Source organism: Pinus tabuliformis, chromosome 3_1 (assembly GCF_031772625.1).
Source record: "Pinus tabuliformis cultivar Carrire ecotype Pingquan chromosome 3_1, CPIR1, whole genome shotgun sequence".
Classification (NCBI taxonomy): Eukaryota; Viridiplantae; Streptophyta; class Pinopsida; order Pinales; family Pinaceae; genus Pinus; species Pinus tabuliformis.
The window spans coordinates 457,028,193-457,172,371 of record NC_142301.1 but is presented as its reverse complement, the minus strand read 5'-3'; the positions used below and the strand labels follow the sequence as shown (position 1 = coordinate 457,172,371).

The 144,179-nt window shown below is 37.3% G+C and overlaps 1 pseudogene; it reads left to right on the top strand.

Annotated features, from left to right (window-relative positions):
* The first annotated feature begins 67,271 nt into the window (after positions 1–67,271).
* LOC149187716 (mannosylglycoprotein endo-beta-mannosidase pseudogene) lies at positions 67,272–71,008 on the top strand (annotated as a pseudogene).
* The last annotated feature ends 73,171 nt before the right edge of the window (positions 71,009–144,179 follow it).

Sequence of the window (144,179 nt, the reverse complement as noted above, 5' to 3'; positions counted from 1 at the left end):
AAGGGTTATAAGCTTTGGAACCCAGTAACAAGAAAGGTTGTGTACAACTGAGATGTGGTGTTCAGAGAGGCGAAATATGTTATTAAACATGAAGTCTAACCAAAGGAACCTGAGAAGATAGAGTTTGATCTAAAGGAGGAAGAATCAAACTCTACAACAGAGGAGGAATCAGAAGACGAAGAGCCACAAACTCTGGGCATAAGAAGATCAGTTCGAGAAAGAAGGCAGCCAGAAAGGTATAGTCCATCTACTTTCTATTCAAATTTTTCTTTATCTATTACTAATGATGATCCCAGAACTGTGAAGGAAGCAGTAGATTCAGAGGATGGAAAACTCTTGAAAGAGGCCATGGTTGATGAAATCATATCTTTGCACAAAAATGAGGCTTGGGATCTGGCGGAGTTGCCGGCTGGAAAGAAACCCATTGGCAGCAAATGGGTGTTCAAGAAGAAGATAAATGCAAAATAAAAGGTGGAGAAATACAAAGCTTGGTTGGTAGCAAAAGGTTATTCCTAGGTGCCGGGAATTAATTTTGGTGATATTTTTTCTCATGTTTCTAAGGTAACTTTTAATAGATTACTTCTATCTGTTCTTGCTGCTTTTGATTTTGAGGTAGATCAAATGGATGGAAGATAACATTTCTTCATGGGGATCTAGAAGAGGAAATCTACATGAAGCAACCTAAAGGCTTTGCGGTGAAGGGTAAGAAAGCATTGGTATGCAAGTTAAAGAAGTCTCTATATGGGTTAAAATAGTCACCAAGGATGTGGTATCATAAATTTGATACATTTATATGAGGAATTGGCTTCACCAGAAGAAAAGCAGATCACTATGTGTATTTTAAATTAATTCGTGACCGTGTTACTTATTTGGTCTTGTATGTGGATGATATGTTGCTGGTTGGAAATGACAAAGAAATTATCTATGATTTGAAGACCCAATTGTCCTCCAAATTCGACATGAAATATCTTGGTGTTGCAAACTATATTTTGGGAATGGAAATTAAAATAGATTGGGCAAAGAGGAAGCTCTAGTTAAATCAAAGGAAGTATGTTAAGACAATATTGCAGAGATTTAATATGCAGGATAGTAAACCGGAGAAGGTTCCTATTCCTATAGGTGTAAAATTATCTACTGAACAATGTCCCAAGACACAAGAAGAGGAAGAGGACATATCCCGTGTTCCATATGCAAGTGCAGTCGGTAGCCTGATGTATGCAATGGTTTGTACTATACCAGACATTACACATGCAGTGGGAGTATTGAGCATGTTTATGTCAAAACCAAGAAAGGAGCATTGGACATCAGTGAAGCAGGTTTTCAAATATTTGTGTGGCACTAGTGATTATGGTTTGTGCTACCAAGGAAGACCCAGATTGGACAGAGTGTTGGATATTCGTGGCTTTGTTGATGCAGACTGGGCTGGAGATTTGGATTAGAGAAGATCTGCAACTGGGTATGAGTAAGAAACAATCTGTAGTGGCATTATCAACTACAGAGGCAAAATACATGGCGGCCATTCGTGCAAGGAAGGAAGTAGTTTAGTTGCAGAGATTGTGTTCAAATATGGGGTTAGTACAGGGAGCTATAACGATAAACTATGACAGCCAAAGTGCAATTTTCTTGGCAAAGAACCCTGCATATCATTCAAAGACAAAGCACATTGATGTTCAGTATCACTTTGTGAGGGATATGATAGAAGACAAAAAGGTGTTGTTCGTAAAGGTGGACACTTTGAAGAATACTGCAAATGCATTGACAAAATATGTGAGCTCTGAGAAGTTCTCTTGGTGTAGACAAACAATGGGCTTTGAAGGGCTGGATAAATGACTAAGCTCTCTTGTGGCCCCCTGTAGAAAGAAAAAAACAAGTGGGAGAATGTTGGGTTGTGTTATATTCTTTCCACGACTAGACCACGTAGTTAACCAGGGGATTATAAGGGGGGCAGAGCCCCCCCTTCATTGTGTCGATTGCGTAGCGGGGGGGTCACAGGGGGTTTGAGGGGTGTAGGTAACTCCACTCTATGGGGTCCAAGGCAACACCCCAGAAAATTTTGGTTTTGGAACCTATGTTAGGTTGGGCGAACCCACCTATGGTTTTGTGCATGATTTTCGCACATGTTTTTGGACGCGATGGTTTTCAGTCCATGGTATTGGATGCTTCAGCATGTATAAATATGTATTATAACATTGAAAGGAACATAATGAAAAATCAAGCTGGTAGTCCTGGTTTTGGGATCCAGGGGAAATCTCTGTGTATATGTTTTTTATGTGTTATTCTCTCGCATTGTTTATTTTATGTGTTTTATAATTTGTATGCAGGTAATTTCTGTACAGGGTTAAAACCTACAAGAATGATGGTAGAACCGATTACATGAGGTAATCACGCTCAACTGTAACATGGTGAAAAGGTCACTGCGCTGCGTAGCAACACAGGTCAGAGATCTGCCTACGTATGACAGGTTAAGCGAGGTGGATGACTTCCTGAACAAATTTGAAAGACAAGTATTGGAACAACAGTGTTTCAATGCTCTGAAATGGGTACTGTGAGCTACACCCAAAAGATGGTGGGGTAAGCACCAATGAAGTTTTGAGGACTAGCGAGAATGCAGAAGGATAATGCACATACAATTTGGGAAGCCTCTGATGCAATCAACAAACAAAATTGTCAAACGAACCGGCCCGCGCACCCACCTATCCAGGTGGATACAGGCATATGGTGCGAAACCTGCATGAATGCACACCATCCTCGTGGTAGGAGACACGATCAGTAAGCAGGTAGGGGTAAGGCCATGGTGTGAAAAACCCCTCTGGTTGGGACCACGAAGTATGGAAAGACCAAGTGCACGGAAGAATATCCATGGTTCTACGAGCTTATAGGACCACGTGTAAGAACTTGACCATGCAGGCATCGCCAAGGCTGGCGTATGAAGCAACTGTTGTAAGCCCTATAGTATTTGGAGAGCTTAGATCGTGCATGATAGCATTGGTAGATACGACGATTCGTGGAACCTTGGAAGCAGAAATCCAACAGGGAAATTTTAGACTCCAAAAACTTGAAGAAGTGTACGATTAAGGAAGAAAAGCACTCTTGTGGACGTGGAAGTCAAGAAGTTGGAGGACGAGATAAAGGAAGATTTTCTCAGCAAAGCAACCAGGGTGATAAGGTAGGATGTGTATGATCACGATGATAGATTTAAGACCTATTGCCACAAATTGATCACTCTGATGCCTTGGCATGGACCGCACATTGCTAAGCGTACTGACCAAGGTAGCATGTTGCAGATGTAAAGTGCGTGATGCCAACCATAAAAATAAAAGGTGGGTATTCTCTAAGAAACATGATGGATGACAGGATGAAACTTTTCATGGGTGATGTGACCACTTGACTAGCCAAAGGAAGAACAGTCTTAACACTCCAGGCAGTTGAAAGGAAGCACGGGGCTATAAACTATTCTGCCAAGGAGCTACATGATGTTGGAACTGTGCATAGAAGAAAAGAATCACAAGGTCCGTGACCATGCATGGGGGTTGCACTACTGCATAGGTTGACCAGAAAGTGACCGTTTAAGTCACTATTCATGACTGGATGCTCGAATTGAGACCAAATGGAGCGGGAAATAGGAATTTAAGATGTGATTTATGGGCAAGATTTGGGAAAATATGTCGCCAACGAAGCATTAATGAAACAGATTTGGGGGGAACGGTTGAATTCATATTCAAAAAGTGTTATAAATTAGAAAGGGCTACCCAGCAAACAACACTTGGTCATTTGTCAATTGAGCTATTGAGCAAAGCCCTGATTATTGTGTGTCGAGCATTGATTGATCCCCTGAGTTTGCGAGTGCTATATTTCTGGATAGATATGATGGAAACAACTGAGGATGTTATGGAGATAACCAAAATTACCGTCGAGGAGGCCGCGCAAGCCCTGACTCTGGGGGATGCTCCGAAAGGTGCCGAGATTGAGGCAGAAATCCTGAAATCACTACGCATGCCAAGACCCAAGAAGGACAATCAAGTGATGGTTCCCATACGTGTGTCCCCGTGGAACCCGCGGCACACCAAACTGTCAATGGAGAAGAAGGGAAAAGCCATCACCATAGAGACTGATGAAGAAGAGGAAGACCTAGAGGAGCTACTCATCGCAGAAGATGAGGTGAAGGCATGGAGGAGGAAACTCAGCCTGCGCACCCCCCGAAAAAGTTTCCTGCCTATATCCCCCCATTAAAAGGAAAGGCTAAAGTGCCCAAGGACCTAGACGAGACCGAGATCTCACTGCAGACCACAGACAACATTATTTTTGAGGGCACGCAACTCAGACGAGTACCAAGCCTAAAATTCGAAGATTGGGACCTCACTGACGACGAGAAGTTTCCTCACCTTGAGACCAAGCACCTCATGAGGCCCAAGCAGAACACTGTGGTGAGGGTTACAAAATTAGAGCCGTGAAAGTGGTTGCACCAAGTGCAAAAGGCTGGGTTACTAAACCTACTCTGGGTGCCGCATTTCTACCGCGCCCCAATAACCATTTTTTTCATCAGGCAGCTGCTCTACCTAGTGCATGATGGGTGTTTGTGGCTGGAGCATCCCATCCCCATCATGACAGACTTGATTCACAGCATCTCTCGGTTTCCATGCAAAGGAGAGGAACCTGTGGACATCTCAGAGGGGAAGAGTAGTGACTTAGCAATCATGGAGGCCACGAAGAAAAAATACAAGTTGGCGAAGAAGAAAAGGGGCTACACCATATCCAGCATTAGTGACAAAGTGCTGAAAGTGGCAAACCAAATACTAGCTGGTAAGGTTATGCGCAAGTTCTATGCAGACGAAGTACCCGTGTTGGTGGTCACACTGGCTGAGAAGTGCACAGAGGGGGCCCAGTTTAACTAGTCCGAGTTCCTCTGCAAGCCATTTTTAGAGAATTTCTGTGAAGCTCAGGAACAGGGAAAAATGTTCCATTATGCATGGCTTTTATTGTCCATAGTGCTCGTGGCAGGGGAATAACTAGAGGATAATCAATTCCCCATAATTGATAGGGACCTACCAGAGGCTATGAAGTATGCTTCTCTTTGGGCCACAAAGGATTCCAAGAGGATCCACGACAGTAAAATATTTTGGGTGTTCATGGAGATGAACCTTAGAATGGAGATCAACCGCAAGCCACGGTTGTTGCTCACTATCTACAACAGCCTGCAAAGTTTTGTGGAATTCAAAGCGGACATACACAACGTCTACATCAGAGTGCACAAGGACCCTACCAAATAGTGGATAAAGATACCCTTCGTAGCCACAGACAATGTCATTTCTAATGTACTGGAGGCATGGCTATCGGAATGGCGCATCCCAGACATCGTGGAGATAGAGAAGTCGGAGGCACAAAGAAAGAAAGATGAGGCCAATATGCACATTGCAAAGTTGGCTGAAAAGCGAAGGAAGGAAGCAGCAGCAGCAGAAGTGCAGGCGGCACGGGATGTTGCACATACAACACTTGAGTAGGATCAGGCCATAGCAGCTGTAGCAGTAGTGTAGGAGGCAGTCGTGAAGGCGCACGAGGGCCAACCGTTGCCTTCGCATGTGTAGGAAGTAGAGGAAGAAGAGGAAGGCACAGACCCCCGAATCGCGTAAACACAGTTAAAGCACCAACACCGAGTCGAGCAAGCAGGGTCACGTAAGAAGGTCAAGGCATCGAAGTTGTTGATTGACCCGATCAACCTAACCGAGGGTGATCTGCACGACATCGGCAAGACAGTGCGTGATGTCACCTCTAAGGCCCTCCAAAATTTCATGCAGGAGAACCAGATTATGTTGGGAGCCCTCAGATCGCAGTTGCAGGAGTTGTAGGTGTGACATCCTCAGGTTGGTATCTTTTCCACTAGCCTCCTAGTTGGAACAACGACAGTAGAAAAAATGTTGCACGTGCGGATGACGAATACCATAGTGCTACCAGAAGGGGCACTAGTGACAATAAATGAGGCCAACAGGCCTATAGTTAGTGCACTAAAGGGTCTTGTATCAACATATTTGCACTCCCACGAGAGACCCTATATGTTTTAAAAGATGGGATAATGTTCGAGCTGCGAGCTAGGGAGAGCTGTGCACTGCAAGTCCTTAGCAAGTAGAAAATCAATATGGAACAATTAAGCTTGCAAAGCGATAAAGTGGTGTTGCAGAATCAACAGATGGTACAGGTAATAGATGACGCTTGCCAAAGCATCCCGAAGTTGGCCATCCTAGCAGAGATGCCAGCAGAGGCATGGATCCACATGTTAGTAGTAGGGGTATGTGAGGCAAGGGAAGAAATGACAAAGGTTCAGCTGGAGCTGAACCTTCATATCACTGAGTTGTGGTTAAAGGTGCAACCGTCCACCCCCCCGGAAGTTAGAGAACAACACCCTAGCGCTATTACAGCGGGACTAGAGGAAATTGGCATTGCAGTGCGAGACTGCACCAGCATGTTGGAAGAATAATTTGAGGTCCGCACAAATCTACACGATGACCCCAACATCCAGCGCTTAGAGACAGAGGTGTGAGAAATCCAACAGAAATATGACAATGTCAAAGGAACTACTGAGACGGTGGTGCTCACTCAGAGGCTCACGGTGATGCAACAGGCTAAAGCATTGAAAGAACAGGTGGATGCGGCACGACACAAGGAAGCAATCTTGAAGGCATGTGTTCAGCCTTGGATTGACGAGGCCTTCACCATCACAACAGAAATTGAAGGAAAGCTCACACAAATGTAGGGGGTGCATGCATTAATGTAGAGAAGCACTTCTGACATAGAGGTCTCAGAACAACGTATGCAGTAGATCCAGCAAGCAGCAACTCAGTGTGTTGTTGACCTTTGCTCAGCGCGAGAACAGTTGGAGGGACTTCGCACAAGGATCTCCACGCTGACATAGTGACTCGAGGACGAGTCACGATGTTTGTGTTGGGGGCCTATTGGGCATGAAATCCCTCCAAGGCATGTTTTAGGGCTTAAAGCCTAAGTTTTGACCGAATCTTGTTGTAAAAACTCCGCAAGTTATGGGCGCAGGGCGCGAAAGTATAATAGAGTCACAAGGTTGTCCACCCTAGTTTTTGTAATGTAATGTCGGCTAGATAGACCTACCCATGGTCCATGGACCATGGGATTGTATAAATAGAGCAAGTCCCTAAGTGTAAAAGAAGAAAGGAATAGAATAGAAGCATGAGAAGTCTAAGTGATTGAGTCAAAGTGTAAAGTGTGCCCGTGGCTCATAGAGTAGGAGAAGGATCTGCAGTTGAATGCGCAGAGGCTTAGTAGTCTGCAACTGAGTGCGTGAACCCCTACAACTAAGTGCTTAGGGCGGGTCGAGTCTGTAACTGTTGGAAGAATCAATAAAGAGAAGTTTCGCTATATGTCTATGTATCTTTTCCTAGTTTAATGCATGATTGGATATAATATGCAAGTATACTGTTTATTTATTGCGCGAACCTGTATGAATGTTTTGTATTGTTAAAGTATAACTTATGACATTTAATTAGGTGAAGGTGCTTAATTAATATTGGAAGATAAATAAGGTCTCGAGAATTAGCGCAGACCATGGCACATCCCCTAGTTAGGGCTGCGCGAAGGCAAGGTATCAGGCGGCAAGGAATGAAAGGTGTGCGAAGCCACTTGCACAAACAAAGGACCAGTCAAGACTCTCAGACATATCAGAGGTGCAGAAACCTAGTTCTAACACCCTCCCATACTACATCAGGTGAGACCTCAGTTTGCGCTCCGCAGACTATTGCCGAAAGGGTCAGTAGTACAGGGATTTGTTTGGCTAATTAACTTTGAACCTAGGTCAGGCCTCAACAAGCCAACACATTTATTCTCCTAAGAATCTTAAAGACAATATGATACAAAATTAGAGGAGGTTGTCTTGTAGGAAAAGTATTTTTTCAGAATCTGTCCATCGACGGGCAAGGAATCTATCCTACCTGACAAGTCTTGTAAGAGAAATGTCGACTAACCAATATTCTCAATGATTTGGAATGGTCCAAGCCATAGCATTTGGAACTTGGTATGCTTACCTTTTCCCTCATGTGCTTTGTACCATTTCAAAACTAGATCACCTACTTCACAATTTCTATGACTAGTAGAGGTTGTATCAAAAGAGGCTTTGACTAACTGCTGACGATGGGAATGAGTAGCTTTAGCCTTTTCTATTTCTTCTTCAATTTTAAGGAACTGATATTGTCTTGCTTGAAGAGAAGAGGAAGGATTTTAATTGATAAATTGCACTACTTATTTTCCATAAACTAAAGTAAAAGGAGAAGAACCGATTCAGGCCTTTTGTGTTATTCTATCTGCCCAAAGAGCAAATGTCAATGCTTTGTGCCAATTCCTATGATTTTGTTCTATAGTACTCTTGATGATTCTGATAAGGTTTTTGTTTATTGATTTGACTAATTCACTACCTTGTGGATAATAGTAGGCTGAATACTTCAATTTGAAACCTCTTTTTAAAGAAAATTCTACCATAGTATTTCCATAAAAATAAGATGCATTATTAGACATTAAAGCTATGGGTAAGCCAAACCTGGTGATTATGTAATGATCAATAAAGTTTGTAATACTTTCTGTATTAGCCACATTTAGTGGGATAGCTTCTACAAATTTCATGAAATAAGCAGTAGTTATAAGGATGTAATTTTGCTACTTGGAAGAGTTACGAACAATCTCACCAATTATATCTAATACCCATTGTTCAAATGGTTGTTAGATATTCACTGGCTACAAAGGGAATGCTAGTTTATTTTCTCTTCCAACTATAGTTTGACAAGTTTTACATTTTCTTGCATAGTCATGTGCATCCTTGAATAGTGCTGGCCAATAGTAACTTGCATGCGGTATTTTGTGAGCTGTGGTGTTTCCTCCGAAATGACCTCCAATTGGTCCATCATGTAACTCCTACATAACCTTTTCAGCGTCAAGTTTTTCTAGGCATCTTAATAATACTTAATCATAATTTTTTTTCTAAATAATACATCATTAATTAATTCATACTAATTTGATTTCAACCTTAAACCACACCTTGTTTTATAATTGAGATGCGTAGAAGCATATCCATTCTTTAAATAAAAAATCATCATACTGTGATTGTGCATCGTTGAGACTTACCTTTAATATTTACACTTCATTACCTTGGTCTTCTTATGTTGATATGTGGGAAGCTCCAATTAGCATCCTGAAAAAACCTTGGCGCCTAACAATTTTAGCTGGTCGTATTTCTACATCATACTCTTGAAGTGAAGTGACCCAATTGGATCTTTTCTCCTCCACTTCTCTTTGAATCAATAATTGCCTTACTACAGGTTAAGGTACTACTACTTTTCTATGAGTTTTGAGGAGAGAATGTCTGAAATGTTTCAAGATTTTAAAGACAACAAAAGTTTGTTTCTCGACAACTGAGTAGTTTAGCTTGGCACCTTATAAATTGGAATTGAAAAAAGAGATAGGTGTCTCGATGTTTTGATTGAAGGGGTAGAACAATCTATGAAAATTTTAGAACAAATCTTTTTACAAAATTAATCTGGCCTAGGAATGATTGCATGGTCTTTTTATTATGTGGGAGAGTAATCTTTTCAATTTCTTGGATTCTATCAAGATCAATATCAATTCCTTTCTTGGACACTATGAATCTGAGAAGCTTGCCTTTTGCTAAAGCAAAGTATGACTTTTTGGGATTCAAGGAAATACCATATTTCTTGCATCTTTCGAAAATATTCTTTAGGTCACTCAAATGATTGTTTCTACTCCTAGAGTAGCCTGTGATGTCATCTAAGTAAATAACAATCGATTTATTAACCAGACCTTTAAAAGAAATATCCATGGCACATTAAAATGTAGCACCTGCATTGATGAGTCCAAAATGAATCTTCTGATAGGCATATGTCCCCCACTTGGTCCTGAATGTTGTCTTCAGTTTGTCATCTGGATGTACAAGAATCTAATTGTATCCTAAAAATCCAGCTAAAAAAGACATTAACTCAGAACTTACACCTGATTGCAATATTTGCTCCATGGTATGCAAAGGAAAGTTATCATTTTGACAAGCTCTATTCATGTTTCTAAAATCAATTCAAATCCTAATATCACCATTCTTTTTCCTGACAAGAACCATATTTGATACCCATTTTGAGTGTCTAACGAGAAACATTATCTTTTCTTTCAGAAGTTTGTTTAATTCAGATTTGATTTGGCTTTAAAGGTTTGGATGAATCTTTCTAAGCTTCTGTTGAACTACTTTCTCATTAGAGGTCATTGGTATAGTATGTTGAATTAAATAGGTATCATAGGTCTTGAGATCTAAATAATCCTAGGCAAAGACACCTTTATATGTTTTCAACAACTTGATGAATGATATCCTTTCTTCAAATGATAAACCAGGACCTAGGTTGAGATTTTGAGGTTTTTCAGTTGTGCCTACGTTTACCACTTCAAATCTCAAAGTAGAACTCTAAGTCTTGGAGTTGGTAATCTTCTTAAATATGTATTTCAAATCATAGATATCTTCGATTTTGACTACAAACTTTGGAATTGGATTTTGATCTTGTTAATTATGGTTGATTTGCAAGTCACGTTCATGTTCATCTATGATTTGTTCCTCATACGATCCTTCTATGTAAGGAAATCGATTATATCAGCATCATTATTAAACACTCTCCAATTTGTCACATTATCAGGGATGGATGGTCTAAAAAACTGTATAGAAAATCTATCTGGACTAAATTACTCTAAAGGTATAAGCTTAGATACAACATTGGCAAGCAAGTCAGCACTTGCATTTTGTAATCTGGGGACCGAAGAAATGTTGAAAGTAGTGAAGTGAGAAGTAAGATTCTGGGCTAGGGGGTGATAATGTTTGAGATACCTAGACACACAATGGATTTTGTTTCTTACCTATTTAATGACTATTTCAGAGTCTCCATATACTTGCAAATAATTGACATTAAGGCCAATGGGTTTGTACAACCCTTGAATCAATGCTTCATATTCTGCAGTATTGTTAGTGCATTGAAAGTCAAGCCTACAGGCTAACATGGTTTTCTCTCCTTGTGGGTTAATTAGGATATATCCAACACTTGCACCATCTTCAGATTTGGAACCATCAAAATAAAGAGTCCAGAATAATGAATTATATACAAGTTTATCAACTACATCTATAGACTCGGAAGCATCTGTTTGTGAAAAAATTTCTATCTAAGATACTACACAGCATTATCTGGAATGAGAGATATTTTAGCATTAAAGGGTCCCAAGAATGACTCGGCTGAGTAATTTCGGATGATGTTCTTGGTGAAATTTACGGGTTCAATTATTCCCTCGAGATCAGGACTGTGTACTTCATGAATTTCTCACAGTCTACTATGATTTGGTTAGGTTTACCATTGTGTGGCAACCACATGGGAGACCAATCAGTTGCAAAGTATCCATGTAACCTTTTGGACCAATCCCTACTCATAATTAAACCATAAAATTCAGGGATATCAGCTGCTCGAATATTGATTATTTGTGAAACTTTTAGATTGGAGGAAAGCCTGATTGAAACTGATATCATTTCTCGAAGTACCTCTACTTTCATTCTATCCAGTTGAACTATGTGTACAACAGATTTTTGAGGTGTAATATTAAATTTGGTGCACACGGCCCTTGGCATGATGTTTGAAGAGGCCCCTGAATCAACAAGGAAATTATGGACATTTTTGTTAAAAATATCATAAGTAAGAAGAAATGGAGGTGTATGAGAAATAGACTCGTCACCTATCAGAACTAGATCTGTGGGATTTACTTTGTTTGAAGATGAGGGAGGCTTTCTCATATCATAAGCAACTTGAGTGACTACAACGGATGATAAAGGAGATACAAGAACTACTTTTAACTCTCTAAGCAATATTTTATGTTGTTGTTTGAGTTTAGTCAATTCATGTAATGAAACATTTTCTCTCATCTTTTTCATGTCTTCGACTATATTATATTCCATTGTATTCGAGAAGCTCTATGCATGAGTAAGCGCAATAGAATGTATTTCTATGACAGTCGGTTGGACTGGTTGGGTCCATTATGGTAAATGGACGGTGGCAACACAAACGTGAGAAAGGTAACCATCAAAAGTAAATTAAATGGATACAAGGTGTTGTATGCCTTGGCTATGTTCGGAACCATTGTTCGTAATGTCATGCATGTTGTGCATGAATAAAGGAAGTTCTTGCAACCTAGACCTTGTGTTATCTGGTAATTATGTTATGATCATGATTATGCTAATATTTATATATGTATACATGTATGTATGTATGTCATTGTCTGACAAAATGATGATTGTTTTATGATAATGTTTATGCATATATCTTAATGTATATATGTATCTATTTCACTATCTGACAGGGTCATCAAGAGTTATCCTTGTGGAGGAATGATTGCTTATTCACGTGAATGGCATGAAGATGTTCCTGGTCTTACGAGGGATCAATTGAGAAGAGTAGTCGTGAAAAGTATATGAGGTCAGTATTATGTGAATCTGAATTTATATTGTATGCTTGTATTATGCCTATGCTTATGTTATGGGCAGGTTATACCGAAGGATACAAGAACAAAATGAAAGAAGTGTGGTCTGCAACATGTTGGGACAAGCATGGATAAGACACTAGAAACAAGGTTTCTTGGTAAAGACAGTGTGGTTCTGGATGTGTGGTACTATTGTTGTGCACGTGATGTTATGTGCAAGTAGATGTTGGATATGCGGTGCTATGTTCATATTGTACTGTGTGCATGATGTATATGTGGCATTGCATGCATATGGTGCTCTGTGCATGTTGGATATGCGATGCTATGTATGGATGATGATATGTACATGTTGGATATGCATGGCTATGTACATGTGGTGTTTCGTGCATGTTGTACATGTGGTGCTATGTACATATGGTGTTGTTTGTATGATTGTACAAGTGGTGTTGTGTGCATATGGTGTTGTGTACATGTTGTCCAAGTGGCATTATGTGAAAATGGTGTTGTGTACATGTCGTGCATGTGATGTTCTGTACATATGTTGTAGCGCACATATTGTGTGTGGTATTGTGTACATGTGGTACTTTGTACACATTGTATAGTGGTGCAGTGTACATATGGCATTATGTACACATTATGCAAGTGGTTCCATGTACATGTGATGTTGTGCATACCTTGTGCAAGTGGTTGTAGTGTACAAGTGGTACATATGGTACTGGTGTAGATGCATGTATTGCATGGTGTTGTAAAACGTGTGTAGTTGTATGTGTGTGATGCATACTATGGGTATGTGCATGTAGTTTAGGAGAAGGCACTGGGTGTTTTCATGTGTGGAAATTGATATAGAGTGCGTACAGAACAAAGGCAAAGGTAGAAGCTAAGGATTGATGAAAGGATAAGTATCAACATTTTAATTTAGTTTTATTATGCATGTGAATTATGACTATGGTATATGATGATTACATGTGATCTATGATTCTGATTATGATGGTTGCATGTGATTTATGATATTTATTTATGATGGTTGTGTTTTGAGATAACCAGATTCGATATGTTTATACATGATGTTTTGATCAAATAGTTAACTTTACTTGTGATAGGAAGAAAGCATGATCGTAAGAGTACCTTATTGTCAAACTACCAATGAGCTATGATTTGAGGTTATTTTGATTTATTTGAATCTAATGGAAATTATGTGCTTGGAACAAGAATGCATGAACATGCCCAGTTGGGTGGTTGAAATTGACTACAAGAATTGGTAGCAGTAGCAAAAGAAATTGGAAAATGAAAAAATATGTTGGTAGAGTAATTCAGGAGCAGGGCCATTGTGGGACACTGGGGCTAATAGTTTCCACCAATTTCCATGAGCTCACAATGACCGGTATGATGGTTGATGTAGGTATATGCCTTGGTTGTTTGATCTTACGATGTGAGGAAGCCTTGCCAAGGGATGGATCGCCCAGGATAGGGGATGTCAGGGAACTTGGAAGGTGAGTGACTGCATGGAAGGGGGTGACCGTATTTCCCGAGGGAATGTGTAGCAGAGAAGGGAAGGTCATAGATATATTGATTTTGGTCATGAGAATTTATAAATGGAATCAGATGAACGTTGGGAGTGCACCCAAGAACAATGATCCAATAACTTTTCACTGAGAGGATAAGTGGCACAGGATTATAGTGCCGAACATCGGATGCAGCTTTGACTGTGACAGTGGATTTTGTACTTCCTGGGAAGGAGGTGAATCCTAGTACTACTTTGAGGGTAGACATGTGATCCTTTGGATTCCCTTGTTGATTGATATGGGCATCATATCCTTTTATTTGTTGGTTTAGAAAATGTGCATATGTGTATATGTGGTCATTGTAAATACCATAATGAGTTGTGTTATAAATCTCTAGTATCCAGTATGTTGTCATGTTTTGATGATGTTTTTATTTTGAGTAGGTATTTCACTGTAAATATTGCAATGAGATAAGTTATAAATCTCCATGGGCATTATGTTTGTTTTTAGTGGTTTTTTTGAGGTCACTGGTGTGGTTTAACACCAAGAATAGTGTTCCCTAAGGGAGAGGGTTTTGTAACAACCCTAGTGAAAGGTTCATGTAATAAGAGTTAATAAAGGCAAAATAAGACCACGGGTAATGGACATGTATTCCAAGATGAATTTTGGGCAAAGATATCCTAGTGGGCATCACTAGATGTGTGTTCTTGGCTAAGGAAATTGGAAAAGGCTAAGGTAAAGACATTAAAAGGAAAAAAGGCATTTTTGGCACATTTATTTATGAAAATAAAGGAAATTAGGAGAAAATGACGGTGAAAGGTCACAGGTTGCATGTGAGGAGGAAATTGAAGGAAAATAATGGAAAATGAAGAAATTAGAGGCCTCATTAATAAAAAGGCTTCTAAGGGTCAGTTGGTAGGCTCTTGGCTCAAGCTTAGTCAGTGTTAGGTTCTTGGTCAGTTCAAGTTTGGATCTCTCTCATTACCCTCTCTCTCTCTCTCACTCTTAGTCACTTAGATTTTTCTTGGAGCACTCTAGCTTTGGAGCAAGGAAGGAAAAGAAAGGAAAGGAAAGAAATGACCAAGGAAGGAAAACAAGATTAGGGAGCTTCAATAGGAATAATTGTAGGTAACCTTTTGCATGTGTGATTTCCTAGATGGTTTGGACATGCATGGCTTTGGATGTTGGTGTATGGTTCTCTTGTTGTCGATGGAATGGTTTTTCTAGGGTATGACAGTGGTTTTCAGCCTAACCTTGCCTTTTTCCGGATGCCATGGTGTTGGGATGTTTATTTTAGTTTTGAGCTTTGGTTTGTCGGATGGACTTCGGAATCCGGGGCAGAGGTGGTCTCAAGGTTCACTTCCAAAAGCCTAGGAATCCCTTGACAGGTTTTGGTAGGATACACTATAAATCCTCAGGAAGAAGTCTCGGTTTAGGGCCTAGTGATCCGGGTTTGGATTACGGTAAAGCCTGAGAGACTAGTCTCGGTTTAGGACCTAGTGATCTGAGATTGGATTGCGGTAAATCTTGAGAGATAAGGAGATGAAAAATACCTCAAGTATAGTGATGGATTCTAGATGGCATTCCAAGTTTGGTTCGGTTGTGATTAGACCACTGGTTTTGGTGTGATCACAATTTTGTGAGGGTGGAAGTGGTTTAACCTATGGATTCCCTTAGTTGTTCTTGGATTGGTTTTTATATGAGATCCCACATTCATACTTGGAATATGGCATGGGGGTGACTAGATGAAAGAGATATTTGGTTCAACCATGTCTATGGTCAGGTGGTATGTGGAAGTCCTGAACCTGGTTGGATTTGCCTATGATTAATAAAACCTAAGTTCTCTTACTTTTCACTAGTTTATATGTGGATTTAATGGCTATCATATCTCTAATATTTATATGGTTTTATGTTGGTTATAAGCATGGTTAAATGACTATTTCATGTCATGGTTAATTCATGTATTTACTTGTAATTATTAAATGGATGGATGCCAGACCTGATTGACGATATAATAGTCCAATGGAGAAGGATGTGATCCTTCTAGTTATGTTTCATAAGTTCTTTCAATCATTTATGCTCTGTCTTGTATCCTAGACCTATAGGTTGCATTGATGCCAAGTGTTTGACAGAATTTCAGTCTCGGTTGGGGATGCTCAAGCCTAGTCCTGAGGTTGATTTTTGATTTATCATCATTGTTATCATGACTTTGATGGATTTTGAAGGTTGTAGCAAGTTCTAGGCAAAGGCTAGGATTTTGGGCTAGAAAAGTGGCTCAAATCTCGGGGTCGTTGGCACAGGTCTATTGAGAAAATTCCACAGTAGCTAGAACAGATACCTATAAGAGAGACTTTGAGTTGTTGGTCATTGTCTTGCCTATAGAATGAGAGTGAATCTAGGTTAAAAGGATTAAATCATTAGTGGGACTTAGGGATAGGCTATCTGAGTGGATGGCATGTCTCCTAAGGGTGCTTTGTTAATGTGGATGGGTGTGTTTGATATGTTATGTTGATTAAATTTCCTTAAGGTCACCTAGGATATTGAATCCCTTAGTAACCTATCTCATCACATGTTTTCTCGGGTGGCTGGTTGCTTGGGTGGACCTGGGAGGAGGGGGTGTTACATATAAAGCAATGAGTATAAACTCTTGTGTACTTCCTTTAGACCTATCCTCATCATAGGATTGTTCATATTCATCTTTCAAGGAACTGTTATCATCTTGAGTATATAAACTATTTTTTTTTATATCCTTACCCTTTTGTAATTTTATATATTTATCCTTATGTTCATGTTCATTCTTTCTTTTCTTTTGTGGACATTTATATGCATAGTGAACTATTTTACCATACTTAAAACATTTGAAAGGTAACTTACCTTTGTATTTTCCAGATCCTCTCTTAAAGTTTCTAACAATTTACACCTCCTCTTCATTTGATCCGAAACTTGATTCATCTTGATCTTTTTTGAACTTTTTGTTAGCTTTGAAGGCTTCCTCCTTTGATTTAGTTATACCTTTTGAAGTACGCATTTGATAGGCTTCCAACATTCCATGCAATTGATCCAACATTAGAGTGTTTATCTTTGGCATTTCCTCAATGGATGACACCTTGCCATTAGATCTTGCAGGGAGTGAACTCAACATGTTTTGAACTACAAATGAGTTTGTTATTGTTTCGTAAAGTCCTATTATTGTATTGATTATTTCATCCACTTGAAGGAATAATTTAGTTATTTCTTCATCCTCATGCATATTTAAATATTCAAACTTCATTTTGTAGCCTTGAATTTTATCCTTCTTTAATTTATTGCCTCCTTCATAACAACTACTCATCTTGTGCTATATCACCTTGGTAGTGGTGCATTTCATAACTTTTACCAATTCATATCAAGGCAATTCAACAAGGTGCGCATTCATTGCTTTAACATTATAAGTGAACTCAATCTTATCATCTTTGTTAATATTGACAGTTGGCTTTGCAAATCCTTTTCACATTATTTCCTAGACATTTGCACCAAGAGATTGTAATTAAGTCCTCATCATTATCTTATATAATGCATAGTTTGCTCTGGTAAAGATAGGAGCCTTGTTGGTGTGACTTCCATCTGTTGGAATTATGATACAACTGTTGTCCTTGATGGCAACTCACTTATAGGTCAGTTTAGTTTTGATGAAAGGAAACCCACATTGTAACAGGTCCATTCAGATGTAACAGAGCATTGGTACAGAAGAATAGGAAGATGGAACTAAAGTCTAATAATCAGAATGAAGAAGTTGAAGGTAAAAATAATTTTAAGATGTATACGTAGGTCCACTTAGTCAAAACAACGTATACATGCTGGTTCATAGAACAAAAATGCTCTTTCACAAGAAGAAAAGCGCATATATGTTGGAAGATCAATGAAGTTCTAGAGGAGACAATACCAAGGGTGAATACCATGGTATTAGCCCACAATATTGAGTGGAGTAACGACTATTTGATCCCATCCAAGAATACCACGGGTCCTAAGTGGTTTTGGTTCGAGGTATTGTGAAAGGCCTAGAACTATATAAGGAGGAGAAGATCATAAGGCCAAGGTGTGCAAGTGAAAGGGTTTCTAAGTGATACTTCTATCTAAAGTATATTTTACTTTGCAGGGGCTGTGTTTGTGATTTGATCTGAAATATTTTGTGCACCTTGAATTCAATGTTAGATCAAGATCATGAGACCTAAAATGACTTATCATTGGATGATCTGATATTGGTTGTGCCAGATATAATTATGTACAGCTGTTTTATTCTTTAAATGTCATGGTATGGGTTTGTCTGAAGTCCAGAATTGCAACAAAATTATGAGTTAATATTTGTAGATCTATACTCTAGTTAATCTCAGTAAAAGTGTGTTTACACGCAGTTTCTGCTCTTCCAAGTAGCATATACAAAAGAAAATCCTTTTCTTCAGATCTGATTGATCTATTTGATCAGTTATATTTTTTTAATGTTGTTTATCAATGAAGTCTTCTTAGATCTAAATGTAAAACTGAATGCATAAGGAGTTTGGTATCTGATTGATTGATTGTATAAGTGAGAAGGGTGATCTCTGCTACTGCCTGTGTAAAGCTCTGTAAATTGGCAATAGATGTTCATTATATTGCTAGTTGGTACAATCTTGAATCAGAATTTTTATGTTTCAGTAGTTTTGAAGGTATACGCAGGTTTGATTAAAGGAAGTAGCATATAAACGTAGGTTGGGTTCAGTAAAGTAGTGTATACATTATGATGCATGATTTTTGAGGTTGCAACTAGTTCTAAATGTTAATGCATGTTTCTGGGTTCAGCACAGTGTTCTGGTGACAGTGATCTGACTGTTTGGATTAACTGATTATTGGTTGATGCAGTTTGAAAATTCGGATGGGTCCAATATGAAAATTTGATGAAACAAGGCCTTCATGTGTATTGTTGTGTACCAAGAGCATCGAGTCTGAAAATTTATGAAACGGAGTCCCTAGAGGAAGTGAGAACGTTGTAGCTTCCTAGGTCGATGCCTATGTACTAGTAAACACATTGGCTAGTAAAAGAGCTAGGGAGTTGTAGTTCCCTTCCAGTAGAAGCTGAAAAATGAGAGAAGGATGTATCCTTTTGCAGGTGGGTGTTTGCGTAATGGTATGAATCTGCACCAGTACAAGATTGTAAACATATTTTCTTATTATTAAAAGAAGACAAAGAAGACCACAACAGGTGGTTTTCATCCATATTGGGTTTCCACCTTAAATCTTGGTGTTCATGTGTGTTGCTTGTGTGTGATGGTTTATTCTATTTTTACTGCACTGTTTAATAAGTTACTGATGCACTGGTTAAAGATCAACACATGATAAATTGAATAAATCACAAGTTATCTGGGTATACATTGGTTTCTACAATCACAGTGGTGTGTACATGCTAGTTCACTTCACAGAAGTAGCATATATAAATTTGTTTGAGAAATGAAGATTTATTTATCTCATAATAGTGATTCACCCCCCCTCTTAGTGTTATTTCCAACAATTGGTATCAAAGCAGGTCCTTCAGAAGAAGCTTGATTTCTTGAAGCAAGATATTTCAAGATGAATAATGGGATCCATCATAACACTAATCTTCAATGGGAGTGTTAGGTCCCTATAATACTAGTGATTCCCCCATTAATATTGTAGTTGTATCCCTTATTAATATTGTTGTGCCCCTATTGTCCCCATTGTTGAGGTATAAAAGGTGTCTTTTTAACTCCTATTTATCTTCACATTAATTATCAATCCAGGTACGATTTTTTATTTCAAGATTGTACTCAGTCTGAGGCAGTCACTTGATCAAGAGTAATGTTTTGCAGTATAGTGCTTAAAATGCAAAATTAAATGGATACTGGAAACAAAACCTAATTGGAACAACAAGAAACTGAAATGTTTTGTAACTAAATCATTTACTCAAACAATCATCAGTCGAGGACTCAGTAATGATAACTCTCTCCCCTGTAAACTGATGCAAATGAAAATCAATCATAGGCAAGATCTCCAATCTGAGAACTTAGACAACGGTATTCAGTGTCCTTTATAGTTGTTGATCTTTCAATCCACACTAAAGCAAATAACTGGAAATGGTAATTCAATTGGAAATGCTCACTAAAACACACTTGTTGCAATATCAGTTAAAAGGTGAAATCAAATCCTTGCATGGAAGAAATAACAGCAAATTCTATTTGAACAGCAACACTAAATTAGTGGAAATGAACAAAAAAGCTAAATTATTGGAAATGAACAACAATCTGAAATATAATGGAACAGTAAAGCTAATTAAGTGGAAACACACAACGACTGTAAATTAACCTGAATCAGCAATCTTATCCTAGAAGAATGAACATTAACCACAGGTATAATAGGAATGGCAATCGTAGTTATAATTTAACGGTAATAAAGTGAACAACAATCGCAGTTGTAAGTGAATTGTAGTTAAATGAACAGCAATCACAACTACAAATTAATAGTGGAATCTGAATTAGACAACGCAATATTATTTCAGAATGAATAGCATGAAATTTTAAGTTATGAATAATAATCTTGCTATCAATCCAATCCAATCACAATTTTGATATAACAGGGTGATTCAACGAAATGTTCAGAAACAGAAGATTACTGAATAAAACAAATTAAAGAAATGAAAAAGAAATCAAACCATCACACAAAACTGTAAAATAATGATACAAGAAGCAAGTGGATCCACCAGGGCCGGGCCCTTAGCCGCTAGTGAAGCACCACTGGACTACTTCAGTATCAAAGAATGGAACAACAACCGAATTATATATTAATCATCAAATCGGGCAGCATTACAGTAATTTGTGTCTTGTCAGGAGCGAGAGTCTACAAATAAAATTACAATTTGGAATAATAATGCTCTCCCCCTCTCCTCCTATCCTACCCTATCTACCTCTAATCTAATGATCCATCTAATTCTCTCTCTAATCATATATCATGAATCGTCTTCATCTCTATGAATCCCCTTCTCTAATCTCTATTCTCATTTAAATACACAGAGAGAAGAGAGAAGTTACAACAGATATGATTACAATATGATTTCTATTACAAAATTGGATTGTTCACAACAAATTGATCAACAAGGTCATATTTGAAATATCTCCCCATCAGCATTCAACAAGAACAGGTCGAATTTGGTGTTGTAGCTAAGATAATTTGGAAAATGGCCACAACAACGAATCTAAGAAAAATGTCTTCCGAGAATCTTCCGTTTCTCATAGTACGGACCGAATTTGGGAAAACTGCTCAACAAAAAACTAATTTGGTTCGTTCTGAACAAAACCCATGTTTCATATTTTCCAGATTCTTCTCCATTTGCCCAAACCGTTTAATACAAAATTGTCACTTCTTATTCCAGCGAATTTCTGAGTTGGCACATTTAATGATCAAATCTTCAATCCGGAAAATATCTTGGAGGCTAAAATGGTGAAATTTTTTATTAATTAACCATCATTGATAAAAGCATGCATAATAATCAATTTATTAAAAATAAAGGAGAAGAAATAATATTTATCCATAAGAGCATAAATAATTATAAAATAGAAGTGTATGATAAATTATGATAAATGATGTGATAAAGAATGGTAGAAATGGGTGGAATAAGCGTTCAAAAGTGATAATAATAATAATGACATATTAATGGCCCAACACCCATATTGTTATTATTATGCCCCATAGAATCCCTCTATTGTTATTTTTGTGCCTTTATATTATTATTATTAGGCCGGCTTGGTTATATTGTGACCCCTTAGACTCCTATTTATAGAAAGTAGGTTTTGTCATTTGAATCATCCAAGAATTGTTCAATTGTGTAATGTAAAGGAGGTTGCCCCCTCGAAGAGGCTGAATTCTAAGGTGTTCAACTGTCTTTTCTATCTTTTTGTGAGTTGGTTTCATAACATTTGGTATCAGAGCTTTGGATTCTAGGGTTTCGCTGCTCCAAATAGGTCATTGTGGCATTTTCGCTATAACTTTTTTTCTGCGAATTTTCAAAAGAGAAAAAAAAACACGTTTGAGACAAAATTGCATTGAACCTTGGGTCCAAATTTTAGAGCATTTCACACTATATTTGTGGAGATATGATCTGAGGAAGTTGGTCTTTTTTCAGACTCCTAAATTGCATTCCAAATAGGTGACCTGGGGAAAATCGTCATAACATTCTCTCTGAGCATCAGATTGAAATCTTGTAAGAAGGTACAGAAAGAAGATGAATTGTTGTTTCTTGTATATATTTTTTACACCCAAAGGTCAAAACAGTGACACGTGGCACTTCCTACAAGTTTGCTGTTCTGGAAAGGTCTATAATCAGGCCATCTTGGGAGATTGTGCATAATTCTTCCTTGGAGAATCCAATTTGGATCAGACTGGTGTCATTGGAAAGAGGATGTAGAGGGATACTACAGGTCACAATTTTAGAACTGGATGATCCGAAATTATAGAGATACATCAGATTCAATATCAAGCTCCTACAAAGTGAAAAAAGGCGTGTAGTTTTTTTTTAAATTTTTGCATAAGCTTGGTTTGAAAAATTATTTTGAAGGAATTCAAAGGGCATAGTAAAGCATTATTATTGATAATTGATGCCCCGAAGAAAGAAAATGCAAACACCTAGTAAGCAACCTGAAAGCTCTAGCATGACTCATGAAGAAGAGGAAGAAATGCAACATGATATATCAAAATTACGAGACCAAGTGCAACAAGTGTCACTTGCACAAAAAGTAACAGAATCTAAGATGGATGGTTTAAAGAAAGATGTAGAAGCTAAGATGGATGGTTTAAAGAAAGGTGTAGAAGCTAAGATGGATTGTTTAAAGAAAGGCGTAGAAGCTAAGATGGATCGCATGGAAGCTAAGATGAATGGCATGGATGCTAGGATTAATGGCATGGACACTAAAATGGATGGCATGGATGATAAGATGGAAGAATTGAAGATAAATTTGAATAAGTTGCTACAAGAAATGGTCAATAATGGTGAAAGTGTAGTAAAGGAAACTGATGATGAGAACAAAAGAAATGTTAATCATGATTCCATAGACTCTAATGTTGGATCTAAGACCCACCATATTCCAAAAATCGATATGAGGAAGTTTGATGGCAAGGATCCTGCAACATGGATAGTACAGATGGAGCAATTTTTTGATCTCAATAATGTGCAAAACACACAAAAGGTATGTATTGAAACTTTATTATTTGGAACCAAATCAATTTGTATGGTATCAATGGCTTTGCTCTCGTAAACAAATTATCACTTGGGCAATTTTTATGTAAGAATCAACAGCACATTATGACGATACAAAAAGCAACACTTTTTTTAGCCAGTTGATAAGTCTCAAACAAAAGAGTTCAATAATGGAGCACATTGAGCAGTTCAAAAAATTGAACATAAGCGTAAAATTTTTTCCAGAGGAGCATAGGATTGATATGTTCATAGGGACTTTAAAGGATAAGATCTAACATGATGTTCGCCTTTGGGAACCTGAATAATTAGAGAAGGCATTTAGGTTAGCAAGAAAAATGGAAAGCAAAATTATGGCAACCAGGAAGCATACCACTCACAACTATAAAGATGGAAGTGTTGTTTCCCTAGCCTTCCACAACCTATAAGGTTGACACCACAACAACTGGAAGAAAAAAGAGAAAAAGGGCTTTGTTATAGTTGTGATAGAAAATACACTAAAGGTCATTAGTGTGCTGAGAAGAAATTATTCTACATAGATTGTGAAGAGGAAGAATAAAAGGAGCAAGAAAGGTCAAAAGAAGAGGATATACTCCAAGAATGAAGCCTAGATAAAGAAGAAATGAATCCGACCATATCTTGTAATGCATTGGCTGGAATTATCACTCCTCAAACCATCAAGATAGAAGGACAAATCAAGAAGAAAAAGGTAATAGTGTTGATTGATTCAGGAGGTACCCACAATTTTATTCATTGTAAGATAGCATAATAATTGAATTTCTTCCTATATCCAGCACCAAAGTGTCAAGTGATGGTTGCAAATGGAGGAACGATAAATTGCTCTGGAAAGTGCCATAATATCAAGCTATCCATGGGAGAATATGTATTGAAAAGCCCAATGCTTTCCATTCCAATGGGACGTGTTGATGTTGTACTAGGAGTCCAATGGCTACAATCCTTGGGTACAATAGCATTTAACTTTCAAGAACTTTTCATGAAATTTTATGCGGAAGGAAAGGAAGTTGAATTAAGGGGTATTGCAGGGCAACCGGGAAAGATAATAAGCTCTAACGGTATGACAAAGCTTCTAAAAAAGGAACAACGAGGTGTAATTGAACAATTATGTTCGCTAGATGTTTCCAAATCGAAATCATCTATTTCTCTAGATCTCCAAAATGTCTTGGACAATAATTCCAAGGTATTTGAGACTCCCAAAGGTCTCCCACCTATTCGTGATCATGATCATGCTATTCATTTGATTCCAGGAAGTGTTCCTCCAAACATCAGGCTGTACAAATATCCCCATGCCCAAAAGAGTGAAATTGAACGTATGGTTGCAGAAATGCTTGAGGCTGGTATAATTCAACCTAGTCAAAGTCATTTCTCTGCTCCAGTAGTATTGGTGCACAAGAAGGATGGATCATGGTGCATGTGTCCGGATTATATGGAGCTCAACAAACTCACTATTAACGATAAGTTTTACATTCCTATCATTGATGAATTATTGGATGAATTGCATGGATCAACTTACTTCACCAAGTTAGATCTTCATTCAGGATATCATCAAATCAGAATGAAGACTCAAGACATTCCAAAAACAACATTTAGAACTCATGAGGGTCACTATGAGTTTTTGGTCATGCCTTTTGGCCTTACCAATGCACTTTCTACATTTCAAGGTTTGATGAATTCCATTTTCAAACCCTTCCTTAGAAAATGTGTGTTAGTATTTTTTGATGATATACTAATCTACAACAAGTCTTGGAAGGATCGTGTTGAACACGTTGATAGGATTCTACAACTATTGCAGGAGAAACAATTATATGCAAAAAGATCCAAATGTTTCTTTGGAGTACAAGAGGTGGAATATCTAGGTCATATTATATCTCATGAAGGAGTTAAGGTAGACCCTAGCAAAATTAAAGCCATTAAGGAATGGGAAATCCCCACATCCATAAAGCATTTGTGAGGTTTTCTCAGGTTGACAGAGTATTATCGCAAGTTTGTTAAGAATTATGGGAAAATAGCAGCACCTCTAACAACATTGTTGAAGAAAGATGCATTTTCATGGACTCCAGAAGCAACAAAGGCCTTCAAATATCTTAAAGAGGCAATGTGCCAAGCATCGGTCTTAGCTACACCAGACTTCACAAAAACCTTTATTGTGGAATGTGATGATGTCAGAAATGGGATTGGTGTTGTTTTAATGCAAGATGAAAGATCCATTGCTTTCGAAAGTCGTCTAATCAAGGGAAAGTATTTACACAAAGCTATTTATGAGAAGGAAATGTTGGCAATACTACATGCACTTAAGAAATGGTGATCCTACCTAATGGGAAGACACTTCAAGGTAAAAACGGATCATGATAGCCTTAAATACTTTTTAGAACAAAGATTATCCTCTGAAGAACAACAAAAATGGGTCACAAAGATGTTGGGTTATGACTTTGAAATCATATACAAAAAAAGGAAGCAAAATGTTGTGGCAGATGCACTCTCAAGAAAGGATGAGGATGTGGAAGCATTGTTGTGCGCCATTTCCATTATCCACCCAGATTGGATAAACGAAGCAAGGGAGGAATGGAAGAATGACGAAGAAGTTGGGGAACTTATTCAAATTTTACAACAAGATTCCAGTACATCTGATACATTTAGCTGGAAAAATGATTCGTTATGGTACAAATATCGCTTATACCTTTGTAAGAATTCCCAACTCAAACAAAATATTCTTCTGGAATTGCACACTTCTCCCTTAGGAGGGCACTCGAGATTTTTAAAAACTTACCACAGGGTTAGGAAGGAATTTTTTGGGATGGCCTTAAATCGGATATTCAAAAGTTTGTGGTGGAATGTTTGGTATGCCAACAAAATAAAGCTACAATTAAGACACCAGGTCTATTAAAACCTTTACCCATTCCAAGCCAACATTGGGAGGAGGTTTCAATGGATTTTATCACAAGTTTACCCAAGTTGAGTGAAAGAGTGTCATCATGGTGGTACTTGACAGACTTACCAAGTATGCACAGTTTTGTGCATTATCACATCCATTTAAAGCCAGTACAGTTTCTACGACATTTATGGAAACAATTCAAAAGCTACATGGAAACCCAAAGATTATTGTAAGTGACAGAGATCCCATTTTTACAAGAAATTTTTGGACAGAATTATTTTCTTATCTCGGTACTCAGTTAGCTCATAGCTCATCTTATCATCCTCAATCTGATGGGAAAACGGAGATAGTAAACAAATTTTTTGAAGGATATCTTCGTTGCTTTGTATCTGAATAAACAAACACAATGGGTCAAATGGTTGCCTCTGGTTGAATGGTGGTATAACACTTCCTTCCATACTGCAGCAAAAATGACCCCATTTATGGCACTTTATGGATATCAACCACCATCCATCACATCATATTTAAGAGAAAATTCTAAGGTTCAAGCAGTGGAACATCACATCAAGAATCAACCACAAGTTCTCCAATTCTTAAAGGATAACCTCGTGTTGGCACAGAATAGAATGAAACAATAAGCAGATCAACATCACAGTAAAAGAAGTTTTGATGTAGGTGATTGGGTATTCCTATGGCTACAACCATATAAACAAATGTCCCTCAAGCAAGCTAGGAAGGATAACAAATTGTCACCAAAGTATTATGGTCCATACAAGGTGTTGCAAAGGATTGGTACTATGGCATACAAATTGGAGCTTCCTACAACTTCTCGAGTGCACCCAGTTTTCCATGTTTCATGTTTAAATAAGGTTATAGGTGACAAGCTCCTAGTTCAAACAATATTGTCAGAACTTGATGAGGAAGGAAAAATTATATTAGAACCGGAAGCAATCATAGAAACAAGAACTCGACAACTATGAAAGCGATCCATTTCAGAGTATCTCATCAAGTGGAAGAACTTATCCGCTGAATATTCCACATGGGAGGATGAGAATTTTATACAGAAGCATCCAAAACTACTCAAGCATTGAGGACAACACTTTTTTGAAGGAGAGGGGCATGTTAGGTCCCTATAATACTAGTGATGCCCCCATTAATATTATAATTGTATCCCTTATTAATATTGTTGTGCCCCTATTGTCCCGATATTGTTATTATCGTGCCCCATATAATCCCTCTATTGTTATTTTTGTGGCTTTATATTATTATTTTTAGGTTGGCTTGGTTATATTGTGACCCCTTAGACTCTTATATATAGAAATGAGGTTTTTTCATTTGAATCATCCAAGAATTGTTCAATTGTGTAATGTAAAGGAGGTTGCCCCCTCGAAGAGGCTAAATTCTAAGGCATTCAACTGTCTTTTCTATCTTTTTTTGAGTTGGTTTCATAACATGGAGCAACTTAGTATATTGCAAAATAAGAACCAGAGCCTATCTACAATCGCTTGGTGCCGATGTTTGGGAAGTTGTGGAAGGAGGATATCAATTTCCAGCAGCAATTCCTACAGACTCTATAGGTAAGAAGTTATACGCAACCAATGCCAAAGCTGTCAATACGTTATTGGGAAGTCTATCAGATTTAGAATTTGTTAAAGTCATGCATCTCAACACAACCAAAGAGATACGAGACAAAATAATTTAGAGCTATGAAGGATACTCTCAAGTAAAACATGCTAAGCTTCACACTCTCAGAAATCAATATGAAACTCTTAAGATGCATAGTGATGAGAGTGTTTCTAGTTACTTTTTATGTATAGATGAGATTGTTAATTGTATGAAGAATCTAGGTGAAGAGATAGAGGAAGCTACTTTAGTTGAGAAAATTTTGAGATCTATGTCTTCTAAATTTGAGTCAAAAGTGTCTTCCATAGAAGAAAAACATGATCTTCAAACTATTATTATGACTCAACTCCATGGAATCCTAGCTGCCTTTGAAATGAGAAAAGGAGGTCCATCATATATGAGAGAAGCCACTTTTAAAGCGTCAGCAAAGGGAAAAGAAAAGGAAGAGAACAATGAATCAAGACACATTTAAGAAGAAGAAGATGGGGTAAATTTTGTCAAGAAGCTTCAACGAGGTTTTGGAAGATTCATAGGTAAGCTAGCTTTCAAATGCTTTGCTTGTGGTAGAGTCGGCCATTATGTTATCAAATGTCCTCATAAAGATAAATATGAAAAAGGAAAGGAATATGCAAAAGGAAATAGAAAACAGGTTGTGAATAGAAGGAGTTACTATATGCATGAAGGTAGTGATGGCTTATCCAATAGTGATGAAGATGAAATTGAACAAGATTATAGACTACTCGTGGCTTATGAAAATGATGATTTTTTGGATGCCTTAGAAGAGGAAGACTTTCTTGAAGAAATCACTAAAATCAAAATCTGTTTAGAAGAAAAGAATATGATCATAGATACATTGACACACCAACTCACTGAAAGAGAAAAACACAATGAAAATATAGAATGTGAAATTGTGGGTCTAAGAAAAGAACTTGAGAAGACAAAATCTCTTAATCTTGGATTTTCTAAAGGATCTGAAACTTTAAATGAAATCATCAAAGTTCAGCATTCTCCTCTCATAAAGACATGTCTTGGATATACTGAAGTATCATCTGAAAAAAAAGCTCTCAGCCTCCACATAGAAGCTATCTTGATGCACCAAAGACCAGTGAACAGTATGTCAATCATCAACAATAGGCCTAAACTTACTCATCAGGTAAATCATACCCAATAGAAGCTTCAACCACAGGTAAACATTGCCAAAAGATTCTATCAGCGCAGAAACTTATTTAATGGGAAATGTTTTTCATGTCATAACTTTGGGCATAAGGCTACTTAATGTGTTGCTTACAAAACCATCATGACTAGATAAGCACGAAATCAAAGGTGTAACAGGAATCAAGAAAAGTTCCTATAACAACTTTTCTCGTCTTGAAAATGAAGTAGAATTTTCGATTTGTAACAACTTTGGTCATGAATAATCTGAACGCAAGAGAAAATTTTGGCCATCACTTCAAAAGGAGAAAACATCATTAATCCCAATATATGGAGAAAAAAGGAATCTCAATCAAAAAGATGTGCCATAGCTCTATATGCAGAAAGACAAGAAAATCAATGGTACATCAACAGCGGATGCTCCAAACACATGACAGGTGATAAAGAGAAACTTCATTCATATAATGCCTTAGAAAAGGAAAAAAATGTCTCATTTGGAAATCACACTCCAACTTTCATTAAAGGTAAAGGATTTGTCTTCTTGAAAGAAAAGGTTAAAGTTGAAAATGTCATGTATGTAGATGGTTTAAAGCATAACCTGTTGAATGTCAGTCAAATGTTTGATCAAGGAAATGAAGTTGTGTTTCGATCAAAAAAATGTGTGGTTCATGAGCTTGATACAGGAAAGACTGTGATCAAAGGAACAAGAACTCCAAACAACTTATACATACTCAAAGGATGACAACAACAATGCTATCTAAGCAAAACAGGTGAAAACTAGCTATGGCATAGAAGATTGGGACATCTAAGCTTTTCTCAAATAAGAAAAACATGCAAGATCAAGGCAGTCCGTGATCTTCCAGATATCAGCATCCCGGAAAATACCATATGCAAACCATGTCAATTCGGTAAGAAAAACATAGTTCACTTCAATGAAAAAGAAGGATCAACACGTAAGCCTCTTGAACTCATCCATACTGATTTATGCAGACCAACAAGGAGAAAGTCACCTCATGGAGAATAATACTTTATTTTATTTATTGATGATTTTTCCAGGATTTGTTGGATAGGACTACTAAAGCATAACGATGAAGCATTTGAAAAATTTAAAGCCTTCAAAGCTTTAGTAGAAAATGAATCAGATTGAAAAATCAAATGTCTCAGATCTAATTGAGGGGGAATTCATATCAGATGAATTTTTTGACTTTTGTGAACATCACGAAATAAAAAGGAAATTCTCCATTACAATAACTCCTCAGAAAAATGGCGTGGTGGAAAGAATGAACAGAACAATTCAAAAAATGGCCCGAGGGATGCTTGATGAATCTAGAACTCCTATAACCTTCTGTGGTGAAGCTACATTTTCTGCCGTGACTATTCTCAACAAAGCAAATGTTCGGGTAAATAGAAATCAAACTCCATATGAACTTTGGTATGGTAAGCCTCCTACTGTAAAACACTTTAGAGTTTTTGGAAGAAAATATTTCATCAAAAGGATTGATGAAAAACATGGTAAGTTTGAACTCAGAGAAGATGAAGGAATTCTTCTTGGTTATTCATCTAGAAGTAGAGGATACAAATTTTATAAAAAAAGACTTCGGAAAATTGTTGAAAGTTTTGATGTTGTAATTGATGAAGCATGCATAAATCTGGAACAAATGAAACCAACAGAGGAATATGACAATGAGGAAGATGGGGAATGCTTTCCCGCATCAAATCAAAATGATATAAAAGAATAAACCAATGAAGCACCAGAAGAAGATACAATAGACATGGAAAAGAATCCATCCAGGTATGTTCAGAAGAATCATCCAAAATCTCAAATTCTAGGAGAAAAAGTGTCTGGAGTATAGATAGGAAGAACTCTTAAAGGGACCTAAAGTTATCTAGCATTACTATCTTCCACAAAACCTCAGAATGAAAATGAAGCCTACACATATGAATGTTGGGTCAATGCCATGGATGAATAACTTGACCAAATTGAAAATAATTATACTTGGGAATTAGTTCCTAGACCTCATGATAAAAATATTATAGGAACAAAATGGATATTTAAGAATAAGCTAAATGAAAATGGAGAAGTTATTAGAAATAAGGCAAGACTTGTTTGTAAAGGGTATGCTCAACAAGAAGGTATAGATTTTGAAGAAACTTTTGCACCTGTTGCCAGACTTGAAGCCATAAGGATGTTTCTTGCTCTTTCTAGTTTTCGAAAATTCAAAGTATATCAAATGGATGTAAAATCAAATTTTCTTAATGGAGATCTAGAAGAAGAAGTTTATATTGAACAACCAGAAGGATTCATTCTTGGAAATGATGCAAAACTCATATGCAAGCTCAAAAAGGCTCTTTATGGTCTGAAACAGGCTCCAAGGGCTTGGTATTACTGCCTTGACAAATATCTACAACAACAAGGTTTCAAAAAAGGTTCTGCAGATAGAAATTTATACACAAAGATTGAAAATGATAAACTACTAATTATTTTTGTTTATGTTGATGATATCATCTTTGGTAGCAATGAAGAATCCATGAGTCAAAATTTTTCTTTAGTAATGCAACAAGAATTTGAAATGTCCTTACTTGGTGAACTTACTTATTTTCTTGGTCTACAAGTACAACAAACAAAAGATGGTATTTTCCTTTCACAAACAAAATATCTCAAGCAGATCTTGAAGAAGTACAAAATGGAAGATTCTAAACCAGTATGTACTCCAATGGTAACAGGATGCAGTCTCAGTTCTAACGATGAATCACTAATAGTAAACCAACCAACATACAGATCTATGATCAGAAGTCTGCTCTATCTAATAGGTACCAGACCTGATATCATGCATGCAATAGGAATTTTTGGAAGGTTCCAAGCAAATCCAAAGGAATCACATCTTCAGACAGCTAAAAGAATTTTCAAATATCTTCAAGGAACTCGGGACTTTGGACTATGGATCCTAAAGATACAGATCTGAATTTTCATGCATATACAGATGTAGATTGGGTAGGAAAGGTTGATGATCAAAAGAGCACTAGTGGAGGTGCATTCTATATGGGTTCACAGCTAGTGTCTTGGTTCAACAAGAAACAAAGTTTGATTTCCTTATCTACTGTTGAAGCAGAATATGTGGCTGTTGCATCTTGCTGCACATAATTACTTTGGATGATGCAAACATTGCAAGACGTTCAAATCACATTTACTCCACCCATTTCCATTCTATGTGATAATACAAGTGCCATCGATATTTCGAAAAATCCTATCATGCACTCCAAGACCAAGCACATGTAGAAAACTAATAAACAAATAATACACACTCATAAAATAAATATTAGACATATACAGAGTAGACATGGCAGGAAAGCCCTCAACCTCACAACATTCCTCACATTCTCATTATTAATCAATCCAATGTACAAAGAATGATAATAGTACAAATAAATACATGAGGAAACTGGTCTCAAGATAGTACATCTATCTTGGACACTATGGTTAAGAAAATATCTCAAAAACACACTAATCTAGGAGCCTAACTAGTTGGAAAGAATCTCACAACTAACTAAGCCTAAACTGACTCCCAATCATGAGGAACAAACTCAATCTAGAAAGGTAGGATTAAATCCTAACTCTCATGATTTTAATTAATTTAATTATTTGGACTTAGAATTGTTTTTAATGTGAGAGTGAGGCTAACGGCACATACCCATTAATTACCATTTTCTACGAGAAAAATTGCTTGAATAAAAGGTAAAGTTGGAGTATGTTCCCTCCAAAGAATAGGTTGTTGATTTATTCACCAAATTACTTCCTAGAGAAACTTTTGAATATCTCAGAAAAAGCTGGGAGTAGTGGTTGCATCATCGTGTTGTTAAATCCAGTTTTCAAAGGAAAGTTATTATACGCGGGTTTCATGAAGTATAGTCATGTATACATGCGGGTTTCTATAGCTCAAGGAGTGTGTATGATTTTCTAGTAGAAAAGCAGTGGGTCAGACTCTGATATGGATTCTATGTCTAATATTGATCATTACAATCTGACGATATGCTTTGTTCATTGATTTTTATCTTCCTGACAAAGATGCCTTGATGAATGACTTGTTGACAATGCACAAGTAGCACAGGTTCAGGGGGAGCATTAGCCTACACACACATTCTTCATTGTTGGCATCATGGTTGCTAAGTTTAGCTATGGCTTCAAAGACTTATATCATTTGTTGCATAAGTCATGTAAAGATCTAATGTGTGATATGAATTCTTCTGTCATGGTTTATATTTTAATTAGTCCTATTTGACACATGATGTAACTTGTATCCCCACTTTGCATGGGATGAATTACATAATAATTGTTGTATTCCTGTCATGTATAAACAATTGGTGTATCCCCACTTGGTTGGGTGGATGAGTCAAATATGGTGTATCCCCACTTGGTTGGGTGATTGATGTATGTATGAGTCATAGGTCGGGACATCATACTCACTTAGTTGATTTATAGAATCATGTTATTCTTTTGAAACATATCTCTGCAGACTCGGCATGTACTCAGGGGGAGCATGGACAACATAATGTATATCAAAGGGGGAGCTTGGTCCACCCTTTGCCCTTGATGTCAAAGGGGGAGAGTATTTTGGTGTTGCTTGATATCTCTAATAGTTTCTACAGCTTGCAGTAATCAACACCAGTATGGTTGGCATCACGTCCAAAGGGGGAGATTGTTGGCATTATGATACAAGTGTTTTCCTTAATGGCAACTCACTCACAGTTCAGTTCAGTTTTGATGAAAGACAACCCACAGTGTAGCAAGTCCATTCAGATGTAATAGAGCATTGGTGTACGTAGGTCCACTTAGTCAAAACAATGTATACATGATGGTACATAGAACAAAAAGGGCGTATACGTATACATGCACTTTCACAAGAAGAAAAGCACGTATATGTTGGAAAATAATGGAAATTCAATAGGAGACAATACCAGGAGTCAATACCATGGTATTAGCCCACAATATTCAGTGGAGTAACGACTATTTGATCCCATCCAATAATACGGTGAGTCCTAAGTGGTTTTGGTCCAAGGTATTGAGAAAGGCCTAAAAGTATATAAGGAGGAGAAGATCATAAGGCCAGGGTGTGCAAGCGAAAGGGTTTCTAAAGGATACTTCTATCTGAAGTATGTTTCATGTTGCAGGGGCTATGTTTGTGATTTGATCTGAAATATTTTATGCACCTTGAATTCAATGTTGGATCAAGATCATGAGACCTGAAATGACTTATCATTGAATGATTTGATATTGGTTGGGCCTGATCTGATTATGTACACCTGTTTTATTATTTAAATGTCATGATATGGGTTTGTCTAAAATCCGTAATTGCAGTGAAATTATGAGTTAATATTTCTAGATCTATACATTGGTTCATCTCGGTAAAAGTGCATGTACACGCATGTTCTACTCTTCCAAGTAGTGTATACAAAAGAAAATCCTTTTCTTTAAATCTAACTGATTTATCTAATCATTTATGTTGTTTTACTGCTATCTGTTAATGAAGTCTTCTTAGATCTGAATGTAAAATTGAATGCACAAGGAGTTTGGTATCTGATTAATTGATTGTATAAGTGAGAAGGGTGATCTCTGCTACTACCTATGTAAAGCTCTGCAAATTGATAGTAGATGTTCAGTATATTGCTAGTTGGTACAGACTTGAATAAAAAGTTTTATGTTTCAGTAGTTTTGAAGGTATATGCAGGTTTGATTAAAGGAAGTAGCGTATACATGTAGGTTGGGTTCAGTGAAGTAGCATATACATTTTGATGCATGCTTTTTGAGGTTGCAGCTGGTTTTGAATTTTAATGCAGGTTTATGGTTCAACACAATGTTCTGGTGACAATGATCTAACTGTTTAGTTTAATTGATTATTGGTTGATGCAGTTTGAAAGTTTTGATGGGTCCAGTATGAAAATTTGATGAAAAGAGGCCTTCATGTGTATTGTTGTGTATCGGTAGCATCCAATCTGAAAATTTATGAAAAGGAGTCCCTGGAGGAAGAGAGAAGGTCATGGCCTTTTGTAGGTCGGCGCCTACGTACTAGTAAACACGTTGGATAGTACAAGAGCTAGGGGGTTGTAGCTCCTTTCCAGTAGAAGCTGTAAAACAAGAGAAGGTTGTAGCCTTCTATAGGTGGGTGCTTGCACACTGGTATGTGTTTAGTCAATTTAGTGTGTCCTAAATTGCTACATTAATTATCAATCCGGGAGTTGTAAACTAATGAAGTGTGGTGCATTGTATGTGCAAGACAACCTTTTTCTTACTTTATTGTTTTCAGTTTTTATCTTGTTTTTGGGGTTTTGTTCTTGTGGGTCTCCTAAAGTGTCTAATGCAAATGTAAATCCTATTCTAAGGTCTTAAGAATACTTTTAAAGGTAAAGTATGGATGTATAACTTTAAGACAAGGTTTATGCCTCTTATGGTAATTTCCAATTTTAGCACTTCAAAGATCTCAAAACATGCTTTTGATAAAATCAAATCTTAAATGAAAGTGTAAATATGCAGCTACTTAAATCAAGCAAAAGATGAAGTACTGAACATGAGGTTACTATCTCTGCTGTCCATCTAATTATAGAAATAAAATCTAAACTACTACACTCAAAACCAAAAATAAAGAAGTTGAAAACTAGTCACTGATTTCACCTATAATTCCAATATTTAGTCAATTAACTTCTAAAGGGGGTTAAGCTAAAGACACCGGAAATAACGTCATATGGCATGAAAGAATGACATTTAAACTATCTACTTGCAGACTAATGAAAGCAAAATCAATTACTTCACCTACAATCCGATAGCTCTCTAATTAACTTCTAAAACGGGGTTTAGCTAAAGGCACTGGAGATAACGTCATGTAGCATAAAGAATTGATATCTAAACTGTCTACTTGCAAAATAATGAAAGAAAAATCAAATTACTTCACCTACAATCCGATAGCTCGCCAATTAACTTCTAAAACGAGGTTAAGCTAAAGGTGCTGGATATAACGTCATGTAGCATGAAGAAATTGATATCTAAACTAGCTAAAAGCAGTAAACAAATCTTCACTTAAATCAAAGCATAACCACTGGAATTAAAAGCTAAAGTATAGTAGAGGAAGCAAATCTCAGATCAGCACTTGATGCAAAAAGCTATATTAAAATCTCGAGCATAACCTATCCTGAAATGCACTGATCAGTTTCAGTGAAAAACATAACAATGCTACAAAATCATGTACAGGAATAAAAATGATTAATACCATAAACAAATTATGAGAAATATATAGTGGAAATAAGATAAAACACGCATGAAAACTATACAAAAACGAAAAGCAAAACCTCAGCTAAGAGGGGCCCTCTGCACAGCCTTGGGTTAATACGTTATCACCTCAAAACCACACTTTAAACAGTCATAAGAAAATAGAGTTTCTTGTATTATAAAATAGAGGATATGTCTCTTGGTTACAACGACAAACTAACGCTAAAACAACAGCATCAAGACTAACAACAAGACTAACTACTTGCGTTGCAAACGCTTTATTTATAGAGGAAAATAGTTAACTTCCTTTTGGAGAAAAATCTTCAACAAAGGACACATAAACAAGATAGAATCCAGAAGTTTAGCCTCTTGGTTGCCGTAAACATTAAATCTACGAAAGGTGGGTGTTAGATTACGTCATGGAGATGGCTTGCAGCTAGCAAAAGTGGATCCATGAACTCAGGAATGGTCTCGGACTTTTTCACATGCTGGAACAGAGTCCTAATTGACGTAGGACTCTTTGTGACCGTCCTTTGACCGATTCCTTTCTTCACAAACTTGACTAAATAGATAGGACCTTGTCCATGTGTAGAACATTTCTGAGCTGCCCAAGTGCCTCGTTTCTCCTGCTGACACCTAATGAAAATAGCTGCAGAATTGCGAGACAGCTGCGAAAAGTGGCTACATTCCGTAGCTAATTAACAAAATCTAAATCAAATAGCACACACAAGGATATAGTTTAAAAACCACTTAAATGCACTCCTAGAATCAATATGTAACAATACTTGATAGCTTATGACGCACTGATGTGGGAAAATGGAAGAGAAAAGGTTTAGAAAAGTATGTAGAAGAGAGGTAGTTCTAGGGCTCAACATACCCCCATTGTGAAGATGTTGCATGTCCTCATGAAACCAAAACTGTGACTATCCTTCCTTCAATTCATCTGCTCTGGGATTTCTGATAATACATCTAACATTTTCTTCTTCTTCCTTGGTGTCACTGTGATCCTGGGCTTCGTCATAAGTCACCTGTATTTGAGGTTGATAAGGGCTCTGCTCAACTTCTTATTCTTCTTCTTCAATTTCCTATTTTTCTTGTGCCACAATCATAGATGCAACATGGTGTTGTCATGGATAATTTTGTCCAATTTGTTTTGTTCTTTCAATGTCTCATTTTCTCTTTTGATATGTCTGTTCAGGACTTCTAGTTCATAAACTTCTTGTTTTAGTGATTGGATCAAAATTTCCTGAGTTGTACCAAGCTGATTATATGAAGTGCCCTGTTCTGTTGTAGTCTTTTCAAATGATTCAATAAAATCATACATCTGTTTATGAGTTTGATCAATTTCTGGTGTGGTCTTTCTTGGACTGATTTCAAAATCTCGTTGAGGAAAAGGAGAATGATGTGGACTATGGTTAGGAGGAGTGATTTCTGGTGACTGTTCTGGTGTTTCCCCTCCTAGATCTATGAAGTGGGCTCCTTTGATTTTCACTTTCTTCAATTTGCCTTTAAGTCTTGAGCTCCTTCTTAAATTTTGTGAGCTGGTATCTCCCTTTCTAAACTCTGTTTCTCCTTTCCTTTTTCTTTTGCCTTAGCTGACTGCTCCTTAAGATGAACTAGTCTCTTAGAAAGTACATGTTCTTATTCTGAAGAAGGTTCTGGGGTCTGATAAATATCTTCAGAATTTCTTTTCCCTTTCTGTTTTACTTGTTTTCTAATCTCAGTCAAAGTTTCAGACAACATTTCTTCTTTACTGGTTTCCTTGGTTATACTAGTAGGAGTATTTTGGATTTCTACATTTGTTCTTCTTCTCCTACTTTTTCTTGTTTAGCTTCCCTCGGGTATTTCAGATGGGTCCTGGAAGAAATTTCTAATTAGAAATTGTTCCCATGTATCCCCTCTCCCTTTCAATTGATTTTCAACTAGAATTTTAACAAGGCCGTGATGATAAAGATGAGGCTCTACATCATCTATATTCTTTTGTATAGTGGTACACATCTTTTTCAAGCTTCTCAACAAGAAATAGGGAAGATTGATGGTTTGACTCTCCAGAAAATTCATTAATAACCTTATATGGTACATGTACATAGACCCATACCTTCCTTCACACGTAATGAATTTTTGAATTATCAACAGTAGACTGGTCCATTTTTCTTTTAGGGCTAAAACAAGAATTCCACGTTTAAAAATGGATATATCCATACCTGGGTTATGCAAAATGATCCTCCAGACCTTTTCATCGAAGTCCTTATTTTTGAACCATTGTTCTCCTTCCTGTGGGAGCTCTGTTGCTACTGCAATGGATGCCTCTGTTACCGGGAATTTGATATCCCCAATCTCGACTTCCATACTGTTTAAGGACCTTGGAAACGTCTTTGTGACTTCTTTATTATGACCCCTAAAATTTTGAATAAACTGCAGCCATCTTGCTTTCCTTCACGTGATTTTCAGTTGTGGATAACCCTCCATAAATTTGGCTCCATCCAGCTCTGTTCTTACCAAAAAACCCATTCCTCCTCCTTGCTTCGAAGATACCTCTGTAAGTGATGGTTTCACAAAGGTAGAATAGTGATATGAGCAGAGAATGGGAAAAAGGGCTGCGGAGAAATCAGTGGTTACAAAGCGGGAAGAATACGGAACATGCAATGATAATAGGTTCATGGAGCAAAGTTCTGTGTAAACAAACCCTCAACTGGCATCGTAAACTCGGTGTGAGAGTATGGAGATAGAGTGACACTGGCAGAATTTTGAAATAAAAGGCTGCGGAGTGGATGTTGGCGAATTCATAAAATGATTGCGGAGTGGAGCATTAGAGGAGGAGAGTCGTGGTCAATTGGCTTACGTCTTCATGATTAACCGGTTCAACGAGTGTAATGCGGATGTAAACTGAGTATGAGTTAAATTCAGAAAAGGATTATGAGGCCGTTGGAATTTGATGCGGAGGTCATGGTGGAGTTATGCAAAGGTCATGGAGGAGTTAAGGCGGCTATTAAATCAATCATTACACATTATGGAGTTTGTGATTTTACGAACTATACATATTATGTGTTTAAAGTGCTATTTGAAAATAATTTTTCTCATACCTTAGAATCTTACCACTTCCGTTCACTAACTTTTGATTGGTTGCCTCTTGTAGGTGCTTTTAGGTGTTGACATCTTCAAAATACTTTCCTCTTCCATACCTACATCTGGTTTTCATCATTATTTGGCTAACACTTGACTGTCACTGCAGAGTAATAAAGGATTAACTATGGAATCAACAATCAGTTGCGGAATCAGTATTCAACTACGAAACCAGAATTCGGCTACGGAAACTGACATAGTGAATAACATATGACTTGGCTAAGTGAATGGAGATAGATGGAAATGAAAGATGAATGAATGAATGATATATGGAAATCTGAACATGAAGATAAACTGAGAGAAATTTTATTGGTGGAATGTGGTGGTGAGATGGAATGAAATGAAACAACTATGAGTGAAGTGAGAGAGACTTTTTTGGAAAATATAGGTCATCAAAAGCTTCTAATTGTCACCCTGTATTTCTGTATAAGACTGCCAATCAGTGACTGGTTTTCAAGCTTATACACATTTTTTGTTTTTTAAGATGATGATGAAAAGAACAAAGACTAGGCTGGTGGAGAAGAAGGATTCTTCTTCACCAGCCTCATTGCAGAATTATCTTGAAATATTTTGATAAACTCCTCTTTTGAGAGTGGCTTATGATAGATCTTCAGTCTGTGACCATACACAATGAGAGGAGTTTGATACTCATCAATTGATTTGATTCTTACTGCTCCATTGCTAAAAACTTTTTCAATCTCATATGGCCCAAGCCAATGAGTCTGAAATTTACCTTGAAAATCTTTGAACTTGGAATCAAATAGTAATGCCCAATCTCCTTCTTGAAACTTTTTGTCCTTGATGTATTTGTCATGCCACTTAGCTCTTTGATGTTGAACTAGATCAGTTCTTAGAATTTCTTCTTGGCTGATCTCATCTAGTTCATTCAACTACTCCATTCTATACTTTTGGGCTTCTGATAGATCCATTCCCAATTGAACTGCCATCTTGAAGGTCTTAACTTGGAACTCAATGGGGAGTAGAACTTCCCATAAACAAGTTCATAGGGAGAATGTCCTTTTGTGTTCCTCCATGTGGTTTTGTATGCCCATAAGGCTTCAGGAAGCCTTTCTACCCAATCTCTTCTGTGTAGATGAACAATCTTGATAATGATGCCTTTAATTACTTTGTTTGTGGACTCCACTTGACCATTTGCTTGCGGATGGTAAGGAGTGGATTTTTTGTGCTTGACCTTGTACTCTTCCATCATCTTCTCCAACAATCTGGATGTAAATTGACCTGCCTGATCTGTCACAATTTCTCTTGGAACACCAAAGCGAGTAAAATATCCTCATAAAGAAAACTAACAACTGAATTTTCAGTAACAGAAAATAATGCTTTGGCTTCTACCCATTTAGCGACATAATTAGTACATACCAGTATATACTTTTTCTGTTTAGATGGAGGATTAATAGGTCCAATAAAGTCTAAAGCCCATTTTTCAAAGGGTTCGATGAGTACCTGAGGTTGTAATGGAATCTCATTTGAGGGGGTAGGTTTCCCTAACCTTTGGCAACTGTCACACCTTTTGACATATTGTTTTGCATCTTTGAAGAAGGATGGCCAATAATATCCTAAAGAAAGGATTTTATAGGCTATCCTCTTTTCAGCAAAGTGTCCACTGCACGGTTCATCATGACATGCTTTGAGAATATCAGGCATTTCATCTTCCCTGACACATCTTCTAATCACAAAGTCTGGCCCTATTTTAAACAATTCGTTAGAAATCCATGAATATCTTGAACTCTCCTAAATAATCTTTCTTCTTTCACTAGGAAATAAATGTGGAGGTAGTTTCCCTGTAACCAAATAGTTAGCCATATCTGCAAACCAAGGAGTTTTAGTAGTGACTACAAATAATTATTCATCAGGAAACTTATCCTTTATAGGAGAATCTTCTTTGATATTTTGAATCCTAGACAAGAAATCAGCTACTGTGTTTTGTTTCCCTGGTCTATCTGACACAATAGTATTGAATTCCTGTAAATGTAGGAGCCACCTTGTAACTCTGCCAGTAGTAACAGGTTTGTTCATTAGATATCTAATTTCAAAATGATCAGTATGAATAAAATTTTCATAGCCTATTATATAATTTCTGAACTTATTAATTTCATGAACAACAGCTAAGAACTCTTTTTCAATCATAGTATAATTCAACTCAGTGGGAGTCAAATTTTTACTGGTATAGTAAATGGCATAAGGAACCAAGTCTTTTTGTCCTAACACAGCTCCTATCACTGTATCTAAAGCATCTGTAGAAATATGGAAAGGTAGTTTCCAATTTGGTCCTCTTAAGATAGGCGCTTCAGATATTCTTGTTTTCAAAGCTTCAAATGTTGATTGGCAATCAGGACTCCATTTGAATTCACAGTCTTTTGTAACCAGTTTGAAGAGTGGAGATGTTGTTTTGGTAAATTTTTCTATAAATCTTCTATAATAACCAGTAAATCCTAGAAAACGTATAACATCTTTTTGACAATTTAGAATAGGTAACTTGGAGATGACTTCAAATTTTGATTTATCAACCTTAATCCCATCCCCTGAAATATGATGTACCAAAACAATACCTTCAATAAACATCATAAAGAATTTTTCATGGCTTAATGAAAGGTTTGTTTCTTTACATCTTATAAGGACTTTTTCCAATTTTTCTAAGGCTTCTTCAAACGTATTACCATAAACTATAAAATCATCCATATACACCTCTACACAATTATGGATTAGATCAGAAATAATTCCTAGTACTGCTCTTTGGAATGTTGCGGGTGCATTGCATAATCCAAAAGGAAGCACTCGGTAGGCAAAAGTTCCCCATGGACAAGTAAATGTGGTTTTATCCTGATCTTCAGGTGCTACCTGAATTTGATTATAACCACTAAAACCATCCAGAAATGAAAAGTATTTTTTGCCTGCTAATGTATCTAATACTTGATCAATAAAGGGCAAAGGAAAGTGATCCTTCAAAGTTGCTTTATTCAATTCCCTGTAATCAATGCACACCCTCCATTTACCATTCTTTTTGGGTACTATAACCAAGGGAGAAACCCATCGGCTATCTGAAATTGGGTAAATGAAGTTCACATTGAGCAGTTTTTGGAGCTCTTCTTTTACAATCTCCCTAAGATTTGGATTCATCCTTCTCTGAGGTTGTTTGATTTGTCTATTGTTTTCCTCAATATAGATATGATGGATGCAAGTCTTAGGGTCAATATCTTTCATATCAGTAGACTCCCATGCAAATGCAGCAAAATGCTTTTGCGAGATTTTGGTTAGCTCTTCCTGTTGTAATTTTTCCAAATTTTTGTTAATGTTCAATATTTTTCCTGGAAAAATTTCAACTGCAGAACTTCCAAACTCTTCCATAGAGTAGAGGGACATTTGCCTTGATGACAAATATTCAATATCATAATCTAACTGAAATTGTGTGTGGTCATATTCTGAAGATGTTTCAAAATTTTCTAATGTATTCAAGATTTGACTATCTTCACTAACTTCAGAGAGAGTAAAGACAGGTTGTATAGTATTTTCATCATCGACCCATTCATTGTCTCCTACTTCTGTAACTGCTTTTGCTAGAGGATACAAGGTGAATTTCTTTTTTGAACTACTATCAAAAATGTACATGTCCCCAAATCTACAACTAATAAAAGCATCAGTTGTGGCTAGCCAAGGTCTTCCTAAGATGAGTGGGTGCCCTCCTAGATTACTCTTGGGAGTCAAAATCATGAAATCTACTGGATATTCCCAAGAATATAAGGAGACCGAAATATCTTCTAATACACCATCTGGTTTGATTACTGATATATCTGCAAGTTGCAATAAGGTAGGTGTAAAAAGAAGATTAGGAAGTTTAAGCTGTTCCATAGTCTGTCTACTCATAATGCTTATAGCAGCCCCTAAGTCAATCAATGCATTTTGAATTTCTATCCCATTTATGTGTCTTGACAATTGGACTACTTGGATCACACATTTCTGTATGGTAATCTTTCCCATCATGATATCTACTATTTTTCCTACCAAGTGGATTCATTTTGTGTCTCTTGGTTTCCTACTTGGTCTTTTGATAGTCAACTCCTTTATTATTTTTGCTAGAATAGGAATCTCTCTAATGGCTTGTAGCAAGGGAATCTTGATACAAACATTCTTTAATTCATCTAGGAAATCATAGTCAGGCAACAAGATTTGTTTTTCCACCCCTTTGTCAATTTGTAATCTTTCAGGGAAAGGAGGTGTGGATGTAGATGCAGGTTGCTCAACTATAGAAGTTGTGGGGGTTGACTCTTTTTCTTTTTCTTTTTGAATGGTTGGGTTTTGAAGGGATGATTCTTCAAAACTTTTATTGACTTTAAGAGAATCCTCCTCAGAAACATCTTGCTCTTGAACATCTATAGAAGGTTTTTCCTTTTCTAAAATCCTACCAGATCTAAGTTGAACATCATTAAGATCTAGAGGAACAATCATGTAGGTAGGAAATTGTTGTCCTTCTACTATGTAAGCATTCTGAAGGCTTTCTTTGTTGGGATTTGGTAATGGCTAGGCTATTAATTGATTTGGCTTTTACTGAAATGGAAGCAAGAGTTGAAAATTTTGATTTTGTTGAGAAGGTTGTTGTTGTGGAAATGGTAATGAAAGTTGTGGGCTTTGATTTGGAAGTTGTGGATTTTTTTGTTGATTTTGTGGGATATGATAGCCCTGAAAAGATGGAGGATATTGATAAAATTGAGCAAATCTCCCATAAGGATTTTGTACCCCTTGTGCCCATGATTGAGATTGATACTGATTTTGAGGTTGGAGCCAAGATTGTTGCCAAGAATTCCAATTTGGTAGGAGCTGAAAATTCATAGGATTGTTAAATCCTTGATTTTGTTGCCCTTGCCAAGGTCTTCTTGAAACAAAACAAAGAGATTCTACTAAATTTGGGTCCTCCTGAAAGACAGCTTTGAGTCCTGGGATTGAAGGACAATCCTTGGTCTCATGACTTTCTGAGCAAATCATACATGTTTCTACAACTTTTGCATCCAAGGGACATTCCCTTAGAGCATGTTTCTTTCTACATTTTGGGCAAAAGATGGCTAAGGCATCAGCTTCTGTTTTCTGCTTGTTTTGTATTTTGAGGGTGTCTAGCTGTTCACTAAGGCTCCCTAAAATGTCAGTTTTGAATTCATCAAGCATATTGCCAATCTCTGCTCTACTTACTGATCCAGTTGCAGATTTGTTTTCTCTAATAAGAGAAGGATCTCTAGGCCCTTTTCCAGTTTTAGATTTTCCCCTTGAGAGATGGACACATAGTTCTGCTATGTCATGTAGTGGAAGTTGAGAAATGTCTCCCTTCCCCATCATGTTTAAAATATCTATCCATTCATCTCTAATGGCTTTCAATAGAAGGGATTTGAAGGTTTCCTCATCTAAATTGTTCATTTTCGCTCTCTTAAATTGTATTGAAATATTTCAAGTAAATCCTCCAAGTTGTCATCTTCTTTTTGCATCATTTTGAATACCTCATCCTTATGATTAGTGGGCATACAATAATCTAGATATCTATCCAAAAATGTTTTCTTCATATCATTCCAAGTCCTAATAGATTGAGTGACTAATACCATGAACCATTCCAGAGTAGCCCCTTTCAATGTTGAAGGAAACAGTTTGAGTTTTTGAGAGTCTTCTAGATAGTCATAAGTTCAACATAAGACTTCAAACTCAAATAGAAATGTCTCAGGATCCTCACTTCGCAATCCATAAAAGTTTGGGAGGATGAATGGTGAAATGTTTTTCATGTTGTATGGGTTTCCTCATCGACTATAGGGAATCCAAATGAGTTACCTCCTCCCCTATTTTCCCCATTATTACCTCTACCACCTCCATTGTTTCCTCTACCTCTACCTCTACCCCCTCCTCCAAATAATGAAAATTCTCCATCTATTGCTTCTTATGCCATGATAGTTTCCTCAGGGTCTTCTAGTTATTTTATTAATGGCTGATGAGAGAGAGTCTCTACCTCTTCTTCTTCTCTGGGTGATTCTACTTCTTTTACTGCAATATGTTCCCCTATAGAAGTGAAGAAGGGTTCTTCTACTAGGTCAGATTTAGTAGATAGTGTGAGAGAATCTTCTAATTCAGTTTCTACCCCTTGAATTCCAAAGAATCCTAAGGCTGGGAGTATGAGTCTGGGATGGAGGGGTATCTTGTCCATGCCTTGAAGTAGTTGGAGTTGTAAAAATCAAACTTTTGGCCTTAGCTATAAACCTTCCCCTAGAATCTCTTGCTCTATGCATGTCATTTTTTTTTAATGATTTTTTTTTAATCGAGCTAATAATCCTTTTTCTGATCTTCTAGATCACACTAGGTGCGAGAAGAGAGCATACTCAAGAAATTATTAAACTAATAACTCTCTTTTTTGATCCTTCAGATCACATTAGGTGCAAGAGGAGAGCATACTTCAAGAAGTTATTAATTTTGCCCTATCTTTTTTTTTAATGTAAGAGATAGGCTACCTAGTTACACTTCCCTGGCAACGGCGTCAAAATGTTTAGTCAATTTAGTGTGTCCTAAATTGCTACATTAATTATCAATCTGGGAGTCATAAACTGATGAAGTGTGGCGCACTGTATGTGCAAGACAACCTCTTTCTTACTTTATTGTTTTCAGTTTTTATCTTGTTTTGGGGTTTTGTTCTTATGGGTCTCCTAAAGTGTCTAATGCAAATGGAAATCCTATTCTAAGGTCTTAAGAATACTTTTAAAGGTCAAGTATGGATGTCGAAGTTTAAGACAAGGTTTATTCCTCTTATGGTAATTTCCAAACTTAGCACTTCAAAGATCTCAAAACATGCTTTTGATAAAATCAAAACTTGAACGAAAGTGTAAATATGCAGCTACTTAAATCAAGCAAAAGATGAAGTACTAAACATGAGGTTACTATCTCTGTTGTCCATCTAATTATAGAAATGAAATCTAAACTATTGCACTCAAAACCAAAAATAAAGAAGCTGGAAACTAGTCACTGATTTCACCCATAATTCCAATATTTCGTCAATTAACTTCTAAAACGGGGTTAAGCTAAAGACACTGGAAATAACATCATATGGCATGAAAGAATGACATTTAAACTATCTACATGTAAACTAAGAAAATCAAAATCAGTTACTTCACCTACAATCCGATAGTTCGCCAATTAACTTCTAAAATAGGGTTAAGCTAAAGGCATCAGAGATAACGTCATGTAGCATAAAGAATTGATATCTAAATTGTCTACTTGCAAACTAATGAAAGAAAAATCAAATTACTTCACCTACAATCCGATAGCTCGCTAATTAACTTCTAAAACAGGGTTAAGCTAAAGGCATCGGAGATAACGTCATGTAGCATGAAGAAATTGATATCTAAACTAGCTAAAAGCAGTAAACAAATCTTTACTGAAATCAAAGCATAACAACTGGAATTAAAAGTTAAAGTACAGCAGAGGAAGCAAATCTCAGATCACCACTTGATGCTTAAAAGCTTGAGCATAACCTATCCTGAAATGCACTGATCAGTGTTAGTGAAAAATATAACAATGCTGCAAAATCACATACAGGAATAAAAACAATTAATACCATAAAAAAATTATGAGAAATTTACAATGGAAATAAGAGAAAACACACATGAAAACTATACAAAAACAAAAATCAAAACCTCAGCCAGCAGAGGCCCTCTGCACAACCTTGGGTTAATACGTTGTCACCTCAAAACTATGCTTTAAACAGTCATAAGAAAACATAGTGTCTTGTATTATAAAACAGAGGATATATCTCTTGGTTACAACAACAAACTAACGCTAAAACAACAACATCAAGACTAACTACTTGCGTTGCAAACGCTTTATTTATAGATGAAAATAGATAACTGTCTTTTGGAGAAAAATCTTCAGCAGAGGACACGCAAACAAGACAGAATTCGAAAGTTTAGCCTCTTGGTTGCCATAAACATTAAATCTACAAAAGGTGGGTGTTAGATTTCGTCATGGAGATGGCCTGCAGCTGGCAAAAGTGGATCCATGAACTCAGGAACGGTCTCAGACTTTTTCACGTGCTGGAATAGAGTCCTAATTAACGTAGGACTCTTTGTTGACCATTCTTTAACCGATGCCTTTCTTCACGAATTCGGCTAAACAGATAGGACCTTATCCATGTGTAGAACATTTCTGAGTTGCCCACGTGCCTTGTTTCTCCTACCAACACCTGTAACCTACAAAACAATGAAAACAATTGTGGAATTGCAAGTCAGCTGTAGAAAGTGGCTACATTCGATAGCTAATGAACAAAATCTAAATCAAATAGCACACACAAGGATATAGTTTGAAAACCACTTAAATGCACTCCTAGAATCAATGTGTAACAATCTTTGATAGCTTATGAGGCACTGATATGGGAAAATGGAAGAGAAAAGGTTTAGAAAAGTATGTAGAAGAGAGGTAGTTCTGGGGCTCAACAATACGAGTGTGCACCAGTACAATATTATAAATAGATTTTCTTATTATTAAAAGAAGATAGAGACAATAGCAGCAGGTGGTTTTCACCCACATTGGGTTTCCACCTTAAACCTTGGTGTTCATGTGTGTTTCTTATGTGTGATGGTTTATTCTGTTTTTACTGCACTATTTAATAAGTTACTGATGCACTGGTTAAAGATCAACACATGATAAATTAACTAAATCACAAGTTCTCTGGGTATATGTTGGTTTCTTTAATCACAATAGCGTGTAAATGCTAGTTCACTTCATAGAAGTAACGTATATAAATATGTTTGGGAAATGAAAAATTATTGATCTATTAATATTGATTCACCCCCCCTCTCACTATTATTTCCAACACCATCCTAGCTAGACATTATATCATATCTACCTTCTAGTTATTAGACTATTGTTGAAGGAACTTGACTCTGATACCAATTGTTAGAAATCAGGACAATACTAAGATGGGGGTGATCAATGTTTTCAAAATTTCAATAAATACTTTCTCAAAGTAAAAATACTCAACTACATAGTAATAAATAACAATAGAATAATCTAATAAATTTTTGACACATGGTATTAGCAGGGAAACCCAATCGAGAAAAACCATAATTCCTTTTTTATTAAGATGCAAAATAAAGCTTCAACTTCAAATTACATCAATTTTTGTAGGCTACAACCTATAGAAGGTTCCAAGCTCCTTTTTCTTTTGCAAGCACCAACTTGCTGATTTTTACAGGCATCAACATGAAGGAAGAACCAATTCCATGTTCTGCAACTATCTACTTGCACAACCTTTTACATCCTTCTTTCATAAAATTTCAAACTTAGATCTAAGGCTTCTTTTTCATAAGATATTACCTCATCAATTTCAACTTCTTAGGTATTCTCTTAAGCCCAAGGCACACATCTTTATCTCTATTAATGTGTTTTCTCTTTAATTTTGTTGTTGCATATAAAGCTTTATAGGTTCTTGTATTCTTAGCTAATTTTCTATTTTAAATTTTAGCTTGTAGTTAAGCTTCATATATGTTTTATATTAGTTGTTTTCCTCGTAATTGCTTCAACCACTTTCATATTTGCATTCTTTAATTGTTCAATTAGTTAAATAATTATTCAACAACTTTTATTCTCAACCTACATGTGAATAAAATGTTTTTCAAATTCCCTTTTAAAAGGAAAAATATGATTTCTTTTTCCTGGTTGTCCAAATTTGGTGTTCAGACTGAAATTGTTCTTTTTCTCATTTTATCACTCAAATTTCAAATATTCCCAAAATTCCAATTATTTTTTTTAGCATATGGTAGCACCTTTGCTTTGAAAAACTACTGGTCATAACCATTGTTTATTCCTACAGTTCTTAACCTGTTTGTTTCATAAAATCTAGTATTTGGTTCATTTTATTTTTGGACTAAATGTCTATATGCATGAAGTCCCTGACCACTTAATAGTTGGATGAGTCATCTGTCTTTCAAATAGAAGTATGGCTAGTATTAGAACCTTGAACTTTGACTGTTTCTACCCGAAATCCAATATCCATGCATTCCATTCATAACTCTTTGTCATGCCTTCAACAAGCCTAGGTGTCTGGATACACCCTTCACTACAAAACCAAAAACACTCAAAATTATGACCCAAATTACCTTCATTGGAAATATGGATCTCTATTTTTTTAGAATGGTTACCTTGCACAACCGTTGGATACCTAGATGGTTGGATATCTCTACCTTCACATGAAACTTCTCTCTTCTAGGAGCTTGCCACAACTCTCTTCCTTTCATGAATCTAGATCCAAAATAATAATGAGAACCTTGGATTATCCGAATAAAAATATATTTGGATACTTCACACTTCTTGGATAAGTCTAGATGAATTTGACATCTGGCTCTTTATGTCGTGTGCTAACCTGTTTGCACCCAAGATTTCGTAGATGCCCTAGATTCTTTGAATCCTTCTCTTACTTCCAAACAAGCCTTCACTTCAAAAAAAAAATCTCCCCAATCCTTGGGAATTTGACCAAGTGTCATATACCATTAGAAAGGTCTCTGCAAGAGAATTTGAAAAATTTACTTGTAGACAAAACACCTTCAAATATAAGCTACATCTCATTGGTAATAATCATCAAAAAACTCCCCTTTAACTTGTATTCACTTGGTACCAACGACTATACTTGACATCAATGACAACAATATTCTCAACATCTTCTGTCTGCATCAATAATGATATCCAAAAGGTTTCTGTAGAAACCATGCAGTTAATTTACAACCCATCTTCATTCTCTTTCTCAAAATGTTGCTTAAGCCACACATTGTAATGGTATCTTTGTTTAATAGGCCATTGATCATTACAAATAGATATCAATTGAGTTGTTGGAGTTCCAAGTCAAACCTTCTTCTTGGATTTTTCATCATCATTAAAGTCAACTAGCATCCTTGCTCATGTTTTACTAGTCTTCCTATGCTCTTGATCCTCAAATTACAAACTATCTGTGACTTGAGTATTCCTATATTTTTTTATTTCTCTACCCCATGAAAAAGGTTCATGGATACATTCTTCATTGATCATCCTGAACACATTTGATTTCTCCTTTCAAACATACTAGTGATTGGTGGTTCTAAATTCCTTGTGAAGGAATACTTTTTGAGAATGTACCTTTGATTTGATCTATAATCTCTAACTCACAACCAATTTGTATTAAATTCTTGGAATGCAGGAAGGGGAATTGTTATTGAATGGTCTCTTAGGTCTTCCTCCAAGTGTGTTCCTTCAAAAATATATGGTAGTTTGAGTATGATATTGTTTAGAAACCAATTGTCTATTAGTATGTTGGATTTAGTGTTAATAAAATCCATTGTTTTATCCCCTATTTTTGGAAAAGGGGCCTGATGGGAGAGTAGAATCTCTTTGTGATGTTTTGGTTATGTACAATCCTCATTATAAGGTGCATACATTTTGTCTTTTACAATCACCCCCTAAACAATATTTTTAGTTATTTCAATATTTGTTTCATTAGTGAATATATGCATAAATTCATTCTTCAAAATATTTCCCTACAATTGTTCTTTGAAATCATATTGAAAATTGTGTAAGACTGGAAAATGAACATAATTTATTTCTATAGCAGGGAAGATTTTATTTTCATGCATAGGAGGGAACATCATAATAATTTTAGCTAGCCAGATTCATAATTGTCTTTTCTATCAAAAATAATTAAGATGTGCATTCATCTACCATTTCTTGTTTCACAAGTTATATCTCATGGAACTTATTTGGTTTCATGGAATTTTCATGACCAAGATGCTCAATTTGAAATTTAATCTCAACTATTTCTAATTTTTCTGACTTGTAACCAAGGTCTAGCCATGTTCTAGATTAGATATTGCACATGATCCATTCCATTTTTAGTTACAAACTTTCTCTCTACTTCATCGTCTTGAGTTAAATGATTAGTTTATTATTTATACATAAAAAAATATTTTCTTATAGTTTCATGCCATACAACTAGGTTGAATGTAAGAAGGATCAACTTTGACATGATCAAAATTAGTAATTCTAAGTGAATTATCAATACTACTCTTAAGGACAATGGAGAAAATGCCATTTCTAACCTAAATGCCATTATCATCTTCTATAGTTGCATGCATAGTGTTTTACAATAAGATTCAACTCAGCATGCTACTTAGTGCTTGTGATAGTACTAGTTAGAAACTACCAAATGACACCTTTTGACTAGATGTAAAATGATCATATACAGTGGGAAGTAGATGGGGTTTCAATCATATCTTCTTTTCTTTCATTTCCAGAATCCTTTATCAGGGAAAATTTTAAGAACCCCCCTAAATTTATATGTATAATATAATGGGTGCATCCCCATGATACATAGGAAAAATGGAAGGATATTTTATTAATAATATAATATGTTTATATAATATTTTTGGCGAACCTCTAACCAGATTATATTATCTTGTAAAATCATAGCGATTCACTAGTAAAAAATGGCAAATCACTAGTTCAAAATGGAGAATCACTAAGAAATCCAAGGGTTGTTGGAGTCGCTTCGAACCAAGAGGTTATTCAAGAAGAAACTATAAAACAACTTGACTACATTGGTCACAAATCAGAAGAGCTTGACTAGTTACCATCAAGTGCGCCACTCTCGTGATTAAATAATTTAGATCTAGAACCAGAAATTCCCACCTAATAATTTATTCCAAAAGTGATAGTGAAATGATAGTTGAAATACTCTCTAAATTTATAAAGGGTGGACATTGGAGAAGCATGTTTAATGGATCAATTGAGATAGTTGTATTTTCATGTCTCAAAAGCATAACAAGTAAATTAGCAGAAGAATACATTAAGGGATTGTCACTCTTTCCTGATGTTAGCACCATATTAAAAACTAAGCTAATATTGCTACTGTGAATATTAATAGATGGAAGGAAAAGTCTCAATAGACAAGACAAACATTTCACAAAATGTGATATAACTCCTTCATAATTAGATTTCAAACAATGCCCCAGTAGTTCCATAAAAGGGTCTAACATTGCTATTAAATATTAATCACTCTTCTCTACTTTGGGTTTCTTCATATGGTTCTCAAGAAGTCTCAGTGCAAACATTGAAATTAGATACCTATTAGGTGTATCTAGCTTATCATCTGTAGGTCCCTCCATTGAATTTTTATATGAGCCCAATGATCTTGAAGATGTTAGGTCAGGTTTAATAAAAAAAACAGTCTTCCTATCCATCTTTTCTTAAAAACATGGACTCAATCTTAAATTTTCCTTTTGGTATAAGTGTTTTATGAAGATTGCGTCTAAAAGGTACCAACAATGAACTAGCATGCATAGAGAAAATAATACTTTGAGCAATTAACTGCAAACTTTCAAGAGATTTAGTACTTCTTGTCTCCATTTTTAAGGCAATTTTTCCAACTTCCTTTTCTTCAGAAAATTCTCCAATGATATCATTTTCTACAACTTCTAGAAGTTGTTGTACACAATAATCAAGATCTCCAATGTCTAGGGTAGATGAAACTTTCAATAGGATGAAATTCACAGTATAGCCTAAAACATGCAATTCATAACCCCTTGTTAATATTGTATGTACTATTTTTACAATGAACTGCAAATATTGCGGTCCTAATTCATTTTCACATGTTCACATCCAACTAAGGAACCCTGGACTCATCTCTTAAAAAATGAGGGTGACTCTTTATTGGATTTTCAATATTCTGTATAATACAAGGAAGCTCTAATTCCATTGTTTCCAAAGGCATACGTTTTAATAACTTCAGTGCAGAATGAGTAAGTAAAATATTAACCACATTTGAGAAAGACATCATTTCAGCTTATTTATCTCATGTAGAACATACTTTTTCAGATGTTCTTGTATTTAAGGGGAGATAATATTTTTGTTGTCACTATTCCTCCTTAATTCCATATCTCTCTTATCAAATTTTGTTTCACCAATCTCAATTTGGTAATCAGGATTTTCTAGTTCTACATGTGAGGACATTCCATCAATAAAATGAAACTTATCTAGTATAAAACAAATCAACCGTATGAGTATATTTCTATTATCATCCTCAAGGAATCGATAATTTGAAATGCTCTCATCAATAATTTCAAGTAAAAGTCCCATCTTATGTGACCAAAAATAGAAGCAAGGGTTTCTAAGAAAGAATTCACAACATTTCCCTCCCTATCACCTCTCGCCTCAAACAATAAACTGAAAAAGAGTGGCACAAATATTTGCATGAGATTTCCTTGCATAACATTCCATATACACTAGAAATGTCAATAGATTATAGCAAGTTATGGTAAGGAAGGGATAAATAAAAGACTAAAAATATGCCACTCCAATGTCACTCATAAATATAAAGATATAAACACATACAGACTCAAACATTATATCTTACCCTTAGATAGATTTCCAACATCTAGGATATTTCTAAGCCATGTCATTACCCCTCGTCTCCTATGCTTATACATAACTAAATAAACTATAGAAAACATCTAGATTGATTTTAGCACAAGGGAGAAAATAACATGAATTGGAAAGGAAAGGCATGTTATCAAACTTGAATGTAAAAAATATCATTAAAGAAGTCCACTTCTACATCTATGCTAGAAAGACGCTTGCATTCATTCAAAGATGTAATACCAAAAAGGATAAGTACCATTGAACTTAGTAAAGACACCCACTCCTATAGATACATTTAACAGTGTTAAATGTAATGATTACTTATAAAATATTTAATATGGTGACATACAAAATTAAAATAAGTAATAAAAAAAATATCCTTTGGATGGAGGTATCTGAACTCGTTATACCCTTCTTCATATGTGTGAGAAAATTTTGTAAATGACATGATTAACAAATATTTAAGACCAATTTCCAAAACCATCATTGATGCAAGAATCAAGAAGTCCTTCCTTCACCGTTTTTATGTGATTAGGTTTCTTCTCACTTTTTAGGTTACCTTGAAAATCTTCCTACTGCATTACCTCTTCACTTTATAATACTTATTTGAAAACTTGAATAGTTGTCAATTTATTTAGTGGACTTTGTCTGAGCCAAGCATCTAAGTTTAATTAATTTGTTAGGTATTTTGGTTACTTGAATTCTCTGCAATCTTGAGAATCCAAGAAGGGTCACTTCATCGCCTCTCAAAATCAAGTTTCTTCATAAAGCGACACTTATACTTTGAGGTCCGCCTCCTCTTAATACTTATCATACCATTTTTCAATTTTCATCATGAGTAACCATCATTTACTCATCTTTTGACAGTTCCCACCGGGCCTAGTCTATGTGGCAGCGTCATCGAGTCACCCTTGTTCAGAGCATGCATGATGAGTCTCCATTGCATCCATGGAGTCTATCTCATGTCCCATTATATCATGTCATAGTATTCCATTCATATTTGCATATCATTCATCCTGTGTTGCTCATTGTGGCCACTAGTCATATTTTCCCCATCCCCTCCGAAGTTGAGTCAACCATTGTTAGGTCAACCATGCACTTTATGCTCTGACAAGGGAAGTCGTTTGTTTGTCCCTCAGTACCACATTTTCCATTAACCATGGTGTCAATCCATCATTCACATTAATATTTTCCCTTATGCCTTAGTTGAGGATCCTCATTGCCTCATCTATCGCGGGCCCTATTTTGCCGACATCAGCTCATTTATTCTAGAAGAACAGTCTAGAGGGTGGTGTATCTTGGTTCAACTTATATTCTTGTTTGATGCCTTGGATCAAGCAGAGGGACTCATTATTTCCCTTTGACTTGGTATTTTCATTTTCATGATTGATACACTTGATGGTCCAATGATGCAGTGGATTGTATCAGTGATTCCTCGGTGTGTATGAGATGTTTCAGACCTCATGAGGGGGTGGCCCTTTAGGTAGCCCCCCACATGCCTGAATGCATTATTGTTATGCTACAACCTTAGAAGAAATTCCACATAGTTGACGGGTTTGGTTCCTACTGATCACAGTGTTCATAGCATTCATGTCTCCTTTAGATGATCCATTCAGTTTTGTAGAGCCCTTCCCTGTTCAGCAGGGTTTCCCCGGTTGTTCTACCCTCCCTCCCACCCATTTTTTGAGCGAAGGACCATTATATCTCATGTACTTAGATATTATTGTATTCAGTCTTGGCTCATGTTTTTAGAGGTGCATTATGTATATGGGATACATTGTATTATTTTCTGGCTCTGTTATGTCATCATGTCATGTACCATTTAGGAAGTACTTCATGACTCAGTTTTATGTTTATGGGTGCACCATTATTTTGTACTAAGTTATCTCAGTGTGTATGGGTATGCCTCCCCCGCCTCATTGAGTTCTGGTAATACAACATAAAAGGAGACCTGCATTGGTCTCGCCCCCTCTGTCCCTATCCTCTTTCGCTTCAGCTTTAATGGTCTCTCTCTCCACTGTTTTGTCTAGTGATTGTTTCTTTACAACATACTTCAATTATACGTTTTTCTCCTAACACTTGTACGTTGGGGGAAAATCTGTTATCACCAAAACATTGATCATATAGCCTACTTTATTATATGGATCGAAGTACACCATGTAAAGCCAATTTTGCCATAGTAAAATTGCTTTCATCATGAGGAATTACTTAATAAACCACCTTTGTTAAGTAATTTATAATCAAACCCATGAAGAATTATTAAATAAATCACTATTTATTTGATTTTCATCTAGGAATAATTAATTAATTCATTTTTCAATTATTATTCCTTTTCATATTTGACCCAATTATGAAAAATAAACAGATAAATCATGGTATGAAACCATCCCACAAAAATATAGAAAAGATAGATCAACAACTTCAAAATCAGCCTCTTCGAGGGGGAAACCTCCTTTACATTACACAAACGAACAATTATTGGATGATACAAATGAAAATACCTCATTTATATATATAGGAGTCTAAGTGGTCCCAATCTAATCAGAACCTACATAACAATAATATTTTAGGGGCACAACAATAAAAATAGTGGGCTTCTATGGGGCACAATAATAACAACATGGGGACTACAGGGGAACCACAATACAATAAGGGGGTTGCACTAATAACAATAAGGGGATAGACTAGTATTATAGGGACCTAACATGCCCCTCTCCTTTAAAAGGTGTTTTTCTCGACACTTAAGTAGTTTTGGATGCTTTTGTATAAAATTCTCATCCTCCCATGTGAAATCTTTTGCGGGTAAGTTCTTCCACTTGATAAGATACTCTGAAATTGATCAATTTCATAGCTATCGGGCTCAGGTCCTGTGACTGCTTTGGGTTCAAATATGATTTTTCCTTCCTCGTCAAGTTTCGAAAATATATTTTGAACTAGGAACTTGTCACTTATAACCTTCTTTAAGCATGAAACATGGAGAGTTGGGGGCACTCAGGAAGATGTAGGAAGCTCCAATATATATGCCATAATACTAATCTTTTGAAACACCTTTGTAAGGACCATAGTACTTTGGTGGTAATTTATTATCCTTCTTGGCTTGCTTAAGGGACATTTGTTTGTATGTTTGTAGTCATAGAAATACCTAGTCGCCTACATAAAAACTTCTTTCACTGTGATCTACTTGTTTTTTCGTTCTATTATGTGCCAAAGTAAGGTTATCCTTTAAGAGTTGGATAACTTATTGTTGTTGAGGGTCTACCTTAACACCTTCATGAGATACAATATGACCCAAATATTCCACCTCTTATACTCCAATGAAACATTTGGAGGTTTTTGCATATAATTGTTTCTCCTCCAATACTCTGAGCACTCTATCAACATGTTGAACATGATCCTTCCAAGACTTTTTGTAGATTAGTATATCATCAAAATATACTAACACAAATTTTTTAAGGAAGGGTTTGAAAATGGAATTCATCAAACCTTGAAATGTAGAATATGCATTGGTAAGTCCAAAAGGCATGACTAAAACTTCATAATGACCCTCATGAGTTCCAAATTTTGTTTTCATAATGTCTTTAGCCTTCATTATGATTTGATTCTATCCTGCATGAAGGTCCAACTTACTGAAGTAAATTACTCCATGCAATTCATCCAACAATTCATCAATGAGAGGAATCATAAATTTATCTTTAATAGTGAGATTGTTAAGCCCCCTATAATCCGGACACATGCACCATGATCCATCCTTCTTGTGCACCAATACTATTGGAGCAAAGAAAGAAATTTGACTAGGTTGAATTATACCAGCCTCTAGCATTTTTGCAACCATACATTCAATTTCACTCTTTTATGCATAGGGATATATGTAAGGTCTGATGTTTGGAAACAACTAAATAGCATGATCATGATCACGAATAGGTGGGAGGCCTTTGGGATTCTCAAATACCTTGGAATGACTGTCCAATACTTTTTTGAGATCTGGAGAAATAGATGATTTCGACGTGGGAACCTCTAGTGAACATAATTCTGCAATTATGCCACATTGTTATTTCTTTAGAGGCTTTCTCATGCCATTAAAGTTGATTATCTTTCCCAGTTTCCCTGTAATACCCCTTAATTCAACTTCCTTTCCTTCTAAAAAAAATTCAAGAAATTTTTTTTAAAATTAAAAGTTATCGTACCCAAATATTGTAGCTATTCGGCTCCTACTACAACATCAGCACCACCCACTAGAATGGAAATCATTATACTACTCAACACATATTCTCCCATGGATAACTTGATATTATGGAACTTTCTATAGAAATTTATGGTTCTTCCATTTGCAACCATCACTTAACACTTTGGTGTTGGATGTAGGAAGCAATTCAATTCCTTCGTTATCTTACAATGAATAAAATTATGGGTACTTCTTGAATCAATAAACACTATTACCTTTGTCTTCTTGATATGTCCTATCTTGATAGTTTGAGGAGTAGTTATTGTGGCAAATGCATTACAAGATATGGTTGGATTCATTTCTTCTTTCTCTAGGCTTTGTTCCTGGTGTGTATGCTCTTCTTTTGATGTTTCTTGTTCCTTTTCTTCTTCCTCTTCACAATCTATGTAAAATCATTTCTTCTCAGCACACTTATGACCTTTAGTGTATTTTCTATCACAACTGTAACAAATCCCTTTTGCTCTTTTTTCTTCCAATTGTTGTGGTGTCAATATTGTAGGATGTGGAAGGCGAGGGGCAACAACACTTCCATCTTTATAGTTGTGATTGGTAGGCTTCCTTGTTGCCATAATTCTTCTTTCATTTTTTCTTGTCAACATGAATGCCTTCTCCAATGAATCATGTTCCAAAATGAGAACCTCATGTTGGATGTTATCATTTAATATCCCTATGAACACATCAATCCTATGCTCTTATTAATATTTTTTACCCTTATATTCAGTTTTTGGAAGTCCTCAATGTGCTCCACCATTAAAACTTTTTGTTTGAGATTTATCAATTGGCTAAAAAATGTGTTGTGTTTTGTATCCTCATAATGTGCTATCATTTCCTCTGTAAAAATTGCCCAAGTGACAATTTGTTTACGAGAGCAAAGTCATCGATACCATACAAACTAATTGGGTTCCAAATATAAAGTTGCAATGTGGACCTTTTGTGTGTTTTTCACATTATGTAGATCGAAATATTGCTCCATCTATACTATCCATGTTATGGAATCCTTTCCATCAAACTTCCTCATATCGATATTTGGAACGTAGTGGGTCTTTTCTCATCATGATTTTTATCTACTACCTTTTCACCATTAGGAAGTCTTTCTTGTAGCAACTTTGTCAAACCTTCCTTAAAACCTTCCATGTCTTTCTTCAAATCTTCAATGTTGTCATTATTTGAATCATGATTAACATTTCTTTTGTTCTCGTTATGTGTTTTTCTATACTACCTTTTCGCCATTAAGAAGCCTTTCTTGTAGTAACTTTGTCAAACCTTCCTTCCAACCTTCCATGACTTTCTTCCAATTTCCAATGTTGTCTTTCATACCATCCATCTTATCTTCCACGTCTTTCTTTAAACTGTCCATCTCAGCTTCTGTTACTTTTTGTGAGAGTGAAATTTGTTTCACTTGGTCTCGTAATTTTGATATATCATGTTTCATTTCTTCCTCTTCTTCATGAGTCATGCTAGCACTTTCAGGTTTCTTACTACGTGTTTCAATTCTTTCTTTGGGGCATCAATTAATGATGATGATGATGATGATGATGATGGTTAACGTCCACTCAGACCAAATTGGTCTATCGGACCTACAATTTTCTTAATTTTTACTTGTCTGGCTCCTCGTCTTTCTTGGCGAGATTGGTGTTGTAGCTTTCTTTCTTTTCTCTACGGTCTTCCAACTTCCTTTGTCTTGCATCTCCTTCATCTCTTCTGGTTCTTGGGACATTGGTGTCTTAGCTTCGCGATCTATTGTGTTCGTTCTTTTGAAAATAGTCGGAGAAGAAGTTTGGTTTAGGAGATCTGCTTTGCTGTTGAATGAAGATTTATTTTCTGCGGTATTCAAATCCTCATAACTGTTGATTTGTTGGGGAGGGCTTTCTCCTTGCTTGTTTTGAGAGTTGTTTCCTTCTTCCTTGATTTCTTGTGACTCATTTTCTCTAGAATATTCTTCTTCTTTGATGACAGTGTAGTGTTCTTTTTGTGCTCCTTCCCACCATGTAGATCTGTGGTGGTTTTTTCTAGCAAAATTTTTCTCAGAGGCTTTTGGGCAATTTTTGGCTAGATGCCCCGTCTCAAAGCACGATCGACATCTGAAGAGGACACTTTCATAATCAAGCTTCTGGTTCCACACATAGTCTTTACTTGTTAGGTTTATTTCAGCTGGGAATCCGGCGCTGAAATCCATTTCCACACAGATGCGTGCATAGGTGGTTCTGGCATATTCCTCTGTTTCTGGGCACCTGCAGTAAAATTTCCCAATTGCATTTCCGATGGCTTTTAGCGAGGAGAGATTCCAGAGATGCAAAGGTAGGCTTGGCAATCTCACCCAAACTGGTGCTGAGGTTATCACTGCTGTAGAGGGATCGAATGATGGGTTCCATGGCTTCATGAATAGGCCTGATTTTTCCCAAAACCAAGGGCCGGAATCTAGAATACATTGTCTGCTTTCAGGATTTTCAAATCTACTATAAAGAAACCTCTAGCACAGGGGTAGATATTAATTTCATCAGAAATGATAGGCTTCCATACCTCCGAGATGCAATTGTGGAGTGCTATTAGCCGCGGCCAAAAACCATTGAACCGGCAAATTAGGGCACTTTCGGAGAACTTCAAAGCTTCATCGAGTGAGTCCTGGACCACTTGGATAGTGGGAGTTGGGGCTTCACTCACGATATGGGCAGGAGATTGCCCTTCAGAGGCGGATGAGCCACCAGTTATTTTTGCGAAGCTCGGAGCCATATTTTACTTGCTCGTAGAACGCAGCGAAAGCCTAGCAAGATCTGCGTGCTAGTTGGTTTATATGTTTTCCAATAAATCGCAGATATATATATAAGAGGAGATCTGTGAAAGAGATCTGAGAAAGCCCGATCTACGGAAGAGATCTGAGATCTGCGGAAGAGGAGAAGAGGAGATAGGAAATCTGAGAAAGCCCGATACTTCCCACCGAGACTTCTGGAGTCCCACCGAGACTTCTGAAATTGTATTTGAGACTATGCTTCACTATGTCCTTTGAATTCCTTCAAAATAATTTTTCAAACCACGCTTATGCATAATCTAATAAAAAAAACTACACACATCTTTTGACTTTGTAGGAGCTTGATATTGAATTTGATGTATCTATGAACTTTCAGATGTCTAAGGTCTAAAATTGTGAAATGTGGTATCCCTCAGAATTCTATTTCCAATGCCACCAATTTGATCAAAATTGGATTCTCCAAGAAAGCGTTATGCCCAATCTCCCAAGATGACCTGATTATACACTTTTTCAGTGGAGAAAACTTGTATGAAGTCCCACGTGTCACTGTTTCAACCTTCAAACCTAAACACGATAAACAAAAAACTAAAGTTCATCCTCTTTCTTTAAATTCTTATGACATTTCAATCTGATACACAGATAGAAAGTTATGAATATTTTCCCAAGTTCACCTGTTTTGGATGTAATTTAGGAGCCTACATAAACCCTAACTTCCTTTGATCATATCTCCAAAAATATAGCGACACAAGATATGAAGTTTGGATCCGAGTTGCATCAAGATTTTAGTGCAAATGGGTTTTACTTTCAGAGTCTAAACCCTTGTAAAAAAATACTTATAGCGAAAACTCCACGATGACTTGTTTGTGATGGAATTCTGGAGCTTACAAAAACCCTAACTTCCTCAGATCATATCTCTGAAAATATAGCGATACAAGATCTAAAATTCAGTCCTGTAGTTTAGAACAATTTCGTCTCAAATGGGTTTTCTTTTTAGCATATGAAACTTCATAGAGGAAAAATTATAGCGAAAATTTCACAATGACCTATTTTGGAGCAGCGAAACCCTAGAATCCAAAGCTCTGATACCAAATGTTATGAACCAGCTTACAAAGAGATAGAAAAGATGGATCAGTGACTTCAAAATCAAACTCTTCGAGGGAGCAACCTCCTTTACATTACACAAATGAACAATTCTTGTATGATACAAATGAAAATACCTCATTTCTATATATAGGAGTCTAAGTGGTACCAATATAATCAGAGCCTACATAACAATAATATTGTAGGGGCACAACAATAACAATAGTCGGCTTCTATGGGGCACAATAATAAAAACATGGGGACTACATGGGCACAAAAATACAATAAGGGGGTTGCACTAATAACAATAAGGGGCTACACTAGCAGTATAGGGACCTAACAAATCATTAATTATCTTATTTTTCTCTAATAATAATTAATTAATCACTAATTAATCATTATTCTTTATCAAATTTGACTAAATCCCTTTGAATAAATATATAAATTATTATTTGTTTATTATTCCTTAACCAATTCCTTGAGATGATAAATAAACTATCTATTTATTTGTTATCTCTAAATAAAAATTTAAATATTTTTCCCCTCCTAGCCAAATATAATATAATATTACAAGTGGTATTCCAAGAATGGGGTTAATAATATTTTATTACTACTCATTATTTGAGGATAACTCAATATTTTGTTAAGGATAGGATTTTGAAACTAAATAACTAGTGTTATTCTCAGGGCTAAGATGGAGTCGAAGGAGACGGAATGGAGACCCAACGAGGGTTAGGGTTATGCCTGGTTACTGAATCATGTAGCACCGCCAAACTAATGTGACTATACCTCATCGAACCTTTTTACCCGTACACTAGCCCCATTTTCTCTATTCACTGTCGTTGTGGTTATCTTATCTCTTTTACCGACTTGGTTTACCCTCTTCCTCCTCGACACTTCCCCACCTGCTCCCGGTCACAACACCAACAGGCACTTCAAAGCTCTAGAGGCAGTTGGTGCGGGAAATTCACGACGGTTATGGAAGAGCTCGTCGATTATCCAGAGGACCCATTAGAGGGTGCCTCCATTTGGACTAATCCCTAGGTTAACCTAGAAGGCGTCTTCACCTACGGATGCGAGCTTTCTGACACCATCGCTTTGGTGCCCTCGATCTCGGGGCCTTCAAGTTCGCTGGTTACCCTCCCGTAGGCCACCCCCTCTTTTTAAAACCTCACAACTCTACCTTTTTCACCTTCTACCCTCAAATTTGTGGATCAATCCCTTGACCCTAGATTTTAAAACTCCACAGTGGGTCTCGCCTCACTCCCACCTTCCGTAGGCTCTCGTGTCCCCTCTGCTGCACAATCCAATGAGCTCGTGGCTAATGCATCTGGGTATCAACCAGCACTGCCCATTTCAGCCCTCCCATCAAGAAATTTCACCAAGATTCCTCCCATTTCCAGCGTATTCTCCTATAAGCCTCTACTGGACTCTCCAAACCCTGTGAAAAATCCTCCATTGAGTGACCCTTAGAATTCCTTGTCTGATGGTAGGATTCAAACATGTAAAAAGCAGTGGTGTTTGAAATCAAAGGCTGTTGAGGTCATTCTTTGTTTGGGCGAGTACTTTCAGTGGAGCGACACCTTGGACACTGTCGTTCGAGTTTTGGTGGGAAGAATCAGGGGTGGGAACTTCAGTGCGACAAGACTGAAGCAGTGGGCGTCGGAGGTCTGGGGACATCATCTGGCCGAACCTCTGTTTGTCCAAACATTTGACAGGGGGTGGTTTGTGCTCTGTTTCGCCAAGGTTGAACACACGAATTGGGTACTCTCAACATTTTGGCATACAGAACAGGGACCAGTGCTCCTTCGCAGGTGGAATCCCCTCTTCGATCCAGAACGGGAACAGCTTGGAGCAAGTCCCCTTTGGGTCCATCTACCTGGTTTACCATTACAATTTTGGTTTGAAGATATCTTCAGATGCATAGGGAACACCCTTGGTACATATATGGATCATGATAAATCCTATCTCACAACAGGCATGAAGGCTTATGCAACAGTACTAGTACACTTGGATACCAGCGATGGTTTACAAGAGCACATCACAATTCAATGGCAGAATTTCTCTTGGCGGTAGACATTGGATTATGAAGGGGTTCCTTTCAAATGCAAAAGATGCCATAAGGTTGGGAACCTCTTTACGGATTTCCCTCTCAATAGCAAGGCAAGAACAGGGGATACAGGAAGGGAAATTCCACCAAAGACTACACAAGAGCAAGGGGGAAGCCCCCCAACGGAGACGAAGGGATGCAAGTGGAACCTGTTACAGCAGAAAAAACTTCGACTTAGGATGCCTCGAAGAAGCACAACAGTTGAATTATCTTCATCTAGAAAAGTTAATGGCATTGTTGGTAAATCACTGCCCCCCATCTCTTTGGCATGTCCCCTTCACTCCCTCACTTCCACATTCTCTATCATCCCCCCATCACTCTCGGATCTCCCCACCCCCTAATACCCCTGTACCTGAGGCAAGGCTTTCCTCCTTGAGATATTAGACTCGATCTAAGGCGAAAAAAAGGTCTCTAACCATATTGATTTAGACCTTATACTGTCCCCCATCCCCCATAAAATCCCTCGGGGCCAACTGACCTCTCTCTCTAAAGCACAGATCTAGGCCGGAGATGAGATCACTTTTGGCAAGCAAATAACCATCCGTAGGACACCTAGAGCATTGAAACCCCTAACCAATCCCCCCTCATGAAGATTGTATCTTTCAACTGTAGAGGGCTAGCCAGGCCTCATAAAAAATTAGCCCTTCGAAGATTGATTTCTGCTGCACCAATCGATGTTATTTTTCTACAAGAAACCTTAGGATCAGCTGAAGCCATCTCCCATCTCCTTAAATTGAGGCTCCCTAGTTGGACCTTTCTTGGCCTTGATGCAAATGGACGATCAGGTGGTATTGCTATGGGTTATAACACGCGTTCCATCAATCTTCTTAATTGTTGGGGAGGCTCAGGGCATATTGGGGCGGACTTGTTCTCAACTGATCTGGGTATGGAGATTCAAACTATCAATGTATATGGGTCGTGCCAACACAGGCCTGAATTTTGGGATCATTTTTTAAGTACAGAATTATTGCAAAGGGAATACTTAATCATGGGAGGGGATCTAAATTTCTCCATAGGCCACTCAGAATCATGGGGAAACCGAGCACAAATGGATCCCCTATCTGCCTATTTTGAGAATATATTGGAATCACACAATCTGATGGATATCCCCTCAACAAAATTGCAGCCCACTTGGAGGAATAACAGAGTTGGGGAAGATAATCTATCTCGAAGACTTGACCAATTACTAATCAAGGAAGGCCTTCTTAACCTGGGACTAAATCATAGACAATGGGTGGTATCGGGAGGCATCTCTGATCACCTACCAATATACTTGGAGATATGTGGGGGGCCTAGAAAACCCAAGGGTCCCTTTAAGTTCAGCTCTTCATGTTTAAAGGATACTACCTATGTTCGTATCAGCATAGACTTTTGGAAGGCACATCCCCCAGCTGCTGAAGGAAATATAGCTGAGGGTTTTGCTCATAATCTAATTGAGCTGAAGAGACTCTCTAATATTTGGGCACACAACAAGAGAGAACAGGATGATCAAACCCTAAGGGATGCATAAACATAAATTTCTGATTTTGAAAATAACTTGGGAGGGGTTTATAGCTCAAATGAACATAAGGATAGACTCACATCCTTATATGCCACTAGAGGCAAAACTCTAAAGGACTGTGAAGAATCATGGAGGATGAGAAGTAGGGCGATCTAGATGCTTGAGGGAGATGATAATACAAAATTCTATCATAAATTTTCAAATGGACGGAAAGCTATTAATACCATATGGTATCTCTTGAATGAGCAAGGACTCACTGTAAACACTGTCCCCTCAACTGGCATCAATGGCATCCTTTCATTTCAAGCAAATTTACAGGGCTCCCCCTAATGTCAACCTTGTTGAAATCATACAAGTGGCTCAGCTTTTCCCACGATTTGTGGAACAGGAGGATGGCAGGGAGCTAACCAAGGAAGTCACTCTAGGAGAATTAGAATCCACTCTCAAATGGTTGAAGAGAGGCAAGAGCCCAAGGCCTGACAGATGGTTGGTTGAGTTCTATCTAGCTTTTTTTGAGACTCTTGGTGCAAACCTCCTGAAGGTTATTGAAGAATCTAGAATCAATGGCAATATGTATGAACCTTTCAATTCTAGATTCATCACACTCATTCCAAAGTATGAAAATCTGACCACCTTTGACGACTATAGACCTATTTCATTATGTAACTGCATCTATAATATCATGGCTAAAATCATAGCCAATCAATTGCGACCCATTCTATCCACCCACAGATCTCAGGAGAAATTCACCTTTCTACAAGATTGACAGATCCATGAGGCAGTGGGAATAGTTCAAGAGGTATTGCACTCATTGCATTTCAAGAAAATGAGAGGTATGATTGTAAAGGTTGATCTCTCTAAGGCTTTTGACAGAGCTATCTGGTTTTATATAAGAATGCTTCTAACCCACCTTAGGTTTCCATATGATTTTATTAAATGGATTATGAGCTGCATCACTAACATATCATTTAGTGTCATGGTAAATAGGGTGGATTCACCATTTTTTCATTCTGAAAGAGGTCTCCATTAGGGTTGCCCCCTATCTACACTACTCTTTCTCCTTATCATGGAAGGGCTCAGTAGGCTTGTTAAAGAAGAGTTCAGAAGGGGCGGATTGCATGGTATAAAAATCACAGAAGGATGCATCCTGACTCATTTTTTTATTTGTGGATGATGTCTTGATATTTCTCAATGGAGGTATTGGGGACTTGACCAACATGAAGAATACTTTCTCTTTGTTCCAAACGGCTACCGGCATGACTGTAAACTGCAACAATTCTACCTTGTTAGCAGCTGGATGTTCCCAATATGAGATTCATTTTGCACTACAAAGATTCCAGTTCACCCTTCTGAGATTGGAAGATGGCCTTAGATATTTGGGATACAAGTTGAAGCCTCTGGGATACAAAATTTTAGACTGGACTTGGCTTATTGCCAAGATGGAGAAAAGACTCAACATTTGGTATTACAAATACCTATCCAGGGCAGGGAGACTCATTCTCATTAAGGTTGTCCTAGAGGCTACTCCGGTCTATTGGATGTCATTGGCATGGATTCCTAGGGGCATACTCTCCAGGATACAGGCCTTATGCTGCAGATTCCTTTGGAAGGGCAAACAGACAGGCAGAATATTTGCATGGGTCAAGTGGGAAGCACTCAATCTGCCAAAGAAATGGGGTGGATGGGGCATTAAGAAGTTGGAGGATTTCTCCTCAGCTCTGACAGCTAAACTTGGATGGCAACTCATTACATCAAACAGCCTATGGACAAGGGTGGCTGTCTCAAAATACATTACCCCTCTTAATTTGATGGACTAGCTAAGACAGCCACAAAGATACTCCTTCAGGATATCGATCATATGGAAGGCTGTAATTAAATCTCTCGACATCATCAAAGCCGGCATTACTTGGAAAATTCCATCTGGAATGGCTGTGAGGATTGGACAGGACCCATGGATTGGCTATGGGAATGCCCACAGGTTGCCATTTGAGCTCAATAACTATCTCAGCGCAACGAACATCACCCATATTGGCCACATCGCGGACCCCGAGCACTCCACATTATTTCAAAAAGCATGGAAATCGGCCCATGAACATCCCTCAATAGTGGACACAGCAATGGAATGCTTATATCAAGGTTCTTACTGAAGCACACATTCGATTAGGAAAAGGTGAAGATGAGGTAATTTGGGCGCTCTCGAAAGTAGGGGAATACACACCTAAGCAAGGCTACCTTGTGTTAGCCGAAGCTCATTGACCACAAGCCATCGAGTCCTGGTGGAAGCACTTGTGGAAGCTCAAAGCGCCCCGTGGGAAGAGGCTCCTCATGTGGACCATACTTAAAAATAAAATTCTCACAGGGGATAACTTTCTCAAATGAGCACAGCACGGCCCATTTTGGTGCTTCCTTTGCAAATGCAGCAATGAAATTGTTACCCACCTTTTCATCGATTTCTTGGCTGCACAAGAACTCTGGCAATCGATCTTATCAACGGTTACATCTTAGATCAAGTAGTAGGGTATTACTATCAAGGACGCTTGGTCCACATGGTGGTCAAGCGTTTTTCCAACAAAGCTTCAGAATCTCTCGCTCCTCATTAGTTTGGCCCTTTAGATCGCTCACAACAATCTCATCTTCCAGAACGATGCACCGCATTGGCCTTCCATTGCTGCCTGAATACTGTCTGATTACTCTATCATCCCTGATGATGATGAAATCTCTTGACCACAATCCATTGTCCTTGAAACCATTAATCATTCGATGCCTTGGGCCTTTTTTGACAGTTCCGCACAGGAGGGCGGGTGTGGTAGAGGTGCCATACTGTATCTCATTGATTCCCATTTTTACAAAATTCAAATGGGATTAGGATGGGGCACGAATAACTTCGCCGAACTATCCACTGCTAAATTCCTCATTCAATTTGCATTGGAAAATCGCTATAGAGATCTACAACTCTTTGGGGACTCAAAATTTGTCTGTGACTCGTTAAACAAAACAATAAGATGTTCTATATATACATTGAGACATATCCTGGATGAGGCACTCCAACTTATTTCATTATTTGACTCATTTGCATGCCATCATATTTACAGGGAACGGAATGCAGCTGCTGATCGATTAACCAAAGAAGCTGCAAATAGGCCTCTCAACACTTGGATGATTCAAGAACATAGGGAAGGAGCCCATTATCAATTCTATCATTGGACCGTTATGGACATAGTTGTATAGCAGGCTCATAGGGAGCCTGGCTATATGTTTTTTTTTCTTATTAGCTTCCATCTCTAAATATACATATTGTTTTCAAAATCAAGAGCAATGTTGTACTCTACATGTCTAGAGTATTTTTTGATATAACTTTATGTTGAAATCAACTGAGAATGGTGCCTCCCTGCATGGACATAAGAAACCAAATTTTGATATGTACTGGAGAACTTATATTTTTTTGACAGGCAATGACTCTCTTACAACATATGCATCATGTATATACAACATGTAATTTTCTTACTTAATGGAAATTACGATTTTTCCAAGGGGAAAAAATCTCAATATTTTGTTATAAATAGAAGGGTTTTCCATTTATTATTCACTTTTGATTATTTTCATTGTTGCAGTCACTATTGTAACTCTGGTTATTTTCATTATCGCATACATATTTTTGTTGCGTTTACACATCATAGAGGAGAGAGACTCTACACAAGCTGAAGACATTTGAGGATAGCCAAGAACCCATCCTATAGAGGGGGACTGGTAACATCTATTTGTTCCCTTCACAGGTGTTATAATAAAAACTATTCTTTATATATGTGGTTTCTGTTGGATGATTGGAGTTATTACAATTTCCTTTTGTTGTTTAACCATGATTGCGGCATAGATCATAACTTTGGCAGATTGTGTTTCTATCAATTGTTGTAGATCAAAGTCATTTATATTATTGAGATTGTTTGACATCCACAATCTTAAGTGGGTTATTTTCGTACATCTTTAAGAAAAAAACACTACAACAACATATATATATATATATATATATATATATATATATATATATATATATATATATATATATATATATATATATATATATATATATATATATATATATATATATATATATATATATATTAAACTAGCCTAGATCCATTTTAACTCTGGATCCATCAAGTATCTAGAGGGTTCAAATCTCTTTTCACTCTAAACGAAATTTGCACCTCAAGGAATTTGATTATTTTTAACACATGGTAGATCTTGAGTTAAGAGGGATCTAAGCCACTAAAAATATTCCCAACTTTAACTATTATAATGTCTTTAAGATCCAAATTCCCCACCCACCTTTATGACTCTAATGTACATATAAAATATTGTTATATAATGCAGATTTTAAATTACAATTTTATATAATTTATATATTCCATTGATTTCACAATTTAAATTAATTTTTAGAGAATAAATATATTCATATTTAAGCGCCACTGGTTGAAATATGAAAATTAGAATGAGAAAAAGCGCGGTAACAGTACTACAAACTGACATTTTTGGGGTGAGTGAAAATTTTTGATCCACATCTAGTTTCATCATTTTTTGATGATTTAAAGAGGTTATACTTGCATTCGACAGCATAATTTACCAATGTCAGTCTGTTAGCTGCAGAATGCACCCTAAGGTTGCAAGTGGCTCTTGAACTGGAGTATTGGGTGTGTTTGATTGAGAAAATGGAGACAAAGTAGTTATCAATACCAAGTTTATGGTGGCCAAATGGCATGGGAAAACAAACACTATACAAAGTGGATATCACTGTGGATGTAAGAGATTATGGAGAGTCAGATTCTTGGAGCCATCCATTTGGATTTCGTAAAATTGAGAGTTACATAGATCTTGCAACTGGTGGAATATTATTGAATGGGGAACCTGTTTTCATTCGTAGAAGAGATTGGATAATGTCTGATGGTTTGTTACGTCTTTCAGAAAAGCATTAAAAAGAAGTTATCAAGTTCCATGATGATATGAATTTTAATATGATTCGTTGTTGGAGTGGGGGATTAGCATAGCAGCTAGAATTCTATCACTATTTTGATTTATATGGCTTGTTGGTCTGGCAAGAGTTCTGGATTACTGGAGATGTTGATGGGAGTGGTATCCCTGTTTCAAACCCAAATGGGCTATTAGATCATGGAATTTTTCTTATATGTGCAAGGGACACAGTCAAGCTTTTCTGAAACCATGCAAACTTAGCACTATGGGTTGGAGGTAATGAGAAACACCCAATAGATGATATCAATGCAGCTCTAAAAAATGACTTGCAGCTTCACCTTTATTTCAAGTCCTCTGACATTGGAACAAATTTAATGAATTCACATACATGGCCCAAAGCCTCTAAGATTCTATTCGATGCCTTGATGGAACCTATGTATACATACAAGGATCTTCATTGGCTGGATTTTCCAAAGGAAATGGAGAATTTATAATTGGCCCTTATGAAATCCAAAATCCAGAAGACTTTTGTGAGGCTAAATTTTATCAATATGGGTTTAATCCTGAGGTGGGTTCTATAGGTATGCCAATTGTAACCACTATTTGAGCAACAATGCCTCCAGAAGCTTGGAAAATTCCACTGTTTCAGAAGCTCCCAAGTGGATACATTAAAAATTATTATTATTATTATTATTAATAAATTTAAGATAAGCTTTTTGTGTTTGATAATTTTTTGAGGAGGAATGCATCCCATTTAAACCCAGTCCACATGAGCAAGGCGATGCAGGTGGAGAAATGGCAGATCAGTGCTTGGACACACTTTATTCACGTGTAGATCTTGTTCAGGTACTGTGAAAAATTAAACTGTTTCTCCATCATTTGTTTTATGGCACTAAAAATGAATGATATGGGCAAGGGTTTCTATGCCAGAGCTCTGGTGTCATGATCCGCCCTGTAACTGAAGTTGTTGCAGCCATTTCTACGGTTTTTTCATCATTTGTTTTATAAGGTGAAAATGGTGGATAATTATTGCGATGTGAAATAGAGTGAAGACCAACCTCAGGGGTGCACTTGCTTGTGAGGTGACAAAAAGGAGAAAATGAAGGACATCTTCATCCTATTTTCTGGAGAAAATAGGAGCACCATATGGGAAAAACAACGAATTTTTAATCTCGTTGTCCCTTTTTATAGCATAGGTGTATCTTGAAGAAACAACAAAAAATTTTATGATCTGAATCGTGTCTCGCATATGACCATTTGTTGGAAAAAAAGCGAAATTTTCTGGTTACCTTGTTTTTGGTTTTTGGCACATACGTACCATTTGAAAGATAGTGATACCCTTTGTGGCTATCACTCATGATATGGGCTTCAAAAGGGAACAACAAGGAGGATACCAGAAATTCGGTGGCACTTGATCAAACTTCTGGGCCAAATCTCTCATGGAACAATGTGTAAACCCACCGCTTCTATCCAAGCGCTAGCGACAATAAATCAGAAGCCTGAGGAGTATTCTGAAATAGGAGAACATACGTTGTGTGAATCAGGAATCTCTCTGTGGAACAGATATTCTCTGTACAACACTTGAGTGAAATGTGAAATCAAGGAAGGACCTAGCCGATGGAAGGAATAGTCTTCTATGCAGGACGAACACCATCTGTGGAAGAAAGCGTCTTCTGACAGAGATCGGGATATACGCGAGAGTGTCTCTGTGAATCAAATTTTCTAAAGCTCGGGACCTACCACAAAAAAATTTGAATTCTCTTAACATAAACGAGTTGTTAATACATCAAATCATGATGAAATTGGAAATCCAGCTAAAAAAATATGGCTCCTCCTAAAGAAGGATCAAAGAGCACAAGTCACAAGAAAGGACCTGAAACAGACGACTCTGAATTTCGTTGTAGGTGAAATGTGGAGCCGGAGCTAAACGAAAGGAGATATAATTTTATGATTAATTCACTTATGAAGGTGTAGAGTATTCATGATATGAATTTGTTTATATTCACAAGGATGGTGAGCCAGATCCCTACATTGGGAAAACTATCAAAATATGGGATGATCGTAAAGAGAAGAAGAAGAAAATGAAGGTATTGTGGTTCTTCCAACCTTGTGAGAGTCGTAACTGGGTGGATGTTGAAAGTAGCACAGCCAACAAGGATATTTTAGTGCCAAGGGGGGAAGGACAAGGTGTTTTTAATATAAACGTCTTGGAGGTCACTATTGGGAATTGCAGAATCCTTTGCACATCTGTTGTGGGGAAAAATGCCTATGCAGGACGATCCTATCCACCTAAGGTGTGACAGTGCCTTAGCAACAAACAAGGACAACTATTCTGGTTTCTTCCTTTATGAAATGTGAAAGAAGAGAGATAAATAGACTTACCTGTGTCTTCTGTTTGTCCCTCGATCCGGTCTCTCTTCTCTTTGGGAGTTCACAGCTACTTGCCTTCTCACTCGCCCAGCTTCAACAGGTTCATGCAAGATCACAAGAGAACAACTACTTGCCTTCTTGCTTGTCCAGCTTCAACGGGTTCCTGTAAGATCACAAGAGAACAGCTACTTGCGACAAGAGAAGAACACTACACGAAGACAGATATTCACATTCATAACTAGTTTAGGATTAGAAATAAACTAAATACACTAATGCATTCATACATCAAAAATACATCAGCATATAGGAGAAACCAAGATAGCTTTATTGATGAATAACAAGGTTCAGGAAGAGATACAACCCAGAGGGCTCCAATCCAGCATCTCCTTCCCAGCAAATGGAATTCCTATCTTCACCCCCTTCAAAGCATTAAGCACCCAATGATTCCAATCTCAAACCAACAACAATTCTTTGCAATAACAAAATTCCAGCCTCTAGATCTCATGGAGGAGAGATCCATATATAGATGTTTGGAGAGAGGATGAGTCAGCTTGAGATCTGACTAGTGTCCTCTCCCTCTGTCAGTTCTTGATTCCACTTGGAGGTTCTTGCTTCCACTTGGAGATTAGGAACCTCTTACTCATCACCAGTCGAATTCACTGAGGCAAGTGTCATTTTGGAAGCTTCCTGGGTTTTGACACCTTGAGAAATGAGCTTGCCACATGTCCACTCTCGCTCAGCGCAGGTAGCCAGTGTTGGCTTTGACATTCAGCGCAAACAGCTAGTGGAGCCACTGAAATGATCCTGAATTGACTTGTTTTTGAGCAGTTTCTGGTGGAGAACTTTTGTGAATTGCTGTGGTTTGTTAGCCTTGTTCCTCTAGGGGTAGGAACAACATGTTTAGGGACTTTAGATCCCTTAGATTATGGACATTTCATGCTCAATGCTGTAAGGCACAAAAATGTCTATAACAGTTGCCCCCTAAAGTATGAGGCCGTTTATCGGGTGAAATGCTTTATCAGGGGGATCTGAAGTTCATCCAATGCTGGGAGGAGACCTGTAATAAGATACAATACAATACATTATTTTTCATACTGCTTTCATGATCTAGCTGAGGCGGGCATTCCCATGCTCAGCTTTATAAATTCATTTTTCTGTACATAGAACAGACAATCGTCTGGTGGTAGACTGATAATTTTGATGAAATTATCATCCTTTGAGTAGGATGATTATCTGCTGCAATGATGTACATGTCAATGTCTTTATCTTTCCTGAATATATATCGCAGCCCGGATGGATGAAACTAGATCCGGGGTCTTCAAACTCGTTCGATCTTCACTCTAAGTACAAGTCGACCCATGTGAGAAATGTTCTGAAGTCGAACATGGAAAGACATCGCTTGATTACCGGTCAATGATGTAAACCGTTAACAAGCGCCAGAGGAATCACCGATAATGATAATGACCCTCAAGGTACTGCAGTACAATTCATGTGGTGTGAATAAAGGACTTGGCGTCGAACACCACGCAAAATCTTTCGGTCAAAGGTCATTGATGTATACCTGTCGCCGAAAGTGAGAAACTTGCCATTCAGGCATGCAAGCTTCAAAGTACTGAAGGGGTTGTTCCTAGATCAACTTCTTGGATAATGAGCTGATGTCGAAAGAAGCGATCCGTCAAAGGAGGGCCTTAATGAATCCCACATCAATGACACGGAACGAAGCTAATGATTTTGATGGAGGTGAAAACGATCTGTGACATATGATTCAGGGTGGCGGTCACGAAAGGATGAAGGATAATGTATGGCAGTGGATGGGACACGATTGACTTTTCTGAACGACTTCTCTTGAACATATGGCGACACTGATGCGATGGATTGGTAGCATTACCCCAAATAAGGATGGTATGGCGAGACCATGGATGTGACCGGTGAATGAAACAACCCAACCCGATTGTGGTACGGAGGAAAAGTGTCATGTTCAAGAGCGACTTGCTACCATCAAAGTTTTCTTGAGTTTCTCCCAATTTTTCCCCAGTCATTGCTGACCAGTACCTCTTTATTTTTGTCAAGCTTGAGGAGGATAACATATGCTTGTTCTATAACCTGCCCTTCGGGCAAGCCCATCGCTATGTTTTAACGAGCCTAGCGATAGTGAAACTCGTTCTCGTCTAAAGACAAGTTTGTCGCTATTTAATGATTTTAACGAGTCTAACGACAAAGATAACTCGGTCCTTTTCATTTTTAGAGAGTCTGAAAAGGTACATAAAGTTAACTCCAAAAGTCCTTTTTCGTCATCTAATCCCTTAAGTCCGAAAAAGTATAAAACAATACAGAAGGGATGAGTTTTCGATAGTTTTAACGAGCCGAATAAAACAAGCGCTGGATCTTTTTGTGCAATAATCCCTCAGGTCCAAAAAGATTAAAATCTAGAGGAGGGATAACACTTCCTATCCCTTTAACGAGCTGGAAGGCCAAGGACTCGACAATCTTTTCATATTTTACGAGTCAGATGAAAAGAGCTTAAAGAAGACTCGTCATTTGAGGAACGAGTGATAAACAGGGTTAGCAACTAATTCCAGGTACAGGTTGGAATTTTCCAATCACGGCAGTGTCACAAGGATGGCTAGGTGAAATCACTCTTCGCAGCTGTTCCTCAAAATGGGTAAACAAACATATGGAGGTGAACGATCGGCCAATGGAAAAGTGGAGGTGACGGTGCAAACACGACCAAGGCTTTAATGGCTGATAAGGTTACATTCACAATGGTTATTTACCGGGATAGTTCATTTTTTAACGAGCTTAAACGCGGGTGGAAACATTTGCTCGATTTTATGTTTATTTTTTAACGAGCATGAAATATACGATAAAACTGCTCGGATCTTGCGTTTATTTTTAACGAGCATGAACTGTGTGCTAAAACTGCTCGATTCTTGCGTTTATTTTTTAACGAGCATGAACTGTGTGCTAAAACTGCTCGAATCTTGCATTTATTTTTTAACGAGCATGAACTGTGTGCTAAAATTGCTCGATGATAAGTTTGCATGCCCCCAGCATAACAACGCAAATCGAGGTGCATGCCCCCCAAGCTTCATTGCATTCAACTTGGTGGTTGGAATGAAGGTTTACCTTTGAGATTTGGAAAGGAGATTGTTTCATTTTTTAATGAGGTTGACACAGTAAAAGAACTATCCTCATGACTCCTTGTTTCATTTTTTAACGAGGTTGACACGAGATTAGAACCGTCCTCGGAGCCCACTGTATTTACAGTATTTCCATTAGGGCGATGATCCACGCTGACAAAATGTTTAGGAATCTTCCGAATCCATTAGATATAGAAGATTTCATATTGTAGGTTTCCACTGTGGCCACTTCCGCCAGATTACTTGCAGGCGGTAGGGCAAAAGTACCCATTAAGGTAGGGTCTTTTAGGAGACCTACTCCAATATTTTGAAGCGAATGATTGCTTCCATGGATCATTGGAATGCTTCCCGTAACTTGTGAACTGTCGGGGAGGAAAGTTTGTTGGTCGACGAATGTAATTCCTCCTTGAAAGGGAAATGCAATCTTCCTGAAGTAGGTCGACACAACTGCGGCCATGGCATATATCCAGGGCCTTCTCAGTAGGATGTTGTAATCGAGGTTTCCATCAATTACTTCAACATCAATTCCTGTTGTTTTTCCCCGTAGTTCAACTTGCAAGTTACTTAAAATCCCGTATGGAGTGTATGATCGTCCATCAAATGCTTTTAACGTCGTTGACGATCTCGACAAGGGTGGTGAGCCTAAATTCTTCCAGCAACTCATCGACATAATACACGTAGATGCCCCCTCATCAATAATTGTTCGATGAACAGTTTTGTTGAGGGCTTTCACATGAATAAGGAAAGCTAGTTGAGCTGGTAACTGAGGGTCATATCCTTTATGATCAAAGGCCACAAGATTGGAGTCCATTGGGTCAATTTCGCCTATTGCTGATAATAAAGCGTGCTCTTGGGAGAGGCAATTTTGCGGTACCTCAAGCGTCGACATAGCGGATGGCGATTGGGCCAGGTCCTCAATTATATTATAATTCTGTGCTATTTTTGCACGAGGATTAAATGTCGACTTGTACACTACTCCCTTTGGCGACTTTATCATTTGTTCAGGAATGGTGGGTGGCACAACTTTGGTCAAAGTTGTTGTCGAACTACTAGGTTGTTCATTAGCCTTGTTATTCGACACCTGTGGATTCCCGTAATCTTTATTCCTTGCCAAAGCATCATTTTGCTGCTTTGAGATAGACAACATAAGCACTTGGGATCGGGAAGCATTTTGATTAGCAACCAGTTTGGTACCCGGGCTTGGAAATGGATCAGTCAATACTGCTGAGGTTTTTGAACTCTTAAAGAGTTTCTTAACTTCAGCTATATGTGGACAATCTCTCGTCCAATGATCCTCATTGCATATATGACACCCCGCAGGGGGTTTCCTTTTTCTCCCTTTATTTTTCTTCTTGCCCCCTAGTTGCTTCAGTTGTTTTCCCTTGTCGGTCGACGCGGCATTTACTTCCGAGGCAAGAAGTTCCTCATTTGCATTTTGACTCGAAATCTTACAGGCCCTTGTAGATGTAGCCTTTGTCGATTTCGTGTCTGTCGTGCCAATCACGCCATTGATGGCATGAGAGTCATTGTTTGATTTAGGAGGAGGAGCAATTGAGAATTCTTGTCTAGGGGCGTCAGGTATTTTGTCGTAGAGCGTGCCAGACTGAGTATAGACCAAGTCCAGATATTGCGCACGAGCGATGACTTGCTCTTCCATTACGACTCCCCCCTTTGCCACATCTTCCGTGATTGTAGGAAGTAAGGATTTGATAAACCATTCAGCTAATAGCTGATCGGGAACGTACGTTTTTACCATCCTACGACGATGTCGCCACTCATGTATATGATCAGATATGTGAGTGGCCGTTGTCTGTTTGAAGTTGGTTAGGAGTTCCGTTCCCATTTCATACCTTATCGGTAATTGAAACGGGGTTAAGAAAGTTGTGGCTAAGGTACTGAAGTTGTTGAACGAAGCTCTAGGCAATTCAATATACCATTTTTCCGTTGGACCAGTTAACGTCCTCTGAAAAAGGCGAAGCCTAATTGAATCATCGTTTAGGGTGTTTGATGAACACCACAGATGAAATGTCATCACGTGATTCGACGGATCTTCACCCGGATTTCCATTAAATTTAGGAATATCTGACGGAAGTTTATGCGGAATCGCTAGCCACCAAGGGGCATAAGCAATTGGATCATTCGTCAGCTGGTTTAGATCTGGTAATTCTAGAGTTGCTACAAAGGGCAACTGTTGATTCAGGTTAGGCAAAGCATACCCAGGATAAGATGGAATCGCCTGAGCAGTTGGTCTTTGCATACCAGCATAATGTATTTGATGCTGGCAACTTTGACAAGGTTGATGGGCATAACCATTATAATATGGTTGTTGATTACCGCTTTGGAAATGCGATTGCCCATTACTTACAAAGACTTGTTGCTCAGGTCCTTGATATGATTGCTGGAATGGGGGTTGTTGAGTTTGAACCAGCTCTGGTTGTTGAACCATTTGTTGTTGACCAATACTGGATGATTGACCAAGATGAGGAGTCACAGTACTTGTTTGATCCTGAGTCGCTCCAGATAAGGAGGCACTAACCTGAGGTTGTGATTGAGTCGTTGAGACAAGAGGCTGTTGTATTGAAACCTGAGGCTGTTGGGGTTGACATACAACAGGTAGCGCTTGTACTTGCGACGCAGTAACCATAGCAGGTATAGTGGGAATATTCGACACAGGGTGGACTGGTTGCATTGAATATACAACCCTTGGTTGCTGAGGCAGTATTGGTACCCAACCGCTGGATGTAATTCCAGTTTGACCTGAACTTTGTTGTAAACTCCCATATGGTTGTTCTCCGGGAGGGAACAATGAAAAAGCATACTGCCCTCCATATGGTGGCAATCCAGTACTTAAAGGGCAGATTGGCCTTTGAAGACACATTGGATCAATTTGTTGAGTTTCAACATAAGAAATACCATATGATAATCCGGATGAAGAAATAGGAACTAACCATGTCGTCGAAGCAGTCCCTGATGGGACTCCGGCTTGTTATTGATAACTTGCCGGGACAGATGGTATACCATCAAACATCGTTGGGGTAGCAGCAGGAGGCTCTGCCGCTGCTGTGTCGGATGACACAGTCCTGGATGTCAACGGTTGTTCAGACATATCTAGTCTATCCAAAAGATTTTCTAGCAATTCTACAAGAACTTACGATGAAAAGAGACTAACTTCGAAGATCAACGAGGGAATGGTGATGATTATTCCGTTTAAAATAAATTTTAACGACGCTTAGACACAACCTGCTTTTTCAATTTTAAAGAGTCGAGAAAAAGCAAAAGATGACTCTAGTTTCCTTCGATGTTTTAACGAGCCCGAAGTGACAAATGCTCGGATGGACTTTTTCTGTTATAGAGTCTGAAAAAGGCCAAAAGGAACTGCTCTGGAGTTCTAGGTAGAGGGTGTGCCAAACTTTTCGCAAAACCGCAGAATACTTTTTAGGGTACGGGCGGTCGATCTTCCTGAATGCTGTGTCCAGTGCATTGCGATCAGTGGACCGGCCGACACGACTTCCTAAGGATAAAGGTTTTATGCCTATAGGGGTCTCCCAATATATACGCGATGGTACGTGGGAGCACAATCCGTACTAGCGCTATCGTCCCTCAGGAGGAATCACCCACCATCAACGAGATCGACAGTCACCAGGCTTTATGATGCCGGAACACGTCTCTAGCCTAGAACTCTATGTTGTGCGTTATGTTGCAAAGCATTGTTAAGTTCATTCAATTTATTTTAGGTTGATCTTTTTAGAAGTTTGCCTTTCAAGGTTCACCATGAGATGTATGATACAATTCCTAAATGCAGTCTAAAGATGATAAGCAAGCTTTATATCTTTTCAACTTTGAAAATCCTAGCTACTAAGGGAAAAGAAAGACACCATCTTTTCTCAAAGAGCAATTAGCACACTCTAATGCACTTTTCCTAAATCAAGCATGCAAACTATCAAATGCAAATGCACAATGCAGGTGTTTTTTTTGTTCTTTCTTAGTATTGATGCCTACAAAGAAAGCTTTTTGTACAACTTTGAATTTTCTTTTAAATGACCAATACAAACAAGTTTACTCTTTGGAAATCAGAGAGGGTAGAAGAGATTACAACACTTAACGATTTCCAAAATGAACACTTGTTTCGACACTTAAAAGATACAAACTCAAACCAGTAAGCAAAAGCAAATGTATAATCAACTGCAAACAGCCAATGAACTCTCTCCTAAGATCACAATCAACAGATCTGAATCAAGGGCTACAGGATGATTATTTCACTCATGCAAAGGAAAACTGCAAATGACGCCACAAACACATAAAAACACTCACAGTATTTTTGTACAAAAGGAGGCGGAATTTAAGCAGAGAAAAGGAGTTATCAGACTGGTACCTATGCTAGTTACAGGATGCAAAAATCAGAGATCAAAACAAGGCAAAACAGAGCAGAGAACCCCAGTTGCACAAGGCCTAACTGGTTCAGCGCAACCTCAACACAGGGGTTTTGACATTCAGCGCAGGTAGCCTTCACGGGACCTGCGTTGAAATGCAGAACCTCTTCACAGCTATCGCGCTGAAGGAGAAACGAGAGTTTCTCACTGGGTTCTGGGTCACAGATTACTATTTAATCTACTGTTTCAGGCCAAATCAAAGCAACAAGCAAGGTGCAATCAAAGGGATGCTTTGAGGGAGTACTAAGATCTATCACAAAGGATCATCAAATCATTTGTGAGTCCATTGTTCAGATCATAGACAAGTCCAGTGATTGGATCAAAGCAGCAACTGTCTACTTTGCATCTGAGAATAGCAGATGCAGTTCGATTGTTGCTGTCGAGCCTATGAAACAAACAATGATAGAAACACAAATAAAATGACTAAACAGATTTCCCCAGCGGAGTCGCCAATTTGTTGTGGGGAAAAATGCCTATGCTGGACGATCCTATCCACCTAAGGTGTGATAGTGCCTTAGCAACAAACAAGGACAGCTATTCTGGTTTCTTCCTTTATGAAATGTGAAAGAAGAGAGATAAATAGACTTACCGGTGTCTTCCGTTTGTCCCTCGATCCGGTCTCTCTTCTCTTTGGGAGTTCACAGCTACTTGCCTTCTCACTCGCCCAGCTTTAACAGGTTCATGCAAGATCAAAAGAGAACAGCTACTTGCCTTCTTGCTTGTCCAGCTTCAACGGGTTCCTGCAAGATCACAAGAGAATAGCTACTTGCGATAAGAGAAGAACACTACACAAAGACAGATATTCACATTCATAACTAGTTTATGATTAGAAATAAACTAAATAAACTAATGCATTCATACATCAAAAATACATCAGCATATAGGAGAAACCAAGATAGCTTTATTGATGAATAACAAGGTTCAGGAAGAGATACAACCCAGAGGGCTCCAATCCAGCATCTCCTTCCCAGCAAATGGAATTCCTATCTTCACCCCCTTCAAAGCATTAAGCACCCAATGATTCCAATCTCAAACCAACAACAATTCTTTGCAATAACAAAATTCCAGCCTCTAGATCTCATGGATGAGAGATCCATATATAGATGTTTGGAGAGAGGATGAGTCAGCTTGAGATCTGACTAGTGCCCTCTCCCTCTGTCAGTTCTTGATTCCACTTGGAGGTTCTTGCTTCCACTTGGAGATTAGGAACCTCTTACTCATCACCAGTCAAATTCACTGAGGCAAGTGTCATTTTGGAAGCTTCCTGGGTTTTGACACCTTGAGAAATGAGCTTGCCACATGTCCACTCTCGCTCAGCGCAGGTAGCCAGTGTTGGCTTTGACATTCAGCGCAGGTAGCCAGTGTTGGCTTTGACATTCAGCGCAAACAGCTAGTGGAGCCACTGAAATGATCCTGAATTGACTTGTTTTTGAGCAGTTTCTGGTGGAGAACTTCTGTGAATTGCTGTGGTTTGTTAGCCTTGTTCCTCTAGGGGTAGGAACAACATGTTTAGGGACTTTGGATCCCTTAGATTATGGACATTTCATGCTCAATGCTGTAAGGTACAAAAATGTCTATAACAACATCCAAAGATGCACAGAATCCAAAACCCACAGAAGAATACTTGAATGATGCAGATTACTTATTTTATCGGTCATCTGATGTAGGCAACTATACTGTATCAGAAGACTTTGGCAATATGGAAGTTGATTTCTTTTTCAACAAGAATGCTTGGGTTGATAATGCCAGTCCATCAGTCAATCAACAACTAAATGGAGCAAATAAAGTTTCGGCAGACAAATTTGTGCCTAATGGAGCTCTTTTGCTAGATGAGAGAGGAAAATAGGGAATGTACTTTTAAAGGATGAACTAAATAATAGAGATGTAGAATAAAGTTTCAGCAACTAAATGGAGCACATAAAGTTTCGGCAGACAAATTCGTGGCTAATGGGGCTCCTTTGCTAGATGAGAGGGGAGAAAAAGGGAATGTGATTTTAAAGGATGCCCTATTTTCTTGACACATTATGACTAATATGTTGTGCCATTCCTATCCTAATCCTAAAATCTAAACTAAGTTGTCAATAATTCTTCATAAACAGTGTATCTGGCTCAACTTGGGTATATTCAACACAACCAATGATGAATTTTCCTGTAAAAACTTTCTCTCCACCATAAATGGCCATGTGAGAACCCTCTGCCTCAAAATCAATTACTGTTGAATTCAATCCCTAAGCAGAATGAGGCCTTAAACTCCTGGAAAATTTCCATGATCCTCTATTCAGCAAGCATCTCTGAAGTTTAAGTGAAATTTCCATGCATAAAATGATAATGGCTATATTTCTTTGCTGGAAGACTTGTAGCAATTCCAATCACATTAAGCTCAGAATAATGATTATGGAGATGAAATTACCCAACCATTGATGCTTCTTATTGTGGAAGCATCAACATCTACCTTTGAATGCTTATTTTCATCCTCTTTGATTTCCTTTGACTTAGCTTCATCTTTTGATTTTGCTAGCAGGTATTATTCATCTCAAGTCTGAAATCCAACTGTGTGGTTGTTTCTAATGAAACTGCAGTGATGTTTCCAAGTTATAATGAATGTCAATGTGTGGAGGACTAGAGATATACACAGAACCCAAGACATCTAAAGGATTTTCCTCTCCGGTGCTCTTCCTATCCTCATTCCTAGTAGCTGGACAAATGCCACTCTAATGATCTCTTCCAATAATTTTCTTCCCTCCATTGAATTTTCTATAAGGTATCTATTATTTTTTCTTGTTTGGAATTCCCAATATTGTATTTTTTAGACAAAATGAAAACAACAATTGTCTTTCCATCATTAAATGATACTTGTTTGATGTTGGTGAATTTTGCAATTCACTAATCTATGACTCCCATTCCTTTGTTTGTTTATGTTACCGCTTCCAAGAAGCAGGCTAAAAATGTTGAACCAAATCCATGCCTTTCCTCCACCTCTTCTCTTTCCAATGAGAATGAATGGCTTTCACTACTTCCATAGGTGAAATATCCCAACAAAAATCAGCTATTTCATCATTATTCAATAGCTCATGTTGGTGTGTGAAGGCAGGCTCCTCCAACAAATCCATAATTATCTAAAATGCTTCTTCCCATTCTTGACTTTGGTTGGAAACCTTCATTACCAACCCTCATAATTTTTATGTCATCAAGGCACTCCTCATCGTCAATGTCCATGTCATACATAACACGGGAAGTGGCCAAGGCCATTTCAACTTCACTCTCCAACTATCATATATACCTTGAAATAGGGCCGAAAAAATTAGAATTTCAATCACAATCCTCTATCTTTCACACTTCAGATATTGGTATGTGATTCACTGAGGTAGGTCACAAGTTCCAATTGTGGCATTCTTCATAAAATTATTTGAATAGAATCCATTGCTTCTTATCATGAAAATACAAACTCCAATCCTTCCCACCTCTCCATATCATAGCATGGGTGAAACAATTTGTTGTGCCCAATTGAAGAACTTATGGTGCTTTATGGGTATCTTTTTTAAATCCATATAGTTTCATAGAAAGCATTGTGTCATTATGATCTAAAGCCTTAAGCACAACTCAAGCACCACATTCTCTCCGCCGTCTTTCAACTTCCACAACTAGTATATTTGTTGTGCTCATTTTTTTCAAGTGCTAGGACTGCTATCACAATTCATCAACCATTTGACTTGTCCAACTAGGAAGCTTGCTTCATTCTGATTGCCTTCCTCTAGTAAGGTGTTGGTCACATCATAAGAAGTTGAGTCTATGTAGGCTGATTTTATTACCTCCCTTGGTGCTGTGTCATTTTATTTTTCTTCTTTCTTGGGATCATCAACTGTTTTTGTTTTACTGTTCATATACAAGACAACCTCTAGGACAAGACTAGTGCCTTCCATTGTGTAGGTTGACTTGGAATTTTCTATTGTCTTAGGAGAGTTAGATAATCTAAAGTTACCCACAATCCCTCAACAAATGTAAATGTAAGTGGCCATAATGAGTTGCTATCTCCATGATGGCCACTAATCCTGATCTATGTTCTTCAACATTGGGGAGGATTCAGCGTTTGGTAACACAACTTCTTCAGACTTTCTTATATGATAATGGGGGTGTACAAGGCACTTTCTATATCATTGTTTATAATCATTTAACCTCATCAAAATCTCTCAAGAGTTTGATGGCCATAATGAGCCGCTATCTCCACGATGGCCACTAATCCTGATCTATGTTCTTCAACATTGGGGAGGATTTAGCCTTTGGTAACACAACTTCTTTAGACTTTCTTATATGATAATGGGGGTGTAGAAGGCACTTTCTATATCATTGTTTATAATCATTTAACCTCATCAAACTCTCGCAAGATATAATTTGCTGCACAAATGATAAATTTTCTATTGCTACCTTGAAATGCATGTGCTTCTTTCAAATGATGTATGTTGTTTTAGTTGACCCATTGTTGGAAATATTGGGGTTACCACCTGCGCTTTGTTTAATATTTGAGGGTAAACATGTATTTATTTTGAAGTTATAACCTCTTTTGTTGCTTCAAGTATAGGTAAGGTGTACAGTCACTAGCATTTGCTTATTAAGATTGATGTGGGTGCTTGTGGGCTTGAGCGTCCTTGAACAACTATCATGGATGTATCTAGCACATGATTGACAAAGTTTGTGTTGGAGAGAGAGAGAGAACCATGAAACTATTGGTTTATGACTAACAAAGGAGTGTTTGGATAGAGTGAGAGAAAGAGATGGTTTAGGGCCAACATGAGAGTGATAGAGATGATATGGTAGTGTTAGGGCCATCGTGGGAATTTAGGTTTAAGGCTAACGTGGGAGTTTATGTTCATGGATTGATGAGAAAGAGAGAGTTTTGATAGCTTAACGTTGATGCCTTCGATAATGTGTAAAAGAAAAAACTTGATTGCTCAAGAAAACCAACTATTTTTATCGTTTGCCTGTTGTAAATTGTAATTGTATTTTAGAGATTGAGTTGTTCTCTACAGAATCATGATTATAGAGTTAGTAATCTAGATTTTGTCAAAGGAGCCTTACAGTTTATATTCTTTGGTCACATGGAGCATGTTATCTATGAATATTTTTATACATTTTCTTTTCTTTTTCTTTTCTGTGAGAATGAAAACCTTACACTCCATTTTCCTTTCTATGATTTTCAATTTTTTTGGTCCACAATTAACGTAGTTCATTATCCTTATATTATCCTAGATTTTGTGGAACTAAGAGATGGACACATTTCAGATATGGGTAGAACATTATAAATTTCTTCTTTACATTGAAAAAAATATTTAGTGATATGATTATTGATGGACGTACGTGTTGTGGTCCTTTCTATTTCTAGATATGTGAGTCAGTGACTACTGGCCCTTCACATGTAGTGGATATGGCTAGAGAGGTAAATTTGAATCTTTTTTTGCATATGAAATGTTTTATATTGCAGTCCCTATGAAGTGTATTTATCATAGGCCATACTTGTGTATTTTCTCAAACACATATATTATAACATTTAAATGTATTTATGTAATTATATGGGGTAATAATAAGTGAAATTCAGTGTGATGCCATTTGGAAATTATTATGCATGTGTTTTTTGTTGATATGTGTTTTCTGTCAGGCTATCAAAGGAGGGGCAGTTGCTGTAGTTGTTGTTGGAGGCCATGGCACCCTTCATGAGGTCTATATTTTCTAAACTTACTTGAGAGTGTTAAATGTTGGTTCACTTGTCGTACCATTCTCTTGATCAAGGGAAATATGGTAATATGGTGGTTTTTAATGGTTTTCAATTTCCCAAGCACTTGAAACAAAGCCTTAGAAAATGGTGGACAAAGTAACATTTTCTTCACCAATAACTTATAAATTATATGAGTATTTAGCAAGAAAAGGGATTTACATCCACATTGGGTGCAAAAATTTCTAGGAATAATAAGAGCATCGAAAATGAAGGATAATAGTATATGTTTGAAGATAAATAGGCATGCATCTCATCTTTAGACGTTAAAAACTCTTTCATTGGTTAAAACAATAACAACTCCAAAATCCAACCCACATGTTGTAGGACAAAATTTAGTGATGATGTGAAGTGAGAAATATATGCATGTTGTAACAATAGAAAATGCAAATTTACTTGTACCTGTAAACAAACATTCTTGCACCACATTCTCACCACCATCTTTCAACTTCCACAACTAGGATATTTGCACTACGAAATACATAATCTAAATATATTCTTAGATGTTAAGAATTATTAGAGTTCTTCTTCATGTCTTCCTTACATTGACTTGAAGCAAAACCTCATCTCATATGACCTCTTTGAAAGAAATATCATCAAAATTATCGCCCAAGATTAGGTTTGAAAACCCAATGTGGCGCTTTAGAAATATCATCAGAATTATCACCCAAAGTTAGATTTGAAAACCCATTGTGACTCTATCTAGGTTCTTGGAATCCATTATAAACATTTTGAGCCCTATTTTCTTGCCACATTATGATTGTGATGTTGTTCCATTCCTATCCTAATCCTAAAAGCTAATATTAGTTGTGAATAAGTCTGCATAAATAGTAGGTCTGTTTTGTTTTGTATCTGGCTCAACTTGTGTAGATCCAACACAACTAGTGATGATTTTTCTATATCAACTTCATCTCCACCATCCATAGACATGTGATAACCCTCCACTTCGAAATCAATTACTGGTGAATTCAATCCTCAAGCATTTTGAGGCCTTGAACTCCTAGAAAATTGCCATGATCCTCTATTCATCAAGTGTCTCTGAAGTTTAAGGGAAATTTCCATGCATAAAATTATAATGGCTATATTTCTTTACTGGAAGACTTGTAGTGTTTCCAATCACATTAAGCTTAGAATATGATGATCATGGATATGAAATTACCCATCCATCGATGGTTCTTATAGAGGAAGCATCAACATATACCTTTGAATACTTATTTTCATCCTGTTTGATTTCCTTTGACTTAGCTTTGTCTTCTGATTTTGCTAGCAAGTAAAATTTATCTCAAGTCTGAAATCCATAGAATCCAACTGTGGGGTTGTTTCTAATGAAACTACAGTGATTCTTCCAGGTTATAATGAATGTCAATGTGTGGAAGACTAGATCTATAAACAAAACCCAAGAAATCTATAGGATTTTCCTCTCGAGTGCTCATCCTACCTTGCTTCCTAGTAGTTGTAAAAATGCCACTCTAATGATCTCTTATAGTAATTTTCTTCCCTGCATTGAATTTTCTATGAGGTATCTATTATCTTGTCTTGTTTGGAATTTCCAATCCTATAGTTTTCAGACAAAATGCAAACAACAATGGTCTTTCCAACATTAAGTGTTTCATGTTTGATGGTGGTGAATTTTGTAATTCATTGATCTATGACTCCCATTCCTTTGTTTGTTGTTGTTATTTCTCCCAAGAAGCAGGTTGAAAATGTTGAACAAAATCCATGCCTTTCCTACACCTCTTCTCTTTCCAATGAGAATGAATGGATTTCACTACTTCCATAGGTGCAATATCCCAACAGAATTCAACTACTTCATCACCATTCAATAGCTCATATTTCTTTGTGAAGGTAGCCTCCTCTAGTAAATCCATAGTTCTCTCAAATGATTCTTCTAATACTTGACTTGGTTGGAAACCTTCATCACCAACCCTCATAATGTTTAAGTCACCAAGCCACTCCTCATCCTTAATTCCCATGTCATACATGACATGGGAAGTGGCCAAGGCCATTTCAACTTCACTCTCCAACTATCATATATAACTTGAAGTTGGGCAGATAAAATTAGGATTGAAATCATACTACTCTATCTTGCACACTTCAGGTATTGGTATGTGCCTCACTGAGGCAGGTCACAAGTTCCAATTGTGGCATTCTTCATGCAATTCTTTGAATAGACTCAATTGCTTCCTATCAAAAAAATCCAAGCTCCAATCCTTCCACATCTTCTTAGACTACCTTAGGAGTACTATAGAGGTCAAATAAGAATTCCCTCACTCACTAACTCTCTTTGGGTTCTATATCAATGAGATGGACTCCTTTCTTAGGAGCACATATAGGATGGTGTTGATTGTCTTCTACCTGATGTATTGCTATCCTTTCTTTTAGTTTTCAACAACATGACCATATTGGCACCTCACCTAAGGGGTTGTAGAGACAAAATCCAACTTTATCATCTTTGATAGTTGACATTTGAACTTAGTAAGACTAAGGTTATGATCTTCAGCATGTCTTAGCACGCTCTCTTTGAATACCATTTTTACGTTGGAGGGGATGGGATTGAGAGTACTACAACCTACACATACTTGGGGGTCATATCTTAGGAGTCTAGCTTAGCTTGAGGCATGATTTATAGCCCAAACTTAGTAAGGAATATGGTTTTCTTGGTTAAAGAGATAGCGCTATAGGACATCTCTTTCAAGATGCACCTCTTTGGACATGATCATTAGATCCATGACCCTTTATGGATTCAAGGTATAGGATAGAAAGATTCTAAACACTTATATTATGATGCTTCATCTTCTACAAACATGCAATTCCTCAATCTATCATCTAGGTGGAGTTCAGGGTATTGCTTCAATAGACCCCTCCTTGGTGTAATTGTTATGGGTTCTTCTTGATTTCTTCAATTAGTGGGAAATTCTATCAATCAACTAGCCCTTTTTGGGTAATATTTAGACACTCTAGGCCAACTCCTACTATCTAAATGAGACTTAACCTAGAAGATTAGAGAGGAAATCTACAAGCTACATCCAAATCACTTGGATTTCCCTGCTTGATGGCACTTGAATATGTCATTTTATTTGTTTTAGTTCTTTATGTAGCTAAGTGACTCTTATTGTTAGGCATATCTATACTAATAGACATTGGATGGACAGCCTTAGGATTCCCCTTGGTTCATTTAGACTGGGATCCCACAAGCTTTGGTTTGAGATAGCTCATCGCATCACACACTTCAAAGGGAATTCTCAGCTATGTGACTTGCAAGAGATCAAATTGGGGGAGCACATTGTCTTCAAATGTTCCATCTATTAGGAGATAACATTGTTACATATTATTGGATCTATTCTTGAGTAATAACACTTGTTGTTTGGTTGTTTTGTCAAGACTCACATCTTATTTATCAATTTTAAATTTTATTTTGTTGCCTAGATTCTATAGCCCAAGGACTAGGAACTAAGTCTTGCCTAGCTTTCCATTTTAAATCTTAAAAGAAAAAAATAATATCACTTTGGAAATCTATTTTTTGAGCATTTGAAGGACAAATCTATAGGCTTATCATGGATTCCTCCCTTATGTTGGAGGAGAGCTAGCCTTATGTGAGAAGGATGATCACCAAGGTGACAATGGGTGGTGTCCTCAAGTAACTTTGGGGTTTGTAGTTGATAATTGAATCTATATTTTGAATAAAAAATTTTAGAGGTAGAAATGAAGTGCTTTTCTCCTTGGATTGATTGAATGAGTTTAAGAACTTATTCCATTTCTTAACAAACCATCATTTGGCTGATGTTATGGCTTTTTTTCTTTTGAGAAAGAAGCCGCCACAATATATTTGAAAGCTTATGTGACTGCCTCAAAGGTTGGGTAAAAGGAGGAGAGGGACCCACACCTCCTTAGGGAAGTCATGGTTGCCACTAAGAATAGAGAACTTGAGAGAGAAGACCTATCTTTGCAAGGTGTCATCTCTATTAATTGTAGGATTTTAACAATCAAATCTATCTTTGACATGATATTTAGCTTTGAGCAATTTGCATGCTTAATGTAGGTGTATTTTTGTAAAGTAACAACCTACAATACTTTGTATTAATTGGGGCATTTCTACATTATATAAGTTAAAACACTCTTTGAGTTATTGTGGCATTCCTTCTTACCATTTAGAAAGACATGACAATTAAGGTCATTAGACATTGGTTTCAATTGTGCCATTTTCCTGAATTCATATACTTGCAATATGTTGTAGTTTTCATCTATAGTGTGGTCTTCCATTTAGTCTCACCTGAGAAGGGATCAAATTTTTAGTTCTGCAGTCTGAAATAAGCCATTTGTAAGGATATGAAAAATAATAACTAGTTTTTATATGTGAGGACCATTTCCACAAAAACATATTGTTCTTGTTCCTATCTGGAGACTTTTCTTTGTAATATTGTAGATATTTACTCAAACATCCGTAATTGTCAGGCTTTAACATGCCCCAAAATTTTGATCATCAATAGTCACAAGGTTATCTACATGGTAAAATTGAATGCTAGTACGTTGTGATAAACACAATGCTTAACAACATTCTTCATGCTTTATAGTGATAAAATTACTTTTGTAATTTTTTTGTGATAGAAATTACACTTTAACTTTGCTTACACTATATATTGTAAATTTGATGTTAGAAAAGTATATATTACACAGCAATGGAACACATAAAATATATTGTATAAATATAAACATAGAAAACACATAAAACAACAGAGACACAAATATATGTGGTCCACCCAATTTGGGCTACGTCCACAAAGAAACAGCCAGTTCCTCCTTTTATATTATCCATCAAAATGAAGAGATACAACCTATAGTAGATCCGTTGTAATACCCTCTTTGATCTCAATCTCCTCTCTCTTCCTCTCTCAAAATACACACATATATAGATGCAATACAATTCCCTCATATATAGCGAGGGGTTTCCTTCTAGGGAAAAAAATCTAAATTAAACATAATTTCTACCATCAAATTTCCACCTAATTAACAACCCAGATTGACTATGAAATTACAACATTTTACAAGGCAAATTTACATCTATTTTTAGCTTCGGGGGCCCTACCCCCAATCCCCCGCCAGGGGGGCACTCCAAATAATCATTGTTGTCCCCCCTTGGAACCCCCTGGTGGGGCAGATAAATTCGTGGCGTTGCCGCCACATTACAAACTAGGGTCCAATGTGGCGATACCTCTAAATAAAGAAGATGATCAGGCTCCACACCCAACAATATCCCACTTGGAGACTGATTATAGAAACACCACCGCTGCTTCATTTGTTGGACAATGACTCCACTTTGGACCTGGTTGTTTCTCATATTTATCATCATACTTGAATACCAATTGAAATAGAGAAGAATCTCAGTTTTTCCTTGGTTGCAACTTCTGTTAACATCTCTGCAAGATTCTAGCTAGTGTGTATCTTTTCCAGCTTCAACTATCCATCTTCCAACACTGACCATATGAAATGGTACTCGAGTTGTATATGTTTAGTCTTGGAATGAAATGCAAAGTTATTTTCAAGATATATGGCACTCTGGTTGTCACTGTATAACCTGTGCAACTCCTACTTCTTACCCAATTCATCCAGAAACCTTTGTAACCAAATCATTTCTTTACTAGCCTCTGTAGCAACAACATACTCTGCTTCCATTGTTGATGTTGGGTTGTGTTATATTCTTTCCATGACTAGCCCACATAGTTAACCGGGGGTTAGAAGGGGGTTGGAGCCCCCCCTTCATTGCGCTGATTGCGTAGCAGGGGGAGTCGCAGGGGGTTTGAGGGGTGCAGGTAACCCCACTCTATGGGGTCCGAGGCAGTGCCCCAGAAAAATTTGGTTTTGGAACCTATGTTAGGTTGGGTGGACCCACCTATGGTTTTGTGCATGATTTTCGTACATGTTTTTAGATGCGATGGTTTTCAGTCCATGGTTTTGGATGTGATGGTTTTCGGTCCATGGTATTGGATGCCTTAGTATGTATAAATATGTATTATAACATTGAAAGGAAAATAATGAAAAACCAAGCTAGTAGTCTCAGTTTTGGGATCCACGTGAAAATCTCTATGTATATGTGTTTTGTGTGTTATGCTCTCGCATTGTTTATTTTATGTGTTTTATAATTCGCAAGTAATTTCTGTATGGATTTAAAACCTACATTTGGTATCGGAGCTATTTTTGGCTTCAAGGGGACACCTTTGTTGCTGAGGGGTTTTTCTCAGGCCTATGGTAGACCCTGTTCACTAGGAGATCTGCGAGATCGATTCTGGAGGTGAAAGAAGATGGCGAGCAATGCAAAGATATAGATCGAGAAATTTAATGGTCAAAGTTTTGAGTTGTGGAAACTCAAGATGGAGGATCTATTGGTGGATAAAGATCAGTGTATCGCAGTAGATATGGGTACTAAACCAATGGGAGTGTCTGATGAAGAATGGAAGAAGTTGGATCGAAAGGCAAAGAGCACAATACGATTGTGTGTCTCAGATTCAGTATTACTGAATGTATCAGGGGAAGCTACGGCGAAGGCTTTGTGGGACAAGTTAGGGAATTTTTACCAATCTAAGTCTCTGGTGAATAAACTATTCCTATGGAAAACACTGTATAACCTAAGGATGAAAGATGAAGACTCAGCGACAGAGCATCTAAATGCGTTTAATACTGTGGTAAGTTAGTTATCGTCAGTTGATATCAAAATTTTAGATGAAGATAAGGCATTAGTTTGTTGTATTCTCTACTAGATTTGTGGGATAGTCTGGTTATTGCAATGGGTAGCAATGCAACTGCCTTGCAGTTTGATGAAATAGTCTCATCCTTGCTAACGGAGAAGAGACGGAAAAATATGGAGAGACAGAATGGTGATGCCTTGTCTATACAAGGACTGTCCCAGAACAGAAACAAAATTAAGTCATCGAATGGGAGATCTAAATCTAGAGGGAGATCTAAATCTCCAGGAAAACCTGTAAAGGTGGTGTGCTAGAAATGTGGAAAGGAAGGGCACTACAAAAGGGACTGTAAATCTAAAGCTCCTAATAAAGGAAAAGGATCTGATGATGCTCCTTCTACAGAGGTAAAAACCACCTCATACAAAGGCGAGGATGTGTACTTGGCTTCTTCAAGTACACATGTAGATCACAAGGCATGGTTGATTGACTCAGGTGCATCCTTTCACTTCACTCCCCATAGAGAGTGGTTTTGCGAGTATGGGAAATACGATGGTGGTGATGTCTTCTTAGGGGATGATAGAAAGGCTAGAATCATTGGTCACGGAAAAGTAAAGTTGAAGTTGTAAGCTGGAAGGGTTAGAACACTTCCAGGTGTTCCACATATTCCTGCATTGGCTAGAAATCTGATTTTTGTAAGCAAGCTGGATGCTGTAGGTGTAAAAACAGTGTTCGAGAAGGATACCTACAAGATGGTTCGGGGAGCACTAGTATTGATGCAAGGAGTTCAGATTGGAACTCTGTACAAGCTACAAGGTACCATGGTTGTTGATGGGTGCAACAGTTCTATGGTTCCTGAAAGTGGAATAGAAAATCTAGTGGTCTATGGAGAGAAGACCATGCTATGGCATCAAAGGCTTGGGCACATTTGAGAGAAAGGACTTCGAATAATTCATGGTAAAGGTATGGTAGAAGGTATGAGTAATAGCTCTCTGGATTTTGATTTTTGTGAAAATTGTGTATATGGAAAGAAAAATAGAGTGAGTTTCCCCTCTGGTGGTAAGAGGGCGAAACATATATTAGAGCTTGTTCATAGTGATGTGTTTGGACCTATGAAGGTTCCATCATTGGGCAAGTTTGTGTACTATGTATCATTTATAGATGACTTCTCAAGGAATGCATGGATATATTTCCTTAAGAAGAAATCCGAAGTCTTTGACAGGTTTAAAGAATTCAAGGCTCTAGTATAGGACAGATAACGATGGAGAGTTTTTTAGTAAGGAATTTGAAGAATTCTGTAAGAAGTGTGGTATAGCACAATAGAATACTACTTCATATACACCTTAGCAAAATGGAGTTGCAGAAAGAATTGACAAAACGTTGATGGAAAGGGAAAGAAGCATGCTTAGTGGTGTCGTGTTAGGACAGGAATTGTGGGCAGAGGCGATGGAGACAACGTGTTACCTGGTCAATAGATCACCTTCATGAGCATTGGAGTATAAAACTCCACAAGAGGTATGGACTGGTAAGAAACAATCTCTTTCACATCTAAGGGTATTTGGATGTGATGCATATGTACATGTTCCAAAGGAGAAATGAACCAAGTTGGATAGTAAATCTGAAAAGTGCATCTTTATTGGGTATAACGAGGTTTAAAGGGTTATAAGATTTGGAACCCAGTAACAAGGAAGGTTGTGTACAGCCGAGATGTGGTGTTCAAAGAGGTGAAAGATGTTATTAAACACGAAGTCCAACCAAAGGAACCTTAGAAGATAGATTTTGAGCTAAAGGAGGAATCAGAAGATGAAGAGCCATAAACTCCGAGTGTGAGAAGATCAGTTCGAGAAAGAAGACAACCAGAAAGGTATAGTCCATTTGCTTTCTGCTCAAATTTGCTTTATCTGTTACTGATGATGATCCCAAAACTATGAAGGAAGCAGTAGACTTATAGGATGGAAAACTCTCGAAAGAGGCCATGGTTGATGAAATGGCATCTTTGCACAAAAATGAGGCTTGGGATCTGCTGGAGTTGCTGACTTGAAGGAAACCCATTGGCAGCAAATGGTTGTTCAAGAAGAAGACAAATGTAGAAGGAAAGGTCGATAAATACAAAGCTCAGTTGGTAGCAAAAGGTTATTCCCAGGTGCTGGGAATTGATTTTGGTGATATTTTTTCTCCTGTTGCCAAGGTAGCTTCTATTAGATTACTTTTATCTGTTGATGTTGCTTTTGATTTTGAGGTAGAACAGATGGATGTGAAGACAACATTTCTTCACGGGGATCTTGAAGAGGAGATCTACATGAAGCAACTTGAAGGCATTGCGGTGAAGGGTAAGAAAGAACTGGTATGCAAGTTAAAGAAGTCTTTGTGTGGGTTAAAACAGTCACCAAGGATGTGGTATCAGAAATTTGATACACTTATACGGGGACTTGGCTTCACCAGAAGCAAATCAGATCACTATGTGTATTTTAAATTAATTGGTGACCATGTTATTTATCTGGTCTTGTATGTGGATGATGTGTTGTTGGTTGGAAATGACAAAGAAATTATCCAGGATTTGAAGACCCAATTGTCCTCCAAATTTGACATGAAAGATCTTGGTGCTACAAACTATATTTTGGGCATGGAAATTAAAAGAGATCGGGCAAAGAGGAAGCTTTGGTTAAACTAGAGGAAGTATGTCGAGACAATATTGCAAAGGTTTAATATGCGGGATAGTAAACCGGTGAAGGTTCCTATTCCTGTAGGTGTAAAGTTATTTGTTGAACAAGACACAAGAAGAGGAAGAGGATATGTCTCGTGTTCCATATGCAAGTGCAGTTAGTAGCCTGATTTATGCGATGGTATGTACTAGACCAGACATTGCACATGCAGTGGGAGTATTGAGCAGGTTTATGTCAAAACCAGGGAAGGAGCGCTCGACAACAGTGAAGCGGGTTTATTTTAGTGGCACTAGTGATTATGGTTTGTGCTACCAAGGAAGGCCAGGATTGGACAGAGTATTGGATATTCGTGGCTTTTTTGATGTAGACTTGGCTGGAGATCTGGATCAGAGAAGATCTAAAAGTGGGTATGTGTCTAACCTATTTGGAGGTGCAGTTAGTTGGATGAGTAAGAAAAAATCTGTAGTGGCACTATAAACTATAGAGGCAGAATACATGGCAGCCACTCATGCAAGCAAGGATGCAATTTGGTTACAAAGATTGTGTTCAAGTATGGGGTTAGTACAGGGAGCTATAAGGATATACTGTGATAGCCAAAGTGAAATTTTCTTGGCAAATAATCCTGCATATCATTCAAAGACAAAGCACATTGATGTTCAGTATCACTTTGTGAGGGATATAATAGAAGACAAAAGGATGTTGTTGGTAAAGGTGGACACTTTGAATAATACTGCAGATGCATTGATAAAATATATGAGCTCTGAGAAGTTAGCTTGGTGTAGAGAAACAATGGGCATTGCAGGGCTGCATAAATGACTAGGCTTTCTTGTGGCCCCCTACGGAAAGAAAACAACAAGTGGAATAATGTTGGGTTGTGTTATATTCTTTCCATGACTAGCCCACGTAGTTAACCGGGGAGTTAGAAGGGGGGCGGAGCCCCCTCTTTGTTGTGCCGATTGCGTAACGAGGGGAGTCACAGGGGGTTTGAGGGGTGCAGGTAACCCCACTCTATGGGGCTCGAGACAACGCCCCAGAAAATTTTGGTTTTGGAACTTATGTTAGGTTTGGCGGACCCACCTATGGTTTTGTGCATGATTTTCACACATGTTTTTGGATGCAATGGTTTTCAGTCCATGGTTTTGGACACGATGGTTTTCGGTCCATGGTATTGGATGCTTCAGCATGTATAAATATGTATTATAACATTGAAAGGAAAATAATGAAAAATCAAGCTGGTAGTCCTAGTTTTGGAATCCAGGGGAAAATCTCTATGTATATGTGTTATGCTCTCGCATTGTTTATTTTAGGTGTTTTAGAATTTGTATCCAAGTAATTTCTGCATGGGGTTAAAACCTACTGTTGAGAGTGCAACAACACTTTGTAGTTTTGAAACCTAACTGACATCTGTTCCACCTACAGTAAACACATACCCTGTGGTGCTCCTCCTATTATCTCGATCACCCACCATATTTACGTCAACATATCCCTATAGAAAAATATTTGAACCACCAAAGCATAATCCTTGAATTATGGTACCTCTCAAATACCTGAGAATCCACTTCACCGCCATCCAATGTTATTTTCCTAGATTGTTCATGTACCTGCTTACAACTCCCACTGCATGTGCAATATCAAGCCTTGTGCAGACGATTGCATACATTAAACTTCCAATAGCTGATGCATATGGAAGTTTAAACATATAAGCCATTTTTTCCTAAGTCTTGGGACTCACCTCCTTACTTAGTTTGAAATGGCTAGCCAAAGGTCTACTAATTGGTTTTGCATTTTGAATATTAAAACTTTTCAACACCTTTTGTATGTACTCACTCTGAGACAATGTTAGTTTTCTATTCTTCCTGTATTTATTTATTCTCATACCAAGGATTTGCTTTGAATCACCCAAATCCTTCATTGCAAATGAGTTCAACAATTTTCTTTTGAGCACATTTATTTCCTGCATGTTAGAATCTGCAACAAGCATATCATCTACATACAATAACAATATAATATAGTTGCCAACATTTTGTCCTTTTGAGATAAACACAATGATCAGAATGACATATAGTATAACCTTGTTCAGACATAAACCTGTCAAATTTTAGATACCACTGCCTTGGAGCCCATTTTAAGCCATACAAGTTGTTCTTCAACTTTCACACTAGTTTCTCCTTCCATTTTACCTCATATCCTTGTGGCTACGACATATATATCTCTTCCTCCAAATCCCCATGGAGAATGATTATATTTACATCTAACTTCTAAAGATACAAATCTTCAGCTACTACTAGACTTAAAATAGTTTTGATTGAAGTCATTTTAACAACAAAAGAAAATATCTCATAAAGTCTATACCCTTTTTCTGTGTAAACCCCTTCACAACAAGTCTACGTTTATACCTTTTTCTACCTCCATCTTCTTCCTTCAACCTGTAAACCCATTTATTCTACAATGTTGTTTTACCTGCGAGAAACCTGACTAAGTCCCAAGTCTGGTTATGTACTAAGGATCCCATCTCTTCTTTCATGGATTGCTCCCACTTCTTCCCGGTTTCTACCTACACTCCTTCTTTATAACTTTTTGGTTCACCAGAATCAGTCAACAATACATAATATAATGAAGGAGAATATCATTTAGGGGGTCTACTTATCCTAGTAGGTCTTCTAACACCACTTTCAGGTGTTTGAGGTGCTTGTTGTTGTTCTTGTTCAGAATGTTGATCATTTTGATTTTCAGGCACCTTCACTTTTTCTGTGATCTCATCAAGCACTGTGTATTATTTGTTTTCTTTTTCCTGTTTCTTTTCCTACATTTGATCCTTATACAAAACCTTTTCATTGAATATGACATCTCTGCTCCTAATTATTTTTTATTTTTCATCATGAAAGTGATAACCAAAATCATTAGCACCATATCCAATAAAGGTACATTTCTTTGATTTTGCCTCAAGTTTTCTTCTATTTTCTTTATTAATGTGGACAAAGGCTTCACAACCAAAAGTATTTAAAAATTAGTAGTTTATCTTTTTACTTGTCCATCCCTCCTTTGGAATACCACCATCCAAGGAACTTGAAGGCCCTTTGTTTATTAGATAAACAAAAGTATCTACAGTATCTACCCAAAATTGTAAAGGAAATCATGCATGCAATATCATGCACCTTGCACGCTCCATGATTGTCTTGTTCATCCTTTCTGACACACCATTTTCTTGTGGTGTTCCTAGAACTCTATTCTCTCTGCAAATTCCATTCTCTAAACAATACCTATCAAACTCTTTGTTTCAATATTCACCTTCATTGTTTGATCTAAGACACTTCAACCTTTTTCCTGTCTCATTTTCAACCAAAGCTTTCCATTTCTTGAAAGTATCAAATGCATCAGATTTATTTTGAATCTAATAAATCTAGGTTTTTCAGGTTGCATCATCAATAAAAGTAACGTAATAGTGAGAGCCACTAAGAGATGATACCTGGGAAGGCCCCCATACATCTATATACACAAGCTCTAATTTTTAGCTCTTCTTTTCTTTCCCAACTCTTAGGAATCTTACTCTCTTTTGTTTTCCATAAACACAATTCTCATAGAATTTTAAATCAACATGCTTCAAACCTGGCAACAAATTTCTTGAGAGAAGCATTTGCATCCCCTTCTCAATCATGTGCCTGAGCCTATGATTCCACAATGTTGTATCTTCTCCTGTAGAGGTTAAAGAATTAACAGAATTAGAAATTCCATTGCATAAATACAATCTACTAACCTTTTCTCCTTTAGCTATTACCAGGGCTCCTTTAGTGACCTTCCAGGTTTTATCTATAAAAGTAGTTACATAGCCTTCACCTCCCAACTACCCTGTTGAAACCAGATTTTTCTTCAGATCTGGAACATGCCTTACCTACTTCAATAGCCATTGATTTGGATTCTTCCTTTTTATGAAGACTATACCCATTCCAATGATTTTACAGGGTTTATCATCACCCAATCGAACCTGTCCAAAATCTACTTGAACATAATCATGAAAATGTTTCCTATCAGGTGTGGCATGGAGTGAGGCCCCTGAATCTACCACCCAGGCATCAATAATATTTTCTAATGAAATAATCAAATCATCTTGCAACACATCACCCATCACATTCACTTCATGATTGTTTTCTTGTTGTGCGTCTCCTTCTTTTCCCTTCTGAGACTTGCAGTCTTACTTCAAGTGTCCTTTCTTCCCGCATTTCCAGCACACTATCCCTGATCTAGACTTGGATCTTCCTTTCCTTGACTTACTGTGATATCTTGGGCTCTTTCCTCTTTCCAATTTTTTTCCCCTAGTCCCTACAGTCAAAGCATTACCTGATGTCTCAATGGAGATTTTTTGTCACATTTCCTTGCTAAGGATTGCACCAACAACATCATCAAAATTTAAAGTACTAGATCCAGAGACATAGTTACTAATTGTCATAGCTAAACCATTCAAACTTTTTGGCAATGAGCATAGAAATAACAATTCCCTAACGTCAACATCAAAAGTAACCCCTACTAAACTTAACTAACTAGTAACTATAGTAAATTCATTTAAATGATCAGCAATAGATCCACCTTTTGACATCTTCATATTAAATAAATGCTTCATAAGAAATACCTTATTTGAGGGCGAAGGTTTTTCATATAATTTGGCCAATGCTGACACTAAACCATCTATTGTCATTTCCTTTGAAATATTAAAGGCTATCGACGCCACTAGGCACAGCCGCATTGTTCCAAGTGCCTTTCTGTCAAGAATATACCATTATGTGTCTGTCATACTTGTCAATTTCTTTGTCTTTCCACTCAATGGTAGGTACAGATCTTTCTGATACAAGTAATCTTCCATCTGCATCTTCCACAGTTGGTATTTTTGGTCGTTAAATTTTTCGATCCGAAACCTACAATATTCTACCATTTCTCCTACTCATACCAGGAACCCTTCTCTCATGTGAGTTTATCAACCAAATAGACCTTTGGCTCTGATACCAGTTGCTAGAAAATTATATATTATAGAGAAATGGAACATATAAAATATATTGTAGAAATATAAACATAGAAAATGCATAAAACAAGAGAGACACAGATATACGTGGTTCACCCAATTTGGGCTACGTCCACTGAGAAACAACCAGTCCTTCCTTTTATTTTATCCAGCAAAATGAAGAGATACAACCTACAATAGATCCATTGTAATACCCTCTTTGCTCTCAATCTCCTCTCTCTTACTCACTCAAAATACACACCTACATATTTGCAATACAATTCCCTCATACATAGCGAGGGGTTTCCTTCTCGGGAAAAAAACCATAAATTAAACATAACTTCTACCATTAGATTTATGCCTAATGAACGGTCGACGCCCCCCCTCAAACCCCCTGGCGGTGCACATAAACGGGCAGTGTTGTTGGCACATTACGAACTGGGGTCCAATGCGGTGATACCTCTAAATAAAGAAGATAATTAGGCTCCACACCCAACATTTGACAGGTTGAGCTTCAATATCTGCATGATTATGCAGGGATTAGTATAAACATTGGACTAACACCGTCTCCAATAACACATTTCTCAAGAGTAATTGGAAACGAGAATGTTTCTGTAGGGGGTGAATTTTCCTTTTACATTGCAACAAGAAACTTCTTGAAATATGATGCAGGGTTGATTATTTCAAAGCTTTATTTTGTTTCTTCTTTGACCTTATAAGACATAGTCCTTTCCATTCTTGTAAACTGAAATAGTGAATTTTAGTGGATCTTTTGGTCAACATGGGGGAAATTGCAAACTTTTTTATGAAGCATTGAATAGAAAGTTTTTTGGTGTCATACTAAAAGTGACCCATGCTTTGAGAATTGGTAAGGGTGATACCTTGAAGGCTTCTTACTTGCACTTAGTGAGTTCTCTAACAAAGATTGTTGTTGGAGCAGAGATATCACGTAGCTTTCAAGGAACGAGAATATGTTCACCATAGGCACTCAACATGCTTTGGACCCACTAACAATAGTTAAGGGGTGCCTCAATAATCATGGAAGAGGAATTGCACTACTTTAGCATGAGTGTAAGTTAAATTTTTTTTTACTCTTTTTGGTGAGGTGGACACCAAATCCCTTCAAAACCATGCGAAGGTGGGCTTATCTCTGGTTTTGAATCCTTAAGGATCTGATCGTTCATGGATATGCACTATTTGGTACATATTTAAGCCAAATTCCATGCCAAATTTTTATTGGAATTTTTGAGTTTTCCTTTCATAATAATTATTTCAATGCCTATGTTTTCTATTAAGGCACAAAGTATCTCAACACCTTGACGTAATTAGCAATGTAGTTTTTTGAATTTAGATGTAAATTTTTTAAGGCATATGCTCTTGAAAATGGGTGTTTATAAACATGGTTGGCTGGAACTTCAATCTAGTTGAAACGTTATATATTATTAATTGAGCTCTTCAGTATTTGATATGGGTGGGGTTTTGTTCAAGCCCTTGATTTCATATTGTCTTAGCATTTGGATGATGGCTTAGACCTTCCCATTTTGATTGAATTAATAATTTGAGGGTGTGTTGTCCTGCCCAAATTTTCCTAGACATCAATTAGAATCAATGCTTTCCCTTCAATTGATCCAATCAGTTGTCTTTTTTATGCACAAAAATGAGTTGGCACTATTGTGTGTGTAACACATTCATTTTTAGACAATAATACTTTTTTTGTTGGGATTGATATTAACACCATAGTTGATATTTATACTTTATTTCCATCTTTTATTCAAAGTTGATTGAATGTACTTTTTCCTAGGTGTATGTACGTGCCATAGAAAATTTTGAAGAAGCATCTTTCTTTGAATCATACGAGGCTGCACATTCCATGCATGACTTGATGACTACAACAAAAAAGGTATTTTTCCGTCCAGTTTAGGATCTTGTGATATTCGTTTTGCCAGTTGAAAAATGGAAATTTGTTAATGAATTGTGGTCTACCTTTTCTTAGAAGCCATGACCAAGGGTTTTTCTTCCTTTACATTCATCCAATATTGCATCTTTCCTCATCTATTGAGATAGGCCATAACCATGGGCCATCAACGTTGCTAAGACTTCCACCCACTTTTGGAAGGGGTATATAATTCCATTGGGCACATTAAATTCATCCAATACTTGCATCTTTCCTCACTTGTTGAGACATGCCACAACCATCGGCCATAAAGGTTGTTAAAACTTCCACCCACTTTTGGATGAGGTAGATAACTTCGTTGTCCATATTATTTTAGTAACATGTCTGCGAGTGGTTTTGAACCCAATTTTGTGCACTAAAAGTGTTGGAAATAATACTGAGAGGGGGGTTGAATCATTATTAGCAAGTCAACAATTTTTCATTTCCATAATTAGATTCATATACGCTACATCAGTTAATGGAACTCGCGTGTCTACACAAATGTGTTTAAGGCAACTAGCGTATATCTTGCAGACTTGTGATTCAGTTAATTCATCATATGTTGATCTTTAATCAGTGCATCAAAACCATATAAATAGTAACCAGGTATAGTAAAAAACAGAACAGACAATCACACACATGAACACAAGATATAAGGTGGAAACCCAATGTGGGTGAAAACCACTTGCTGCAATCGTCTCTATCTTTTTAATAATAAGAAACTTCTTTTTACAATTTTGTACTAGTGGACTTATACCAATATGCAGGCTTTTACCTGCAGAAGGCTACAAGCTTCTCTCATTCTCCAGCTTCTCCTGGAAGGGAGCTACAACCCCCTAGCTCTTGTACTAGCTGATATGTTGACTAGTACGTAGGTGTCGGCCTACAGAAGGCTAAAACCTTCTCTTTTCTTCCAGGGACCATGTTTCATAACTTTTCAAACTGGATCCATCAATAACATGATTCAGTCATCAAATATATCTGCATCAACCGATCTCCTTTGCACCAACCACAACTGAATCAATCAATCACTTTGGCAATCCTTCAATTTGATCTTTCAGAGTGCTATAACCAGAATACAGTAACCAAAACCCAAGCTAGAATCCAGAGCACTGCAACAGCAACTAGCAGCAACTAAACATTGATTATAAGGTATACACTACTTTCTTGTGCTGAACCTGCGTGTATACGTGCTTTCCTCAAAGCCAACCAACATATACATCTACAACTATTAATTCATTATTTCGTAGCTATACTAGACTTCAGTTATACCTAGATCATATCATTTACAAAATAATATATGCGTCAGTATTTAGATCTAGAGTATTCACAAGAAAAAACACATAATGATAGTTCACTTTACGCCTTAAGATCTTTAGATCTTATCCTCCATCAACCACTAAGGTTCCTCCTTGCTTCAGATCCAGCAATGTACCATAACCCAATAACTTGCATACTAGATCTCACTCTTCATCAGATATTCAATACCTGAGTACCTTGGCCTAATGATCTTCTCCTCCTTTTATAGTTTTAAGCCTTTTTCAATACCATGGTCCAAAACCATTTAGGACCAATACCTTGAACCAAATATCTGGGGTCAATACTTCGGACCAGCTACCTTGGACCAATACCATGGATCAAAATACCATGGACCAAAACTTAGTTTTCCAACATGTACGCACCTTTCCTTCTGTGAAACTGTGTGTGTACGTTATACGCACCTTTTGGTCTATTAACCTGCGTGTATACGCTCCTTTTTCAAGGCGAACCTACATATACCTTTCTCTGATCATTAAATCTTTGCTATTGACCTGCTGCACTATGATCTGTCATCTGAGTGAATTGCCATCAAGGACAACACCTGTATCACATGTATCATAATGCCAACAATCTCCCCTTTTGGACTTGATGGCAACAACAACACCAATCACTCTCCCCCTTTGTCATCAAGGGAAAAGGCTCATGCTCCCCCTGAGTACCAGCTAAATTCTCTGATATGTTGAAGTGTTGATTGAACTCCTATAATCGAGTCCATGCTCCCCCTGAGCACAAGCAAGGTCTACAAAAAGATAACATGACTCTATACATACATCACCAATGACCTTCCTATCACCAAAGACTCATACATACATCCATCTCCCAATCAATTGGGGATATACCAAATTTGACTCATCCACCCACCAAAGTGGGAATATACAATTGTTTATATATGTCAAAAACAAACATTACATCATACATCCCATGCATAGTGGGGTTACAGATTAGGAATTTTCATGACCTTTACATTAAAAGATGTACATGAATTATATAACAGAGACCAAACATCTTAAACAAGACTATGATAGTCATCAACAACTATCATCAGCAGCATCTGTCAATCAGCATCTAGATCAGCAACCATGTTCTCCCCTTGAACCTGTTCCACCTGAAGCAAAATATGCACCGAAATCTTCTCAAGTAATGCCAACAATGCATTCTCAGAAGCATATGCTCCCCCTGAACCATATCAGACCCCTTCCTCCTGAGTCTGGCCCACTGTTGTTCCTTAAACCAACATATATGCAACTATACCCATATAAACCAACATATATACGTGACTATGCTTCATGAAACTCGCGTATAACCACCTTTCTTTGAAGAAGATAGGATTTAACAATAGGATGATGCAGCAACTACTCCCAGTTTTTGTCTAAGATATTCAAATGTCTCTCTGGGTAGTGGTTTAGTGAATATATCAGCCACTTATTATTTGGAAGGAACATACTCCAATTTGACCTTTTGTTCAAGCACTTGTTGTTATCGGGAAAACTAGTGTCCATTCAGAGTTGCTAGTCCCACTAAGACGGGTAGCTATCTTAGAAACAAAAAAACTAAAATCACTTGTGTTTTCCTTTATGAGAGATAGATGAGAAAGAAGCAAAGAGTACCAACCTCAGTCTTTTGCTTAGCTCCTAGCTTGTTTCCTTTCCCCTTTGACAGAAATTCACCACTCTTTCCTCATTTGTCCCGCTTCAAAGAACACCTATGGAGTCAAAGCAACACGATACCATCAAAGCATATAGATCTATAACCATAAAAAAATATAGGATCAGATATATATTAACCATACAAATGCATATATCAAGACAAGATTCAGAGATACACAAACATATGGAGGAAATCTCAAATAGCTTTATTGATAGAAGTAGTAGAAGAGAGGATTATAACCCATTGGTCTGACCCAACGCCATCCTCCCAGCATCAAAGCCCTCTTCACCTCATGAAAAACTTAGATCACGCAACAATGTTGCATAGAGAAACCAACAACACTTCTTTACAAAATACAAAGTTCTAGCCTCCGGATCTCTAGGATGAGGGATCCATATATAGATGTTTGCAGGTGGGTGAGTCAGCTTCTGGGATTTTGATTAGTCTCATCTATCTGATAGTTCTTGGTTCCACTTGGAGATTTCATGATCTCTTACTCATCCCTAGGCGAATTCAGAGAGGCAAGTGTCAAATGCGCAGTTTCTAGAAGATTCTCTGGGTTTCCACCTAGCAAATTTCCTTTTCCATTTGTCTGCTCTCGCTCATCACACCCTACAAAATGGATTTCCAGTATGCATCACACTTTTTGCATGTGGCAGGTGAGATGCATCACACCCTTAGCACTGAGCAGTCTATATGGTCCTGTTTTGACCCGTTTTGAGTAGTTTTTCAAGGAGAACTTCTGAGAGATGATGTAATCAGCTGACCTTGCTCCTTTATGGTATGAAACAACAATTTTAGGGACTTAGAAGCCCTCAGTTTATGGACATATGCGATTGGGGTTGCAGTGCCCAAATATGTCTATATCAGTTGTCCCCTAAAGCATGAGGTCGTAAATCCTTTTGATTTCGAGTGAAATGCTTTATCATGAGGATCTGAGGTTTTTCGAACTGGAAGGTGATCTGTAATAAGATACAATAAAATACATTATCTTCATAACATTTTCATGATCTAGCTGAGGTGGGCATTCCCATGCTCAGATTTATAAATTCATTTTCATGTACATAGGACAGAACTGTCTGTGTGGCAGACTAATGATTCTGGTAGAGCCATCATCCTTTGGCTTGGATGATTATCTGTGCAGCAATGATGTACATTTGATGTCTTTATTTTCCTGAATATATTGCAGCCTAGATGGATGAAACTAGATCCGGGGTCTTCAAAACTCGTTCAATCTTCGCCCGAAGTACAAGTCGATCCATGTGAAAAGATGTTCTGGCGTCGAACATGGAAAGACATCACCTGATTACCAGCCAATGATGTAAGATGTTAACAGGCACGAGAGGAATCACTGATAATGATAATGATGCTCAAGGTACTGTAGTAAAATTCACGTGGTGTGAATACATGATTCGATGTCGAACACCAAGCAAAATCTTTTGGTCGAAGGCTATTAATGTAAACCTGTCACCAGAAGTGAGAAACTTGCCATTGAGGCATGCAAGCTTCAAAGTACTGAAAGGGTTGTTCCTAAGTTGACTTCTTGGATAATGAGCTGATGTTGACAAGAAGTGACCCGTTGTAGGAGGGCCTTAATGAATCCCACATCTACGACATGAAATGGAGCAAATGATTTTGTGGAGGTGAAAACGATCTGATGATATAGGGTTCAGGGTGGCAGTCATGAAAGAATGAAGCATGAAGGTATTGCAGGGGATGAGACACAAGCTAGGTCGGTGAATTCTCTGAGTGACTTCTCTTGAACATATCGACAACACTGAAATGGAATGGTAGTGTTAACCTCAAAAATGGATGGTGCGGTGGACCAATGGAATATGACTGGTGAATGGAATAAACCAACCTGACTCAATCATGGTCATGAAGTGAAAGTGTCATGTTCAAGAGCGATCTGCTACCAATAAAGTTTCTTCAAGTTTTCTTCCTAATTTTTCCCCAGTCATTTCTGACCAGTACCTCTTTATTTTTGTCAATCTTGAGGAGGATAACATATGCTTGTTCTATAATTTACCCTTCGGGCAAACCCGTCGATATGTTTTAACGAGCCTAGCGACATGTTGTGGTCACCAACAACCCCCCTCTTTGTTTAGTATTAGCAATAATATCAAGCAAAGGGGGACCCTTAACAAAAAATCTCAAAAATATTTTTATCAACATTTTTGTATTTAACTCCCTAAAAGCTATATCGCATCGCAAAGAGAGAGTGAAGAGTTTTCCTATGCGTGTAAGTAAGCTGCGATGAAGCGATGCGACATTCATCACATCGCATATTCTGAAAGTGCCCTTAAAAAGAAAAACCTAAGGAATCGCCGATGGCCGATATGTGACGTCGCATATCGCAAACGTCGCATAAGCAGCACACAATGAGTAAATGAAAATTGCGATATTGTGCTTTGCGATCTGTGATCCTACAAACTGCAATTTTGCGATTTGCGATCTGCGACGAATGAGACTATTAATTGCTGCGATGCGAATCGCAAAAAACACTCATCGCAAAGTTTCTTCGGTGTGATCTGTAAACCCAAAATTGAGTGCGCACCTTAAGGGAAATTAATGATTGCATGCCTGAGTATCCAAAGATGATCGTGTTGCATTTTTCGAAGAGTCAAGTAATTATGATTGTCGTGATTATGAATTCATTAGAGTTTAAAGCTTTCATGTCAATCTTTTCGTCATGTCTCTTTTCCTTTACGTGAACTGCAAGGCAGCGACTAATATAAATCTATATGCAGGAAACATCCAAGGAAAAGGGGAAAGCACCAATACTAGAAGAACAGAGAGGAGATGCCTTCGCAGATAAATGCCGCATGCAGCAGAGCCGCGGATTCCAGAGTATCACTCCACAGACACTGATGAAAATAGACTATCCAAGACTCAGAGTCAAAGGCGCACAAAAGCAGCATGTTTGCAAAAGATCCTGAAGCTCAGATTGGATAAAGAAAAAAGAAAAACACTGAAAAGGGATGATGCTTCAGAAAAGCCTGGAACAAAGAATGGAAGCAATTTTCAATACGTAAGATTGTTCAGGCAACAAAATCCCTAACTCATTGAGTCATTCACACGGCCGGAAACCGAAATAGCAACAGCACAATCAGTTTGAAAGAAATCTGGGTTATACTAAGTATACACACAGCAAAAAACACCCAGCCAGAGGAAGATTTTCAAAAATATCTTCTAGTTTGTCAGAAAGAGGTGCCAGCTTTTGTTATTTCTACTTTTATCGCCCGAGCAAAAGGAAAAGACAACCAGCCGACTCTTTCCAGGTGAACCTCACATTGCTTACAGCACTAAGGAGCAGATACAGAAACGGTTAGAAATTAGATTCAATTTTTAGAAATAAATTTGCTTTAGTAAAAGGGTGGTCATTTGAAGTCATTCCCTAAATTTTTGTAATTAAGATTATTTAGTTAGTAGTATTTAACCCTTCTCATGGAATTTGGAGAAGGGTCCGGAAATTTGTCAAAAAACTTGTCCTCAGAACATGCACTTTTGCACCCTCGGAGGGGGTCTTTGATGAACGGATGGATCGAGATTTATTTATGTTTACATTTTAATGTCTGCTACTGATGTTGCACTTCTGTACTCTTAGTAGATGTTAGAAGTAAGTAGAGATAAATCGTTATTGCTTGAAGTTTGTGAGTGAAAATCAGTCATAAATGGTACTTTTATCTCTTGATTAATTTCTGCTCATATTCTTAGAGTGATATACAGCTGAGTTGTTTAGATGTTGATGTATGAATGTCTGGATTACCATTTGGCACTTTTGTACGGTGGAATCATTTGTTTGTGCTTGACATATGAATAACTGATTATGCGATATGCTGTTCACAACTGTTTTGCCTAACTTCTTATGCAAAATGGTTCATCTTAATTGATTTATATTCTTATGATAGCTGAATGATCTTTATTACCAGTTGTTGTATGAAATCTTTTTAGATCGCATAATGAAATAATTTTACCCCGGGTTAGTATAGATTAGATGTGCTATTTTTTTTAGATTACAGTAGCATAGAGTCAGTTTAGAGTCTAGAATTAAATTAGTTTAAAAATTACCTTTAGATTAGCATCTTCAAAATCTACACACACACACACACATCTTTTAGATTGGGAAGCTGGTCCCATTATCCCCAGTCGAACCCGCTACACCAAACGGGCAAGGAGCCGCCAACCAGGTTCCCGACCGGGTGGGTATGCCCCTTGTTGTTGACCCGATTTCGGGGCCCTCAACATATTTGGCGCTAGAAGGAGGGCACGAACTATGAATGGCAACTAAGTCAAAATCTAAATGCCATTCTGAGAGTAAATCACCCTCATCAACTCCCCCGACTTCTCCACTACGGTTAAACCCGGAGTTAGAAGTCACTCGAGTATCCACCGCTGCTACCTACTCCAATATATCAGACCAACTCATTATTGAACCCCCTGAAATTCAAACTTTGATTCGTAAACTCCGGGATTCTCCATTTTTTCTGATAGATCTGATAAATCTAACAGCAGCGTGACTTCGCAGTACAATCCTGCTCATCCTCTGACCAGATTGAAGAGTGAAAAATTTGGTATTCAACCAAGTGAACTCCCTCTCCCTACTAAGAAAAGAGCAAGGAAAGCACCACCAGAGTCTGACCGTGAGACTCTTTCATCCACTTCGTCCATTTCAACACCCTCACCACGAAGTCAACCACCCACATCCTCATCCCAAATCACTCATCCATCTTCCACAACACTTCCTCTTCAATCATCAAAGATCATAATACCTTCATCTTCTCAGCATCAGGGACCGTTTTCTGCACTCTCATTAACTAGCGGCTCAACGATGGCCCAGTCTCCATGGAACAATCCTGGGGCGGTTTTAATGCCTCCACCTCTGAGCCCAATACCGGCCCATCCTGAGAAGTGGCTACCTAAATTCAATCCAGAAACAGGCATGCTAGCTGAAGAGCATATCAATAATTTCATGCTTTATGTTAATCTCAACGGAGTTACCAACGAAGATGCTGTCGTCCGACTTTTTCCTTACACAATGCAAGGAACAGCCGGGTCATGGTACTTTTCGTTACCTTCCGGGTCCATCACAAGTTGGGACATTTTTCAAAGTCAATTCCTCACCAAGTTTGGCGATGACAGATCAACAGCGACATTGATCAATGACCTATCTAATCTTAAAGTTGAGGCTAGAGAACCCATTAAAGATTTCAATTTACGGTTCAACAAGATCCTCAACAAGATTCCTGCTACTTCTCAACCCAGCATCACGGCCTTACCATCTAACTTGGCTATCTTCGTAGATAGGGCAAACAAGACGACCTTAGTTGAAAACTTGACTGAGGCATTAGCAGTAGAAAAACGCGTAGTTGCCCTAGAAAAGAGATCTGCAATAGAAGAACGCAAATCTAAGAAGATCTCTTTCAAAGAAGACACCAAGAAGAAGAAAACGAAAGATCCTTTCGATATGGAAGGATTACAAAAGGTGTTAAAGGCCATGTCCAACGAGATGATTGATATAAGAAAACAAGTAGCAGAAACTTCTTCAAAAAAGCCCTACAGATCTTTTAAAAGAAACCTTCCCATGGAGGTGAAACCACCCAATGCTGTCTCAAACGTCGAATCTGAAGAAGAAGAAGAGAATACCACTGAAGGGCAGACCGATGATGAAGAAGTTGTGGAACTACAAGGAATGTGGGATTTCATCCTCCCACAAGAAGAGGATCAAGAAGCATTTCCGGTTAGCACACGAAGCAAAAATCAACTTGATCCTCCCCAAACTACCCCTAAACAGAAGGGCGCAAGCCCTGCAACAAAAGATAAGGTCGCAACAAAGAAAACAACCGCTAGAGCGACCCAATTTAGCCCAGTCCAATCAGATCAAGTACCTCCATCAAGAACACTGATAGTGTAGGATGAAATGGAGTATAACATTATCGATGACATGAAAAAGACTAGGACTAATATCACTCTGTACGAATTGAGAAAATTGAAACATCAACAGAAAATAATGATGAAAGAATTATATGCTGTGCCTACTACATCTCTACCTACAGCTGTAGCTTCCCACAACATGGGAAGACCTCCAACCAACATGATCAATAAGATTGATCCGAATGACATTGCCTTGATTGGAGGAAGGTCAAGATCCCATACTCCTCCTTTTCTCCTCACTTATGAAATTTTCAATAAAAACGTGCACAATTGCCTGATTGATTCTGGTGCTTCAACGAATATTCTACCCAGATCAATATGTGCCAAATTGAATGTTCAGCCTCAGAAATCTGCAGTGCGCATAGTTCAACTTGATCGATCTCAAGTCGAAGTGATTGGTGAACTTAACCAGGTGACCATCAGATTGTCGTCTAACCCGAAAGTATGTCAGGTTATCGACATTCTAGTAGCTGATATCCCTGAATTCTATGGTTTAATTCTTAGCAGGGATTGGTCCGAGAAACTCCATGGATATTTCTCAACCGACTGGTCGCACATGTGGTTACCCTACAATGGCAAACCCAATCAAATAAAGGTTGAACGAGAATTGCACCAAAAGTACATAGTGACAGAATTGGAAGGAGAGAACGAAGCAATAGCATACAACAGCAGTATCATAGGCAATTACTCGGTAGATTCTTTCCTCGGCAATTTCAATGCTCACACTTCACCTTACTTAGAAAATTCAATTGTGTCCCAAGTTGAAATTTTTCCCAAACTGATGATTCAAAGTGTTTTAATTTTTTAGATAATTCTGTAAATACATCTTTATTTTGGAAATTATATTTTGATGGCTCTAAATCTAACGAGGGAGCAGGAGCAGGATGCGTTCTGATTAGCCCAGACGGAAACAAGACCATGCTCACATGCAGACTTGAGTTCGATTGCACAAACAATACAGCGGAATACGAAGCCTTGGTGCAAGGCCTATACAAAGCAATCGGCTTGAATGTTAAGTATCTTCAAGTCTTTGGAGATTCCGAAATTGTCGTCAAACAGGTACGTAACACCATACATTGCCTGTCAAGTCATTTAAAGCACTATCAATCTTTAGTACAAGATCTGACTTCACATTTCATCACATTCAATATTTCGTCAATCCCAAGACTCCAAAATGCGAGCGCAGACCTGTTAGCTAACGTAGCCTCTAGACTGATTCCCTCCGAAGATTTTAGTCCCGATAGGTTTTCAATAGAATTAATCTTTAAACCATCCATCCCTGACAACATCACCAACTGGAGAGTATTCAATGACGATCCAGACATTGTAAATTTCCTCACTTCTGAAGGATCCTACTCAAATCAAATAATTGACGAAGACCATCATGATCACCAAATTCAGCAAAATAGCACTGATAACGCTATACCTAAATCGGTGGTTAAGTTAGAAGATTTATATGATTTGAAAAGTCGGTTTAAAAGGTCTGCCAATTCTAAACTCTATAGTTCAACTCTGAATTATGAATTAGTTAACCTAGGAACCGATCAGAAGCCACAAAACGTTAATCTGGGCCACGGCCTAGCCCCTGAAGAAAAATCAGCGTATATCCATCTTCTGAGACAATACAAAAACGTTTTTGCGTGGAATTACGATGAGCTGAAAACATACAACACTTCTATCATTCAACACACTATCCCTATGATTGACAATGAAAAACCTGTCCAGCAGAAGCTCAGAAAGATCCACCCCACATAGAAAATCAGATAAAGACTGAGCTAAATAAATTGTTGAGAGCCAGAATAATTTTCCCCGTAAGACACTCCAAATGGGTATCCAATATGGTGCCTGTTAGGAAGAAAAATGGAGATATTAGAATCTGTATTGATTTCCGGAATCTCAACAAAGCTTGTCAGAAAGACAATTTCCCCTCCCACCTATGGAGCAAATACTACAGGCAGTAGCGGGTTCAGAATTAATGTCTTTCCTGGATGGATTTTCAGGATACAATCAAGTGCTGGTACATCCCGATGATCAGTTGAAAACCACATTCCGAACCAAGTGGGGCACATACGCATATCGGAAGATGCCATTTGGTCTGATCAATGCCAGCGCTACCTTTCAGAGAGCCATGGACATCGCATTTAAAGGTTTAGTCAATAAATCGGTAGTGATTTACCTGGATGATATAACAGTGTACTCCAAGAAGCGAAGCGACCATCTCAAAGATTTGAAACAGATCTTTCAAAGATGCTTAAGGTATGGAATTTCACTTAACCCAAAGAAATCTTTTTTCGCATTAAGTGAAGGGAAATTGCTCGGATTCGTAGTGTCGAAATCTAGTATTCACATTGAACCTAACAGAATCAAAGAAATTTCCGAAATATCCATAGCCCATAAAAAAAGGCCACGCAATCTTTCCTTGGACAAATCAATTTTGTAAAAAGGTTTGTCCCCGATTTTTCACGTATTATTTCTCCTTTACAAAATATGATAAAAAAGAATTCAAATTTTAAATGGGGCATAGATGAGCACGAAGCATTCAACTTGATCAAACAAGCTATCATCAACGCTCCATCTTTAGCTACCCCAAATTTTTCAGAATCTTTCATCTTATACACTTTTGCCTCAGAGAAATCTTATGCTGCGATTTTGACTCAAGTAAATCAAGAGAAGGCGGAAGCTCCAATCACATTCTTTAGCTCGAACTTACAAGGTGCTGAACTCAATTACTCAAACGTGGAGAAACAGGCTTATGCTGTTTTCAAAGCGATCAAATATTTCAGACCTTTCTTACTTAAAGCCCATACCAAAGTCGTAGTACCGTTTCCAGCGGTAAGAAACTTGTTGGTACAGAAGGATGTGGGCGAAAAGAGAGCAAATTGGATTACCGCTCTACAAGAATATGATCTTGAGATCAAACCAGCAAACATCGTAAGGGGTCAAGGCTTCTGCAAGATGTTAGCTGGAGCATCGCAAATTCCCGAGAACTCATCTGAAGAGGTACACACGTATGAGGTAAGCCTAAACGACGCAGAATCATTATATGCGGACACCATTTATTATCTTAAGAACGGGTATGCTCCATCGCACTTGGATCACACCAAGAAAAGAGCTCTAAGATTGAAAGCTAAACAATACCAGCTCATAAATGATGTTCTGTTTAAAAGGAATTACGATTCTGTACTTCTTAGGTGTCTTGAGAAAACTGAAGCCGAAAAGGTTTTGCAGGAACTCCACGATGGACCAGCAGGTGGAGACTATGCTGGAGAGACTACTGCGCATAAGATCTTACGTGCAGGATATTATTGGCCCACGCTGTTCAAAGACTCATACAATTACGTAAGGAAATGCCAAATCTGCCAGACTGCTGCAGGGAAACAAAGGAAATCGTCCATGCCACTACAGCCGGTCAACATCGATCAACCATTCAGCCAATGGGGCTTGGACATAATAGGTGAGATCGTTCCTCACTCTTCTAAGCAGCATAGGTATATCCTCACGGCAACAGATTATTTTACTAAATGGGTAGAAGCAGTTCCTCTCAAGACAGTTAATTCTGAAAACATTATTGAATTCATAGATCAATTTATCATCACTAGGTTTGGATTGCCAACGGCCTTAATGTTTGATAATGCATCATACTTTTCTGGAAATGCAATGACTGAGTTTGCATTAAAAAGAGGGTTCAAATTGAAATATTCTGCTAATTACTATCCACTAGGTAATGGGTTGGCTGAATCAACAAACAAAAACCTAATCAGGATTATCAAAAGAACAGTTGACCAAAACCAAAAGAATTGGCACAAAGCGCTGGTAAAATCCTCTTTTGACTCGGCCATCATAACCAGAAAGAACTTTCAGATGGGAGATTTAGTTTTGAAATGGGATAAGGCTCGTGAAGAAAAGGGCAAACATACGAAATTTCAGAAGCTGTGGCTTGGTCCTTTTCAGATTGTAGAAGTCATAGGCCCATCGACGTTTATGTTGCAGGATTTGGCAGGTAGAAGAGATTCTTTGCCTGTGAATGGATAGATTCTTAAAATGTATTTTCCATAGAAGATCACTCTTCTATTTTTTGTAGGATAGTTTTAGTTTCTTTTATTTTGTTTTTTTTTCTTTCTTATAAATAAAACCGGTTGTAAATGATCATTGAATAAGATTCATGAAAGAGCACACTAACTCTCTATCAGATTTTGATTTCACTTGTACAAATAGCAAAACTTTTCGAAAAATCTGATTTTTATTATTATCAAATAGAGTTAACTTTAGCCTGAATAATGATATTAGTTTCAACCTTTCAAAATACTTTGAACCTTTGGTTAAAAATTGTTTTATCCCAGCACAATGAAAGGTATCATCAATAATAAAATAAATATTCTCTGCAAAGATGTTATTTTCAAAACTCTATTATTGTCGTCCAGAGCTTTCTTAAGGAAAAACAATGACTTCCTCCCTGCTAAAGGAAACTACAGCATTCAAAGAAACAATCCGAGAAAACACTATATCTCAAAGAATAAGAGGTCTCATCACGAGCCGGCTTATCATGATCACAGATATTATAACTTGTTGACTTTGCCAATACTGTCTACCAAAACAGGGCAACGACTCAAGATTGTTTCAATCAAAAGACAAGGGGTCTCATCACGAGCCAGTTTGTTCAGCAAAAGTGTAAATCAAGTGAATGACTGTGTCATAATTTGGCCACCAAACCAAGACATTGTTCTTTAGAGAGTAAAAAAAGGAAAAAGTGCCAAAAAGGATTTTCCTCTGAAATGTTGTAAATAACCTCAAGCAGGAAAAAGGATCATTGCTGGATAACATGGTAACCCTGTCGAGGCTATGGACGCTTGCGGGCAGCAGAGGCTCTACCTACGACAAATGAGCATAGTTTAAAGCCAGTACGCAGGGAAGACCTTATTTTATCTTTAAAAAAGGACCAAGTAATGTCTGGTATGAATGCAAGAACTAAGCCTAAAGGAAGCAGACAATTGGAATAAAAGAAGGGTTGAAACAAAGTATCATTGACAGGATGAGGGGTAATCTACTCTATCTGTCCATAACAAAATTTAGACATATGAAAATTTTTCTGTTTCAGAAGTGGAAATGTCAATAGAAAAGCAGAGATAACTGGTTCTTCACAATGAATCGCCATTGTTGTGGTCACCAACAACCCCCCTCTTTGTTTAGTATTAGCAATAATATCAAGCAAAGGGGGACCCTTAACAAAAAATCTCAAAAATAGTTTTATCAACATTTTTGTATTTAACTCCCTAAAAGCTATATCGCATCGCAAAGAGAGAGTGAAGAGTTTTCCTATGCGCGTAAGTAAGCTGCGATGAAGCGATGCGACATTCATCACATCGCATATTCTGAAAGCACCCTTAAAAAGAAAAACCTAAGGAATCGCCGATGGCCGATATGCGACGTCGCATAAGCAGCACACAATGAGTAAATGAAAATTGCGATATTGCGCTTTGCGATCTGCGATCCTACAAACTGCGATTTTGCGATTTGCGATCTGCGACGAATGAGACTATTAATTGCTGCGATGCGAATCGCAGAAACCACTCATCGCAAAGTTTCTTCGGCGTGATCTGTAAACCCAAAATTGAGCGCGCACCTTAAGGGAAATTAATGATTGCACGCCTGAGTATCCAAAGATGATCGTGTTGCGTTTTTCGAAGAGTCAAGTCATTATGATTGTCGTGATTATGCATTCATTAGAGTTTAAAGCTTTCATGTCAATCTTTTCGTCATGTCTCTTTTCCTTTGCATGAACTGCAAGGCAGCGACTAATATAAATCTATATGCAGGAAACATCCAAGGAAAAGGGGAAAGTGCCAATACTAGAAGAACAGAGAGGAGATGCCTTCGCAGATAAATGCCGCATGCAGCAGAGCCACGGATTCCAGAGTATCACTCCACAGACACTGATGAAAATAGACTATCCAAGACTCAGAGTCAAAGGCGCACAAAAGCAGCATGTTTGCAAAAGATCCTGAAGCTCAGATTGGATAAAGCAAAAAGAAAAACGCTGAAAAGGGATGATGCTTCAGAAAAGCCTGGAACAAAGAATGGAAGCAATTTTCAATACGTAAGATTGTTCAGGAAATGAAATCCCTAAGTCATTGAGTCATTCACACAGCCAGAAACCGAAATAGCAACAACACAATCAGTTTGAAAGAAATCTGGGTTATACTAAGTATACACACAACAAAAAACACCCAGCCAGAGGAAGATTTTCAAAAATATCTTCTAGTTTGTCAGAAAGAGGTGCCAGCTTTTGTTATTTCTACTTTTATTGCCTGAGCAAAAGGAAAAGACAACCAGCTGACTCTTTCCAGGCGAACCTCACATTGCTTACAACACTAAGGAGCAGATACAGAAACGGTTAGAAATTAGATTCAATTTTTAGAAATAAATTTGCTTTAGTAAAAGGGCGGTCATTTGAAGCCATTCCCTAAATTTTTGTAATTAAGATTAGTTAGTTAGTAGTATTTAACCCTTCTCATGGCATTTGGAGAAGGGTCCGGAAATTTTTCAAAAAACTTGTCCTCAGAACATGCACTTTTGCACCCTCGGAGGGGGTTTTTGATGAATGGATGATCGAGATTTATTTATGTTTACATTTTAATGTCTGCTACTGATGTTGCACTTCTGTACTCTTAGTAGATGTTAGAAGTAAGTAGAGATAAATCGTTATTGCTTGAAGTTTGTGAGTGAAAATCAGTCATAAATGGTACTTTTATCTCTTGATTAATTTCTGCTCATATTCTTAGAGTGATATACAGCTGAGTTGTTTATATGTTGATGTATGAATGTCTGGATTACCATTTGGAACTTTTGTACGGTGGAATCATTTGTTTGTGCTTGACATATGAATAACTGATTATGCGATATGTTGTTCACAACTGTTTTGCCTAACTTCTTATGCAGAATGGTTCATCTTAATTGATTTATATTCTTATGATAGCTGAATGATCTTTATTACCAGTTGTTGTATGAAATCTTTTTAGATCGCATAATGAAAGAATTTTACCCCGGGTTAGTATAGATTAGATGTGCTGTTTTTGTTAGATTACAGTAGCATAGAGTCAGTTTAGAGTCTAGAATTAAATTAGTTTAAAAATTACCTTTAGATTAGCATCTTCAAAATCTACACACACACACACACATCTTTTAGATTGGGAAGCTGGTCCCATTATCCCCAGTCGGACCCGCTACACCAAACGGGCAAGGAGCCGCCAACCAGGTTCCCGACTGGGTGGGTATCCCCCTTGTTGTTGACCCAATTTCGGGGCCCTCAACACGACAGTGAAACTCACTCTTGTCTGCATGGACAAGTTTGTCGCTATTGTTTTAACGAGTTTAACGACAATGATAACTCAGTTCTTTTCAATTTTAGAGAGTTTGAAAAGAGACGGAAAGGAAACCCCAGTATTCCTTTGTTGCAATGTAATCCTTTAAGTCCGAAAAAGTGTAAAATAATACAAAAGGGATGACTTTTCGATAGTTTTAACAAGCCAAACAAGACAAACGCTCGATCTTTTTGTGTAATGATCCCTCAGGTCCAAAAAGATTAAAATCTAGAGGAGGGATAGCACTTCCAATCGCTTTAACGAACTAGAGAGGCAAATTGCTCAGCAATTTTTTCATATTTTATGAGTCAGATGAAAAGAGCTTAAAGGAGACTCGTTTTTTGAGGAACGAGTGATGTTTTCGAATAGCAGCTGGTTCCAGGTAAGGTTTGGAACTTTTCAACCATGACATTGTAAAGAAGGTGGCTAATAGGATCACTCGTCGCAATTGTTCCTCAAAAGGGGTAAACAATCAAATGGAGGCGTATGATCGACTAAAAAAGAGTGGAGGTGACGGTGAGGACATGACCAAGGCTCAAAAGATGATAATAATGCGATTGCAATGTTTATTTACCAGAGTTGGGTTCATTTTTTAATGAGCTTAAAATCTGGTGGAACATATGCTCATTGCTAGGTTTATTTTTTAACGAGCTTGAACTTTGCGTAAAACTGCTCTTGCCAGTCGTATAATAAGGATGTCTCATCGATAAGTTCATTTTTTAGGGATCTTGCCCCATTCAAAGCTTTGCCTCGAAGCCTTTCGTTATGAAAGGTAGGAACGACCCGGTCTACAAGTTTAAAGGGTTAAGAACCTACAAACTAAGAAAATAAATGGTCACTTTTCACTTGCATGCAAAAGGGTTTACATGCCCGCAGGTATAACGAAGTAGAGTTTCCATGTTACCATTCAATTTGCAGACAAAACACTTCCTTGGCTCTGTCAGGAAAGGCATACCTTCTGACGAAGGAACCCTATTCTAGTCTAATCCCATTTTCCTAAACAGACGGGTGTGTCAGACTAGTCATATTCCTATGTGGAAACCTACCTTATAACTGGGTTTTCCCGCCGAAGCAGACTTGGGCACATGCCTCCTAGGTTTCAGTCGCAATCACCAAATCACTCGCGCTGATCAAGTGGACAGACTAGAGATTGATGAGACATTCCTTGTGCAAAAATACCAATTAGGGATGGCACTTGACTATTAGCTATGTGTGAACTAGGGAACAAAAGCTGGTCTACGAGATGGACCACTCTGCCTTCATGTGGAAAACACATCACTCGAAAGAGTGAGGAGACAGTGACTCCCATGATATGAATATAGTCACGTCCAAGGAGTAGATTGTAATCTAAAGGTCCTTGGACTACCATCACATTTAGATGAGCGGTTTTCCTTCTCAAAGTTATACACAAATTTGGAAGGATCCCTAACGGTCGACTGGTTCCTTTGTTGAAGCCTGTCAGATTTCGAATCTCAGGCAGAAGCGATGGTGAACCAAGCGCTTTCCAAGCAGTTGAGGAAAGGATACTCACAGAAGCCCCTTCATCTATGATAGTACCAACCATGACCATTCTATAAGCTTGCACTATGATTCAGAATGGTACATTAGATGGCAGACGGAGTCTGCCTAGTAGATTCCAATCGAAGGAAATGACTAGGTTGCTTGGAGGTGGGACCAAATAAACAGCCGGATAAATCTCTGACGAACTTCCTTCTTGCGGTAAAGAAATGGGTAGATTTCCCCCATGTTCATCGGAGTCTGTGTTCATGAAAAGAATTTGAACGATGTCGTTCTCATTCTCTTTGGTGACAGTATCATCTAAAGGTGGAACCTCTGAAGACAAGATTGGGTCGACTGCCATCTCGACCTATTGACTTTGGTCTGGTGTGGACTCAGAGGGTTTATCTTCAATGATAGGCGCTTCAATCGAAAAAAAAGATGTGTCAGTCAGATTTTCAACTAGTGATGGATTCAGTAAGAGTTTCTTGTATCTAGGAGGAAGTTGCAGCGATGAAGCAGGACGGTTGTCCAAGACTCTTTTAGCTTCATCCAAGAAGGGACAATGGTGGAGGGCGTGATTTCCTTCACACAGTCTACAAGGAAATTTAGATCTTCATTTCTATCCATTGACTTCGTTTTCACTAGTCGACGGTGTACTCTCAACATGATCGTCAGAGGTTGACGACACTGGATTGTGCAAGTGGGGAGACTAGTCCCTTAAGATCTGTGGGATGCAAGGACAATCTAGATGATAGTGGTCTCCTTTGCAAATGACACATGGAGATTTAGGTTTGGAAGGCGCAGTGTGTGGATTTTTGCCAGACAATGCAAGGTTTCCCCATTTCGTCGTTGGCTTCTTCTTCTTCTCCTCCTTCTCTTTCTTCTTCTTCTCAGTTACTTGGTTTTTAGTTTTACCAGCTTTACCAAGTGAAGAGGAAGAAGGAGAGGGATAAATAAACGAAGTAGAAGGTTGGGGGGTAACTTCAGTATCATTCGGTTGCTGATTTGATTGCCCAGGAATCATGGTGTTTTGAATGATAGAGGTCGAGAAAAACCATACCGGCAGACCAATTGTCAGTACTGGAAGGGACAATGTGGCCATATGAGGTGCACCAACATCCCCCCAAGAGGAGAAGGGACTAGGATTTCCCCAAGGGGAAAACTTTGATTGGTGGACTCCATTTTCTCAACCTAAGATCAACGAGGGAACAATGACATTATTCCGATTAAAATAAATTTTATGACGCTTTAACACAACTTGCTTTTTCAATTTTAAGAGTTGAGAAAAAGCTAAAGATGACTCTAGTCACCTTCGATTTTTAATGAGCCTGAAGTGACAAGTGCTCAGATGGACCTTTTCTGTTAAGGAGCTTGAAAAGGAACGAAAGAGACTACTCTGGAAATCCAGACAGAGGGATTACAAAACCAATCAGAAAACTGTAGAATAATTTTTATGGTATGGCAGTCAATCTTCCTGAATGTTGTGTTCAGTGCATTGCGACCGATAGGGCGGCAAACATGGCTTCCTAAGGATAAATGATATAGCCTATTGTGATCTCCCAATATATACTTGATGGTACGTGGGAGCACAAGTCCATACTGGCACTTGTCGTCTCAAAGAGGAGGAATCACCCAACCTACGATGAAAGTGATAGTTACCAAGCTTTACGATGCAGGAATACGTCTCTAGCCTAGACTTCTAAATGTTGCGCATTACGTTCCAAAGCATTTTTATGTTCATTGAGATTTATTTTATAGTTGATCTTTCTTAAGAAGTTTTCCTTTAAGTTTCACCACGTGATGTAGATATATAATTCCTAAATATGCAATCTAAGATGATAAACAGTCGTTTACTTTCTTTTTGCAATGAAAATCCTAGGTACTAAGGAAATAGAAATAGAAATCTTTCAACATAGAGCAGAGAGCACACACTAAAATTCACTGTCCTAAATCAATCTCCACAAGTAGTCTAAATCCAAATTCACATGCATGTATTTGTTTTTTTCTTTCTTAAAGTGTGAATGACAAAAAGAACGCTAAGTACAAATCATAACTAGCTTTTCTTTCAAAGTGACAGTACTAACAATTTTCTCTTCAAAAGACGAAAGGAAGACGAAGACGACACTTTGCGATTTCAAATTCAAAAAACGAAAGGAAGACTAAGACAATACTTTGCGATTTCGAATTCAAAAAATGAAAGGAAGACTACTTTGCAATTTCGAATTCAAAAAATGAAAGGAAGGCTAAGACGACACTTTGCAATTTTGAATTTAAAAAACGAAAGGAAGGCTAAGAGCGACACTTTCAACTTTAATTTGAAAACTGGTTTTGACACTTGAAATATTATTAATTCAAATCAAATACAAGAGTAATAGTGTAATCAACTATCAAAAAGAGTAAGATTCTTTTCTTTGACTGAAAACGACACTTGTGACACTTCCACATCAAATGACGACAGTTCGATTAAGCTACTTTTTGTAAAGGAGAACTGTAAATGGTGACAAATACATAAAAACATTCACAATTATTTTTACAATGGAGGTTGAATAATGCAAAGGAAGGGAGTTTCAACAGTGGTATACTGATCACAGACAACAAAACTCCTGAATAAAGCTAAAGACAATGAAGAAAAAACCAAAATCTGGAGGTAGAAACAATCTTATCTGATCATCGCACATGTAACACAGGAAAACAGGGATGCATCTCACCTACTGCACACAGGAGGTGCGATGCATCCAAACTGTCAAAAGGAGATAGTACGATGGTCCAGGGACAAGATTGGGCTTGTTTTTTTGCTCACAGTTAACAGCTTAGTTCAGGGATTTAAGCTGAGCTAATGATAGTCAGTAAATCAAAGTGTAGGGGCTGATCTAATGAGGTTACTTGAGCTACCACCAGGGCACTTAAGATGTTTGCAAGTTGGTTGTTCAGTTTAAAAACAAAACCCGGAGATGGACTGAAGCAGCATTGATCTACTTTGCACTTGCATACCAAATGCAGTTTGAAGGCTAGCTGGCTTAACTTCAGCCTCCGTCTGTAGTTTATAAAGCAAACAAATATAAACAAGAAAACAAGCTATTTTCTCCCCAACGGAGTTGCCATTTTGTTATCGGGAAAACTAGTGTCCATTCAAAGCTGTTAGTCCCACCAAGACGGGTAGCTATCTTAGAAACAAACAAACTAAAGTCACTTGTGTTTTCCTTTATGAGAGATAGATGAGAAAGAAGCAGAGAGTACCAACCTCAGTCTTTCACTTGGCTCCTTGTTTGTTTCCTTTCCCTTTTGACAGAAATTCACCACTCTTTCCTCACTTGTCCCGCTTAAAAGAACACCTATGGAGTCAAAGCAGCATGATACCATCAAAGCATAGAGATCTATAACCATAAACAATATAGGATCAGATATATATTAACCATACAAATGCATATATCAAGACAAGATTCAAGATACACAAACATATGGAGGAAAACTCAAATAGATTTATTGATGGAAGTAGTAGAAGAGAGGATTACAACCCATTAGTCTGACCCAGCGCCATCCTCCCAGCATGAAAGCCCTCTTCACCTCATGAAAAACTTAGATCACCCAACAATGTTGCATAAAGAAACCAACAACACTTCTTTACAAAATACAAAGTTCCAGCCTCCGGATCTCTAGGATGAGGGATCCATATATAGATGTTTGCAGGTGGGTGAGTCAGCTTCTAGGATTTTGATTAGTGTCATCTCTCTGATAGTTCTTGGCTCCACTTGGATATTTCATGATCTCTTACTCATCCCTGGGCTAATTCAGAGAGGCAAGTGTCAAATGGGCAGTTTCTAGAAGATTCTCTGGGTTTCCACCTATCCAACTGCCTCTGCCATTTGTCTGCTCTCGCTCATCGTACCCTACAAAAGGGTTTTCTAGTATGCATCGCACTTTTTGCATGTGGCAGGTGAGATGCATCGGACCCTTAGCACTGAGCAGTCTGTATGGTCCTGTTTTGACCAGTTCTGAGTAGTTTTTCAGGGAGAACTTCTGGGAGATGATGTAATCAGCTGGCCTTGCTCCTTTAGGGTATGAAACAACACTTTTAGGGACTTAGAAGCCCTCAGTTTATGGAGATATGTGATTGGGGTTGCAGTGCACAAATATGTCTATAACACTTGTTCACGTAGAAAATGATATTTGATGGGTATGTGCTTCGTCTTGGAGTGCATGACTGGATTCTTTGAAATGCTAATGGCACTTGTATTATCACATAGAATGGATATGGGTGGAGTACATGTGATTTGAATATCTTTCAAGGTTTTCATCATCCAAAGTAGTTGTGTGCAGCAAGATGCAGCAGTCACGTATTCCGCTTCAGCTGTAGATAATGCAATTGAACTTTATTTCTTGTTGAACTAAGACACTAACCTGGAACACATATAAAATGAACCACCACTAGTGATTTTTCTGTCATCAACACTTCTTGCCCAATCTGCATCTGTATATGCATGAAGTGTAAGATCTGTATCTCTAGGATACCATAAACCAAAGTCTTGTGTTCCTTCAAGATACTTGAAGATCCTCTTGACTGCCTAAAGGTGTGATTCCTTTGGATTTGCTTGGAATCTTTCAACTATTCCCACTATATGCATGATGTCCAGTTGGGTACCTGTTAGATAAAGCAAGTTGCCAATCATGGATCTGTAAGTTGGTTGATGTACTACTGTTGATTCATCATTTGAACTGAGATTGCATCATGTTACCATTCAGGTACTCACTGGTTTAGAATCTTCCATGCTGTATTTTTTCAAGATCGATTTGAGATAATTGATTTGTCACAAAAAAATACCATATTTATTTTGTTGAACTTGTAGACCAAGAAAATATGTAAGCTCACCAAGAAAGGACATTTGAAATTATTGCTGCATTACCAAAACAAAATTCTGACTCATGGCTTCTTCATTGCTACCAAAAATGATATCATCAACATACACAACTAGTACTAGCAATTTATTATTCTCAATCTTTGTATATAAATTGTTATCACCTGATCACTTTGAAAAACATTGTTGATGGAGATATTTGTCAAGACGGTAATACCAAGCCCTTGGAGCTTGTTTTAGACCATAGAGAGCATTTATGATTCTGCATTCAATTTTTGCATCATTTCCAAGAATGAATCAGTCTGGTTGCTCAATATAGACTTCTTCTTCTAAGTCTCCATTAAGAAAAGCATATTTTACATCCATTTGGTATACTTTGAATTTCTGAAAACTAGAAAGAGCAAGGAACATTCTTATGGCTTCAACTCTAGCAATAGGTGCAAAAGTTTCTTCAAAATCTATACCTTCTTGTTGAGCATATCCTTTACAAAAATTCTGGCCTTGTTTCTAATAACTTCTCCATTTTCATTCAACTTGTTTTTTAATATCCATTTAGTTCCTATGATATTCTTATCATGAGATCTAGGAATTAATTCCCAAGTATTAGTCTTTTCAATTTGCTCAAGTTCTTCATTCATAGCCTTGACCTAACATTCATCTTTGCATGCTTCATTTACATTTTGAGCTTCAATAGAGGATATCAATGCTAGATAGCTTGAAGCTTCTGTAATAGTTCTTCTTGTCCGCACACCTACCTCTTTCTGTCCCAAAATTTGAGTCTCTTGATGATTTTTTTTAACACACCTGGATAGAGTCTTTTCTTCTACTGTTATCTCTTCTTCTAGTACTTCATTGGTTTCTTCTTTAGAAATAGTCTGATTTGATGTGGGAGGATAATCCTCATCTTCTTCATAATCTTTGGTTTTTATTTGTTTTGGATTTTTTCATGCTTCATCAACCACAACATCAATACTTTCAATAATTTTCCTAAGTATTTTATTATAACATTTATATCCTTTACTTCAGGAAGAGTAACCAAGGAGAATATCTTCATCTGCTTTGGGTTCAAACTTACCAAGTTTTTCATCAGTCCTTTTGAAGTAACATTTGCTTCCAAAAAATTTGAAGTATTTTGCAGTAGGATTCTTACCATACCAAAGTTCATGTGGAGTTTGAGTGTTGTTTACCCGAACATTTTCTTGGTTGAAAATAGTGACGACAGCGAATGCAGCTTCACCCCAGAAGGTTGCAGGAGTTCCAGACTCATCTAGCATAGCACAAGAAATTTGTTGAACAGTTTTGTTCATCCTTTCTACCACTCCATTTTGCTGAGGAGTCCTTGCAGTGGAGAATCGCCTTTTTATTCCATGTTCTTCACAAAAGTCAAAGAATTCATCTGAGGTAAATTCCCCTCCTCGATCATATCTGAGGCATTTGATTTTGTGATCTGATTCATTTTCAACCAAAGCTTTGAAGGCTTTGAAATTTTCAAATGCTTCATCTTTATGCTTTAGAATTCTTGTCCAACACATTCTGGAAAAATCATCAATGAACAATATAAAGTATTCATCTCCACGAGGTGAATTTTTCCTTGATGGTCCACATAAATTAGTATGAATAAGTTCAAGAGGCTTACTAGCTGATCCTTGATTTTCAAGGAAGTGTGATCTAGTTTTCTTACCAAATTGACATGATTTGCATATTGTATTTTCTGGAATGTTGATATCATGAAGATCACGAACAGCCTGGAATCTGCATGCTTTTCTAATTTGAGAGAAGCTTAGATGCCCCAATCTTCTTTGCCATAGCCAATGTTCATCATCTTTGCTTAGATAGCATTGTTGTTGTCCTCCCTTGAGTATGTATAAGTTGTTTGGAGTTCTTATACCTTTGATCACGGTTTCTCTTGTATCAAGCTCATGAACAACACATCCATTTGATTGAAATACTACTTCATTTCCTTGATCACACATTTGACATACACTCAATAGGTTATGCTTTAGACCATCAACATAGATAACATTCCCAGCTTTAACTTTTTCTTTTAAGAGAACAGAGCCGTTACCTTTTATGATATCAGGAGTGTCATTTCCAAATGAGACCTTCTTTTCCTTTTCTAAGGCATTATATGAATGAAGTTTTTCTTTGTCACCTGTCATGTGTTTTGAGCATCCACTGTCGATGTACCGCTGATTTTCTTGTCCTTCTGCGTACAAGGCTATACCACATCTTTTTTTTTTCGGTTCTTTCTTTCTCCATATTTTGGGACTTAATGAAGTTTGCTCCTTCTAAGATGTTTGTCGAAATTTACTCCTACATTCAGTTTCTTCATTACCGAAGTTGTTCCAGATAGAGCATTTGATTTCATTTTCAAGAAGAGAAAAGTTATTGTAGGTCCTTTTCATGATCCCTGTCACACTCCTTTGATTTCGTGTTTCTCTAGTCATGATGGTCTTGTATGCAACACATTGAGCAGCTTTGTGTCCAAAGTTATGACATGAAAAACATTGGCCATTAAAGAAGTTCCTGCGATTATCGAATCTACTGACCCAGTGATTGTATTTTCTATTGATATTAATTCTTGAAGCAGATTGAGTATGATTTCCTTGAGGTTGGTTGTAGCTTCTGTTAATCCTTGAAGTAAATTGAACCTGATTTACCTGGTTATCTGCTTTATGCCTTTGCTGACGATTGTCAAACTATTTACTACTTTTTGCTACATCAAGATAGCTTTTAGTGGAGGTTGACGGATTCTGTGCTTGAGATGCTTCTTCAGTATATCTAAGAACTGTCTTTATCATAGGAGAATGTTGCACTTTGATAATTTCATTTAAGGTTTCTGATCCTTTAGAAAATCTAAGATTGAGAGCTTTTGTTTTCTCAATATCCTTTCTTAGACCCACAATTTCACATTCTAGTTTTTCATTGTGTTTTCTCTTTCAACAAGTTGGAATGTCAAAGTATCTATAATCATATTATTTTCTTCTAAACAGATTTTGAGTTTAGAAATTTCTTCATAAAAATCATCTTCATCTAAAGCATCCAAGAAATCATCATCTTCAAAAGCCATCAGAGGTCTATAGTCATTACTATTTTCATCTACATCACTATTTGATAAACCATTGCTATCTTCATGCATAAAGTAGCTCTTCTTACTTACACTTTGTTTTCTACTCCATTTTGCAGATTCCTTACCTTTATCAAACTTATCTTTATGAGGACATTTGGCAGCATAATTACTGACTCTTCCACATGCAAAACATTTGAAAGGTAGTGTACCTCTGAATCTTCTGAAACCCCGTTGAAGGTTCTTGACAAAGCTTCTTCTTCTCCTTCTGAAATATGTCATGATTCATTGAGTTCTTCTTTTCTTGAAGCTTTAAATGCAGCTTCTCTCATATCTGATGGACCTCCTTTTCTCATCTCGAAATAAATTAAGACTCTGTGCAGTTGAGTCATAGTAATAGTCTGAAGATCTTGCTTTTCTTCTATGGCAGATACTTTTGATTCAAACTTACCAAACAAGGAACTTAAAACCTTTTCTACTAAAGTAACTTCTTTTATCTCTTCACCCAAATTCTTCATGCAATTAACAATCTCATCTATACATAAGAAGTAACTAGCTATATTTTCATCATTGTGCATTTTGAGAGTTTCATATTGAATTCTGAGAGTTTGCAGTTTTGCACATTTTACTTGAGAGTCTCCTTCATAGCTTAGAATGATTTTGTCCCATATTTCTTTGGCAGATTTGAGCTACATAACTTTGAAAAATTCGGATTGTGACAAACTTCCCAATAATGTAGTGACATCCTTGGCAATGGTTTCACATTGCTTTTTACCTACCGCATCTGTAGGAATTGCTGATGGAAATGTATATTCTCCTTCCACGATTTCCTAGACATCTATTCCAAGAGATTGAAGATAGGTTGTGGTTCTTACCTTCCAATAAATGAAGTCACTTCCATCAAATATTGGTGGTCTGATGGATCCCTCTCTTTCTTGATTACTCATGATGATGGATCTTCCTTCAAGCGATCAAGCTTCTTCTGAAGGACCTGCTCTGATACCAATTGTTGGAAATAATACTGAGAGGGGAGGTGAATCAGTATTAGCAAGTCAATAATTTTTCATTTCCATAATTAGATTCATATACGATACTTCATTTAATGGAACTCACGTGTATATGCAATTGTGTTTAAGGAAACTAGCGTATATCTTGCAGACTTGTGATTCAGTTAATTCATCATATGTTGATCTTTAATCAGTGCATCAAAACCATATAAACAGTAACCAGGTACAGTAAAAAACAGAACAGACAATCACACAGATGAACACAAGATATAAGGTGGAAACCCAATGTGGGTGAAAACCACCTACTGCAATCGTCTCTATCATTTTAATAATAAGAAACTTCCTTTTACAATTTTGTACTGGTGCAGACTTATATCAGTACGCAGGCTTCTACCTGCAGAAGGCTACAACCTTCTCTCATTCTCCAGCTTCTCCTGGAAGGGAGCTACAACACCCTAGCTCTTGTACTAGCTAATATTTTTACTAGTACGTAGGTGCCGGCCTACAGAAGGATACAACCTTCTCTTTTCTTCCAGGGACCACGTTTTATAAATTTTTAGATTGGATCCATAAATAACATCATTCAATCATCAAATATATCTACATCAATCGATATCCTTTGCACCAACCACAACTGAATCAATCAATCACTTTGACAACCCTTCAATCTGATCTTTCAGAATGTTGTAACCAGAATATAGTAACCATAACCCAAGCTAGAATCCAGAACACTGCAACAACAAACAACAACAACTAAAACATTGATTATAAGGTATACTCTACTTTCTTGTGCCAAACCTGCGTGCATACACGCTTTCCTCAAAGCCAACCGGTGTATACATCTGCAACTATTAATTCATTATTCTGTAACTATACCATACTTCAGTTATACCTAGTTCATATCATTTATAGAATAATATATGAGTCAGTATTTAGATCTAGAGTATTCACGAGCAAAAACACATAATGATAATTCACTTTACGCCTTAAGATCTTTAGATCTTATCCTCCATCAACCGCTAAGGTTCCTCCTTGGTTCAGATCCAACAATGCACCACAACCCAATAACATGCATACTAGATCTCACTCTTCATCAGATATTCAATACTTGATTACCTTGGCCTAATGATCTTCTCCTCCTTTTATAGTTTTAGGCCTTTATCAATACCATGGTCCAAAACCACTTAGGACCAATACCTTGGACCAAATGCATGGGGTCAATACTTCGGACCAGATACCTTGGACCAATACCATGGATCAAAATACCATGGACCAAATACCATGGACCAAAACTTATTTTTCCAACATGTACACGCCTTTCCTTCTGTGAAACTGCGTGTGTACATTATACGCATCTTTTGGTCTGTTAACCCACGTGTATACTCTCCTTTGTCAAGGTGAACCTCCGTATACCTTTCTCTGATCATTAAATCTTTACTATTGACATACTACATTATGATCTGTCATCTGAGTGAGTTTCCATCAAGGACAACACCTATATCACCTGTATCATAATTCCAACAAAAAGTGCTTTGATATAACCCCTTGACCACAACCCACGTAAGAGGATTTTGAGTAGTTAGCTTTGGTTTGCTTTAATATATAATTTAATTTTTTATTTACTAGATAAATTGTGAGACTCATGTGAAAATATCCTTGACGGATCGCGGGTGTAAAACCACCACCAATGAGAATAGATAGTTAGGCAAAATATGGAGAAATGGAAAGGGGTGATGGAGAAATATATCTTCGCTTTCCTCATCTAGGATATCGTGAAAAGATTTGGGATCATGCAACTAGTTGCATTGTAATCCAAGGTGATTCTAGATTTTTTATTCTTTCTAGGCATTTTGTAAATTGTTCTTTTTCAAATACTTATTCCCATGTGGTAAATTCATTGAATGAGAATTGTATTCTATGATTTTCGTTATTGTAGTCCCATTGGATCAAAATCTTAAAATGATTACATTTCAAGCCAATAAATATGCTATTGTGATGAATGTTTACTGTTATCGTGTAAGGTTAGATAACAAATATTTTTCATGTAATCATTAATTAATGATCAAATTGTTGGGTAGTTTTATCCGTCGTCTCATAAATTATGTAATATTTTTTACAATGTGATAGGAATTGATCTTGGCATGTGTTTATTGAGATTGTGTTTCATGTTATTATTCCTTTAGTAGGCTACAACACCCTATCTATTGTGGTAGTATTGATAATTTTTGTGAGAGTGCATTGTGTTTCTCAAGGGGACTACAAGGCCATGTGAACCATTTAATATTACCAAGATTTATCACTATATTACTAAGAGGTTTACTTCCTCTAGAGCCTAAGGATAATGGAATATTGGGGCATGTTACCCACCCACATGTATGGGTAACCATAGGAATTTTTTTTCTTCTATGATGCAATTTTCCAGCCAACTATTATACATTATTTATCATATGTTGTTTTTTTCTTTCCCTTTGTTTTCACAAGTTATCTACAGTTTGAGCTTTTTATCACGTAACTTAGTTTACACGATTGTGCTTAATATTTTCTTGAAGATTGAATACTAAGTTCTTAAGGTTTTCTTTTCTATGGTGATGTTTTATTTTCTTTGTTTATGCAGTTCATATGGACACATAGTAGCCACTATCACCCAATTGAAGAAAATTTGTTTGATTTTCTTGTTTTTTTGGGGGGAAATGACGTTGACATTATTGATGTTGACTTATATGTCATACAAATCCTTTATAATCTACTTTATTTTATATTCGAGTGTTCATCATGTTTCATGTCTTATACTCTTCATTGTATCTTTCTTCATTTTCAGAAGAGAAACTCAGTATTGATGGTAAGAAGCAAGAATTGAGGAAAGAGGAGAAAAATAACACTGGAGCAAAAAATGCATAAAGAAAGAGAGAAGAGAACCAGTCTAGTGATAACTTAAATCCAATATCCTACATGAGGCACACACATACAAACTAATGGTCAAGTCTTTAGAGTTGGTGAATCCACCTGCAATTCCTTGGAAACACAATGATAATGTTTTGATGTGATGAAACATTATTTCATGTGTAAATTGTATTCTAGCCAATATTATGTTAGAAGTTGATCATATTGTAATACTTGACATTTCATATAATATAATTTGTGGTTGAAATCATTTATAGTTGTACTTGATATTATTTAGTATTGTAATTAAAATATGTAACTTTGTGTTTCAATATTAGATGAACATGTGCATGACATTTTTTTAATTTAGTCTCAAAATCATAATAATTCATTTATGTTGTTTAATAATGAACACATAAAATCAATCTAAAACTACTAAATTAGCAGTTTTTATCGATTAATGATAAGCACAAATAAAATGAATATACAACGACTAAATTAGTCATTTATAATGATTATTAATGAAAGTAAATGAAATGAATATAAATTACTAAATCAATCGTTTATATAATGAATATGAAACTACCAGAAATAGATAAGTGACTACTATAAATGATAAATTTATGATTACAAATGACAACTAAATTTTGCATATATACGATTATTTGTAGCTAATTTACAGTATCTTATAACATGACCAAAATTTAGTCATATTTCTTTGCGCATTAATTGGTTTCAAACAATGACTAAAACTTGCATATATATGAATATTAGTAGCTAATTTACAGTATCTTATAATGTGACCAAAATTTTTGTCATATTTCTTTGGTTTTCTTGGGTGATCCTGTAATAGTATATTTTGTTGTGTATTTGGTCATTAATTGTGCCAATTAATGACAAAATTAATTAATAATATACTACTAGATGATAAAACTGAGACAACTAATTAATAACTATGCTAAATACAACTAAAAGTTGGTCGCGCTATAAGATACTGTAAATTAGCCACTATTGGTCACCAAATAAAAAATAGTCATTTTTTAGTAAATAATTAGCCATTTTGTACTAGTGATACCTTAATTGTTCCTTTCCTTCAACTTTTTGACCTCTAGTTGTCCCTTTAACAAACAGTTGAGAAACAAGCATCTTTACAACTCTATTTCCAATTGAAGACATTTTTGGGTCCTAGAGATAATTGTTTAAACTAATGATCTATCTACACAACATTAGACTGTCTTTCTTGTGACACCAAAAATTGACTCTCAATGTGACCTAGAAGTTCTTTCACAACATGTAATGTGGAAGTCGATTGTAAGCGAGTTGCAAGTTGCTCAAAAGGAATTGAATTAATAGAGGAATGATTGATTTCACATGTAGTAAACTCCCATGCTAAAGCATATGTTGTATGTCTTTAATTTTGGAACTTACTGCAAATAAGAACTCAATAAGGTTCACAAAAAAAAAAATAGTGTTGCATCAGCCTATCAACCTTTCTAAAATCTAAATCTAAATTGCCTTATAAGCGAGACTATGACCTGCCCAACATTCTTGAGAGACAATCCCCATGCTTATACATTTTGTGGTGATTAATATGGTTGATGCTTCCAAATCTTCCTCTTTTCCTTAGATGTTATTATATTTTATTTTTTCCATGTCTAAGTGTTAAATTAGGACAAATGAGTTGCGTGCAACTAAAACGAAAAAAAAAAAAAAAAAAACGAAATCAACCACACCATGCACATACCCTTTGCAATTGATTTTCCAACTTCCCCTTAAAATTTTTAATCTCCATTTCCCTCTGAATATAGATAGAATTGGAAACATTTATTTCTTACATAACTATTGCATGTGCATGAGTTTTTTCATCCTCTAAAAGACATAAATGCTTGTCCTCTACAACTGCAACTCTTTGACATATTGTTGCATAAAGTGTTTCCATACACTCTTTATCTTTATCTTCCTATAGCATCCGATGTAGAAGGGAATGTTCCATCCTCTCCTAGGAAACAACCCTTTGTTGTTTCTTTTCCTCTATAAGATCCATTGAATTTATCTCTTCTTTGTGTACACGAAATTTAACTTTTGATTCCAGCTCCTCATACTCACTTTCAACACGCAGTTGCACTTCTATTTTAGCATCTTGTCACAACTCATCTGACTTGGCTAAGCACATTTGTGCCTATGCCAAGAGCTCCAATCTGCCAATATCAGAGTATGATGGTTAATGTTAATGGAATTTCTACATATAAATGGATTTAGGGAATGCATGGAGAGTTATTTTGTTATAAGTTCTAAAGGTGTTCTAAACCATTTCAAGCTAAATATCAAGAAGCAGTGAAATTTTGGTATGATGGTTAATATTAATTGTCTTTTTACATATTAATGGCTTTAGGGAATGCCAAGATCCCACAAATGAACTCTTTGAACCAGAGGAATAACGATGGTTTCATTCATTATGTCGAATAGGTGAAGTTGTAGATGCCATAGGAGAACTAGGAAGCATAAGACTTCCAATTGGGCTAGCTGGATATGGCATGGCAAAGCAAAATGCAGGACTAGCATTGCCACCTTTTCCCAAATACAGCACACCATATTGTGACTATTTTTGAGCAAGAAAAGCAATCAAGTAGGATTTCTATAACTCAAGAAAATCAAGACTAAGCCATCAATGTATCATGTGGCCATTCATGCAACATATTCTACAGTTCTTTGCAATTGTGGCAAGCTTATTGGATCCATGATTGGCATCTAAATTCCAACTCCCATTTTCTCACTTAATATATATAACTTTTGTAGGTATATGGTGCCTCATGATGTTCCTCCAGGTAGGCTTCCAGGAGTAGATATTGAATCCATGCTAGTAGATGCAACAATATTGTCAAATGTGGGAGCCAACGTACTAGGTGTAGAAAAGTTGGGCATCATGGGTTCTAAAATAACTGGATTAATTGGATATCCACTCAAGCCAAAATTAGGAGTACATGCATTTGAAATATGTGGACTATGATATTTCCCATTAGAGCAATCCCCATTAGGAATCCCAATAGCTGATGTGGCAACATACAACTTGGGTGTAATAGATGCATATTATTGATGTAAGTGGGAACCTCTAACTTGATCTTTGGAAGTCATTGAGGTCATGTTCATGTTTTCCAGTAGTCTATTGTTTTGATTGAAGCCAGAGAAGGACTATCATTGTGCCTTTGTTGAAATACATGACTTGACTAATTCAGCCTATGATTTTGTGGGATATGAAAGCTGTGGATTTTGGTTTAAAGAAAATTGCTTATGAAAATGGTTATTTTAAGTTTCTGTATTTTCCTTCTTTATTTGTGACTAAGCATGGTTTTTCTCCTCAATGGAAGTTGTTTCATCAGAGGATAAAGTAATTCCTGATAAAGCAGTAGCAAGCTCTGTGGAATAAGAATAAAATGCATTAAATGAGTCATGGTTAACAATTATTTCTTTTTCAGATAACCCAAACTTTCCCAACTTTGTAGTTGAGAAAGGACTAGCTAACCTTGCTTTGACTAGCTGAGGATTTGGTATTGGATTTCTTGAAAGAGATGCACCTACTATTGCTGCAAATGTTTGTGAATATTATGTGCCAAGGCCCTAGACTCTCGCAAGACCTAGAGTTGAAGAAAAGAGTGAATTCCTTCAACTATTGCTACTTCAGATGTAGAGAAAGGAGATAGAGAAGCATCTTGCAAATGTCCAAGCCATGCCTTAGTAGAAGGATCTATTTGATCAATTTCACTATCATGAGAAGCTCTACTTGGCAGTTTGGAAAAATGTCCAGAATTTGTTTTAGACCTTCCCAGATCTTCCTGCAAGGGGATACAATGTTTCCAAATAAGTTCAATTTAGCATTGTCACAAAAATGAAGTGAGACTTGTGAAAATGCCATATTTCTTAAATATCCAAAACCACTTTATTTTTATGGATAATTTTCAAACTTCAACTTTTTCCTAGAGACTTCAAGTGTCTAGCAATAATGAAACAAATTATGGAAAAAAATGATCTCTAAGAGATATATTAGACCAATTTATATTTAGGACCAATATTCCTTTCAACTTGTAGCAGCAGAGGCTTGATACCAAATTTTAACCTGTCAATTACTCAATGTAGACTAATAGCAATGATACTAGATTCTAAGCCAACATTTAAAAAGGTTAAAGTATTTTTGGATTGAAAAAAGGGGTTTTTTTTTATATATGCATGTCTACCACATACACACACACAGTGGAAATAAAAATGAGAAAAATATAAGAAGAAAAAGTTATTACAACCCATATTTGTAGAGAATTTGAAGTCCCATGGATTAATTCAATTTAGAGTTAATCCCACAAAGGCTTAATCTAAGGGTTAAGAATAAATTGCAGATAAGATATAAAAAAGCCATGCTACCACCAATGCCATGAAAAAAATTGAGGAGAATGATTCAAATGTGAAGTTTAAAAAGTGAACGATCTTGTGCTCTCTCTATGTGAAAACAAGTAAAATTGTGATTTATAATGAAGACCCGAATATTGGTGTTGGATGCAAAGTAGAGAGTTAGAATGATTAGTGGAAATGTGTTGTGGAAATGTGTTGTGGAAAATTGTGATTAGACATTGGATTCTCTTTCCTAAGAATATATTTGGTATCAATGGCCTATTTTCCCTAAAGGATATGATTTGCAAAGAATTTGATTTCACTCTTTAGGGTTTCTTTGTCTTCAAGAGAATTTAGAAATGATGGAAAAATGTTTATTTTCTTATAGTATGGAATGATGGAATCTAATGTGATCCAGACATTACCCGAGATCTTGGCATCAATAGCAATTAATATTTTGATGTCTTTGAATTGATATTGCACTCCTTGTCTTAGTTCCAAGGTTAGGTGACAAGTTCCTCTCAAGGCAAGGGTTTTGAAATATGAATGACCTATTTGATCTTAATCTGGTTGATTGGTTTACATTTCAATAACACTCCTAAAAAATTATCTTAGTACAAATGTATATGCATGTCTTCCTTGAAATAATGAACATAATGAACACTTAATACAACCCTTCCAATAGTTGAGCCAAGATGGTAAGAAATAAGTTGGCCCAGTAGTAAATATACTCTAAATAATTTGTTCTCCCATGTTAGCCTCTAGAACAGTGCCATTGAGAAGATGATTTCCAAATGGTTATGGATGTTGAGAATCGACTATCGAGCAAAAATAATGATATCACCTTGGGCATCCATGCTTTAGACAATTTGAATGGCAGCTCCCATTTTAAGGAGTAGCTAGCAATCATAAACTTTATACAACTAGATCCATTAATGGTTCAAGTATGGTGTGATGAGAAAGAGGACTCACATATTCTAGGATTATAATTTCTGCTGACACTTACAATTTCCACTAGTGCCCAACAGTTTTTCAGTGTCTTTTCTAGACCTTTTAATTGGAGGTGAGCTATTTTATGGGATACTAGGTTGTATTATTATTCAGCTAGGTTTGCTTTATATTCTTTGGCTTAATTCTCTCTTCTAATTTATATGTATAGAACTAAGATTGAATGATACTTTTATGGGCTAAAATGGAAATTTCTTCAATTTATGGATAAATTAGCAAATTAGGTTTATTCTAAGCACCTACTACTTAGGAAGCCTATTTTCCAATCATCATGAAGCCCCATTAGGAGATGCTAGATCTTATTACATGAGTGGGAAAGAGGAATTTTTGCCATTAAAATCCAACCTGGTGTACATGTTTTCCTTTTATATAGTACAAGAATATTTTCTTACACAAAACTAAAAAAAAAAATGAGTGAGCCATTCCTAGATAAGTATTGTGGTTTTTGAATGACAATCTCAACTTGGATTAATATTTTATATAGCAAAGAATAAGTCATATAAACCAACATCTAGAATAGATCTAAGGAAAAGCACAATGCTAGATCATGTGAGACAAATATAAGTGAAGTGAGAAACCAAATTAGATGGTGTAGATGGAAGAAGAATCTTCCTTTGGACCAAAATAAAGAAAAGAACTAAGAAAAAAAATTGATAATGTTGAATCAAAAGGTCAAATACTACTAACCATATTAGATATTCCAGGAGGTAACGTTGAAAATCAGTTTTGCATTGTCTTATATAGAGAGAAAAATACATTAAACATATAATTTTCCATATGTCAATCCAAAAAATGTGAATCAATATTTGCTTAAACACCATCCTAATAAGGCAATGCAGGATATTATTAGGGAAACAATATAAGAAAGTGCAATAGAAACCCCAACAACAATGCAAGAGATTATTAGGGAAACAATATAAGAAAGTGCAATAGAAACCCCAACAACGACCTTGTTGGGTCCATGATGATGGCTACTATGATGGTCTGTATCTCCAGACTTGACGAAATAAGGTAAATATGTAGAGTATTTTGAAATTAATGAAGCCATAGGTACCATAGGAAAGATAGATCTATCACATGGAAGAACACCAAGCTTAAGCTTAGTAGAAACAGTGGTATGACTATAGCATACATTGGCATTGCCACTTATCCTAAATGGGCTTAGTTTCTTGATAAAAGTTGCATTGAATGGAACAGGACCTGAAAACATTTTTTAACCTCCAATTTTGGTTCCTCACTGGAATTTTTTGAAAGAAATCTTCAAAAAAAAATATGTGCAAGGTCTTTCTATAACACCAGCAATGATTTCCAACCTTGTATATCTAAAAATACTCATTTTATGACTAATGTCTTGTAATTATCTCAAGACTAGATTTGATGAATATACCAACAAGTGTAATGCTACCTCCATTGAAGATATGGAGCCATGGTTTACAACTTGAAATCTTGGAAAACATTTCTAGTATAACAACAAGGTTGTTTCTAATTTTCTTGAAATAATGGCTGGTATTTGTGTGATATAAATAATGGTCCACTAGAATTTAAAACCTTCTCTTTAATTACTCCTTTCTCATGCCTATGCAATTAGGGATTCAACGATACATTTTTAGCATATCATGTGGATTGTTTCAGTCCCTCATTCCATGGAATTGTCTCATATGCCTTAACTAATGGTCATCTCTTAAATGTATGAAATAATTGTCATCTCAACTTTGTTTTTGTAAATAGTACTTGGATCAAAGCATATGGCTATTTACAGTTTTTTAATTATTTCCACCCTTTCATCGAGTTTCCCCTTATATATGTTAATTAATGGCCATCTCATGAATGCTTTGTTGAGTGATGATAAAGTGAATTAGAATTTGATCCAAAAAAAATTGGAAGAACATATTTCACATCTAAATGAATGGGAATTAGGCATAGATCATTTTTGCTTCCAAGCCTTGTATAGAAAATCTATCCAACCACAAGTAATGAGGTTAGAAATATATCTTGCCTCTTAATATTTAATACACTCGGTGGTTGAATTCTATTCGTGTATTGGTATATTGCAGAGCACAAGATTACGTTTTACCAATTGTTGCCATTGGAACTTTTGGGTGTGTGTTATATTTTTTCCTTAACTACCCCATGCGGGGGAGGGGTGACAGGGGGGGTGATAGCACCCTCTGTACATTGTGTTGAGTGCATAAGGGGGGTAGTAGCCCCCCTGCACGATGTCCGAGGCAGCACCCCGGGAAATTTTTTTTGGACCCTATATTAGGTGGTAAAACCTACCTATGGTTTTGTGCATGGATTTTTCACATGGTTTTAGGCATGATGGTTTTCTATCCATGGTATTTTTTAGATCCAGTCAAGGGAACTATGGTTATGTGCTAATCCATGCTTAATGGATTGGTGTTTATGGATGCTTCAGTATGTATATATATCTATTGTAACATTGAAAGGAATATATGAAAAAATCAATCTGGTAGTCCCACTTTTGGGATCCAAGGGAAAATATTTGTGTATATTTGTTTTATGTTTTATGCTCTCACATTTATTTATTATATGTTTTTTAGAATTCGTATGCAGGTACTTTTTGTACGGGGTTAAAACCTTCAGGAATGACTTACCTCTTGGTGAGGTTGAAAAGTATAATCCCTTTTGATTGTTTCAACATGAGAATAAAGGTTTATGGGAAAAGTTTGTAATTGTATAATTGTTTCAACGTTGTATTAAAGGTCCATTGAAGCAAAGTGTTGGCCATCTATAAATATTTAATGATGGAGTTTCAATATATTGTTAGTGGATTGTTAGATGATATGGCCATTGAACAAATCACCGTTGTCTTGATGTTTGTTAGAATTCATTGAAAGATTCATTGAAAATTTTACAAGGATGTTGGTCAGTTTATTTATTCTTGTCAACACTCTATAAATCCCTTTAGGCTGAGGAAAAGGATCCCAGAGGTAATTATAAACCACTTGTAGGTTAAGGTCCATTCCCCCTAACCTTGGAGAGGTCTCCCTCACTAGATCAACTATTTATCAAAAACTGATAGGATATGGATTTAGACTGGTTATGAGGATAAAAAAATGTAGGTTTAAGTTGTTGCTTGAAGGTAGGTGAAAGAATGAATTTCCACTTCAAAAAGGCTTAGTATATTTAATGATTCAAGTGAATAAGGGATGATGATGATATTTTGAGCAAGGGCAAGATAGGAAGCTTTGTTGATAACTAAAAATTTTCATTGTAATGAGTGGAGAGTGCAACATCAAAAGGTTGAAATAAGAGCATAAAACTACAGATGAATTCAAATTTCCATTAGAAGAAAAGGAAACAAATAAATGTTCAGTTGATACAAAGCAGAGCACAAAGTGAATTCTGCAAATTTCCTTTAGCTAAGCATGAAGAATTGTTTTCACAACATGGAAACATAAGAAACACTAATAAAAAAGAGAATACACATACCAATAGACATATGACACAAGAATCCCTGGAAAAACACCCTAGAACTTGTTCTATTCACTTGAGGAAATGTTACAAAAATGAAAAATTTGTAGACTAGCTTCTTCATAATGACCAATCGACCCTTTCTACATTGCCTTTCAAGGTCTTAAATAGACTTACATCATAAAAGTATCTCATGACCAAATTGAATGTATGCATTATCCATTTAGAATAGATGGAAACCCACAAAAACAAAAACTTAATGTTTTTCATAAAAAATAGACACAGGAATTCAAAATAGTGCCTTTGGAAAAAACTAAAACTACCTTCCATCATGTTAAAACTTCTGTTAAAAATAACCAAAATCCTTTGGATGCCTTGGTTCATTCATCTTCTACTTTATCATCCTCCTTCGAGCTTATCGGGTTCCTCTACCTTTGGGATGAAAAAATAAGAAACAATGGCCCCTTTGTTCTATGTTGCAACTGTGTAACAGTCCCTATTGGTGTATCTTTATAAATTTCTTTGTTTTGCGACTTGGGGTAAGATCGGGGACCAATACATCGAAACTTTAAAAAAATTGCCATTTTCTATTAAGTTACACTTTGAACTGTGTGGGGATGAAACTTTGCGATACACTTAGCCCCAGGGACTTAGGCCGAATATTTATGACTTGGGCATGGGGACTCAAGGCCAAAGACTTTTTAAGGGCTAAACCCTTTAGCTGGGGATAGGATCCGATTCTTTGTAATATTACATTATAAATAGTCCAAACATAGAACACATAATACCACAACATATGTGCGCCCGAGCCCTTTTGAATATCGGAACTCGGCAATCGTTGATTTCATAACATTGTGTTTGGTTATGCCTTCCAAGACTTGTGATGTCTGATGAGTAATGTGTCCTAGTCCATGTGGAGAGGGGATGAGGGAGGGCCCTTGCAAAATATTTTAACATATAAAAACCCTTTGTTCAAAATTTCTGCCCAATTTTATAAAAAACCTTTGTTTAACCCTTTCTCCACTCATCATTTGCTTTTAATAAATAAAACATATTTTATGCTTCCACCCACCTTGTTCCAATAGCTCTTGGCTCCTTTGAGCTCTCATGACCATGGTTCTAGCCCCCACATCGCATCCCTCTCAATCGAAGAATTTTGATCGGGGCTTTTAATTTCCAGTAGCGACATTTCTCATCCTCTGATCATCGATTGCAATCTGATGTCATCCTTTGCCACATGTCACATGGTGAGTGGTGACATGTGTCACCCTTTTTGGCCTCTTATAACCCCTGAAAATGCCGAATCTTCCCACCGCATGTCCACTATATAGCCACATCATGATGATGTAAGCTACCACATGGATTATCGGAACCAATCATTGTCTGCCAAGTCTCTCTTTGGAGGAGAGAGAAAAGGCCCAAAAATGCTCTGGTTTTGTTAACTAAATCCTTTGTAAAGCTTGTTTCGGGCCTCCCCCGACATTTTAACACTCAAATAATATATGTGTCACAATTCACATATTGCAAGTTTTATATCACAACATGCCCCGCTTACCATTTTGCCAATTGTCGATTGCGATAAGATATCTACACCAAACCCTGCCTATTGTCGATTGCACTCTATCCATTCTCCAATTGGACCTCGCCAATATGCCTGATCGATGATTGGAGATTGTTGATATTTCTTTGTTTTGGCACAATTCTTGAACTATTGGAATAGGGTCCCTCGGGTCAGTTTTGGGGTTAGTTAACCAAACTTTTGTAAAAGATGTAAAGTCTCCGCGAAAATGTGGATGTGGAACACGCACCCAGATAGGAGTCAAAGGGGTTTTAGCCCCTTGTTTGATAACTAAATAGGTCGGTTTTGAGACTCACCCATGGTCCATGGACCATGGTATTGTATTGAAGAAAGTTATATAAAGTTGAGTCATAGCGAGTCTAAGAGGTAGCTAAGAGAAAGTAAGCCAAGATAGATATTTTTTTGGGCAAGTGTTATGGCAGGAAGGCTCTGCTTCCTGGACCTAGGCAATAGGAGAAGGCTCTTGTAGTTGAGTGCACAGGAGACCTTGGTAAGTCTGTAGCTGAGTGCGTGGACCCTTGCAGCTGAGTGTGTATGGTAAACAAATCTATAATCTAAACGTTGAAGCTTAATAAAGGCTGATTTTGAAGAAATATTGTGCATCTGAGTATTATTTTCAATTTTTTTTATGTTATGATATGTTTCTTTATAATATTATTTCTATGGAAAAGTGTATAAATGTTACGTGAATCTAATGAATCTATCAATCTATGCATGTCTTAAGTCATCATCTGTGTTCGTGAAGTTAAGAGTTAATTCTGCGTGATTTCTATGAATCAGATAGAGCTGCGCAAAGGTAGATCTAGGGTATTTACTTGGTGCGCAAAGGTGGATCTAGGGTATTTACTTGGTGCGCGAAAGTAGATAGACTGCTTCTTTAGGGTGTATAAATTCTAATCGCAGGCCTTCGTGAAGGTCTAGAAGCCATTCCCTTAGAGTTACAATATTGGGCCATCGGAGGATACTGATTTACGTGAAGGCAAATCTGAGCTATAAGGGCTAAGACCACTTATCACACTATCTTTGGATGTGGAAACCTGGTTCTAGTTTCCCCAATACTACTTCAGGTGAGACTGCAACCTACGCAATGCAGGTTGTTGCCGAATGGGCCAACAATTAGGGTTTTATTGGTTGGCGCAAACAACTCTGAACCTCGGTCAGGCCCCCTTAAGCTAAAAGATGGTTTTGTTACCGAGATCGATATCTATCTAAGACATTTGTGATAAATGGTTCCCTACGAAGAAAGAGATTTACAAGTGGATTGATCGAAACATGCACATTTTTTTCGCGGCTCAAGAGAACATGACCCCTAAATTGTCTGAGGAGCAGTGGTTGGAGAGATTTTTGTACACAAACGAGACCGAAGCATTATTTTGTTTCTTCATTGAAGAACTACACAAGTGGTTTCCTAAATTGGTTGATAGTTAAGGGACATGTAGGCTTAATGATTCTAGAGTGTGGACTCCTCACCTGGTGGGACATCTAGAATCATCAGAAAGAAATATCATGCAGGTTGTAGATCACTGGATTGATCACACATTAGGAAGCTTTGTGACCTATGGAGGATAATATTAAGAAAGCACAGCTGATTACATCCTTATAGGGTCATGCATTAACATGGTATTATTATCAGGAAATCTAGTGTCTATGCAGAGCTGCTAGTCCCACTAAGGCTGGTAGCTACCTTAGAAACCAAAAAACTAAAACCAATTTCGTTTTCATTTATGAGAAGTAGATAAGAGGGGAAAAAAGGAGACCAATCTCTGTCTTGCGCTTGCTTCCTTGATTGATTACTCTCCCTTCTGATAGGTCTTTGCCACTCGCTTCCTCGTCTACCTAGCTTCAAAGAGCACCTATGGAATAAAAGCAGCATAACACTATACAAGAACAGAGATCTACTATCATAAACAATATAGGACCAAATATATATTGACCACAC